The sequence below is a fragment of the Carassius gibelio genome, chromosome B2, assembly GCF_023724105.1.
Source record: "Carassius gibelio isolate Cgi1373 ecotype wild population from Czech Republic chromosome B2, carGib1.2-hapl.c, whole genome shotgun sequence".
Lineage (NCBI taxonomy): Eukaryota > Metazoa > Chordata > Actinopteri > Cypriniformes > Cyprinidae > Carassius > Carassius gibelio.
This window is the reverse complement of record NC_068397.1, coordinates 28,354,522-28,474,531: the sequence shown is the minus strand read 5'-3', so window position 1 is coordinate 28,474,531 and position 120,010 is coordinate 28,354,522. Positions and strand designations below refer to the sequence as shown.

Below are 120,010 nucleotides of genomic sequence, written 5' to 3'. Positions count from 1 at the left end.
ATAATGTCTATTTGTGTAATAAAATGTGTATTTGTTATGTCTATATGTCATATATATATGTGTGTGTGTGTGTGTGTGTGTGTATAATTTTAATAAAATACTGAAAATAAAATGATGTATTGTGAGGTTTTATCTATTAGATACAAGCAAAAATATATAATATCATTTAAGATATTATATAAATATACATATATTTTGTAATATTATATTTATATAAATAATATATAAATATAAAATGTAAATCTTATTGTTAAATATTAATAAAAAATAAAGAAATAAACATTCTGGCAACAGCATATACGGCACCTGAATGGTCCTTTGAAAACCCACAGCAGGAAATCTGTGTAGGCACTGTATGTTGAGACGACAGATAGTACAGTAATTACAGCATTTGTTTTGGAATGACTGTTTACCCTCAATGCACATGCCATTTAAAACATTACTATCCCGCATTTCTGTTATGTAATTTTAGTTTTTCTTTCTCACACCCAGAACATAATTGCTGTCTTTCTCTCCTCCTCAGACCTCTGACTGCTGAGTTCATGAGTGTTTCCCCGTGCCCAGGCCTCATGCCAATCCGATGCCAATCTGACATGCAAATGAGCTCCTGGCTTCTGCTGTGGTGTCATTTTATGGCAGCCCTGCACCCATCACTCCCAGAATGCACTGCTTCCCACACCGCCTCTGCTCCTTAAAGTATCTAATTAAAACAGCAGATCCCTCGGTCTCACCCCTCCCCTCCACAGTCTCTCACACCATTCCACAAGAGAAATGATTATTAGGAATTTAATAGGGAGAGTTTTGTGTCCCAGGCCATCTGTGTCCCGGAGAAGGCTGGAAATTTAGGGAGGGTTGACGATGTGACTAGAGCTGTCCTTTTCCCCCTCTCTCTCTTCCTCTCTCTCTTTAGAAATTATTATTCACTTCTGCAGCCAAAGTTTAAGGTGGTAAATCACCATTGTGGGGGCAGAGCATTTTTCACTTTTAATCACCCAGATTATTTCTAACAGGCTATTTATTTTAGGCAATGCCAGACTCAGAGGGATTGTGCCCTTTAACCATTCAAGACACTGTTTGTCCATTTAAATAATTGCTATTTATCAGGACTGGAATTCTGTAACTCTTCATTTCATTGTATTCAATAAATTAATGAAGCAAATAAACCATTTAAATTAATTTCTCAAACTCACAAGTGTTTTCATCCTCACTGATAAAATTTTCCAAGACTTATGTAGTGAATTCGGAAGAGATGAATTCTGTAATTGCCATGGAATGATAAAAATAAACACATTCATTAATTAGTTACTTTTAATTAATAATAATAATATTAATAATAAAACACATTTTATGCAAAAAATATATGTATATTTAGTCTATCTTTAATATTTAGTTAATATAATATCTATCTCTATCTATCTAAACAATTTTGACTCAGAAATTTCCAGTAAATTTCACAATCAATTACAAAGAAATGGCAAATAATGCATTGAATTAAACATGAAATTGTGTAAGCATTAAAACTTAAATATAATTTTCATGTAAAAAATATGCCAATTAATCTTAGCTTACATTGCACCTCATGATTTGAGGCATATACTGTACATTGTAATGTATTTTAAATGCAATACAAACTTACTTGTGACATATTGACAGTTAAGCCATGGGGTGCAATTATGAGCCACTCCTTAATTGATTCACTTAGAGTAAGTTGATTGTCTGTGTTTATGTAAATGCATATATGCATGCATTATGAATAGCATTTTAATATGGGTCGCTTGGACTCATAAAGGAGAACAGATATGAATGTGAAAACGTTGGCCATATAAAAGCCAGACTGACGCCCCTGGCTCTGCCACCCACACAGAATCTGCCATATGCTGCTCTATACTTTACATCTATAGACTCCACTAGAGAAAGAGAGAGAAAGAGGGCACAATCGTGGTTAACCTCTCAGTCTAAGGAGAGCAAATGCATGCCAACCATTCAGACCTTTACCCCCGAGACTGTTTGCCTGCAGACCTCACACACACACACACACACACCTCCTGTCAGGGAGCAGCTGTCAGAGGATGACTGAAGGAGAGGATGAGTGTGAGAGGAAGCATGGTGTTTTTGGCCTGGAGGTTTCCAGCTCCAGAGATTCACATGTCAAACACAGAGACACATTTTCACACTCACAGCAACAGAGCAGGACAAGATGATGTCATAGAGGAGCAAAAACCGGCATGGATTTCATTTACCGCCACTGCTAATTTATTTATGCATTTATTTGCTTTATTTATGAATTTCATTTTACATCCAAATGAACAAACAATGTTTAAATTAGCTATACAGTTACTATGATCTGCGCTAGTTCCGCCTATATATATATATATATTGTTACCTGGTTGAATACAAGTATTTTTACTTTCCAAATATAATTCTTGCCTACAATAACTTTAATGTATGTCAATTTCAACCTGTAGGCTATAAAGAATCTTTTGAAGACTAAATCTCAGTGACAAATACAGCGGACAGATCTAGACAGACATGTATCTGCTTTCAGCGGCTCAGATTCAGAGGAATGAATGGTGTTTCTATTTAGTTATTTCTTTGTTTATGTTAAAAAAATAAAAAATATATGCAAATTCTATATTATCTATTAAATATTTTAAATCGTCTGACAAGTTTAAGTACCGATGTGTGTGGCGTTTACTGACAGCAGGTCAAACTCTGAAGTCAGTTCTGTCTGACCTCAACTATTCATTTGACTCTTAAAAAATCACTTTATTTGTTTATCGCTGTTGTTATTATTATTATTATTATTATTAAGGATAAGAAAAAAGAGGGAGAAGAAAAATACTATGAGGAAGAAAAATAATGCGAAGAAGAAAATCAGAAGCCTTGTACCTTGATCGAATTTCGTCTTTTCATTTTACAAAGATACACAAACTTGGAACAGGCTATATATAATAATAATAATAATAATAATAATAATAATAATAATAATAATAATAATAATAATAATAAAACATGCAATAAGTGATAAATTAATACTCCAAAAAATGTTATATAAATCATAAATCAATGCATTCCAACTGTCTTCTCCGAGACGTGTTATCAGGCATCAGAATGTAGCCTGTCTTGTTGATCTGAAGAAATCAAAAACTATAAACTGCAGCTATAAATTCGTTACATTTTTATTAAATAATAATAGTAATAATTGTAAAAAAAAAAACTACAGTCCGTTATTTAGATAACATACATTAATAATAATCTCGTAAGTGATCATAATGAATTCAACATGCTTAGGCTGAAACCCCAATGGAGCACTAATATCCAAATATAAATAAAGTCAAATCCAAACTATTGCCATTTGAATATTTATTATTTCAAGTTTTTTTGCTTTTTCCTTAACTCTCACAAAATCATGTCGAACAATATTAAGTGTATCAGACTGTCAGACTCTTTTGTATCAGTTCTAGGAGAATTTTAAGGACGTTTTTATTGCATAAAGTTCATGATTTACAAAAAGTGTGCGGTCACGGTAATATTTAGAATAAGCCATTTTAAAGACAGAGGTTTGTGGGGGTTTTTTATTAATTGTTTTATTACCTCTGTCATCAGATTCGAATCTGACAACTTAATACATTTCATATTTCACTTCCTCACTTCCTACATGTCGAGATTGAAATCGTAGCATTTTTTTCCACTGAACTGTTGATTTTGTCTAGTATTTTCAAATATTAATCATATTCATTTTCCTCTTTCATCTCACTTCCTCAAGAAAGAGCATGAACACAGTTGATCACATTCAAGATTTATTTCGACAAGTTGATCGAAGTGAGCTCCTCAAGTTCACATCTTTCACAAGAACGACGCTCCTCAGAGAATAAACTAAATAAACAGCGGAAAAAACATTTAAATAGCAAAATCACAATAGCGGAACCAGTCTGAAAGTTGAGTATAGAGTTGAAAGACACAGAAGTCTAACGAATAGGAAAATTCACACAGTAAAGTTATTTACAAGGTAATATATTCAACTGCGTTGCATAGTTCCTTTATTGCTATCTTGATTTTGTGTTTCTTGTAACACACCAATAAATCCATTTGCACAGAATATGAGACAAGTATTGTTGTTTGAAAAGCCTTAGAATTTAATATCCATCTTCTTTTTATTAATTGATTGTAACAGAGCAACCAGAGCCCGCCTCAATGCAAGAGCATCATACAATTAAAAATTAAGGTGCTTCACGATGCCATAACCTTTTTTTCTTTTTTTGTCTAAATGATTCCATAAGGAACCTCTGAAGAGCCTTTCTGTTTCACAAAATGTTGACGAAAATAAAATGACGAAATAAGGTTCTTCAGATTATAACAGGTAAAAAAGATATGGTCTTTGAAATAACCTTTGACTTAATGTTTTTTGTGGAAATAAAAATGGTTCTTCTATTACATCGCTGTGAAGAACCATGTAGCCTACCTTTATTATTAAGAGTCTATGATGTCTGAAATAAATAGGTATAACTGTTTTTGTTTTTTAGTTTTTTTTAATATCTTGTATCCAAATCAAACGAAAACCATCAGCAACAAGCACTAATTAATTAACAGATTCGTGTAACTGGCATCGCTTTTAATTATGGAAACCCGTGTTTAATTCGTCCTGGCTCTGGAATGATTGGCTGCGGGGATGTAAGTCGTAAGGAAAATGGCTGTCTGGGGAAACGCGGTACATGGAGCCCCGACCGGGAACGTTACAGTATCTCATCCCGTAGTGGCAGTTCTTACTGTACTCGACCTGGTCCTCGTGCTTTTTAAGAGAGAAAATCCCATTGTAATTAATCGGGGGACTCATTTGGCCGTCGAAATGAGGGCTGCTGCTCTCTGGAGAGGCGCTGTCGTAGTAGGACTCATAGGACGCGTAATAGTTGTACGGTCGGAACGGCTTGACGCCGTCGCGGGGCCCGGAGCTGAGGCCAGGGGGCGTGGCCATCTCTGCGTTAGGATAAGCGTACATAGAATCGTACTGAGGCCTGCCAGAGAACGACACGTCCCCGTTGTGATCCGTGAGGAAATTTCTGGCGTTCAGCTGCAGGCAACCAGCAACCAAGTTAGTAGTCGGCTGTGACAAGCCCTTACACAGGGTCTGCACGAACGCCAGCAGGTCGGGTCTCTTTCCCGCGTTCAGAGTCTCAGACAGAGCCCATATGTAATTCTTGGCCAGCCTCAGCGTCTCGATCTTGGAGAGTTTTTGCGTCTTGGAGTAGCACGGCACGACTTTACGCAGGCTCTCGAGCGCGTCGTTGAGTCCGTGCATGCGGCTGCGCTCGCGCGCGTTCGCTTCCTGCCGGCGCAGTTTGACGCGGTCGTTGTGACCGTCGGAGAATTTCTTTTTACGCGGACCTTTCTTCTTCGGAACACCGTTCTCGTCCTCCTCTCTCTCCTCCTCTTCTCTGTCCGTGTTGTCGTCCTCTGTCTCCTTGAGCTCGGCGCTGTTGAGTGTCTCCTGACGGGTGAAGGTGGCACCAAACTGAGAATCGCGCATCATGTCTGGGTCTTCAAATGGCACGGTTAGCATCGTCCCTGCTTGAGGACAAAATTAACAACGAAATAAAGCAGACAAGACGTCAATTGCCATGGGTTACTCAAAAAAAAAAAATCGAAACATAAAAAAAATAAATAGTGGTTTTGGATTTATGACTAAAGCCAGTCTGTGATTAGCATTACTTGAAGACACTTGAACGTTTTGCTCTACAGTATTAACTAATGTGACATTTTAAGCTGCTGTTTTTTATCTTAAGAAATTCATAAAACCAAAACGAGACTATGTTAGTATGTACAAATGTTTCAAAATAAGTTTCAGACTTTATTATTTATATTTATCTATTACAGATTTATTCCTAAAATGTAGCCTATAAGTTGCAAATAAAAAGAGTGCCATTTTTAAACAATTTGTAATATGTAAATACACTGTATTTTGTGCATTATTGGGGTAATCAAACTAAAGGATCATCACAAAAAAATATGCATTTAAACAAACACTGTAACTTAGCATGTAGACATTTTCGTTCAAAACCGATAAAATAAAGATATCACGTGCAGAAAAACTGTAAAAACACATCAGAACGTGTTTGTCTTTTAAATCTAGGCCTACAGGCTGTTTATGTTATTCGTTGATGACTTCTAATACACATACATTGAAAAATGTTACAATATACCCCTTCTGGACTTATATGATGTTTCTAGTTTTTATTTTTATATATAAATCTTATGTGGATGTTACACATCAAATCAAACGATAACCTGCTGATTCAGATGACACATATTGTGGTTTAAATATCTATTAACATGATCACATATCAAATACGTGAAACTGTATCAGAATCAAACTCAAAATTAGTTAAATGTCATTATACAACGCATTACATTTTCTGTTGTCATCTCAGTAGGGTGGCGGTCATGTAGCTATATTGATTTCATGTAGCTTATTTCTAATTGGTTAAACTGGCCGATGCTGCTCCTTACACAGACTAACCACAATTACAAAATAGAAATTACAAAATAGCAACGACGAACTCAAGACCATGCCATAGTAGGCTACATTGTTTGCACGGCAGAAAAGACTGGAGCCATGCGCGTGACTGTTTGTAACAATAAACACAACAACAACACATGCATGCCCAAATTGATTCTTTTAAGCAGACTGGCTTTCCATGGCTCACCTGTTTCTGTCAGTGTTCAGCTCGCATGTTCGGACTCCTCGCGAAGCGCAGAGCTGCCTCCCATGTGCTTGATGTGAAGCTGTAAGAATTCCTTTAATCTCCCTCTCCCTCTCCCTCTTTCACAGAGAAATGACACCCATGCCAGGCACCAGCGCTGGTACCCATGCCATCTGCCACTGACGTTTTGTTGGTCACGTGACGCGCTCTCTGGGGACCTTCATTCGGCTCTCATCATCTGGTGCGCGCGGTAATGGGCACCGGGAGGCTCTCATTTACCGTCAAAAAACTCCGAGTTAAGAAGGAAAGAGAGAGAGATTAATGCCAGTTCTGCTGCGGCAATAGCAGTGTAGAGACGACTAAATGATTTAGACTTTAAAGCTATTTGATTATAGGGCGACGGGTGCTGCAGGCAAGAGCAAATCAGTTCACCAATGCGTGTTATAGAGTCGTCTGATGGATAATAAATGCTCAGATATTACCTAAAATCCCTGCACTCCTACATATGAATAACAGCCTGCATGCATATACGTGTCGAGAAGCATTCAGTCGGTAAACAGAGCAAAGAATGAATTCTGTCATGATGCACTGTCTCGCATGTATTCAGTCAAACTCTCACTTAACAGTGAAGGTAATTATGATATTTAGATATTTCAAGGAGAACGGGGCTAGTGGATACACTGGCACTCCAGGAACGTTTTGAGTTTAAATTTCAGTCAGGTTCATTTATGTGAATAAATTTTTTTTGCCCTATTTATTGAGTGAACAAATAAACACAATCAATACACTGAGAGACAAGAACATATGATGAAGACATGTTTAAATGAAATGATCAATTATGTTCTCAGTATATGTTTTACCCATATTACCTGTGGCTTTTTTAATGTATTGATTTGTCTATTATGATTTATGCAAATATATATATATATATATATATGCCCTGGTCTCCACTATTCTGTTGTACTGAATGATTACGATACATTTACCATAGTATTTACCCCATGGTATTTTTAAGATTTTTAAGGTTTTTTTTTTTTTTTTAAGAAAAACATGAACTTCCCCAACATGGTAGAACCATGGTTATGCTGGTGTTAGATACTGTAATGTTAAGTGCTACTGTAGTTTAGGCCCACAGTGTATGACAACTATGAATCTCTGTAGTGCAGTCTTGCGAGAAGACTGTTAGAAGTGCAGCTGTGTTTAGTTTACGCTTCATCGTCCCTAAATCATATTGCAGACCAACTACTTTTCCAGTAAGTATTTCTCTGTGCAGCAGAGGACAGTCCCCAAAATGCAAACAATTGGACACACGCGCGCACACACACACACACACGCATACACACACACACACACACACACACACACACACGTTCATTCACACTCTGCCCCCAAAACGCCTCAGCTGGCATTCTGCACGTTCTGGTCCAGTTCACACCAGCATCTGATGAGTCAAACTCCTCATTTCAGACTAATCACTTGACTGCACTAATTGCAAATGCAAATAAGCAAATTTAAATTAATTAATTACTCCACTAATTAGTTCTCTGGTCTTTTCAGGTAATAAATCATTGTGTAGTTGAAAGAAAGAGATGGAGAGAGGAAGGGGAAATGCATTTATCTGCCACCTAATACTCTTATAGTGATTCACACACGCTCAACATGAGTCCAGTTACACACCGTGGTGAAAGTAGGGAAGTATCCCAACGGGAATAACTTTCAGATATGTCTTCTGACAATTTGAATCAGATAAAACTAATTTAATAACAAAAACCCAGCTAACAAAAATATGTTCTTAGAATATTTTGCTAACATTCTCATTATGTCATGAAAATATTACTTCTATATGTTCTCTAAATGTTCAAAACGCCCCGTATTTTGTACATTTTTCTTGGTCATGTGAAAGGTGAGGAAAAATGAGAATTTTTTTTTTTGTACTATGGCAATGTTACTTTAGAATGTTCTCTAAAGATTCTGGAACAAGTGACATTTAAAAAAGTACTAGATGAACATCCAACTAAAACATCAAAAAAATAGATAAATAAATAAATCTTTTAACTTTGAATAAATGTTCTATTAACGTTTATGGAAGAATGTTTGTTCATAACCTTCAAAGAAACTTACCAAAACGTTCTGAGAACATTCCCTGTTAGCTGGTAAAATATGATACTGCCATGATTTTTGGATGACACCATGGACATACCACGGTACACTACTGTTCAAAGGTATGGGGTCAGTAAGCCTTTTTTATAAAGAAATAATGCAAAGACACAACTGTTCCCAACACTGATAATGATTAGAAATGTTTCATGAGCAGCAAGTCAGACTGATTTCTGGATCATGTGACACTGAAGACTGGAGTAATGATGCAGAAAATTCAGCTTTGCATCACAGGAATAAATGTTCTAATAGAAAACAGTATATCTTGAATTGTAATAATATTTCACAATATTAAAGTTTTTACTGTATTTTTGATCAAATAAATGCAGATTTGGTGAGAAGAAGAGACTTCTTTTAAACATTAACCCCCAAACTTTTAAATGTATCAGAGTACAATGGCATTCCATCCGATTCAATCACAGTACCACCCAGTATTTTTCCTCAGGTTTTTAGCAGCTATATCATAGTGTGTCGTGAGGCGGATGGCAAACCTGGATGATGCTTTGCTATTCTTCCACCTGTAAATGAGGCTTTTTGTTGCCACAGCGATGACAGCTCGTGCTCGTCAGCTGTTTTAATTATCACATTATCAGCGTTTAAAGGCAGTGTGATGAGCCGAGTTGCTAATGAAGGCGCTGGAACTCTCACAACGAGATGGAGATGAGACAAAGCGCCTGCCAGAATCACAGGTGACACTCCGACTGCTGGTCCGATCCGAAGCTGCCACCGCCACAGACAATCTATGCAGGCGGAAAAAGGAGAATGTGTCAGAGAAGACGCGCGTGCCGTACCTTTCCATGAGTAAACCTCTTAAAAATAGACACTTTTCTCCCTGCAGATGTTTCTAGCAGTGGCATTAACTAACACCTACACTACTGACAGGCGCACCCTCGCCTCACTTCTCATAATAACACCTTTACCGTGTTGCAAAATGCCAAAAGCACCCTGCTTTCCAGCACACACACACACACGATCAATCAGAATCACGTTTAACAGAGATTCACATCATAACAGGTGCATCTGCTGGATTTCAGTCTCCTTGTTCAAGGTGTTTTAATATCTTCCTGTGATCTTTCCTTCATCTACTTATCAAGAGACATCACTAAGAAAGAACATTTATGGGATTTTTAAATCTTATTTAATTCACATCCTCACGCTGTGTTTGTATTCTTTGGAATTCCTTATTTAATTCCTGGCACCGACTCTGAGCCACTCCAGGTGTACTTTAAGGTGTACTTTTTCTATTAAGGTGTAATATTTTACACTTGTGTTATTTATTCCCATGTTGTTGTTCCAAAACTAATATGTGACCCCTGGGCCACAAAACCAGTCGAAAGGGACCATTTCTTGATTTATACATCATGAAAATGAATAAATTAGTTTTCCATTGATGTATGCTTTATTAGTATCGGACAATATTTGGCCGAGATACAAATACAGTATTTGACAATCTGCAATCTGAGAGTGCAAAGAAATCGTTTTTTCATATATTTCATATGTTTAACACATTTTTGTGTTTTATTAATTTTAGCATTTTCAATTCTACTAAACATATTAAAGTTATTTGCAAGGCAACATTTAAAATCTTTACACTTTTTAAATGTAAGTTTTTCAAAAGTTTTGGGAAAAGTGTTATTTTATGCTGTTATAGTATTTATGCATATTTTGAATTAGTATTTTTTTTTTAATGTTAAAGTAATTTTTTATGTGACTTTGCTATTTATTATGAGTATTATTATTATTTAGATTTCTACTTCGCTTTAATGAATTTTTTTTTTTTTTTTTTAGTATATTTCAGATAAAAATATTTAACTTCAATTACTTGCCAAAGCAACATTTAAATTTTTTAAGCTTTTTAATTTTAAGTTTTTCACCTCATATTTATATTTTATTTACAATGTATTTTAATCAATGAAATTAGTTTTAATTAACAATAATAAACGCTGGTTGAAAAACAGAATAGAAAAAATGATGAATGTTTCAAACAAGTTTCCAAGATTCCCATGACACACATTCACTATTTTTATTCATATATCAGATTTAGATTTACTTTTTTCAATTAACAAAACAAAAAGTTAAAATTTGTTTTAGTTTCAGCTAACTATAACATTGGAAAATGGTATTGCATAAATCATGACCGTTTTCAAACAGGTATCCCAGATTCCCATGATTCACTTTTATGGTTTATAAGTTCTTTAGTTCCCGGTTGACCTTGGAACATTGTTTTGTATGTAGAATAATCTTACAGTTTTTAAGTGTAGGTGAAGTGGTGATAGAATCAGATTGACACACACACACACACACACACACACAGTGACGAGCGGGTTGGCTGGCCACTGTTATTCTGCCGTGATTAGAGGACTTTGGGTCTCAGAACCATCATCTACAGCTGTGCTGTTTCTACCAATTACATGGCCCATATGCCAGCAGCCCACTCTGCCCAGGTGGAGCCTCAGATGGAGAGAAAGGTGTGAGCCGAACATAGCGATGGTCACACACAAACAAACACACACACACACACACACACACATTGGAGGTGTCTTATTTCCTGATAGACACGCAGACACGCTTAGGGTGTTAAATATGGAAAGGTTGATCTTTTATGTGTGTCATTCAATTAAGCAAAAGTTTCTCCTAGTGAGAAGTTTGTGATTCTGCTTTAAACAAGCGTTGCTATGAGAAATGAAATATATAAAATATTCAGTGGGGCTTAAGAACATGAAAACACAGATGGAGAAGACCAGCACTAATTAACATGAAATCAGAAATCATGAATTATTTATTTGTTATTAAAATGTACAATGTAAATATATCGGAGAGGTGAAAGGGATTCATATGTTCTGCCGTAGGGTGAATATCGCATGTTAACAAGAGCTAAAGAATCAGAAAAACAGGAGAAATATGGCATCGGTGTTTGAGATAAAGGAGAAACACCTGCTTCTTACATTTTTTGAAGTCAAATATATCTACAGTACATAACATCTATCTTTTATTAACATGAAAGATGTTTTTGACATGACAGATATATCACTACACCTATATATATTACCTATATATTTTCTTTTTCATGTGTTTACAATTATGGTTCTTTGATATCATATCATAAATCATTTATTATGTCCATTTTATGATTTCTCAACAAAATTTCATCAAATTGAATCTCAAAATAATCCTCCAGTATCAATGTATTTTATTAATTTGATTTCAAATAAAAATAAGGGTATATATATTAAGTATTTGACGTGGTTTTAATTAATAAATTGTTAATGTTATTTATATTTATTCATTTAAAATACAATAAAATGCAATAGTACAATGCATTATTATTACAGTTTTTCTCAGTCACTTTGGTGCATTTTTCAAAACAGAAATGAAATTCTCAAAACTACTTGTACAACCTCCACATCATCTAGCCATTTATACACATCATAAAACCAGTTTCTCATTCTTTTGAACAAGTTGCGATTGCTTTTGTACATTCATGCAATTGATTATGCATGTTTATCGGCAGTTTCCTACATTATCAGTTGCTCATGTCATGTTGCTCAAAACGTATTGCATAGTTTTCTGTGCAACAGTCTTACCCTTCAAAACATCTAGTCTTTAGTTCATCATATAAGTCATTAAATGCAAAATGGTTAATCTAGTTGTCAAAAACTGCCTAGCACACTTTTTATATTTATTTTTACACATTATTATTAGACTTTTTGTACATTTGGCATGAATTGTCCAAGTGAATCTTGACTTATGAAGAGAATGTATATGATAAACCAATGATAAACCCTTTCTCTGAAATAGCTCAAAGGTTCATCTCATGAATCTTCAGTTGAAAAGCTTATACTGTATAGACAGAGGACAACACAAGAGTTACACATTCTGAAAATGGACTTATTTTCATATTTGTGTCCATATTTGTTTTTCCTTTTCTATATCACAATGACATTGTAAAGGTTTTTTTTTTGGTCAGACTTTGTAAAAGTGTAACTGGGAATTCTATCCAGTCTCTTTCAGTCAATATCCCACATACAGTAATGTGTAAATGTGTACGTTTGAAATGGATATGGCATACATAAGCATATGGCATATTGTTCAATACAGAGGTTTACATCAGATCATCCCTCCAGAGTAAACTGTTATATTGACAACATGACTAAGCAATTTGACTGTCTTATCCGTACACTATGACACAAGGACTTGTCATTCTGATGGCACTGATATGTTCATTGACACAGATATTTACTTTTGAGAGATGAACTAAGGATTTTGAGCAGGAGACTGGCTTTTGCAGGTAATCCATGGTGTTTTGCTATTTGTACGGGTTGTTTTGAGAAATGCACTTTATGTTTTGCAAATTGTGAGTTTGATTCAAGAAATGTACCAAAGCGACTGAGAAAAACTGTAATAGATTACATAAAAATATTTCAATAACTTTATAGAATAATGTATTAAAATTTTTATTAAGAATACAAATAAAAGCATACTTCAAATATTTGACGTGGTTTTAATTTCCTGAATTTTATTTATTAATTAATTAATTGTTACATTCCTTCTTTTTAAATTTTTTATATATAAATGAACAATACAAAACAATCTGCTCAATATGTTTATTACTTCAGAAGAAAAAACTAAATGAAAATATTAGTTTTATATTTTCTAACAGTTTTATACATTATAAAATAATAATAATAACAACAATATTATGAAACTACTATGATTATTAAAAAGTATTTTAAAATAAAAAACTGTTAGTGTAAAACTATTAACTTATTAAATAATTTTTATTATTATTTTAATTACAGAATGAAAATATGTAGTTTTTAATATGCAATATGATAAAAAAAATATTATTAACAATAATAATACTGCTCATTATTATTTAGATATTTAAGATGTTATTTTCTATATTATTGTGTAATATTTATAATTTATTCTAGTTTTTAAAACATCACCAATCATTAAATATTAAATATATGTAATAATTATTATTGAATTTTACAATTAATCTTGTTTTTTTATAAGCAAAGTATTTTTATCTTCCTAGCACACAAGCATTGTGCTATCAGTATAGTGTGCCAGTGATGAGTGTATAACATTTGGTTGGGTTAACTGTTCTGCTCTCTGCCTGCTGAGATCTCTGGGCTGCTCTCCCTGCTCTCAGCAGCTCAATAATCAGACCCTTCTTATCAGGTCGTGTGTACTGGCAGCCTTAGCTTCTCTCTCTGACTCACTGCCAGCAAACGATGGCACCAGAGCCGCTTTGGAACAGGAAATGCTGGTTCATCAGTGGCTGGCTGACATCAGCTGTCAATCATACCACAGCATCTGCACTTTAGTTTGCTGAATATACTCACGATGAGAACAAATCTCTTGAGGCTATGCTTCATTTGACAGGGACTCATTCATTTGGACTCTTTGTGTTTGCATACTCATCTCTGTATGTGTACTAGTTCTATTTATTATTTAAGCAATTGTCAAATGTTCAAGACACATTTAAGGGAATGCTGTGGGTTCTTTTCAAATACAACATAAGTCTGTGGGGCTAGAAATTGCACTAGAATACATAAAAATACTTACTGTTTCAGAAGTCTGGATGCAATATTTACACATTAAAATTAGGCTCTGATGAAATCGCTTATATTCAGTGTTACTTTTTCAAGTTAAGGACAGTTACTTTGTTTTCCTATTTATTGACTGACAAGTCTCCTGTCCCCATATTGGGAGAAATCGAAAGTGAAAACTGATTTAGTTTTCATCAAAATGAATTAAAACCGTGAAATGCAAACTAAGAATATGAGGCAAACCTGTAATAATTAAAAATGTTAAATAACACGAATGTATCTAATTCCATTTCATTAACTAATGACTTTGCTGCTTACCTTTGATGATCCAGTTCAACCATATTAAAAAGCAAAAATGACTTTAGATAAACTAACAATTGTGCTGCATTGTTTATTATATTTTTATAGTCCATAGGTTTTATGATTTTTTTTACATTAAATGTAGTTTTTTAATGTGTATAGTTTTTAAGAATTTATATTCCATTTTATATTCTATTTTATTTCAATTTAAGTAATGAAAATTTTATTAATTTTTTTATTTACCTAGTCTTTATAATACAACATTGTACATCATGAATAATACTGACTCTGTGAGAATTTGCTTATGTTCCTTTATTTTAAGTGATTTTGGATAAAAGCATCTGCTAAATGCGTAAATACTAAAGTAAATTAAAAGTAAAAAAAGACAAAGTAAAACAAAGTTGTTGTCTGTGGTAATTGAGAGTAGGCTGCAGATGCACCTGCTCTTGTTTTGAAGTAAGTTACCAAATAAAATCTTTCCAGTTTCACAACAAATATTTGCATTCATTATTAATTTCACTGATAAATGTGATTTAATGCATGAAAAAAAAATACCACAAATCACTTGAACCTTCCATATATCCTGTTGCTATGATGACTCCCCCTTAATTACAATATTAATTACAATATTCCTCTTCAAAAGCCACTTTCAATGCGCTGACCACCAGGAAACAAGAGAGACTGGAAAACACTGAAGGGCTAAACTAAGCTAAACTAACTCTTCATTAAGAGAAAGTCGTTGTGTTACTGTGCATGTGTGTATGAATGTGATTCATATATGTATCACTGTAACAGCTATGATAAAATGATAAACATAAGACTTACTGTACATAACTATATTATGTATGAGTGTCACATACATAATTTACTATCCAAAATATTCATAATATAGAGGTAGATGGGGACTCTTAAACACGCAACATTCAATCATCTGCTTTGATGCGCTGATGATCATTTTCACTTCGACATGTTTGCTGTGTGAAAATTGAATATGGTGTAAGGGAGGTGTTATGCTGCTAGGTTGGGTTTTGTTAGTGCTGTTTTTAATCTGTTAAAGTTTTGTTCTGCCAGGCCCCAAAATGCTACAACACCTCTGATAAACTCCACATATATATGATGGACTAGTCTTAAACTAAAACTAACGAACACAATAACTTCCTAAGAAGCAACCGTACACTTATATTAGACAATTTTGTCTCACATTTCTCTTGATTGATATTGTACAATGAGCAAAGGAACCAGGTAAACAGGGTCGGATCTACCGGGGTGGCATAGGGTGGCATTAGAGAAAGCCTTGCCACCCCAGTTAGCCACAACAAATTAAAGGTTATGGCCAATTTGAAAATTTACTAGCGCGAATCTTTCGTGATTCGTGATCCTGCTCCGAACTCACGAATTGATTCAAATGATCCGCGAATCCGCTCCGAACTCCCGAACTGATTCAAATGATTTGCGATCCCCAAACTGACTCAAATGATTCGCGAACCCGCTTTGAACTCCCGAACTGACTCAAATGATTCGCGAACCCGCTACGAACTCTCGAATTGATTCAAATGATCCGCGAATCCGCTCCGAACTCCCGAACTGATTCAAATTATTTGCGATCCCCAAACTGATTCTGCGAACCCGCTCCGAACTCCCGATCTGACTCAAATGATTCGCGATTCCGCTCCGAACTCCCAAACTGACTCAAATGATTCGCGATCCCCATAACTGACTCAAATGATTCGCGATCCCGCTACGAACTCCCGAACTGATTCAAATGATTCGCGATCCCCAAACTGACTCAATTGATTCGCGATCCCACTCAGAACTCCCGAACTGACTCAAATGATTCGCGAACCTTCTCCGAACTCTGACATATATTCAGATATAAATGTAATTTAAAAAAAAATAATAATAATTTTCGATTTTCAAATATTGCACCTGTCAAACTTAAGCCCTATTCGGACGGGACTAGTTTTACAGGGGGTCGTTAGAGAAATCTGCGTTTCACAGATTTTAATCCCGTCCGAATCTGCCACGTCTGTGTTTTTCTCACACAACCTCGTGATAATTCCAGAGCAAATTACCTACCGTTTTTCAGCAAACTCAGTGATCCTCTGAGAAAACTAATCCCGTCCGAAGGCGAATGTCTGTGATTGCCGGTGATATTTTATTTCACAAGGCGTTTCCTTGTGTGTTTTGGCCAACGTGAATTACCGTAGATGCTCTTTCCGCGCGGATGTTTGCTTAGCGGCAAATAAATAATAAAATAATAATAATAAAATCAAGAGCAAGATCACTTAAACTGTTAATACCGACCATTTGTAATATCAGCATCAGGTAAGATTACTCACGTTCATTTATATACTCAGTTACATAATGTTTTAATTACATTTAATTAAAAAAAGGAAAACAAGTTAAACTAAAGGAACCACACATTAACGTGGTTTTGTTATACTAGCCATTTAGTATTTATTGTGTAATAATACTAAGGCAATCATTCTGAATGAATGCAATGCACGCATAGGGAGCGCGTGATCTCTGTGACGCCCAGATGCACAAATCAGACCCTCCCATCTCTGTAATAAACACGGAGATGTTAGTCCCGTCCGAATTGGTACATGAAAATCACAGACGTCAGGTGATAAGAATCGAAACTCAAACGTAGTTTAGAAAACTAGTCCCGTCCGATTAGAGCTATAGTCTATTTTGCCGTCAATACTGTTGACGGTGTCCTTTATCAGTAGGCTTTATATTTATGCTCAACATGAAGTATAGATATTGTTGTCGTGAAGACAAGAGCCTGATCTGTCGGCGGCCTCGATCTATATATGTGTGGTCTTCATGCTACTTTTCTTCATTTAACAGGGCCACCTAGTGGCAGATTTTCTTTCAGTACTGTTAATAATAATAATACTAGTTAAAAGGATCCCTATTCCCATTATCATTTACTCACCAAATTGTCCCGAACCTGTGTAGGTTTATTTCTTTTGAGGAATACAAAACTAGAGTTTGACGCTGTTCTTTTTCATTAATTGAGAGTATAATCTATCAGTGTATACTGCGCGCGTATAAACGTTCCCTTCCTTAGAGAAAATCTCCATCCAGTCTATGGTTCTCTCATAATAACAGTGACACCTAGTGGCAGAACTTTCCGCAAGTTATAGCACTTTTAATAGGAAGAATTTATCTCAAAATTAAGATTCCTCATCATTTGCTCAACCTCGAGCCTCCTCATATGACTTATGACACTCATATGTTTATTCTGTTGAACGCAAAATGAGAAGTTTAGTAGAAAGTGCATGCTGCTCTTGTCCATAAAAACAGTTAGAGCCAACAAGGACCTAAACACACTATAAAATCATCATAATGTAGTCTATATGCACTACATTTAGTCTTCTGAATCGATACAATATAGTTGCAATAGGTACATATGCACACGCAATCTTGCTTTTTGCATTCAAAAATATTAGGTCTAAATTCAAGACGTGATTTTGAATTGCATATACAATATCCATGAACTAATAAACTAAATGTGATGCATAATTGTGAGTTTCGCATAAATCAAACAGTTGAGATTACTGTTATGGTACTAATAAGCTGAATGTGTTTTAAAGATTTATTTAGTTATCATCACTAAATCCAATTTTAACTTTACACAGCGAATAGATTTATGCAGATTCTATTCTAAATATGATTAATTATATTAAAATAGATGCAACTAGTTAATAATAAACAATGCCATAAATCTAACCTGTTTCTTATCGCATTTCATTTATGTATGACTGACAAATATGCATCACATTAACTGTGTGATCCAAATGGATGGAAATTTAATACATAATTCAAATATATAAACCTCAAATTTAGGTGTGTTGCGCAAAAGAAAGTCATATGGGTTTGTAAATTAAAAGAGGAAGAGTAAATGGTAACTGAATAGGATTTATGGAAGAGCTATTCCTGTTTCTTCTCAAATTATACACACATTTTAGACACAAAAACAGCAGCACGTTTGTTCTGAGCCCTTTAAGTTGATGTTTATTGTGAATCATGCGTGAGCAGACACAGAGCATTTTCTCTTTCTCTGCGTCCTGCACAAAAACAGACATCATGGGGACGGCTAGACACTAAAGATCACAGTGTCAACTTGAACAAACTGAACATGATCAGCTCACACACACACACACACACTCACACACACACATGCTGTAGCATCATCTCAGCACATGCTGTCACATTCATGATCTCTGGCAATGGTCTGAATCTACAGGAAGCTTTACTGTAAACCACGAGAAGGCAAACTAAATCATGTGACCCATATAATCAAATTACAGTTTGCTTCATTTCAGAAGATATGCATATCTATTACTTACTCGCATTTTGTCAGGGTAAACAATGCTATTAATTTTGAAAGGGGGAATAAATATTTTTTATACATTAATAACTCTGGTAAATAATATGTATAAATGCAACACAGAATTTTACAGATTTTGTACAAATAAAATACAATGCAGAAGCTCAACTTTACTCAGAAAACGAAACACATCATCGCTGTGAATGCATACGTTTATCCAGTCACACAACCCATCTCAGACTCACTCATTCAGAGAAACCACAGAAGAAACAAAAAGAACCGAGTTAAATGTTTCAGTTAACAGACTAGTTCCTGAATGCTGAATATAAAATTGATTGAACCTCGGGAAAGCTGTCAAGAACATATATACAGGTCACATTTAACCCTGACATCAAAATAAATCAGAAGCTATATTTTGGGTTATGAAGCATATTTTATGACAATAAACCACATTTTCCAATTGGCAAAAAAAATAAAAAAAAAATAAAAAAAAAATTATATAATAAATGCATTAAATTGATCATGTGACAGTAAATACATTAATGTTACAAAGATTGTTATTTCAATTAAATATGATTTTAGACTGATTTCTGAGGGATCATGTGACACTGCAGACTGAAGTAATGATGCTGAAATTTCAGCTGCACATCACAGGAATAAATTAATAAAAAAAAAACCACTAAAATAGAAAACTAAAAAAATTCACAATATTACTGTTTTTACTGCATTGTTCATCACACAAATGCAGCAAGAAACTTATATTATATTAAAAAAAAAATGTACTGACCCAGAACCTTTGAACAGTGTGTGTGTTTTTTTATGGCCTTCAATTTATGCTCATTTATCTAATGCAATCATTGTATTCCACATTCTTTATAGTCCTAAAAACTGGGTTCCTTTCGTCATGCAAAAATGTAATTTCCTATCTGATTATGTTTGATTTCAGGGTGATACATGACCTGGACATGTTCTCTTCAGGTTTCTTGAGATGACCTGCTCAAAGGACAGAGAAAAGCTTGTCACAAACCTCCAGGAAACCAGTACAAATGACATACGGCGTAATATCCAGGTATTGCGGAGCGAGCACAGTGATATGGCTATGACTTACACACTACTATATGGGCAGTTATAAGACTTACATCTTCTACGGTGACTGCTAGTTTGTGTGTTTCTGTAGAAGACATTCCTTTTTCAAAAAGACTACATGAAGAAAGGCATCCGAAGGTAAGCGAGAGAAGAAAAAATCTTAGGTTGAATCAGGCATTTTCTACTCCACAGCCGCACACAAGAAAAAGGAAATACTGCCAACTTTGTACGGCTTCATAAGTTATAAAAGCTCTGAACTAAATGCAGACAGTAATTTACAATAGTAATACATATACATATTCAAGGTTTGATATACGTAACCTCTATTAGCAGATGAGGTGAACAAACATGTGTCGGAGGCAGATATTACATCAGAGCATGTTTGCTGAAATGCATCAGTCAATGTCAGGAAGAGCGCATTTAAAACAGCTGAACACAACATCGCTGTTGTCAAAAGCCGAATATTGTTCACAGGTGCAACTGCTGCTAAGATTAGTTATTTACAGTTTATATGTGCATGTACATTTAGATATAAATCACAGTTTCAGATTTACACACACACACATCAAGCAGTCCGTCTGCAAGGCTGCTCAAATGCGGAGAAACTAGAATGTATTTGAAATGGAGGTTTTAATAAGAATCCTTGCGTTAAGCTGCTGCATGCTTTTCTAAGTGGATGCAACCATTGGACTTTAAAGGTTTGGGAAGGAAATCTGGTTCTGTAAATAAAACAGACCAGACAAAAGCAGCTGTCGTCTGTCGTCTGTTTTGTCCTTCCTCATTCAGATAGATCAATCTTAAGAAAGTCTGGAGATTTGGAAGGGATAGAGGCCGAACAAAAAGGGATGTAAGCATTAACCGTGTCCTATAGAGGGCGCCATGGACCTTCAGAACTGAGCTCTTTCCTGATGGCAAGTTCACTGCTCTGTGTCTCCAGACACCACTGGAAGTCGCTCTAGGCATTTGCACTTTCTGTTAAAAGCAGATTGAAGACATTTAGATCAGCAGAAGAACGCATCAGACATGGGGAAAAAGCAAAAAAGTTATACTGAAAAATCCCTGAATGTCACTGTATTATCAAGTAACTGCATGTCTTGGATGCTCCTGCACAAACATTTTTTAAATCTCAATGTCTTTTGTTAAACGTCAGTTGTCAAAATTGGTGTTTTGGTGATTTTTAGTGGATGTATACATCTTGTTCCCCACAAATTCACACAAGTGTCCAAACAGTCCTATATGACCTAAACATTCACAAATTTGGGGTCGGTACAGTTTTATAAATATAATAGAAGACTCTTATGCTCACCAGCGCTGCATTTATTTGATGAAAAATACTATAAAAATAGTCATTATTGTGCAATATTATTACAATTTAAAAGAACTGTTTTATATATATGTTTAATATAAAATTAAAAAAAAAACAGCATTTACTTGAAATATAAATCTTTACTGTCACTTTAATGCATTTTTGCTTTTTTTTTTTTTTTTTTTTTTGCTGACCCAAAACTTATTTTTGTAAAATGTTTGTCTATCTTTCTTTAAAAATTCCACTTGTTTTTATATATATTTTTTTTTATTTGATGCATTAACATTCAGACATGAATTGTCTAATACAGTATGTTGTTAGTGTCACTGCAAGTAGCTACAGCATGTAATAAAGCAACAGAAGTCTCTCTTACAGAATAAAGGTGTGTGTTTACCATCGAGTCTTCTCTTGTCTTCATCTGCTGGTGATTCTGCCTCTTCAGACACTTCTCCTGTTTACAGACATCAGATTATTAGAGATGAACAGACATCACCACACACACTGTAGCACTACAGTAAAACATTTTCAAAATGGCATAATACAATACTACTTTGACTACTTAAAAAAAAAAACAGCTTCCCGAGTTCGAGTCCCAGCTTGATGACCTTTCCTGATCCCGCCCCCCTCTCTCTTCCCCTTCCCCTATATATATTGACAAGTACTGTGCACAAGTATGCATATTCTCAGGATACACTGAGTAACAATATGCATACCAAATTAAAACAATGGACTAATTGACCTTCTATTTCTAAAGTGACTTTTTTTTAAACAAATATATCTTTTTACTCTAATTATCCACCAGAGGGCAGTCAATACTAAAAGTAACGCCTGAGTTATACCATTGAACACAATACCATTCTGTAATTTCTGATGTGCCTCTTCATTATTTGATTCATCATTGGGACTTTCTTCTGGGGGTCCATTTACCCCCCCTGGCTCCGGGTCGTCCTCTCCCCCCTTGTCTTTCTTTGGTCCCGACATCTCTGGGTCTTTTTTGTGCTCCTGGTTTTCTGCTGCTGCCTCCTGCTGTTCCTCCTGCTCTCGTTTGGCCTTCTCCTCCGTCTCTGATAGCAGACACAGCAGGAAGTGCATTATTCATTATTTGCTTACTCAGAATGCATCAAATGTACAAAACTTTGGATGTACTGTTTTGGATGTACTTTGGATGTACTGATATGCTGTACAGTACTATTTCATCAAACTACTAAGTCATCAAACTACGAAATAATTCCTCTCAACACTTTCCTTCCCCAGTTCACAAGGTGCATCCTAGGATTTTTAAACACTATTCAAGGAGTTTACATGCATCATGGACACTTACTGGTTAGTTTTCCTATCCAATCCAACTCCATCCATTCAAACATTTAAATTTTTTAACATTTTAAACATAATTTTTTTTTTTTTATTTATTAAAATGTTAGTCATGTATAGAAATGCATGCATAGGCAAAATTAGTACATTTGTCAATCTCAAGCAGAAGCTTTTACACTAACAGATTGTTCAGATCAATAAGAAAACAAATTCACATTTACAGTTTTAATTTATACTAATTTATTACACTACTATTGAAAAGTTTGTTTCAGTAAGATTTTTTGAAAGCCTCACCAAGGCTGCATTTATTTAATCAAAAATGATTTATATATATATATATATATATATATATATATATATATATATATATATATATAAGTAAGTAAGATTGTATTAAAATTTAAAATAACTATTTTCAACTTAAATATATTTACACATTTTCAGCATCATTAATCCAGTCTTTGGTGTCACGTGATCCTTCAGAAATCATTCTGATTTGCAGCTCAATGATCATTCTGTTCACACCTTTAGCTGCCTGTGTCTTCCATCGGTCTCTGTTCAGAGAAACCTCCTCGTTCCAGATGCTCTTGAAGTTCTTCAGGTCCACAGCGAGCAGCGAGCAGCTATGAGATCCACTGCCATCAGAACCAGAGCTGTTCACACTGCTCCGCTTCGCATCTCCCGCAATAATACTGTTTGAGATGATGGGGACACAAATCGCATTACAAATGCATCGGCAGCAATCACATCACATCCACTAGGCTTCCGTAACATCTTCACATCTACATACATTTCATTTAATACTATCCATACGGTTCTGTTGTTTTCCTGCTCTGTTGATTATCAATATGCTGCTGCTTTGTCCTTTCTATGAACCTTTGATCTGTTTTAGTTCACTTCATATTCTAAATGGAAGGGATATAATTCAGCACTTTGTATGCAGAAGATGTTATTTGCTACGAAAAGAGAGAAGGTGCTCTAATGCTCAGTCAGCAGCAGCAATTAAACTCCTATTTAGAAAATCCAAAGAAACTTGCGAGCTAAAGGAGTGTTACTCTGAATTCTCTCCGAACTGATGGATCACTTTTTACCGAATTACAAGGCTAAGAAACAGCAGTGCATTGATTCACATTCACTCTTTGTCTCTAAACGATGGAAATGAGGTATCTGAGCTTGGATTTGCAGTCATGACCGCATTAGCATTATTGAATTGGGATTCCATACAAAGACAAGCTTTGCCACGAGGCATTATTAGAGTGGCCTGAGCTCTAATTTGTCTGTCTTAATGTCCATTCATTATCTCTATTCCTGTACCGGAGAAGCAAACAACACAAGACAGACTTCCAGACCTGCGCAAACCAGCCAGGCCTGAACTTGTGGCCTCTTCGATGAGCGGTGTGACGATCTTCTCGGTCATGTCCGTCAGAACCGTAAACGTAGGAACAACGATGAAGTCAATGAAACCTGAGGGAAATTATGAAAAAAAGACTTATTTTCTGCACTGAGCTTGATTTGAAGCTATTTGAATAAATTATCCCCAAATGTATGATCTTCAAGATAGCTATGTGTTTCAACTATTGCAAGCTTAAAAGCTGAAATCTCTCTTTTTTTCTGTTTCGAATAGTTTATCCAAAAATTAGCTCAGGATTAATACAGCCATGTTTCTTCTACGGAACCATATTTGGAGAAAATTTGCTTGCTCACCAATGGATCCTCTGCAGTGAATGGGTGCCGTCAGAATGCCATCACAGTAATCCACTCCACTCCAGTTCACCAATTAACACACATAACCCTTAACCTACAGCTTTTCAATTCAAAAGATGTTAATTGTTGGACTTGACTGGAGTGGTGTGGATTACTGTGATGTTTTTATCAGCTGTTTGGACTCTCATCCTGACGGCACCCATTCACTGCAGAGGATCCATTGTTGAACAAGTGATATTCTGTAATGCTAAATTCCTCCTAATCTGTTCCCATGAAGAAACAAACTCATCTACATCTTGGATGACCTTAACTTTCAGCAAAATTTAATTTTGAGGTGACCTATTCCTTTAATATGAGTTTTAAAATTTAGCACAATTCACAACTACGCAATTGCAATATTGCAATTTAATTTTCTCCACACGCAGAGTGTGTTTGTGTCACGCACCGATCTGGGACTGAGCCACCATGGTGGATTTACGGTCGCACAAAGGTGAGAAAGGTAGACCAAGCTCTGCCTCCTTATCGCCCTGCAAACAAAAACACATCATGCAGCTGCATTGTTATAACAATACATTACACCGAATCATCAGCAGACATTTTTTTAAATATATTGCACAATTATTAATATAGGTTACTGCCACAGCTAAATGTTTATGAAATCACATAACTAATGGACAGTTGCTGCATTGGATCTGGTTTAAAAAGATTTGTTTCGCATATGAAATATTCACAAACATTTCTTGAAGGCAGACTAAAATAAACCATCATGCTTTTATGATGGGCCTGTCATGATTGATCTGCCTCCTGGAGTGTTCAGCTGCTGAAACAATACTAGACACACATAGGAATAGCTCCAGTCCTCTAATCAATCAATCAATCAAAGCATATTTCTGTAGCCCACTCTATGGAGAATAGAGCTATGAATGTGCTTTATAACAGTCACTTTAGTAACAGATAAACAGACACATGACGGGTACTGTAAGAACAGGAGGTAATACAGAGAAAGCAATTCCCTTCCTTTGTTCACTAAACAAAGCTACAGAAACAGGAGGAGCCCATTAGTGCATTGGGCCTGTGTTGACAATCGATAACATTCAACCAAAAAAAAAAATCAATACATACATACCTACATTTTATTTATTTATATTTATATATATGGATTCTCTGGAGTGAATGAGAGTTCAAACCACTGATAAAAACATCACAGTTATCCACAAGTAAGCTGCCTGTTTGTAATACACTAATCCATTATTAAGGCACTTTCTACTTTAAACGATCACTTTTTGTTTCAGTTCATAATCCATAATAATACTTCCTCCAGAAAAAAGTTAATCATCATGTCAAAACATCATATTTTATTTAGAACAGTTTTTTGCTTGTAAAAGGTACTTGATCTGTATGTACAAATTTCTTTCCTAATCAGACAAGATTACTTTTTTCACCGCAGGAAGCAATATTATGGATAGAGGGCTCATATTTCAGCTGGAAGCAACAGTTTGAAGTTAAAAACCCCTTAATGATGGATGAATTTGTTTCTTACAAACATGCAGCTTTTCACTTCACAAGACATTTATTGATGGACTGGAGTGGTGTGGATTAATTGTGGATTATTTAGATTTTTTTATCAGCTGTTTGGACTCTCATTCTGACGGCACCCATTCACTGCAGAGGATCCATTGGTGAACAAGTTATGGAAAGCTACATTTATTCAAATCTGTTCCCATAAAAAAATAAAAAAACTTATCTACATCTTTTCTGAAAATACATTTTAAAATATAGCTGCAAGCAGCGATGACCAGGATTCAAGCACTTAAGGTATTTTAAGCACATAAGGAAAATTATATATTATTTAGCAAGCCTGTAACCTCCTAAATCAATTTTTAAAAATGCATTTTAGTCAAATCCAGATGATTTATCACAGAAATATGATGTTTTTATATTGTTTATGATTGTTATAGCACCAGCAGTGGTCCAATCTCCCTGAAACTTTTCATGCTTGTTTAGAATCACCTGCTTGTTTTGTGCAGTTTTGAGTCTTTGTTGAGCCTTTGTAGGTTTTAGGGTATATTTGGATAGGACCCTTTCCTAAAGGACCCCATTATAGCTTCCCAAAGGGTTAATTTTAATTATTAACGTAGAGAGTCCAGAGAATTGCACTGTGGTAGTTTTTCCAATTTTCAAAGTTTTTCAAATATCGCGTGTATGTGCAAAAAAACACGCAATGTACAATCATTTACGAACTCCAAAAATGTGAAACCACCCCCCCAGCGGCCGATTTCTTTCAAATTCCTCACAGACCTTTGGGGCCGTGAGTTGAACAGGCCCACAAAGTTTCGTTCCGATCGACCTCTGTTAACCTTGTCTAATAGGTGCTCAAACTTCATCAGCCAATGGTGGCCATGTTATTTTTTAGATATGCAAATGTCCCCATAGACACTTGTGGCACTTTGGACCAAGACCGTGCGCAGTGATTTTCATGTTGATAGGACATTGTTTCCTAGTTTTTAGACATTTTTATGTTTCTTCCCTCTCTTAGTGCCATCAAGTGGCCAATCTCCACAACTTCTTCCTGTGACCTCAGCTTGAGTTTGGCGAAGATATCTCATTCCGTTCAGGAGTTACAGGCATTTTACTAAAAGTGGCCCTGTCCCCTACGAATGTTTTGGCATCCCTTTGTGACGATGAGAGAATCTTTCTCCAGAGAATCTTTCTGAAATGGTTTGGTTCCGATCGAGTGTAAAATCTAGGACTAGTTTGCAAAAGTAGGTTTAGCAAAAAATGCAAAATACTCGAAAAATTTGCGTTTGTCCAGCAGGAGCAAAGCATTCCAAAGACATAAGACACTTGAGCCTGCGACTTACGGTTGAGGAATTATGAGTGATTTCATACTTTCGAATGCTGTAGCGCCCCTGTCAGGCCAATTGGAATGAGCCTCGGTCACATTGTAGGTAGTCTTAGCCTCAGACGTCACGCCCATGGAACGCAGGCTAAACGTCTGATGCATATGACACACAAACCACGACATATGGCACACGTCGTGTTTACAACGCTTGAGTATGTGTGAGAATGGTGTGAGTATTACCATTCCTCCATGTTTCAAGTCTCTATGCATTATGGCTTGCTCTGCACGATCAGTTTTACGTGGAAATCGCTCATCCGTGACCATTCTAACAAAGCCACACTCTTGAACCCCTAATTAAGTATATTTTGCTTACTCCTTTGGGAAATAGTTTTTTCTAGTTATAAGCATAAATCGTACATAATTTGGTGAGGTTTCATACAAATACACAACAAAATGTGAACAATCAAGATATGCAAAATGAGTAATAATACAGAATACATGCATATGTGACATTGCAGTGATATTTAAAAGTAGAGCAAAGTGCTATTCACACTGATAAGTCACATAATCGTGCCAAAGCGTAATTCTGGGACCTGCATTCGATCGGCCTGTGAAAGCCAGTTATTTTCAGAGGTTTATGATCAGGTGTAAACAAGCTTGAATGACACGCTTCTTCACATGCTCTCGTTTCTGCAGCCTGTGATAATCCTGGCGCAGGCTTACGTGTGATTGGATAAAAGGGCAATCAGAAGAGAACAGGAAGAGAGAGGATTAAAATACATAGGAGGAGATGAGATTTATCTTATTGTGCCTTGCTCTTCTCACACATACATACAACCGGTAAAACACTCGTCGAACGCATCTAAGGAACAAAAATGCTTCGAACCTGTCGGAAAAACTCCTCCAGCAGTGACGTAGTCCAGCGATGGTGGAGATCCCAGTTCTTGGCTGGATGACTGATGTCAGCCGTGTGTAACAGCAGAGACAGAGCCTTGGGTTTGTCAATTCTGAGGAAAACACACACCAGTCTTACTGATAAATACCTGTTTGCTAATATAATATAATTTAATATAATATAGCATTATATAATCTGATTTTATTTACTTAAGTTATTTATTTATGGGGATAGCAGTGTTTATTACTACAATTTAAGACAGCTCAAAAACCAGCATCATTTATTTGAATAAGAATTATTTCACAATAGAGATTCAAATTAAACAGACAAATGTACAAAATAAACAAAATAAAATGCAGTTTATTAGTAGATAAGGATAAACATTTCCAATGAACCAAAGAAAAAAAATATATACATAAATTCGAACAAATATGTTCTTTGATTTATTGGAAATATAATTATATTTTAATTGGGAAATTATATTTTGTTTCCTTCAGTATTTGTTTCTAGATTTCCAGCAAAAAAAAATAAAAAATAAAATAAAATAAAAATCAATAAACCATTTAGAAGCAAATCTGTGTAAAAAATGATGATTAAGAGGAAATTAAATTTGAAGCTTCAAGACATTTATATATATATATATATATATATATATATATATATATATATATATATATATATATATATATATAAAAAAAATTAAGACCAATATAGGTGATAAATATGTGTTTTTCTGACACATGACAATAAAATGAGCTTTTGTGTCATTTCTCTGCATTAAAAACCACAGTAATCTTTTCAGGAGATAATTGTGCTCAGATTTTGCAACGAAGTCTGCAATCAAAAGACAGGAACTCAATATGAACTCCTCAATAAAATAATTTCTAAGCTGGGTTCATTTTATTTCATTGTATGTATCATTTGTCTATTTTTATTTCTCCACAGGAACAGTAAAAGAAACATCTTGAGAAACATCTCTCTCCAGCTATGAAAGAGCAAACTCTTGCTCTGGGGAGACACAAATGAGGCAGGAGCAGCAGACAACAGTGAAGCATGTCTGATGTTTCTCACCCCTCGGGCAGCTGGAGGAAATTCTTCATGGCTTTGACCTGCTGGAAGTGGCAGGACATGTCAGTGGCCAAAACCATCTCCACCACGAGCGCCCTCAGCTCTCTAAAAACACAAGCAGAAAATAACCGTCTTTCACTTCAAGTGTGAGGATAATAGTATTCTTTCTGAATGAGAAACGAATCGTTTCAGTCTGTATTGCTGTAAAACTTTATCAGACTTTTCTTTCTCTATAGTGTTTAGTTGAGAATAGCAGATAGAACGGTAAAACACTTCTTTCATTATTTTCTGCAGGGTGTTTCTTCAACTCTGAGAACTTATCTTTTACATATTATACACTAAATTAAACATGCAAATAAAGTTTTTCAAACTTTTTGAATCTATCTATCTATCTATATAAAAGTACCCAGTTACTACAATTCACAGTATTGTAATTGGAGAACATGTATTGTCAGTTGGCATTTATTTCTGTTCTCTGGAAACAAAAGAAGTGGACCATGCTGGAAATGGTCAGGTGCTGGAAGTGAAGTCCTGCTGTACCTCCAGTCATCTTTGGAGAGGTTGTACAGGATGTTCATCTCGTCGTCGTCCTGCAGCAGTCGGTACGCCGCGCTGACGTGATGGCTCTCCAGCACAGAGCGGTCGTTGTATAGAATAGCTGTGTCCGACCTGCAGGAATCAGTGTAAACTCACACAATCTGCTCTAACAGTTGAGATGACACAGTGTCCTGCAGTGTGACTCTTTTAGCTTGATTCAGATTATTGTATATTTATGCATTGTGCTGTTTTAAACTCATCCTGGAGAACACGTGAATTGCAAAGGGCTTTGTAAGTGTGTTGCTAGGTGTTTGCTTACTGGACAAAATAAGTGTAAGTCTATGATATTATTTAGTTTCTATTATATTGTGTAATCAAATACTTTTGATTATAAAGACGAAGTAGCAAAATGTTTGAATATACAGTACTATTAATCAAAAGTTTGGGGTCAGAAATATATATATATATTTTGATTTGCTCATTTCTAATGAAATGAATAATTTTTTTTAAGGACATATAAAATTTTAGCAAAAAAAAAAAAAAATGGCAGAAAAGGCATTTATATGATATAAAAGATTTCAGTTGCAAATAAATGCTGCTCTTGTACTTTTCTGTTTATCAAATAATTAGAAATATGTATCATGCTTTCCCAAAAAATATTGAAAATGCATACACTGATAATAATAAGAAATGTTTCTTGGCAGCAAATCATAGCATATCAGAATGATTTCTAAAAGATAATGTGACACTGAAGACTGGAGGTATGATGCTGAAAATTCAGACAATTTAAGACATATTCAAACAGAAAATGGCTATTTTAAATTGTAATAATATTTCACGGTACTCCAGATTTTTTACTGCACTTTTGATCAAATAAATGCAGCCTTGGGAAGTATTGTATAAGAGACTTCCTTAAAAATTCCTTACTGAGCCCAAACTGAATAGTAGTGTAGACAAACTATTCCCATTCTTCTCATTTGTCCCAGGTCATGTCTGATAGTCGTTGGCTTCAGCCGGTTGAGGTGTTGTGTGTTTGTCAGTGCAGGACTGTTACCTGGTCTGGATGTGGAAGTTGTTTGTGGTCCCGGTGTGTTCGTAGTCATGGATGGCAGCAGCAAAAAGCATTGCAAAAATCTCCAACTCTGTCAGCCAGTGCTGGAGAGGGAAAACAATGTCCCGTGAGAAACCCTTAACATCTGAATGAAGTTACAGTATTGTTCAAAATAATAGCAGTACAATGTGACTAACCAGAATAATCAAGGTTTCTCGTATATTTTTTTATTGCTACGTGGCAAACAAGTTACCAGTAGGTTCAGTAGATTCTCAGAAAACAAATGAGACCCAGCATTCATGATATGCACGCTCTTAAGGCTGTGCAATTGGGCAATTAGTTGAATTAGTTGAAAGGGGTGTGTTCAAAAAAATAGCAGTGTGGCATTCAATCACTGAGGTCATCAATTTTGTGAAGAAACAGGTGTGAATCAGGTGGCCCCTATTTAAGGATGAAGCTAACACTTGTTGAACATGCATTTGAAAGCTGAGGAAAATGGGTCGTTCAAGACATTGTTCAGAAGAACAGCGTACTTTGATTAAAAAGTTGATTAGAGAGGGGAAAACCTATAAAAAGGTGCAAAAAATGATAGGCTGTTCAGCTAAAATGATCTCCAATGCCTTAAAATGGAGAGCAAAACCAGAGAGACGTGGAAGAAAACGGAAGACAACCATCAAAATGGATAGAAGAATAACCAGAATGGCAAAGGCTCAATGATCACCTCCAGGATGATCAAAGACAGTCTGGAGTTACCTGTAAGTACTGTGACAGTTAGAAGATGTCTGTGTGAAGCTAATCTATTTTCAAGAATCCCCCGCAAAGTCCCTCTGTTAAAAAAAAAAGGCATGTGCAGAAGAGGTTACAATTTGCCAAAGAACACATCAACTGGCCTAAAGAAATGGAGGAACATTTTGTGGACTGATGAGAGTAAAATTGTTCTTTTTGGGTCCAAGGGCCACAGGCAGTTTGTGAGACGACCCCCAAACTCTGAATTCAAGCCACACTACACAGTGAAGACAGTGAAGCATGGAGATGCAAGCATCATGATATGGGCATGTTTCTCCTACTATGGTGTTGGGCCTATTTATCGCATACCAGGGATCATGGATCAGTTTGCATATGTTAAAATACTTGAAGAGGTCATGTTGCCCTATGCTGAAGAGGACATGCCCTTGAAATGGTTGTTTCAACAAGACAATGACCCAAAACACACTAGTAAACGGGCAAAGTCTTGGTTCCAAACCAACAAAATTAATGTTATGGAGTGGCCAGCCCAATCTCCAGACCTTAATCCAATTGAGAACTTGTGGGGTGATATCAAAAATGCTGTTTCTGAAGCAAAACCAAGAAATGTGAATGAATTGTGGAATGTTGTTAAAGAATCATGGAGTGGAATAACAGCTGAGAGGTGCCACAAGTTGGTTGACTCCATGCCACACAGATGTCAAGCACTTTTAAAAAACTGTGGTCATACAACTAAATATTAGTTTAGTGATTCACAGGATTGCTAAATCCCAGAAAAAAAAAATGTTTGTACAAAATAGTTTTGAGTTTGTACAGTCAAAGGTAGACACTGCTATTTTTTTGAACACACCCCTTTCAACTAATTGCCCAATTGCACAGCCTTAAGAGCGTGCATATCATGAATGCTGGGTCTTGTTTGTTTTCTGACAATCTACTGAACCTACTGGTAACTTGTTTGCCACGTAGCAATAAAAAATATACTAAAAACCTTGATTATTCTGGTTAGTCACATTGTACTGCTATTATTTTGAACAAAACTGTAAATCGAGATCAGTTGAAGCCTTGATGAAATCTTCAATTTCTAAACTGTTAATCCCATGTGTATTTCTTCCAAAGTTTCCAAAAATATCTCAATAATGTTTGTGCTCAGATTTGCCAAGATACTAGAATAAATATAGACTAGATATAAATAGAATAGATACAAGATACAGGGTAGATATCAATATGAACTCAAATATTTCAATATAAAACCAAATTTTTATATCACCACATTCTTGATGAAAAAGGAAAAGATATCAAAAATATCTCAAAATGTGTTCAGATTCGCCAAGACACCAAAGTTAACAATAAGAACATTTCTACCACATTCAGCTCTAAACTCTTACTTTAGGACAACTATTGACTCATGTCGAATTCAATTTAAACATGAATGAGAAGTATATTATCTTTTTATTTTGGATCAATAACATGAACAAATTAATCAAATAAATAAAAATATTATGTGGTTACAAATTAAAATGCATCTCTATACCCTTACTTTGTCTTTGTATATTTGTATCTCAGAACAAATAAAAGAAGAAAAAAGAAAAAAAGAAAGGCTTTTTAGAGGAAAAGCCTGAGACAAAGTTGATTTTTAAATTAAACATGAGTGAGAACTCAATGAAATCTTTATTTGAGAGCAATAAAAGCAGTAGCAGTGAAATAATGAACAAATGTTGACAGACGTGCTCTGAAGGACGCTTGCTGCATTCCCGCAGGACTGCATCTGAATATTTAATCACCTATCAGAAATTAGACACCGTCTCACCTCATCTGTCTTGAGTCTAGTGTGCAGAACAAACACTGAAGTGCATTGTGATGAAAGAAGCGGCTCTCTGAGAAAACATTAATTGTGTGATGGCTAGTCAGGCGGAAGATAAAGCGATTTGGGTCAATGCCATGTTAAGACCCTTACATGAGTAAACAGAGAGAGTTTCTCTTAAAGAAACTGCTGCTTTATGACTGTCCTGATGATTGTTCATTAAAAAGCTTAAGGTGTGTGTGTGTGTGTGTGTGTGTGTGTGTGTGTGTGTGTCTGTGTGTGTGTGTGTGTGTTTGTCAGCAGAATGAATGATTACGCTGCTGGGTTTCTGTGCAGTTACTCTTGAGTTGGAGCCCACAGGCATCGACATATTGTCACAGTAACATTATCAAGATGATTAACACCGTATCTGCATGGAACAACGTAACATTAGATCATTATAATCAACCAGCCAGTCTATGCAGCATGAGCTCGGTGTGAAGCGTCGATAATGAAATATAGTGACTGAGTGTTGTTATATTTTATATTTCCTGTTATAACACAATTCTTCCATTGTGAAGTTAAACTAGAAATATTAAAACAGTTTTGGCAATGAAAAAAAATATTAGAATTATTTTAAAATGACAAAAATTTGAATGTTGCTTTAGAAACTAACTGAAATAAGTTCTAAAATTACTTAAATAATAGGTTGAAGTAAAAACTAAATAGTATAACAACAGCTGAAATGAATGATACTGTAAACTCTACAGAAATGCACAAAAACAAACCAACAAAAATAACAAAAGTGCAAAAATTTATTACAACTTAAACTAAAATTAAAATGAAAACTGTATGAATAAGAACTAATTGAAAATAATAAAAAGACAGCATATAAATAATATTAAAACAAGAAAACTGTAAAAAAAAACACATATATTATAAATAATAGGTATATTTTGAATTTATTACTATTACTATAATAAATGAATTCATATATTTAATTTGACATATAAATATAAAAAATTATAATATGATAATATGTACAAAGTATTTTTGGCAAATGTGTAGCATGAATACATTTACATATTTTAAAAATACATTTCTTTAGATTTTAGCAACATGCTAACATCTAATACAAATATTGCTAAATTAATCTCATTACTCCCTAATAATAAAAGACTGAACATACAAAAATTAAATAAATGTAAAATAAAATATTATTTTTTTTTCTTCTTCTTTTTTCATTTACATTATTTGGTATTTAGGAAATCACCCTTTCTTAAATTGTATTATTATATTTCACATATTTGCCTTATTTGATGTATGCATGTACTGTATGTGTGTGTATACAGTATATGTGCAGTGCATAGTGGGAATGTCTTCCTCATTAAGAAACAATTGTAATGTGCACAAAAGATCTTAGAAGGGAGTATAATTAGTATGATATTAGACCTCTTGACCTATTTCCCTGCAGCCGTGGGCCTCTGATGTGATCTCTCTGTGTCTGTGTTTCATCTTACCACCATCCCCGTCTTGAGGAGCAGGTAGTGCACGGTCTGAGTGACGTCGGCTGCGTGGATCAGGTTGTGGTAGGGGTTTTTATGTTTGTTGTATCCCACCTCCAGAGCCTCCACAAATGAGACCAGCGCTGAGACGGGGATCTGTCAGAGAGACAGAGTTAACAACTCTAAAAAAAGAGCATCACGGCCCTCAACTCCCACTTCCACCAGAGCAGTCTCACCTTGAAGCGGCTGATGAGGTCGTATCGGGTGAGGAGCTCATAAAAGATGAATTTGAGAGCGTGGTCACCGCTCGACTCGTTCAGAGCAAATACATCAAAAGACCACTTATCCACATTCTGAGAAGAAGAAAAACCCAGAAACAAGCACACAGATGTGGAGTGAACTATTCCTTTAAGAGTAAATCATATTTTGGGCACTTTTATGTCCCAATAACTTTCCTTTGTTGTTATATTAAAACAAGCACTGTATTATGACTTCATTTATATTTTAAAGCGCCTTTTATGTTTGTTTTGCATCATTCTACCCTTGTCTCAGGCTGAACTTTCAGTCTTGAAAATAAAATGGATTGTCATCCATTACTGTATGAACATGACAGTAAAACATTTCTGTATATATATAATATATAATATATAAGTTGATCACATTTTTTTCATATAATGATAATAAAATGAATATAAATGTATATACACAACAAAAATAAATCAAATACATAATATACAATAATTACAAAATAAATAAATATAAAATGAATACAATTAAATAATTGTATTAATATTTTAAGCAATATTTTCTATTAATTTTAATAATTTAATCACTATTAAAATAATCAATCATTAGTCATTTGATTACATTGTAATAATAATGGATTAATAAATGAAAATATTGTAATATAAATATTAATTATGTATTATATTACGAAAATATACAATTTTAAAATAGTTACTACAGTTATTATGACAAAATTTGAACAAAGAATGAATCAATGAATGGATTTTTGTATATAATTTGCATTTCAGCTGTAATGTTGTCAAATTAAATAAAAGAAGTGTGAAAACATTATTTGATTGTGTGTATTTAGGATATATCTGTAGCTTGCTATGAAATTACCCTTAGCAAAAGAAAGGAGCCAACCATTTTTCATTTTTGATTTAATTCCACCACAGAAAGCTATTAATACACACTACATCATCTGAGACATGGTGGAAATGTTCTGGACTTTCAGGGGAAAATGACAAAAATGAAAATCTTCTGTCTCTTGTTAGCGAACAAATACAAAGTACATGAAAAACTCAAAGAGAAAAAGTATGTTTTGAAAGTTTATTTTCTAAAGTCCACATGGCCAAAAATAGCCAGAGTTGAAGAAACATTTGTTTTGGTTTTTGATTTTTTTTTTTTTGTGTGAAACTTTTAGAGCAAAACCACGAGAAAGAAGCTGAAAGATAAAACACTGCCTGTTTCTAAGAATGCAGGTGTGTGTGTGTGTGTGTGTGTGTGTGTGTGTGTGTGTGTGCGTGCGTGCGTGTATGCGTGTGTTTTACCTTAAGCACAGCTATGACAGATGGAGGGTAACTCAGTCCCATCATGTTAGAGGTTCTCCGGTACATTCTGTTAGAACGAGATGAAAACATCAGGTGAAAGCAGCAGCACAGACCACAGGCTCTTCACACACAATGCCCTCATCTTCACCTACAAAACCCCAACACATCAAACATAGAAGACAACCTGCACTTTCTTTAAGGAAATGCTTTGTCAAAGCAATTTGTTTGTGCAGTGTTGCTTGAAATGCATTAGAATTTAATGAAATGATGCTAACGGGTGAGCGAGAGAACTGTGGCAAAGTGATTGTAGTTATTCAGACTTGTCAGGAGGATGATGTATATGCATACGCTGACTCACTCTGAGCTCAACACAAAGATTTATAATCGTTTCACTGAAGACTTTAATGCTGCCTGGCAAGAGGAAAAACTGAAGAGGAAGCAGATCAATTCATGAGCACTGGAAGAATTTGGCTTGTGTTCTTAGGTATAAAATATATATATATTCCAGTGTTGATTAAATTAACTAAAAACAAAATTATGAATATTTTACTATTCTATATAACTATAAAAAAAGTTGAAATATAATAAATATTAGATTAATAAAACAAAATTTAAATGCTGCCTATTTGAAATAAATAAAAAGTTGAAGTACTAGGATGAAGTACCAAAACCAACAAAACTGAAGCCAAAATAAACTAATTATAGCTATATGGAAATTAAAAATTAAGGTTGCACATAGGGTAGTATATAGATAATATATATTTCATTATAAATATATTAATTATTTATATATTTATATAATTTAGAAATTAGAAATATTTAATTTTATAGATAAACAAATAATTTAATAAATAAATTATACATTTTATAATACAATATAAACAACATTAATATAACACTATGTTCTTTGATCATTTGAAATGAATGGGTTTGACATTAAGACATCAAATGAAAAAATAGAAATTTTTAAGGTTTATTGGCCTGTTTAAATTGTAAGGGTAAAAGAAAAGGAAAACATGAAAGAGTTTTTAGCAAACTGCTTTGCTGTAACCCCACCTCTCCACGAATATCCCAGCCTGCACTGCGTGTACGATGCTGCGAAATCGTGGCTTCTCTTCGGTCCGTCGAAGCATCAGGCCCATCTGCCGCGTGAAGGTGGAGGCCAGCCAATCACGGACCTCTGACGGCACAGAATCTGATTGGATATCACTGAGCTCATCCTCGGTATCCACCAATCGCCTTAGAGAAAGAAAGAGAGGGAGGGAGGGAGGGAGGGGGGGAAAGACACGTTATGCATGTCATCTCCACCTACACTTAAAATATCAGCTGTGACAGGTAATTGCCGTGCATATAAGGAGGATAACTGACTATTTTTACTTATTCTAAACTGTGATTGATGCTCAAGCCAAGACTAACTGGTTTAGGACTAATTCATCCCTCATCCGCATAATTATGATAATTCCAAGTGTGTTGTAACTTGTAAATAAGGAAAAGAAAATATTTGCTTTGAAATGGCACTGGATTCACATTTAAGGATTTTACACCACTAAAACCATCTTCGCAGTAACTGTGCCATAAACATCTGTGTATCCAGGCATTAGCTGTTATGACGGATTTAAGTCCACAACATCACAGAGCGAACATGAATCTGATCAGACCGGACCGGTGGTCTCTGTGGTCTGGCATGTGAGCCGGTTTGTTGTAATCCCACGCCGCAATGACGTTCAAGTTACATAATTCCATAAGCTTTTATCATTTCTGCCATCTAGATGTTCGCAGCTGTTATTCTTCACTCTGCTCGTCAAAATAAAAAGATATTAGAGGCACTGAAGCGCTGTGATGGAGACTGCGTCGTCCTGCAGGGATATTAAACACTGTCTTTGAGAGGGAATGAAACAGCACTGATAAGGATGGAGTTTTTTGGCTCGTTTCAAACCGCAGGTGTTCATTTATATGCCCTCAATGCAGCTATCTGCAATACTAGCCAAAATCTTTTAAATTTTATTTTTTGTTTTGTCTTGTTTTTTTCTTGTTTTGTTTTGTTTTGCATTGGTTTGTTTAGATTTTTTGCTTTTGTTTTTGTTTGTTGCATTGCATTTGTTATTTTATTAATATTTATTATTTTATCCCATTATTCCAAATAGTGATTCTCATAACTGGAAAATGTTTCACTACACTGCACTTAAAATGGCTTCAATAAATATAGATGTACATAAAATAAAGTTTTAATTAAAACCAATATATATATATATATATATATATATATATATATATATATATATATATATATATATATATATATATATATATATATATATATATATATATATATATATTTTTTTTTTTTTTTTTTTTTATTTTTTTTTTTATTGCATTTAAATGAGACAAAATATGCTTTCAAGAAAATAATGCCCCAATGCAAAATAAATCTTTATATTCCTTAATAGGCTTCAATTTAATTATATATATATATATATATATATATATATATATATATATATATATATATATATTACGTCACATTAAACCAGATATCGCCCCGGAAAATAATCACAATGGTAAAACAAACTATGGTATAATATCACAGTTAGTATCACAGACTATCATATTCATATACTATTGCACTTGCATGGCACTTCAAAGTTGCTGTTAAAAAAAAAAAAAACATAAAAATATTTACATCCTTAAAAGAGAATCATTTTTTGAAGGACACAGCAGCAGTAGCATAGACCCCTCTGACCCTTCAACTGGCCACTCACTCAGTCTAACAATCTTGGGATTGAAGCACACAGATCTTTAACTGAATCAACCTCTATCTGAGTGAAGGGCTTAAGGCTCCATTAGACTGATCCTGGACCAATTTTACACTTTTCCCTTTACAACAACTCCATTTAGGGATTGTGTGAAAAAAGCAGGATCAGCATCTGACACGAAAAGACTGAATAATGCTTTGTTACAGTTTCGTGAGCAATGCAGTGGAGTCATGAAACAGCAAGAGAAAACCAATCAATTTGGAATGACATAGCTGTTACAATTTTTTTGTTGTTTCCCATTTATAATTTCAGTATTTTTTTATACTTTGGCAACAGGGAGTGGGAAAGTAAAATAACAGTGTAAAACCCACACAGTTTACCTTGTTTCCTCGATATAGACCGATTCCAAAACAGTGGCAGCATATTCCAGGTTTTTCTTCAGGTCCACGAGAGACGCCTCTCCTCTCTCCAACTGTTTCACCAAGCATCGTAATCTGCAAAACAAGCACATGCACATACATTCATTCTAAAACACAACTGAATGGCTGCTCATTTTACAGAGCAATTATCTGAGAGCACAAGCCAGCATCAGCGTGACAAATTCAGCTCTCGATTCTGCAAAACAAAGATCAATATTACATCTCCCTCCCTGAAAACATAACAACTAAATCCTGAGATGCAGAAACAAGAAACTACTTCTATAGTATATACATAAAAAAACGAATGCATCAGCAAAAGGGTCAGAAAATATTTATCTGACATTCAAATGTGGGCATTCAGGAAGCACAAACTGCAGCTGTGTCCCACCTGCGTCCTCCAGCACAGGTAGTGTTTTCCACCGTAAAAGTGATTTGACACCAGTGAAGCGGCTGGACGGCTGTCACCATGATAATCACACAGTGACGGCGTGCCATCGATGCAGTCAAACAGGAAGATTAACATTTGCACTCAACATTTTGACAGCTGCCTGAAGACAAGAAAAGAAAACCCAAACCCCAGCGGCCCTGTTCATCCCGACACCTGATCTCAAATCACACTCTTAAACCTCAGTCAAACCCAACATGACTAGTAATGCGAGATAAAACACTAACATTTCAGTTGTGTCAGATCAGAAGACTACTTTTTTGTAGTGCTATGTTTCAAAGGTTTCTCAATTAGTTTGAGACCTGACATCTTTCTTAGCTCTTTTTCTGCCGAGCCTCTATTTGCTCTTAATTTAACCTCATTGCAATCTAGGAAAAAAGTTGAAACTATTTAAAATGAAAACAATAAATGTTATTTTAGTTTCATTGATTTAGTATTGCAGTACTTGGTAATATGTTTTGTTTAATATTTGTTTATATTTAGTTTTGACTTTAATATGAGTTAGAAATGTAGTAATTTTTTTTGTCATTTTTAGTAGTTTTAATTTATTTGTATTTTAAATATCATTTAAAAATGTCTATATATATTTAGTTTTTACTTAATGTAAAAGTTTTAGAAATGTTGTTGGTTTTGTCATTTTTATTCTTTTTATTTATTTGATTATTTGTATTTATTTATTACTTAAGAAATGCCCACAGAATATATTTTTAACACCATTAGTTTAATTAGCTTTAATTATTTTAGTAACTAAATAAAAATCTGAATTGTTGGTCAGGCAAATAAGTTTTTTCAATATTTAGTTTTCACTTAAATTTTAGTGAAGTAATTATTTAAACATTTTTTTTATTTATTTAAATATTTCTATATAGCATTTACTAATTTTATTTATTAGTTTTATTAAAAATATTTTTTAAATTTTCATACATTAAGTTAAACTACATAAACTACCTTGACTATTTTGGCAACTAGCCAAGTAAAGTAAGTTTAAGGTTTTATTTTATTTCAGTAATGTTTATTTTTTATTTTGAGTAATAAAAATGTTTTATGGTTTAAGTCTTAGTTAACAATAATAACCCTATAAGAGATTTTACTCTATGTGTCTAGGGAGTTTATTCCACACAGTCAGTTATTTTCTGCATGCAAACTGTTCTAGAAAGTAACTATAACAGGCTTGTGTTTGAGATCCATCAGATGCATGGCAACAATAGCCATTCTTAACGCTCTGCACACAAAGCTGGTTTCAGCCGGGATTGACAGATGTCTCAAGACATGCGGGTGGAACATGACGTTTGATTGGATGAGCACAGCCGCCCATGTCAGCAGCTGCCAATCAAGTTCAGCAAAGCAAAATCATTTCATGAGAAATTTCAGCCGATTATATTTTGCCACAGGAGAATATCTGCAGCCTCACCTCAGATGCATGCTTCAAATACTGTACGGAGAAAATCCTGAGCATTCACAAGATGTTTATTCACCTTTATGATGTCAGACCTGCTGGAACAAAGTCTGCTTTCTTCAAGCTTCTCTTACACAAAAATGCTTTGCCAGGTAACCTAAAATATGATTAATGTGGTAACATCTAAACAAACAGATAATATTCCAATCATTATTATCTTATATATTTAAATCAGGTTAAACACATCAGATTACACTTCTACAAACTGTAAGAAACAGCTGAAAACAAACACAATGCTACCTTTTTGCTCTAGCTTCTGTACTACTCAACTACTGTTGGCTCTTGGACACTATAAAAAAAAACATTGTCGCAATTAGCTATCACAACTTAAAAATAAGCATTGGTTGAGAACATTTTAATAATCTAAAGAACCTTTTTTCTACTATGAAGAACCATTTGTGGAATAGAAAGATTCCATGAATGTTAAAAGTTCTTTATGCAACCATAGAAGCATATATTAAAAAACCTTGATTTTTAAGAGTTTGTTGTATACAAAAACATTACATTTTACAGCCCAAACTGTCACTGGGGATTGTGCGAATAAGCAACAGTACCAATTCGCCAGATACCAAAATACTCTCAACTTGCCATGAGATTGTGATGTGGAAACCATGGATGTTTGCATGCTAAAGTCTATTGGGATGCTCAACACGCCTCAAGTTGGCTGCCTAGAGCTAACATCCTTGAGCATTTATGAGCATGAGAGTTATTATATTAAACATCAACCCTATTCATCCATCATATGAGCCTTTATAGCTGAGGAAAAGTGATTTCTGCCAGAGAGAGGAGAGCGGTTAGAGCCCATAGTGTGGCTTCCATTTTGAACGTTTATTGATCCAACGGGCTATAAATTCACTCCCCCAAGCAAAGCCACCATTCACACTGACTGCTCATGAGATATTCATGCAGAACTGCTCAATCGCTTCGAGGCCATGTTTTCCTGGCTAATGAATCTCCGATTGAATTTGCATCAATGTGAGAAATTCACAGATGCTGCAGGTTTGGGCTCTGGTGAACAATGAGAGTTTTGAAGAAATTTCAAAAGATATTGACAACTATTTGTTCATGTGAAAAGAGTTCATCTGTAAGATATTGCATGTGCACACAGAGCCGAGTATGCCTAAATGCCAATGCAATGGGCTGGTTCAAATCCTCAGCCCTAGGTGCTAGGCCTATACAAGCAATAATACTAACAGCAAGCAGCACTAGCTAGAACAAATGGGACAGCTAAACTCAAACCGCATGCATTATGAGACCCGCTTCAAGCTTCGTTTAATCCCTGGTCTGTTATTTTTCTTCCAGGAAACAGTTTGAAATCCAAAGAAGATGTGATGGCCAAACAATCCAACAGCTTATTAGAGCGCTGATCTCTGAGCGGGGCAACGGAGGGCAGAGCCACAGCCACCACACCAAGATTAAAAACACACAGACGCACACACACACACACACACACACACTAATGCTCATTTCGATGCAGATGTGTGCACAGTGTGGAAATCACATGCACTGAAAAAGAAACATTGGTGTAGGATTTGCTTTGAAACCATTTTCACAAGTAATTAGAGAGAAAAGGCAAGTAACATTGAATTAAACATGACATTTTTGAGATAGAAAGATAAATGTGCATTGTTTCATGATGCCAATCTTTCACCTGGGACAGCCGAAAATCATACAGTGTGTCTTGGGGTTAAAACACCTAAATGTCTGCTTCAAGCTACCATTCATTGGCTATTATCAAATTTCAAACCCTTGCAACCATTTTTTCCTTTTACCATTCAAAGGTTCATGAGATATCCTAAAAACACAACTTTGAAACAACACCACACTAATTCACTCAGTCTCTCTCTCAGCGGCAGCCAATCAGTGGGTTAAGGGTCAGACTGGGCAGGGAATCAATTAATGAGGAACGATCTGAAATAATGATGGAACACTGTGTTGCCGGGGTCTGGAGAAATGTCAGCGCATTGTTTTACTCTGTAATTAGACGGTTAATGAGAGCCTTAATGAACAGCATGCTCTCCGTCTCCATGGGTAAAAGGCCTGAAGAACAAGGACGGACAGAAAGACTCAGGGAGTAAATAGAGGAAATATGTGTTTCATAATCACAGAAAAATGTAGCTACAGAACAAGCGACCGAGTTCTAAACGGCTGTGATCAAACACGCTGCTGTTAGAAGAAGAGAGCTGTGATGTAGAAGCTGCTTTTAAATGAACAGGAACGGAGAGTTAAGTACTCCTGTGCTCTAACCAAAGCATTTAAAGTGATAAATGAGGATCCTAATGGGTGACTGGTGCACTATTCCAATCCATAGTGAGCTAAATAGTCTGCCACCTATACAGCATACTAACTCAAATCAAACACATTGATTTTAAGCACTCTTTATGAGATCAGCAAAATGCATAGTAGAAAATACAAGAAATGAATTTAATATATTTATAGTCAACATTTGTCTCAATTAGATCATGTATAGATCAATTCACTTGCTAAAGCACACAGCCATTGAGGCAGACAGTCTCTGATATGCCTCCAGTGAATAAAATAAGACTACCATACATCCCCTTTCCCTCTTTTTCCCCCGAACATGAGTAAAAATATGACCTAAAATGTCTTTGTTTTGCTATTTTCGGTCTCTCTACACCCCTCATGCATGATTTGTATATATATTTTGCACTGCTTGTTGATCTCACCTTCTTGTGCTTTATGATTGGTCGATAATGTATAAAGCCTGCACGATATTGGTCAAACCACTTTCCAGTTTTCACCATCAGCAAGTTTGAAACTATAGGAAAACATGAGTAAATGAGTAAAAAAACAAAGCCAAATACCAGACATTTTAGGCAATTTATAAATCCTGGCCAGAGAAAAAGAGGACGTATAGTCTCCCTACAAAAACACTGTCACTTATTCTCAAACACACAGGCACAAAATGAAGAGGAAATGAAGTTGTAAGAGCTTTTGTACAAAATCTATATCCAGTATTGCTCTCTTGTGGATCCACACAAATCGGAAGTAAATGACACAAGCACATCCCATAAACAAACACTGGAGGAAATCAGCAGCCGCTGCTGGGTTGTGTTGACATGTGTCAGTTAAAAGAAAAACAGAGTAATCTGGATTAAATAGACGAGCAAAGTTACTAAGGGATGCAGATGGCATGCTGGAGACACTATAGGAAGAAAAGATCGCAGGAGACTCTTGAGTATCTGTATCTATGTATTTTGTGTAACCACGTGCCATGCATGTGACCATTAACCAGCATTTAGAGAACCATGAACATGCAAATTAGGGCTGCAACTAACGATTATTTTGATAATCGATTAATCTGTCGATTATTTTTACGATTAATCGATTAATCGGTTTATGTACTTATATTTTAGTTTTTTCCATTTTTCCCCCAAGGAAATTATTAATAAAGGGTCTTTATCATTCAGCATAGATTTTTAAGAGATTTTAACCATTTTGCATTGTCATATCCTCATCAAAAATATACCTGGAGTTGTTTTATTATGTTAGTAATCCTTTGTCGAACTCTTCTGCAATCAAAACACTGACCCATACTCTAGCAAAATTCACAAGGAGATTTCAAATATCGTTTTCACCATGGCAGTCCTTAGAGCTCCTGAAGTAGTTTAACATCCCAAACAAAGCTTAAGGAATATTTGAGAACATATTTTCACGAAGTATAAGGATAAAACAGAATAAAATTGCAGTGCATTGTATTTTATTATTTACTGGGAAAAAGCTTTATAGCTTATGCTGTGAAATTGTAAACAATCCTTCGAAAAAAAAGTGCCAATGGCATGAAACCTGAATGGAATTCACAATTTAAAGTAAAATCCATCAGAAGGTTGTCCAGAAAAAAAAATTGGGACACACACAAAAAACCTGCTGTGTGAAAAAGAGCAGTGAATACTTAGAAAAGAAGTGCATTTTAAATATACTCAAACATTTACCTCTCTCATTCAGTCATAATTAGGCTGCAAGTCTGAATTATGAACTGGTAAACGACAAACTGATCACATAACATGTTTGTAAGGCTTTAAATGTTAACTGTTAAAAAGCAATGTTATCAGCTTTTACGACTAAACATTTGCAAACAACCTTGTACTGGAGAATCTGCACAAATAAAATCCTTAGGGGCCGTTCACATATCGCACCTAAAAACGCGTGGAAAACGCTAGTCGCGCCGCTTTCTCCTTCTTTCCAAAGCGCTCGGGCAGAAGCGCCCCTGAGGCGTCTGCCTTTGCTAAGCAACCATGACGTGCCCTCTCCATGACGTGCCCTCTCCATGAAGACCCGGAAATTTCAACAAAGGATAAATGGATGCGGTGTGGACGCGCCTGGAAAAACGGGCGCATCGCACCGCGTGCGTGTCGCGACCGCGTCGCTTCCATTATGAGAATGCATACTGCGCGCCTACATAGGAAATAACGAACTTGAGCACGCAAAAGACACGATATGTGAACGGTCCCAGTTCAGTAGTGCAGAGTTTACAGGTTACTCTTCATTTTGAAGGCTCAAAGTAGAGTAAAGTACTCCCACTTCCCGCTGAAGGCTGCAGAGACGCTGTTCGGGAAGCACGTGACATAAAACGAGGCCAGCTATTGGCTATTCGCTACTTCACCTGCTGTACTGGCTGAGTAAAACCTCCGGTGGCTCATTACTGCCACACTTTGGTCACCGCAGATTTGAAATATGCACGAAATGAGCCGCTTATGGCAAATAAAATTTATTTAGCGACGAATCGATTACTAAATTAGTTGACAACTATTTTAATAATCGATTTTAATCGATTAAATCGATTCGTTGTTTCAGCTCTAATGCAAATGAATTATTAAATGCATGGGTGAAATTAACTGAAAATCAGAAAAAGAGGAATAAAGACCGTTTTCAATCTTGTGGAGCTTATTTTGTAGAGGTTTAGAGTTGGATTGTTAAGTATGAATTGATTTTGAACGCAGTGCATTTTGGGACAGATCAACAGATTTAGCACGTGTAATTTGAGGTTACCAAACTTGCTTGGATTTTTGCAAATCCATAATAATTAAACTGCACTGAGACTAAATACATTTCCAGGGATAGATGAGGACCGGCACTCGGGGGAAATAAAGATTTCTGTCCTTATTTTCAGAGAAAAAAGGTCAGTTAGTCACACTGTTGCCCGATGTAATCCAATAAAAGCAATCCGATTTCTGAAAGGCCACTAAATCTACATATTACTCCATCAGATGAAAACATCATGGGTTTCTTTGGCAGACTGCCCTGGCGCACGTACACGCACACACACACACACACACACAATGCACAATCATCAGCTAGTGTTTATGGACACAATGGTTCTCTATTGAGCAGTATTTTAAGGGTGCATGTTGAATTAAAAGACATGCATTCATTACAGTTGAATATAATACACAAACAATAAAAATATACATATATAATTTATAGGTATATAATATAATATACTTCACTATGTGATTTATTCCTTCTTATTATTACTAATGTTGAAAACTGATGTTGATTTTTGCTGCTTACTTTTTTTGTGGAAATTTTGTAATGCGATACCATTCAAGTTTGGCAAAAGAAAAATAAATGGATACCTTGATTCAGCAAGGACACATTCAGTTTCACATCACAAAAGATTTATATTTCCAATAAACACTGCTCTTTTAAACTTTCTATTTCTCAAAGAAAATCCTGATTCATGGTTCATGGTTTCTACAAAAAATTTAAGCAGGAAAAACAGTAGTATTAACATTGATAATAATAAGAACCACACGACTGAGCAACAAATCAGCCTATAAAAATGATTTCTGAAGCATCATGTGACACTAAAGACTGGAGCAATGATCCTGAAAATCCAGCTGTGCATCACAGGAATAAATTTCACATTTTAAATTGAAATAATATTTCACTTTTTTACAGTTTTGACCATATTTTAGATCAAACAAATGCAACCTTGATGATCATATGAGACTTAAATATCTTTATGTAATAGTTTATTTATGTTTATATGCAGAATATACTGTGTTGCTCATTCAACTTATACTTCAAGATCCAGGTTTCTGGAGGAGTTTCTGATTCCCGCAGTCCACTTCACACAAAATGACAAGTTCCTTTGCCTGTGTCCTCCTCACATTTTACCTTCTAGTTGCTATTCATCTCCATCAAATGTGAGAGGTGCTCGTCTGTGCCAAACACGCCACAACAGTGTGAGGATGATGTAGGTGGTTCCCAAGGTTTTGCTGCGGTTGTTAAGGTGGTTGTTTACTTGCCCGAGTCAAAAAGCCCACCCCCAAATCTCTATTCTGGTCTACTCAATGCACGTCCAAGTAGAAAAGTAGCAGCTCACCTCTCTTCAACATATCGTATGAGTAATAAATCATGATCTGTAAAAGAAATTTGGGGGACTAATTACACGGCTTATAGTTTAGCAAGCACGAGCAATTCAAACAGTGACAGTAACTCCCTTAGCATGCAAGATAAATAGCAAATGATGTCAGAGTAAATTAGCTTGGTCATATCCTCTGTATTGGAGTATAAAATATTCATAAGTCAACAAGCCAAAGTTAATAAGCAAGAACACTGTTGAAACACTGCATGAGAAGACAATGGATAAAAATTATATTCCTTGTGTTCTTCGTTCAGATTAAAGTCTCCTGCATATAAATAAATACTAAGTTGTGTCCTTAATTCAGTTGTATTTATTAACCAGACAAAGCCATTCTTGACCAGACACTAATATGCATACTAATGTTTTAAACACAGACTAGATTTACTGCTTTAACGTTCCCTTTCAATATAATACTTCAAACCGTGGCTAATTGCATGAGGTCTGTTCTGAGCATTTCAGAGATCGGTTTCTCTGTGAAACACAGGCTGTCCGGCACTGATTAATATTCCATTAACAGCACAATTAATCCTGATTCATTAGGAGAAGAATAACAGAGCAGCACTAATGCAGAAGTCCAGCAGTGAGTGAGGGGGGCTTTAATATATCATACAAGGGTCACAAACCCAGCTAAAGAATCATATTTTCACTTGTCAGTGTTGTCACTGACCTTATTCTTCTGAAAAATGCCCTTACTGCTTTTTTCAATAAAATAAAATTAATCATTTTAATTAATAAAGACTTGATTAACCTGTTTGTTCTTCCAACAAAGTTACTATATTACTTAGAAATATAGCACATCATGCTGTATGGACTGCTTACATAGCATTTACATTTATCAAATGAATTAACGCTGGTTAGTCAGGTGTGTGAGCGTCGCGTTAACTTACATTCGATGTATATTTTCTGTAAAAGTTACAAATCTACCAGAATATTTCCATTTTTCTCAAAGGCTTATCGTGACAAGCAAAACAGATTTGTGAACCTCAAACTTCCCAAAGGAAGCACACACAAGAAATCAGTACAATAAAAGTTTTTAATTTATTGATTTACTATTTGTTGTTTTGCACTAAATTTAGCTTTAAAAGTTACCATAGTTGATTGAAATCCTATATATGTAACACGTGAGTAGGCCAAATTAATATCTAAAATAAAAGAAAAATAAATGAATGTTTAATATGATCAGAACAGTTTTGTTTTTTACTTCTCATTTACATGCCTAATTGTGACATTCCAAACAAAAAGTGTTATTTTTTATATATATTTAAATTCCTTGGCTGTCAACTGATCAATCATGATTAAATGCATACAAAATAAAACTATGTGTTTACAATTTATGTGTACATTTATTACGTATATTTAAATACACACATGCATGCATACATTTAAGAAAAATATGTTATATTTATTTATAAAATATTTATATTTATATGCAATTTAAATTCTTAGACAATTAATATTTTTTTCAATTTATATGTGCATGTATTTATAATAAATATACCTAGTAAACACACATATTATGCAAAGTTGTAAACACAAACTTTTGATTTATTTATTTCATTTATTAAATAGCTGACATTAATACATTTATAGGGTATTTGTTCACTATACAAAATGTGTGGCGGTGAAGACATGGAAGAACATGTTTATTCATTCATTTCTATAAAATGAATCAAACAAATAATCAACAGGTTAACTGACAATCAAAATAATTGTTAGTTGCAGCCCTATAACATCATGGAAAAGAACAGCAAGGAGACTGTGTTCAGAATCAAGTCATACTGGTTTCAAATGACATGAGGGTTAGTGAAAGATGACGAATGAATGTTGCATTTTTTGTGGAACCATTTCTTTAAAAACGTTCCACCATTAGCCACTGATACACACACACACTCATTTGAAGACAAACATCAGCCAGAGTAAATAATTAATAGTTGGTCGGGAGCTGGCTCAATATCCATCCTGTTAGTAGGCTCTGTCAGACCGGGCCGGCCGAGCCGGAGCAGCTGATGGATTGGTGATGCCTGGCACCACTGCGCAGGAGGGCAGAGGTAATAAAGTGGCATGAAAGGTTCATTAACCTCAGGAGAGATACTCAGCAGTGAATAAAGCAATCATCTGTGTTCATCTGAGTGTTGACAGGATATGAAGTCTGCTGCAAAGTTGATGTGAGTGAGAGTTTAGGACTGCGCAGGCGTTTGATCTATGGTGCCACTGCAGACGATACGGAGGCCTGAAATTACTAGTGCAAGGAACTGCCTGGACTGCTGTTTATTTGGTTCACAGAGAGGAAAAATCCATTTACAACTGCCAAAACAAACCAACATGAAAGTCAATACTTTAAAGGGACCAGCCTTTTTATGGAAGAAAGATCGTTTTTGCTCTTTTGAAATGATCAGATTTCATTTGAAATTTCAAAAAAGTTCTTTGCTCCCATAAAGCAACTCACTACCATCTCACAGAGCTCCGCGCACACATGCAGATCAGCTCAAAACAGCACCCGACAGGAAAAGAAGGGTGGAGGAGAGAGACATGAGAAAAGATGAAAGGGGCGGAGAAAGTGAAAGGAGTGGGAGGAGCATCAGAGGAATGTAATTAGCATGAATCTGAAAAAAAATCAGCCTTATCATTATCAAGATTGGGTAGCTGTGGAAAGGCATCATGAATCATCAAACAGGGACGTTTGACTGTCAGTGGACACAAGCACACTACTACTGTTTTCCTGCATGCAAATGTTGAATGTTTGTTGAACAAAAAATGATGTATATTAAACAAATCCCTCATCAAAGAACAGTGTGTCCCACAATGCGTTACACTCAAAATGAAATTACACAAAAGCAATATAAATCACAATTTTTAAAGACACCAAAAAAATCTAAAGTAGAGTTTGTAGCTGTAACAATTACTTGATTCTGACAATATTTCAATATTTCTCTTTCTGGAAAAAGGACAAAAAATTATTTTTATAATTAACATAACATAAACAAATATTGTATTTGATTTTATTGATTTAATTATCTTTACCTTAATATTCTCATGCACCAATTAACTGTACATATTAAATGCCTATTTATATTTAAATGTTTTTACTTAATATAATTTATATATTATATACTTTATTGTACTCTGAACAATAATTATAATTTAACGTATTTGAAAGAAGTGACTTATGCTTACCAAAGCTCCATTTATGTGTTAAAAAATGCAGTCCAATTTGTAATATTGTGAAATTTATAATGACTTTTAAAATGTAATTTATTTACACAACTCTGCATTTATTTCCTGCAATTTTACATTTATATCTCGCAATGCAGAATTTAGCAAATCTATACGTTTATATCTACGTAGCAATGCTGCATTTAAATCACAAATTTGAGTTTATATCACAATTCTGCACTTATATTTTTCAATTCTGTATTCTGCGATTCTGCAGTTCTATCGCACAAATTTTTAAGTGTAAGTTACATTGATAATAACTGCTCAATTCATGTAGTATAAAATGAGTGAAAGACCCTCGAGTCTTCCTCCTGTGTGTCCGTGTGAATGCTCTCAAACCCGTGTTTGTAACTGTCCTGTTGTGTCTGTAATGACAGAGTTTGCCATAATTACCCAGAAGACTCCCATTGAGCTGTCAATCAGAGAGGAGCTGCACAGGAAGTCATCCCTCCCTCTGTTAGCGGAGGAAAGTCTCCGCTGAGCCGTCCCCAATTAAACCCCCTCTCGCTCTAATATTAGACCCCGCTTCACCATCTCTCTCTCCTCTCTCTCATTCACACTCTCTTACGCTAGGTTTCAGCATTGGCTCTCCTGACATCTCTCTTTCTCTCTTATTGTCTCTCCACCTCTTCTCACTCATAATTGCAGAGTGCTCAGCGCAGGCCAGAGTGCATTTGTTTCCACAGATGTTTTCAGAGAGCCACATACTGCACTGTGGTTTGTGTTGCAATGTAATTCTGATTCTTGCACAAGGTTACTCTGTTCAATCATACGATTACTCTATAAATCACGTCCAGCCAGATCTTATGATGGAATTGTTTATCTCACAATTCTGTTTATATTGCACAATTCAGCAAAAAAAATCAGAACAGTGAGAGATAAACTCAGAATTCCGATTTACTTTCTCACAATCCCAAGTGTATGTCTCGCAATTCTGATTGTGAGTTTTTACTTCAAAGTTCTGCCTTTTTCTGAGTTTATATCTCGCAATTATATCCCGTTATGTTTATTTTCACAATTCTGAATTTATATTTCAAAATGCTGCATTTAAATAACAAATTTGAGTTTATATCATAATTCCATCTTGCAATTCTGTTTGTATCTCACAATTCTGCATTTAAATCCCATAAATCTGAGTTTATATCCCACAAGTCTGCATTTATATCACAAATTTGAATTCATACCTAACAATTCCGCATTTATATCTCAGAATATTCACGGAAAAAGTCTGAATTGTGAGACAGAAACTAAAAATTCTGACTTTTCACTTAATTGTGCACTTACAGAATATATCTTGCTTTTCAGAGTTATGTTTCATGAAAAAAAAAAAGTCTGAATTGTGAGATGTTTTATCCCAAGGTGGAAACAAGCTTCTATGTATGGGAATTTGCCAGAAATCTGAAGAAATATATAATATAATATCTTATATTATATATAAGAAATATATAAAAAAAATTATAAATAAAAAACAGGAAGTCAAAACTGACCCTGTTTCCTTGATCTAAAAAACAAAAACAATAAGTAACTCTACTCCATCATAAGCTTACTAGAATCATGTGACATCACTTCTTATGGAAATTTATCAGAAACTATAACTCATTTCTGATATTAGTTACTCCTGCAAAACCCCAGCTCAACAAAAACTCAACAGGAGGTCAAAATCGAGTCCATTTACTATATGTTTCTGGTCACGCTACATAATTTTTATACCAGCCTCTGCTGGAAAATCCAGTTTAAACCAACTTGAAGTCAACAGGAAGTCATAACAGACCCCATTTATTTTCTTAATGCATGTTTCTGGAACATTTTGTGGAATGGAAATGTTCCATGCATGCTAATAGCTCTTAATGGAGCCATTCCAAAAAAACAACAGCACCAGCCTGACCATTAGAAGGGAGGTCGTCCACCTACACCAGCTTGGTCCAGCTACTGTACCTTCAGGTGGTTTCAGCTAGATTTTTCCATGCTTGGGTGAATGTTACTGATTTTGGCTAACACATACAAGAAATACAAGTCTTCGAGAATCACATTTATTACTGAAAGAGGTTTTCACATGGATGGTAATGAGTTCAGCACTCCTCAGATCTTCACTGCCTTACCTCTGAGATGTTTTCTTGTACTTCCTCCTGCAACAAAACAAACACCATATTAATTAAACCTGCGTTCAGCTATTGTGCACAATATTGGGTTCATTGCATAACTAATACTAAACACACACACAGTGTATTTAAACTGAGTTGTCATGTATTTATTTTAATTGTAGCATAAAGATGAATATTAATAATTATTATTATTATGCATTTTATAAGTTATATTATTTTGTCACAAAATTTTCAGGTTGTTTTTTATGGCCCTGCAAGTTGCAAAACATTTTTACATCCACTTTGGAAAAATTACTTCAAGTTCTCCACATACAACACATTCAAACTCATGCCCTTTCTAAATAAAATAAATAAAATAACTTAAATAAAATAAAATCCAAATTTAGTTAAAAGTTATTTACATATAACACACACAAAATCATGCCCTCTCTGAAAATAATATTAAATAAAATAAAATAAAATTCTTATTGTATACCTGATTGATATCTAATCAAAATCCAGTCATTTTTATTATTTTTTTATTTATCTATTCTTTTTTTTAATGCATTTAGTCAACATAAGTCAACTTTTCATACAGGCTGTTTAAAGCCCTGCTTTTTATGGTGTGTAGCTGACGGCTACAGATATATGTCTCTCCATAAGGCACATTAACAACACAAGGACGATGAAGCAATTAGTCAACGCACAGGAAAACTCAGAGTTGCCCAATCATTACTCATTCCTGCCATGAGCCATCATCACTGGTGCCTGAAATTACTCCTTAGAAAAGGAAACTCCTCACTGTCCCCTTTTTCTTTCTAAAGTCCCCAAACACAATTACGAGTGCGGCTTCACACCACTGAAGTGTTGATTGCGCACAACCTCCCATGCAGAAAAATGTCCACGAATGCGAAGGCTTTCTGTGAGATTAAATGCTGATGCGGTCAGATTTACCCACTGCGGTAACCTTTAGCATCCACATATACAGCTGCTTCAACATGCCCAAACCCAGCAAAACAGCCTGACGTCCTGTGACGGGCAATAATGCAAACCCAGTGAAGGGACTAACACAATTTTGTCAAAAAGAGCCCTTGTTTTTGGCTCTAAGAGAGAACAACAAAGTTCTTAAAGGAATAGTTCACCCACAAATATTAAGATGTGTTATTACGTTGAACACATCCAATGTGTGAATGTGCATATTCAAACCTCATTTTGTGATGGCAGTGACATCAAAGGCACTGCTTCTATGGTGCTTTTTGGAGCTTGACAGCCACTGATTACCTTCTACTATCTTTATAAAGACACAAACAACTGAGATGTTCTGTCAAATTCTCCATATTCTCCTTTTATACGCTACAGAAGACATTAAACTACATGTATTTTAAAGTGAGTGTATATATCTTTTCATTTTTAGTGAACTATTCTGACTCTGACTTCTGCTGTACATTCAAGTGAAATATGACAATTAACAATAAACATAAGGGAGAGAGACTTAATTTTATTCATAAGAAACTCATTGAAATATATAAGACATGTTAGAATTAAGACAGATTTTCATGACAATTAAGAAATTTTAAATAAACAAATCCTCAATGTGAAAAATATATAATTATATATTTTTTTATTAATTCATTCATCATTTTTGTAATTATTTATTATATTTTTATAGTATTTGCTCATTCAAATCCATTACCTCTCAAAAAAAAATATTTTAATTAATTTATTGTTTATGTAAAGAATTTTTTTTCATACTATCCATCATGATAGTAAATAATAAATAATAATATCCACGATAGTAAATAGAATACATAAAAAAATATTTTCACCTTACTAAATTACTGGAGGTAATGCTCAAATTAGGAAATCGAAATACTTAGATCAATTTAAAGTCAACATAAATCCAATTTTACTTCTGTAATATGACTCTAATGAATGTTTAAGTGAAATATGATATTTAACGAAGTAAATAAGATAGGAGGGACTTGATTTTATCCATTGAGAACTGATTGGATTATGAAAAGTCTGAGGGGAGGAGTTGAAAATGAAGGGTTATTGTTGATGTCAACAGAAAAAGAAAGTCATTTCAGAGGTGGAGCAAGTTATTATATTTGGATGAAAGATTATAAAGACAGACAATCTCTTCTTTAGAATAACATGCACCAATGAATAATTTACAATTAGACCAATATAAACAAATATAACTATAAACTAAAGGTCAGTTTACTCTGATGTTAACTCTAACAGACACAAATGCCTACACAAAAGCACTTCAAAAGCAGCATTAACAGAGCAACTTTACTATTCTACAGCCTGAAGAGAGAAAATATGAGAGTAGACAAACAGCCCGCCCCTCATTCATCTCTTTCCTGCTTTCATTCGCTTTTTCTTTCTCCTTCTCTCAATCGTCTTTTCTTCTTTACCCATAGTGAGGAAATTGCATTTCATTCACTGAGTTCTGGAACAATATAGAGACTTTCTCTCCAGCCAGAGAGAAAAACTGATTGACATCGAAGAAATGAGTTTGTCTGCAGATGATGGAGCTGTTTAATATAGATTTGAGAAGCATTTGAAACATATTAATGAAAAGTCGCCAGCTCTCAGCGAAATGACCTCACTGTAGCGTGAATATAATCACTATAAAAACCCTTTCTTTGGATCAATTACTGCAATTTAAAGAAGAATATTTGTGAATAATTGTTTTCGGCAAATATTTTGCCTTTGCAATTGCATTCTTAGGTGCATCCATCCAGAACAGTTAAGTCATATTTCACACACACACAAAAAAAATAAAAATAAATAAATAAATATTAGGAAAAGAAAAAACAGAAAAAGAAAACAATATTTAAGTATAAAGACTTTTTGCATGGGGACCATGACAATTCATGATGATTGAGAAAATCCAAAAAGTAATACATTGTAATATTCTTTTCTTATTTTCTTCTTATTTTTTTATTTACTTTTTGGTTATTTCTCTGTTTGTTAATGCAAATCCAGAAGGTATCCATATACTGTAATAATAAAAAATATATAATATATTAATAATATATATAATAATAGATATATAATAATATAACAATATTTAATATGGTATAAAATGAATATCATGAATATAATTTTTTTTCCATCATGATATTGTTGTACTGCCTCTAATTTATGTTAATTAAAGAAAAATAATTATTGCAAGTGACTTTCAGTAACAAGAATCAACAACTAAAAGCTTAATCGTCATTAAAATGGACCTAAAATAGGCTTAAGCTTTATTCTGGTTATAATTTCTTATTTCTTCCCATATTTCTTTTAGGGTGAAAAGTGACATTCAGGATGTTTGTCAACCTCTTAAATGGACACACACACACACACACACACACACAGAGAGAGAGAAAACACAAGAAGACCTGTTGAAAAGCTCATACTCACAGTCCCCGCAGTCGGAGCCAGATTTTCTCGATCTGGTCGGGTTGTAAGTACTTGAGCGAGGTGCTTTCAAACTCCTCGATCTCTCTTGTGGGGGACTCCATGATGCCAAGACGGGAACAAAAACGTAATCCCAGAGACGGAGCAGAGGAGTGACAGATTCCCCTCTTCAGTTGAGCTGCAGTCGGGACGCTTCAGTCGTCATAGCCCTGTTCTCTCCTCCAGTCCCTCGTGCTCCACTCCGGTCTGAGCACAGGAGCGTGTGACAGTACTGCGGTACGATCTCTCTCTCTCTCTCTCTCTCTCTCTCTCTCTCTCGATCAGAAACACAGCGCGGCTCAGATTAAGGCAGACTCCTGATTTCATGAGTGTTGGTGGGAGGGCTTCAGCGTGACTAAATCCTCCATCGGTAATGCTATGATCAATAATGACAAACTGGGTCTCTTCCCATAGGACAAATCACAAATTACATCTCTTTAATATCTCAATGGTTTCTCCTAGACAGCAATGGGATTAAACGGAGGCTTTTGTTTGAGTCCCACAAGAAAAAGAAATAAAATAAAATAAAACCAGTTTTATTATAATTAACTAAAACTAAAACCATAAAAATGCATGTTTGTTATTTGAAATTAAATAAACATTACCTGAAATAAAATATTCATTAAATTAGCTCCCTTTAGTTAAAGATTAAACCGAAGCCATCTGAATTAGGGGCCAAACCTAATCACTTATTAGCTCGCCAACTTTGATGTATGAGAGATCTTAAATTCTTTCATTTACATTTCATTAGAAAAAGTTTCTCATTTCTGGAATTATGTTAAAAGTAATATTCCTAATTTTGAATCTTACCAGTCCCCTCAACATCTTTATTTATGCATGACCTCTGACCTCAACATGAAGGGCATCGTTTCTTGAATATTGTTGAATATTTGAATGGCTCTTCTACACAATATTTGAAGATGTCCTGGGAAAAGGATCTAGACATAGATATCTCAGAGGACGCCTGGACCGAAGCTCTCCTAGACATTAGGCTCTTGCTCCATTAGCTCTCATTTTCATTTCATTCAGTACAAAGATGTGAACTAATTACACTATTCTCACACTAAGTTGCATTCTATCCCTCTGTGTCTCCTTTGTGTAGCAAATGTAAGCCCAATGAAGGTACCTTAGTTCATTTATTCTAGTTTTGCCCTAAAATACAGACATTTTGGTCTTTTACTCTGAGGTACTTAAGACTGATCTTCCCTTCTCTGGAGCCTAATTACAGTTGTAACCAAGTTCAGAGAGTTCAATATGGTATAACAGTAGACAATTCTGCTGCTGTGGAACAAAAAATGAGCCTAAATTTGTAATGTGGCTTACAGAGTTGTGTTATATACGGAAAAGATAAGATACGAATAAGCAGGTAAACCAAAGACATCTGTAAAGATTTGGAAGTCCTTTATTGATTACCTGGCTGTTGATCACTGATTCCTGAAGTTAACTCACGGGGCATAAATGAGGACAAAAGCTTCAGGTACCTTCAGATAAAAGCAAGCAGGGTTCCTCAATGTTTGGCCTGGGCTAATTTCAAATAATGTGGCATGAAAAGTCAAACCCAGAATCAGAAAGCAACATCAGCTTACATTGTGTCTACACATTATGACTGGACGCAAGCGGCGTGGTGCATCGCAAACAAAATACAATAGAACTTAATAAGTAGGGAAATCTACAATGGATGCAGCACAGCACGACAAATCCCAGACAGAAAATTGCTGACTCCTATTTACGACGTGCTGACACAACGTTCAAATGATTTGCAATGCTTTGTCTCGTCCAGAGTAGATACGATGTGACAGCAAAAACAAGGCAAGTGTGAAGTAAAGAAAAGGGGACACCGAAAATAGATGATTCAGATGTGAACGGACTGTTTTAATGCAAGTATGCTTTAACCTGATTTATTTTAAAGATCTGAGGTATTGTTGCTTTCACTATGGCTTTAAAGATCATGCAAAATAATCTACAAACTCACATAAGACACTTTCAACATTGAATAAAGCACATAATCATTACATGAGATGATCACTGTCATATCTTTTATGTTGTTCCTGCTGAGACGTCGCAGGAAATAAAAAACATGGGTAGCACTTTATTTTACAGTCCTGTTCCTCGTGTACATACTATGTACATATTATAGTAATTACAATAACTATGTAATAACTAGGTACTAACCCTGAACCTACCCCTAAACCTAACCTTACCCCATGTAGTAACCTTGTATTACCAGAACTGTCTTAGATAAATACACTGTAAGTACACTATAAGTACATGTAAGTACACGTACTGTAAAATAAAGTGCAACCAAAACATGTCTAAAATAGAATTCCGTGTCACGTGTCGCAGGTGGTAAAGACTAAAAGTACATGGAAACTTTTTATCGTCACATCTGGTTGGGACACACGGTGTTACAGACTGAACCCCCAACCCCCAAAACATAAGTATAAAAATATGACTGCTGACAAATCTAACAGTTGATTAGGGAAAGTGTAGTGAGGAGATCCAGTCCTGAGATGAGCAGGCAAACACTGAGATCCAGATTTTTTGTTTGTTTATTTGTTTTTAATATTCAGCAAGTTCTTCTCTATCTAAATGCAAAAATGTTCATAATTGTTTGAATAAAACAGACTACTGATGGAAAAATCTGAATCTGTATCTTGTGACCATCTTTTGATTGTTTTAACAAAAGCAACAATAGCTGTACAACTCACACTATACAAGAAGCTGCAATGGTCAAATACGTTCATTTAGCTTGTTGACTTGAAAATGATTAAAAAATAATAATTAGTAAACAATTAACAACCATGCAAACTTATGTGAAAACATCCCTAGGATATGAAATAATTGCTATGCAATAAAATGTTGTTGTCTTAAGGGACGAGACGAGATGACAAAGGAGGTCATGAGGAAAAGGAGAAATGAAAAGGAGTTAAACACACAAACTGTGACTAGAGAAAGGAAGAGGCCAATCAGTGTGCAGCTGAAGAGCGGAGTGAGATTCTACACCTGTGGATGAATGTCAGATCCACATGAACACTGCTCTGTTCTCTGCTTCCACTTACTAAATCAGCAAGCAACTGCTCACGCTTTCTTTCAGGACTCACAAATGATAAACAGATTTATCTGGAGGATCAGGAGACGTCTTAGAGAACAAACTGTTCATGTTTTCTTCTAGAGTTTCAGAAGAGATCTCAACATCTCAAATTGTGCTCACTGTTCAAAATGTTTAGGGGGGAGCATTTATTTATTTGTATTTTTGAAAAGAAATTAATATTTTTAATCAACGATGATGCATTAAATTGATCAGAAGTGGCAGTAACGAAATGTGTAATGCTACAGCATAAAAGATTTGTTTAAATGCTTTTCTTTTGAACTTATCAAAGGATCCTATGTATAGATTTTATGTCCAATAATGATACTTTTTTGAAACAATTTTGTAAAGAAATATAATTTTATCTATTGAGAGAATACATAATCTCACACATATATTATGTGCATCTTTTTTTAATTTGCTTGACATTGTCAGTTACCCTTAAATTGCAGTGTCTGTTTTTTAATTGAATTCAAAAATGCTAAAGCCAACATTATATATATAATTTTATCTTCAATATAAATGCTTAGTTTAAATGTAATTTTCTTTTATATTTTTCTTATCTCCACACAAACTGTCAACTACTTACAAACAAACATCTCTTTAAAAAAAATAGTTTCCTGTCAACTATGCTGGGTATTTTTATGGTTTTCATTATTTTAATGAGTTTAATTCAAATAAATATTAACATTTCATGTTAATCTGATCAAGAAGATAACATTTGGTTGGCTACAAGGCCTGCCATTATAATTATGATTCAAAATGTCAAAATTGTCAATTATGTTAACTGCTATGAACATGAAAAATGATAAGAATATACATGGAGTTCATTGCTTCCCAACAGTTTAGCTCGATGTTTATTTCAAAAGCATACAATGCACTGTAAATGCTTTTTATTAGCATTTTCATCTGAATAAAAACACTGATGCCACGCTGTGGTTTGCTTATGTTACCTTACACTGCTCTTGTCGAAAATCAATTGATTAAGTTTCTACCTCCTTTTGTTTCTTGTGCTTTTGTATTTTTCCATCTGCCTCACACAATGGGGCCATTATATAATGGAGTTTCCTGGACCCCCCGAAAATCCAATAAGGCAGAAAGCTGGGCTGACCGGCCTGAGACTGATGCATATATCTAATTCCTCATGCTGGAAATGTTTTTTCTCCAGGGAGACATTCAGGGACAGCTGTTATTGAAAGCCGAGACACAGCAGATTTCGCTAAACATGCTGGTGTTCATAGGTCAAATTCAGCTAAATCAGCCATGCAATATTGAAGAAGTGTACATTACATTTAATTGAAATATCCAAGATATAGGCCTAAATCTCAATACCAAAAGTAAAAATCACCATCCACCACCTTTATATAAAGAACTCTCATCCCTTATTAAAAACAATTATCATTCAAATAGTCCTGTCTGTTTATGATGATGAGGATGATGATGACGACTCTTTCACAGGCCTTTCAATCACCTGATGCAGGAGGCAGGAGATAATGCCAGGCCAAAGTCTCAAAGACACATCAGCAGCGGGCCGCTTTCATCTACAGAGATGCTCTCGCAAGCGCTTCCCTCCATCTACTCTGAGCTCTTCAAAGGTCTTGTTTGAAGGTGCTCTTTCTGCTGGCTATACTCTACTCTTCTTTTCTTTTAAGTGAGGTTTATATCGAGAGTGTGTCAGGAGACTGTGAGCTTCTAAACGAGATTGACGTCACCTCCTGTGAGTCATCACATCATCACTAAACACATCAAACTTGACCAGCGACATCTCCAAACACTGTCAGTCTGACCAGCTTGGCTCATGAATATTAATTAGCTGATGCTCACTCAGTGGTCCTTACTTAAAGTGTGAAGGTTTGTTAAGACTATTTTCAGTCAGCATTGTTTTGTGGCTGAAAACTTTTATTTTGTCTTTGTTGCCGAAATCATTGATTATAAAGATTCATTCCTGGGGTTTGTAATTTTTAGTTTTTGTTTTTTAGTAACACTTTTACTCAGTATGAATGAATTAGATTGATTAAAGGTAACAGTGAATACATTTATAATGCTACAAAAAAATGTTTATTTCATATCAATGCTGTTCTTTTGAACATTTTATTCATCAATTAATACAAAAAAAATTGATTATCTTTCTTAAATATTAAGCAGCACAACTGTTTTCAGCACTGATAATAATCAGAAATGTTTCCCGAGCAGCAAATCGGAAAATATTAGAATGATTTCTGAAGGATCATGTGATACTGAAGATTGGAGGAATGATGCTGAATATTCAGGAATAAATTATGTTTTAAAATATACTAAAACGGAAAACAGTTATTTTCAATTGTAATAATATTTCATGATAATATGACTGTTTTTATTGCATTTTTTTTTTTTTTTTTAATAAATGCAGCCTTTGGTGAGCATAAGAGAGTACTTTCAAAAACATTACACAATTTTACCAACCTCAGACTTTTTAATGGTAGTCTAACTATAACATTTTTTAACACGTTATTTATATCCAAGTAATATCTCCCCTGATGAAAGCTGAGCTTACAGACAACAACACAATTTTTTGGCAAATTAACCTCAAATGAGATGAATTTCCAAACATTGTCCCTTTGCCTGACAAAGCTTGAATAAGCATTTATAGTGCTCCTATTTATTTCTGATCTCATTGTTTCTCTATAATATTACATGAGAGGGTGTCAAACACTCCAGTGGGACCCTAATATGCATCAAAAACTATTGCTATAAAATACTGGGCGAAATCCTTTCAATCAATATTTTTCAGTGAATTAAACAATACCGGTAAAATAAATTCTACCATCTTGGATTACTTTCAACAAATGCAGCCTCTTTAAAGGTGCTTGCGCTGCTTACAATTTGGCCAAAATAAGATGGGATGAGATAAAAGACATAATTATACTTTAAGGCAACTACTTAAGCCTTAAAATACACCACAATCAATCAGACATTCATTTTATTGGGTATTATACTACAATTAACTAGGACACTAAAAATGCATTATTTATTGCAGTACCACCAATGCCATCTAGGTTTGCAGCTCTCTATAAGTTTTGGAACAGAAGCTTCCATTTAAATTATACATCTGGACCAGACTGTCAACTCAGATATTAAAAATGAGGGCTGTAGCGATTCGATTCATGGTTTTAATTTCACGATTTAAAAATGTTAATGAGTAAATCAACTAAATAAGTAACACAAATAAAATAAATATCTTCATATAAACAAAATAAGGCTTTGTCTGTGATCTTTCCATTTAAAATTAGAGGCAACCACTGCATTTTAAAAATTATCCAAACAAAGATGCTGCATGCATGCAACAAAAAGTATAATTTAGAAATCTGAAGCAAAATCAGAATGTTTTGACTTCAGTTTTGTGAAACTGTACATAAAAATATCTGAATGAAACCAAAACAGCAGACGAGCTGAACGAGATGCAGATTCACTCTCTGCCAGCAGGTGGCGCTTTATGCATTATACAGAGGCAAGTTGAAAAAAATACCATCTAAACTTTTCTAAAGACAGTAAATTCCCCTCAGACATAGATTCATAGAAACTCCTACCCCTAAATGAATCGTGATTTGTTAAGCATCTCAAACGATTTGAATCATCATATATTTGAATCGATTTTCAATCTGCTCGCAGTTAATCATTACATCCCTATTAAAAAGGCAACAAAAACATTGAAACCAGAAATTCAGATACAAATGAGCGACACTAGACAAGTTCTACTACACTTTGGCCCTAAAGAAAGGCTCTCTATATCCTCACCAAATAACAAATGGTTCTTTAAACGGCTTTAGTTAAACCAAATCTAGCCTACAAAGGTGAAAGGCTCTCAAATGTCACAGGTCAATCCCAGTGGCAGTGTTGACAGAGGAAAGGTCTCACAGGAGGACGTTAGAAGGTTTCTCTCTAATGAATGTGAAAACACTGAAGCAAAAGAGAAAGCACAAACCATTTATCTAATGCATAGTGCACACAAAAATTACAAGAACTTTCTCCAAAAATATATTAAGATTCAGCGAAAACGGAGCATAACATGAAGGTCTGAGATACCAAACGAGTCCCAGATGAGTTTAGGATGAGTCAGAGACCTAAAAAGTCTCATTTAGTTCCAGTCAATGATTTAAATTTGGACATTTTTCCAATAGTTTCCTGCGTTTATTTCTTCAGGGAGCTTGCTTGCAGATGAATAGCTGTATTTGGGTTTTGATTTAAGGTGTTTTTCTGTCCTACTGAAGAATGGCACTATTATTCTTATACTCATCTGATCCAGATGCGTTAATGAGAATATAATAGCGCTGCACATCTTTGCTAAGCAATATTAAGAACATGTTGAACAAATTGAGACATGTCGTCTGTGAATGTTACAAATCGCTTGTGTCACAGTAAATGTGTCTGTAAAGGCACGCTGTCAGCAGATCGCCATTAAGAGTGCACTTGCTAATGAGTGCTGTCTGAAGGAGGGATTTTAGCGTACTCCTGCAAGCGGCTATGAAAAAGTCATTCTGAAGTGCTAAAAGATTCAAATTTGATTTGCCCATTTAATGACCAAAATCAAATTAAAAATTTAACAACAGTAGGCCCTGCTGAAAAGATGGACCTCTTCCTGGGGAAAAATGTCATACTCGGTGGTCAGGTTATAAAGTTGGTTTCTCCAACCCAGTAGCTGGATTTTCACTTGCTCCAAATAGCTTACCAGCTCTAACCAGACCGACTGAAAATAAATAAATAAATAAATGACACTAAAAATGGCTAAATAAATAGAAATAAATGGCAATACATGACTGGTAATAAAAAAAAGAATAATATATGGCAACAAATAAATGGCTAAATAAATGTCAATAAATAAATATCTAAATGGATAAATAAATTGGGATAAAAAAAAATTTAATGGCTTAATAAACAGAAATGAATGGAAATAAATGAATGGCAAAAAAAATTAATATATATAAACGCTAAATGGCTTAATAAATAAATAAATGTCAATAAATAAATAGATCAATAAATGGTAACAAAAATGTCTAAATAGCTATAATAAATGAAAATTAAAAAAGTCTGAATGGCTAAATAAATGACAATAAATGATTGAAAAGCTAGTTTGTGTGGTGTTGATTGATCAATGACATTTTCACATCTACTGTAGTTGAACTATTATCTCCTGACACACTCACTTTTAAATAGACTAAATTATAATTTGAGAAAAAAATGACTGAAGCTCAATTATTACTTTGAATATTAGAATGCTATCTTTAAGATACTCAATGCAACGCTCTCAGAACATCACATACAGTCAGGTTCCCTGATTCGAGACGTCAGTGATCAAAAATAATGGTAAATGATAATGATGTCTTTCCTCTTGACCTCTTGATGACCTTCGGCATAAAATGGCAAACTTCATCCATCTATGGCTTGCTGAATCGATAAACTGGGACAGTAGAGCTGTGATGAAGTGACCAGGTCAGCAGCCCCATCAGACCACCAGCTGTGTATAACTCTTACCTAGTTTCATTCATCAAACAAACTAATTATTATTATCCATCATCATTATTCTCATTATTATTATTTCTATTATTGACAATAGGCTTTACTTTACAATACAGTCTACTGCATGTCAAATGACCGTTCTCTGAACAAATGACTTTTTTCTTATGCCACTGTCAAACAATTGCATCTTATTGGAGTATGACAAAATGCTCTGAACCCAATAAGACCTCATCAGAATGAGGCTAAACTAAATCAATGGGAAAAAAAACAACAGACTACAAAACTTTGCTTTTCTAAAGTTGAGGAACTCTTGAAACATCTGCAACAGTATTGCTCAACCACAAGTATGAACGTCATGATTAAATACTTCCAAATCAAGCACGTTAAATTGACAGCCCTACTAATTATACAATAAATCACATGTATATCACACCCGGTCTGTTCTTTCAGTGTCTGCTTTTCCAGGGCGTTGTAATATGGACAGGTGTCTGCTAATGAGTCTGAGCAATATTCCTCTTATTAATTAACCCTACGATACCACCCAACATTTCATTCTAACAATGCTGCTATGAGCATGACTGCATTATGACCACAGGCTTAGGAACAAACACGCCATCAATAACAATCATTTTAAGGGCGGCAACTCTGTCACAGCAACAAATACCACTCACTCTATCAAGTAGATAAAACTTTCTCCTCTAATGGTGTGCTACAAACTAAAGTCTTAAAAACGTTCAAGGGTGCAACACCTTCCTCCACTGATTAGTCCAACCTACTGTATTTCAACTAACTCATCTTAAATCCCCAAAATACAGCTTTTTTCTTTGTCTCAGCAGAGTCAGACTGCAAGAGTCGATGCCTAAACTCTTTAGTGATCCATCAACTGCAAAAGATTTTCAATTATCTGTCTCTAACTGCTGCAAAAATTAGAAAAAAGTATTTCAAAGTAATTCGACTATAAAACAGTTGAATGCACATTCGATGGACACTGTGTAAACAGACTGAAGTGCTAAGAGTCTGGATCTATCTTCTTCTCTTCCCTTCTGAAGTGCATTTGTGTCTCAATGCAAGCACCTTGAGTATTAGTGGCAGCTGTTTTCCACTGTAGCTAAGAGACGCCTCGCGAGAGGTTTATTCCTGTTTTTGGCCTTTAGGTTTACTACTACAACTAAAAACTAAAAAGCATTCTGTTCATGTTAGTAGCAAGACAGCAAAAGGACTAAAAAGCATATATATATATAACATACTGATTTTGCAGAAATTAATGTAAAGCCTACTGTATCATATTTGATAATATACACAAATTTCTAAGGCCTCTAAATTATTAACATGGTCAAAGCTTTACTCATGTACACATGTCTTCAGTTTATACTTTTATTAAGCAAGTAAAATGACTTGTAATTGTAAAAACATCCACCTTCAGGTTGTGGTTCACGTGTCAAACTAACCAAAGCAAAAGGGATGAATGAACATTAATAAAAAACTTTTCAACAATGTGCTGGATGTTGTTAACACTTGATTTACAATTGTAATAGTGCTTATCTAGTGGCCCTGTTCGAACCCCAATTGTCTATACCATTAAAAAAAACAATACATAAATAACATAATTCTTTTTAGATCTTAAAAAACATGAATGACAAACTATACTTCCCAGAAAGCACACATTTTATAGAGCAGGTTAACAAATCAGACTTCCATTATCAATAATTAGACCGATCTGCCCTGTAGTCAAATCCCATAACCTGGTGCCTGACGTCAGAAGAAAAATGACTAATAAGATCCGCCTAGAGAATTAAACCGGGTACTATTTTTTGAACAGGAGGTTATAACTTGAGAAGAGATCTCACAACCAAAGTATGTGATTTCACTATGGGAGAAACGTTTGAAACTAAGTTGATCTTTGAAATATAACTGGGAAGGCATTCCTCAGGATGCTGTTCCCAGATCAGTCCATCCTGTCAGTGATAACGTGACATGTAAAGCAACATTGACCATCAAAAAAAAGAGAGAGAGAGAGAGAGATGAACCTGACAGCAGTTTTCTCTGTTGCTTCTGGGACGTCTGTAGAGGGAAGCTCATCCGCCAGGATCTCTTCTATTCTGCGTGGATCGTCTGGAACGTCCCTCTGAACTTTGACCTTGTCCTTCTTGCACGTCCCAGCAGTGAGTGTGTTCCATAGTGCACTCTGAGACTTTGAGCCTGGAAACAAGATGAATGAGAGTCAAAGAAAGACTTAAGCACATTCTCTCTCAGAAACTTTAGGGGTACAACAGCTTGCCACTGGGGCAGAACCCTCAAAGGGACACCGACAGTGTTCATAATAGTGCCAGTGACAAGCTGTCATGCTATTTTTTCATTATACTACTATCTAAAAAACAACACATTATGTCTTGTCTGCCACAATATGACAATCTATGATCCCCCTTGCCCTCCTTCAATAACATTAATTTCATCTCAAATTGAAATTGATTTATTTTCTTTAATATTTTATTGCACTACAGCATTTTATTTATTATTATTTGCTTTATTTGTACTCACTTAATATGCACACACAGATATGCTTCAATAATTTTGCAATAAAGTTAAACAACTTATTTTTGCACTCATTATGCACATATTATTAACAATGTCATATTGTGGTACGAATGGGATTTGTTCAATCCATAATCCATCAATCCATTACCTTTTTTTTTTTTTTTTTTACACTATAACATTTTATGATTTATTTTTTGCACCCACTGTGTGCACACTTTTTTTTCAGATATGCACATTTTGAAAATATATATTTTTTAATCAATTCATAATGGAATTATTGCATGTTAAGCCATTCCCATTCCTTTATTGTTATCATTATTATTAAAGTGTTCTGATTCAAACTAACAGTAATGGCATCAGCAGACCAACATTCTAAGACTAAAAATGTACTTAAAGCCTCCTCTTGAGAGCCTAATGGCTCAGTTGTTGATTCATAGTAAATTATATTGATTTGCTCCCACCAAGCCTGTGCATATCATTATCATCACAAGCTCATGCACTCATAATGTTGTTATTGAGATGTAATCTGTATACCACCTCTGAAAAACGAGTTACTTTGGATGCAGTATCATGCAGAAAAGGTAACTCTCTTTCTTGATAGATGCTGCCATCTAGTGGCATGCCCATGTAAACTGTAATGCCTGTTAAGAACACACAGCAGTCATCTGGTGGGGTAATGATCTATAACGAGTTAAAAAACAGGTCCCAGACCAGCGCTTGCATGACAAATTCACTGCGACAAGATATTCAAGTTTTATTCAAGTGTTATTTTAGTAACAATATACCATTAAAGTTTTTCTTAATATTTTTTTGTTCTCTTTCCATTTCAGTTTTAAAGGTTTAGTATTTTGTTGTGTGTTCTCATTTTTATAAGTTTTTGCTTTTTTTTATGTCTTTATTAAGATTTAAGTTTTAAGTTTTCCAAAAAAGCATTAATATTAGAAGTTAATGATTTAATGAACAGAAACTAAGATTACGAAAGTCACATAAAAGTTTCAGAGAATCTGTGAGGTCTAAAGTTTTTTAATTGACTCTTCATGGATCTCTACACTGAGATCCAGACTAGCCCATGTTTCTGTGGTCTAGAGAGATCTTAAAAGCTCAAGAGGAAGACTCCAGCGCTCTAACGATGTTTCCATGCTTTCTAACTAATGAATGAGTTTATCATGACTTTAGTCATTTGTGATTACTGGACAATGTTTTTTTTAGAAGTTTTCGTTTTTCACGTCCGCACAAATCCTATGGTAAAGACATGCTGTAAGTGTTTCTGCAGCACTTTACAGAATAAAAGCATCTGTTTTATGAATAAATGTAAATGCAAATGTGCTCTTTCTACTTCATTTCAGCCTTTCCCTTTTGAATATGAAACCAGATGTAGATTTATACAAAAACTAAATGTAGGTAGGGCAGTGTGAATTTGTTGCTTTCTAAAAAAATAAAATAAACACATACTTACGTGCAAACCTCGCCAGCGGCCTGCTGTTTGTCTCCACATCCTCATTAGCCACTACAGAGAAAAACAGAGTTATATGCTGGCATTTCTCTGTGTGTGTGTGTGTGTCTGTAAAAAAAAAACATAAAATACCTTTTTCTAAAGCTTTTTTCAGTGGCTTAGTAAAATACATCATTAAAAATCTTTTTTTGCCCCTTTCTTAATGTGTCTTTTTGCATAATGTGAATATAATGAAGCGAGCTGCTGGAAAAGCGTGGAAGGCCGCTTTAAAACGACTTCAGCCGCCGTTATATGAGCCTTTCATTAGGATCTGAAATGGGTCTTGGTCAGTAGGGGACTGGAAGGGTGTTGTTAGTGTACTGTGTGTCACTTCTAGTAAAAAATAACACAAGAACAAAGAAAATCAGCATGATCCACAAGAAAAGTCTTCAGAGATGCTATACTGAGAAGGGAAAACATGTCTATTTACAGTACTTAGTTTTAATTTATAATAACAAACTGCTTTTTCAGATAGAGCTGTTTTTTGCATATTGTTATACAGGTTGCTATAGGGTGTTCTAGAAAAAAAAGCCTCTATGAAAGTCTAAGTGTTTTTTTTTTTTGTTTTTTTTTTGATTATTCACAGAAATCATCAACTCAAACATGCTGTGCAGATAGATTTTTATCATTCATTAGCCAAACTGTGTGGGATGAGCTGCAAAGCAAAGTGTAATACTTGAGGTGTTGTTATCATTACATAAAACTAAAACTCTGTAATTCAAAAATATATGTATAAAATATTAGATGAATATATATAAAAAAAGAAAATCTGTCTACAAAACTTTGATTTGTCTAATAACTGAAATAAACTAGTTTCCAAAGCACCTTTTTGTTAGTTTTTAGTTGCTGTTGTTTTTTTAAGTTATTCACCTAATGTATATATTTTAATATTTTTTTATATATATATTTATTTATTTATTTTTAAGCTTTAGTACTTTTGTTTTGTTTTTTTGTAATTTTTAAGTTTTACTTATTTTAGTATTAATAAAATGTTTTATTTTTTTATGTTTATTTAAAATAATGACATTTTTATGGTTTTAGTTTGAGTTAATTGCTTTTTCCAAGTTATACATCTAATATTTATATATTAATTGTCAACATTTTATATATATTAAAATAGAAAAAAAAATAGAAAATTTAAATGAAAACTTAAAACGTAAAACACAAAAACTTGTTCAAAATATTATATAAATAAATACTATAATGAAAAACTATATAAATGATAACACTTACTCGGGGTTAGTGATTTGAATAAACATCTAACTCCAAGTATATGCAATAGTATCAACAATGCATGCATTTGCATCTTATTACACCAACAAGAGTTCAGTCGGTGCATTACTATGTGTGTCTAAATCTAGTCAGTGCACAGGCTGGTTCAAAGTTGAAGAGATTCTTTAGCTGGTTTGTGAGAGCTGCTTCAGTGCCTTAAATGTAAATCGCATTAGCAGGCAATGCATAAGTTGTTTGAGCTGAGAAAAATCATAAGATGCATTAGTGAAGTAAAACACCACACAACCCCCATTAAGAGTAATGATATTCCGTATAGAGACCAAAACACACACACACACACACACACACACACACACACACTACTGTATGTTTCTCTAGCACGCAACCCATTAAAAGCCCCCAGAGTGACACCGAGGGCGGAGAGGAAGTGGTCACGCTGCTTTAGCCAATCATCATTAAGTCAACAGCAGCTCGTGGTCACGCTCCACTGGACCTGATTGACAACACGTCACACGTAATGAGCTCAAAGCACACTGAGCAATTGAATGCTGGGCTGCTGCTTAACCATGACGACAGGCAGATGTTTGAAAAAGCCATAAAGCATTATGATTCGAGATTCCCTGCTGTGATCTTGTATAAAGATCATCTAGTTTATCTATAGTGTTAAAAGTGCATTATTTAGAGTTTTGCACGTAAGGAAATTCCCTCTATAAATACATCAAGACAGACAGTAAAAAATCAGCATCTCACACCTCTGATGTTTCCATCATAACACCTTTCCTGACCGCTGTCCTCCCACGTGGGTGTGTGTTTCTCAGAAAATACATCTGATCAACAGGACGGTGTGTCTAAGTATGGAAAAACGTACAGTCAGATGTTCATTATCTCAAAAAGATGATCAGGATCCAGCCATGAAGCGTTTATTTTGAGATAAGATAATGAGCAGCTCATGGACATGACATATTGATTTGAGATTAATTGATGTTATTATTAGCTAAACAGCAATATATGACCACAAGTGACCAATCAGAACTCTATTCTATTCTAATAAACTGTAAAATCTGGTTTTAGAAAGCCAGTCAAATTTGACGGATTAATTGGAAATTTAGATTTTGAAAGATGAGTTGAGAGGCAAAGTTAAATACTTGTTGTTATCATTAAAGTGTGGGTGAAATGCCATTTCATGCATACTGAGTTTTTTACACTGTTAAAGAGTTGGATTCCCATGCTAAACATGGACAAAGTTTCAAAAATTAAGTTGTACGTTTGAAGGAGTATTTTTGTTCCAAAAAAACCTCTTCCGGTTTGTCACAAGTTTCGGAAAGTTTTTTTCGAGTATGGCTCTGTGTGACGTTAGATGGAGCGGAATTTCCTTATATGGGTCCTAAGTGCGCTCCAGTATAGCATAGCACTGAGAGGCTGAGCACAGCCTGATCAGAGCGAGAGCGTCGCGAAAAGTCACAAAAGAAGTGTGTTTTTGGTTGCCAGGGCAAGACAACCTTGCACAGATTACCAAAAGAGAAACAGCATTAAGGGACCAGTGGATGGAGTTTATTTTTACAGAGCATCAACGGAGTTGTGCAAGTGTTTTTGTTTGTTCCCTGCATTTCGGATTGCACATCGTTTATTTCTTAAGGATAATGCAGTCCCAACGGAAAAGGGTCACGATCGTGTGTTGGAACCACATGCGGTGAGTAAAACTGCTTCAAATATCTCTGTGTTGTTAACTTAGCTATCAGCATAAGCACATCAAGTAAACAACATGCGATGTTGTCATCAAACTGCACTTTCCACATGTACAGCTTAAAAAAAATAAAATAAAAAAAAAGACGACATAAAGTGGAACTTAGTCATTTTCCAAAACCGCTAAGCAAATATATACAGTTTCAGTACATACCACATAGCATACCGCCTTTGCTGATGCTGCTCTTGTTAAATTTCAGCCTCTGGATCTGTGTCACAGCTTCCACATGCTCTCAACGCAAAAGCTTACTGGCGCTCGTGATTCTTTAGCTCCGCCCACACATCACGCCTCTAGGCGCTCGTGTTTTTCCGGGAAAAATCGGTACAGACTATCTTTCTCTTATAAATATAATAAAACTAAAGACTTTTTGGAGTTATGAAGGATGCAGTACTACTCTATAGGTACTCAAGATTAACAGGATATTGAGTGAAAACAAGCATTTCACCCCCCCTTTAAGTAGAAATCATTTTCTGTAACTGAAAGTTGAAATAAAACTAAATATAAATATTATTAAACAAATTAATGCTAAACAGACATATTTGTTAAAATAAATATTTAAATATATATATATTAAATTATATGGTTAAATGGTTATTACACAAAAATATCTGTCAAGTATTGTGGTGAGCTGTAAAAAAAATTATTTTATTATTACATTTTGTTTATGGGTCAAACTGTGTGGTGAAGTTAAATACTTGTATTGTTTTCATTAAGTAAAACTATTACAAATCATTTAAAATAAAATAAACAATAGACTAATAATTTTATTTAAAAATGAACAGAAATATGTTTAAGTTAAAGCTCTAAAATGTATTTAAAAAATTGAAAGACACAAATCGAAGCTAAAAAGACATTATATTAAACACAAATATTACATTAAAACATTTAAATATTTATAACAAATATATATATATATATGTGTGTGTGTGTGTGTGGTTTTGTAATTAGTATGAGTATTCTAATAAGCTGTATAAATAGATGACAGATCCCTATATCCTTGCAATATTCACTTTTAGATTATTCTTAAATATCTCAGTCGTTTCTCATAGACAGCAATGAAATGGAGAACAAACTGAGACTTATGTTCAAGCTTCCTGCTTTTCTGACTTTCACTGTTGAGAAAAACACTCACACCTCCTCTTAAAGCTATCTCAGCGATGTCTCAAACTGTGCTCAGAAATCAGACATTAAACAAAATAGAAATAATAACTTAAAATTACAACAAAAACTTGCCTTGGCAACTAAATGAAATAAGTCGAAGCACCACAATTACTGAAGAAATTAAATAACCTAAAATAAAAATAATAAAATAAATAGAAACAAAAGGTAATAAAAATGCATATGAGATTGCAAAAATGTGAAAAAATAAAATAAAACTGAAAATATAAAAAGATAATTTAAAATGAGAGTAAATACTAATGATATATAATCAATGCCATAATAACACTGACTTGGAATAAAAGTCTAAGTATAAGCAACAGTAATGCATGCATTTTAACAACAAGAAGATAATGCACACTTCTGTGTTTTCACATTTGTACCCTCTCAAACTGTGCTCTGAAATCTCGATTTGAACTCAAACAGTTTTCTTCAAATGATCCCCTATTCTAATTAGATTTCCAGGCTGCAATTCACATTTATTTTAGACTTCTGTATGTACGGTTGTCTTACTGTAGAAGAACCGCAACAGAAACATCAGAAACGAAGCTGATAGTTAAATGAGAATTCATTATATCTTATACACCATGCAAAAACAATAGTTTGCTCTGAGTAGGTTTGTGTTTGATTGTGTATTGTGTGTGTGTGTGGTCAGGTGCATTTTACTCCGGTTGCTATGGCACCGTAGAGTTGTGTTCTCCTCAGAAATCAAACACTCACACATCACATCCTGAAATCAACACATCTGTAGGTATAAACACAGATGACTCTCCTGTGCATCTGAAGCTGTGATGCATCCCCATCAAACCCTGATTCTGTCATCGATTTGTTTCTTACCAATGGTGAAGCTGAAGCCGTCGATGCTGAAAGTGGCACTTCTGCCTTTGGTGAAGCCCTTTTTTCTAGAGTCCATTTCTGACATGTTTTCTTTCTCTTGTGTTGTATTTCCCGAGTAAATCCCAAAGTTGTGCACGAGTCTTTTGTCTCTTGTTCTGACCTGCTCTCCCGCTCTACTCTCAGAGACACGATTTCTCTTTTTCTATCATTCTCGTCCTCTTTCGCTCTCACGGTCTCATTATTTTCTCCCCTCTCAACAGAGCACTTAGTGTAGCAATGCATAACATAACACACTCTGCTCCTCTAATGTTCTGCGAAGCACATTTGAAAAGAAAAAAAAGGCAGCTTTGTCCCCGCAACGTGTGAGGATGTGATCGTGTGATTTTATCATAGAAATGCAATCAAACCTATTTTGAATTGCTGCGGATTTGTTGAACACATTCCCAGAAATGCATCTAGCTGGGCCAAGACCGTCAGGCTTAAGTGTATTTTAGTGAAGTGTGTATCATTCATTTCTATTCAAAGACTTTCAAAGACAAAGATAAAAATGTTTTTTAACAAAAGATCGAAAACGATTGAGACAAACAGTCAGGTGGAGGCCGAGATGTTATTCGACTGTTGTGCTTTGAAGCTTTGATCTTTTTGTCTGTGTCTATAATACAGTGGTTTGGAAGAGCCACAAAATGATCCCCAGCAGGCCAGTGGTGTAAATGTCTCAGAAACAGACTTCATGAGGTGGCCTGAGCCCTAGCTTCCTCTAGTGGGCCCATGTTCTCACTGCCCGGCACTCTGGAGCTGGACTGACCCTGAGTGCCATTTGATATCGGGATGAAATCATTGGACCCATTGTCAGACCCTACAGTGGTGCAGCGGGTCAGTGGTTCCTGACAATGCATGGCCTCAGGTGGCTAGAGTATGCAGCATGAAGGAATTGATATCATTGAATGGCCCCCATGCTCGCCTGACCTAAATCCAGTAGAACACCTCTGGGACATTACATTGCACCTCAGACTGTCCAAGAGCTCAGTGATGCCCTGGTCCAGATCTGAGAGGGAATACCTCAGGCACACAAAGATGTGGGGTCAAACTACTGAGTAACATTTTGAGTTACTGCAATTAAACTTCATCAAAATGGACTAGCCTGCTTCATCATTTTTTTTACTTTGATTTTCGGGGGGTCTTTTGAATTCAGCCCTCTAGAGGTTGATCATTTTAATTTTCAAACAATTTAGCCTCCATTCATTCCAAACACATTACACAGTCCATATCAGTCTAGATATCCAGCACATTATTTTTCTCCATTGAGATCTGAGTTTTCAAAGTGTTGCTTTAGTTTTTGGGAGCAGTGCATATTATAGAGTGTATCATAAAACACATATTTAATATTATAAATTAACTAATTAATGCATTTATTTAGGATTTTTTATTCAAATATACATTAAATTTCTTTTAATTACATTACAAAAATATTATTTAAATTTTCAGGGCTGCACTTATTCGATTAAAGAATACAGTAACAACTGCAATATTTGGAAATATTATTATTCTAATATAATTTAGCATTAAAATTCATTCCTATAAAAAAACAGAAGCAAAGTCTGTAAGATTAACATACAATTAATATGTTAACAATGAATATAGAATAGAATTTGTGATTAGCATTAAATGCTATAAGCATTAACCACTTTACCATCCATAAAAAAAAAAACAGCAGAGAGTGAATTCAGGTCCCATTGTAGTCTACCATTGCTTGCATCAGAGAGTCACACATATGGGAAACAGTTCTTCTTCTCTAGATAAAATAAGGTGTAATTCATAGCTTTAATGAATGCATATGAAGATATTTGTTGAGTGTGTGTGCTGTTTAGTAGATGAGATTCTTATAGTGGCAAGCAAATCTCGTCAGGACTTTCCTGAAAGAGCTTTAATGAGCTTCCAGTCATCGCTGAAGTTGTGAGCTTGTTTGTGTTCGTGCGTGAGGTCAGCTCATGTATATGATGTCTCGACTGTGAATGCTGGTCACTAAGCAACCAGCCAAGGCTTTTACCCACAGCATTGAAGAGATCCTGAGGTTAATGTAATGCAGTGTACTGGACAAAAGCTGAGCTCATGTTCACTGTGAACATAAACAATCCACACTGTTATTTCTAGTGTTTATAGTGTGTGTTGTGTGTGTCTGTATGATGTGCAATAAAGGATGCACTGTAAAAATAAATAAATAAATACTGTGCTTTTTCAATGTTATCATGTTGTCAAAAATATCATGTTCAGTGTGTTGCTTGCCATTTCTTTGCAATTAATCGTACATAAATATATGTGTGTGTGTGTGTGTGTGTGTACCAAGAGCTCCTGAAAAAGCACAACAAACGCCTCATGTGTTTGCGCACACTTGGCAAATAAAAGCTCATTCTATTCTGTTCTATTCTATTTTATTCTAATAAAATCGCGTTTCTTGTGCATTTCCTATTTCTAATCACAAGAGGGCAACAACGCTATTAATTACAGATAATCGAGACTCGTCAGCATTATATTGACACACCAGCGCTTCTCTGCTTATGATTCATAATCTGCATATGTACATTAAAGCGTAAATTAGCTAATTGGTGAGAACATCAGTTTGAACAGAGCGATCATCATCAGAGACCACGCGCGCTGTTCCCGCGCCTGTTACCATGGCAACGCACAGTGGTGCTGAGGCAGGTGATGTCACCGACAGAGTAAAAAAAACTAAATGATCTTTTAGTGATGGATAATAACATGAAATCGCTAACGGGATTCAGTTGTGATTCAGAAAAGAGAGAGAGAGAAAATAAGCCTATAGCAGCCTATTAAGATGAATAAGGGTTATTTGCTATTATTCGCATTAGTTTATGACTAAACGGACTGTCATTAACACAAAATTACTGTCTAACCCATAGTTTATCGTCTCATTCTGCTTTTGGGTTATTTTATTTGAAGCATTTTTTCCCCCAAAATGTGTCTATATATATTAGGCCTATACATTTCATTTCAGTTATTTTGCTACATAAAGTTAAACTCATTTAAAATGAGAAATGCTATAGGCTACATAGTAAAATATAGTACAATATGCCATAGTAACATGTTTTTCATTACTTTAACTACAAGTATTTTCAAAATAAATCTAAATAATTTAACCAATTTTAACTACACAAGGTTCATCTGAATAAGGTCAGTTTAATATTATTTAAGTTGAAATGAATTGTTGAACCAATTTGATTAATGGGATGGCAGCAACTGGACTAGAATATTTTTTACAATATAGTTGATAAAAAGTTAAATTTTTTGTACACTTTATTTTCTATTCATCATCAAACATCATGATTTTAATGTGGGAAAAACCCAGAAACTACCAACTTGGCACCACATTATCTAGGGAACTGAATAAGACATGTTTCATATGCAATTTTGTAAAAAAACAATGTACATATGCTAAAATATACTGATATGTAGCTACTCACCATCTCACCATCAGATCTACTCACCATTATTTCTCACCCATATTTCATTATATACTGAATTTTTATATTATTTACTGAATTTTTATATTATTTATTATTTGGATTCTATTTCAATTCCGTCATACAAAGAGTGCAAATGATATAACTTTTTTGAAACATCCCATTTGAACTTTTATTATGAATATTATGGTTTTGCATTATGAATTTATAAAAACTCCTACTGACAGTTTAATCAGAGGAAATGTAACCCCTGAACTGAGGACAAATGGGCTTCAAAAAGACACACTTCACAATAAATCTAATGTTGAGTTTAAATGCGATCGAGTCGATATGATGCTTAAAGGGGCCCGGAAACTACTGCGACGCATCTGTGAACAACTACCAAAGAAAGACGTAGATTCTTTGGCAACAACAACAACAAAAAAGTAAACCCTACTGAACATTTAATTACTTAATTATTATTATTATTATTATTATTTTTTTTTTTTTACTGTTCTCTAAGGTGCACATATGTTATCAAGATTTTTACTTAAAAAAAAAAAAAAAAACATCATAATTTAGAATATGCTATTTTCTGTCCTGTTTTGATCCCCTCTCATCAGAATGCTCTGTTCAAATATGTGACCGATTGTAGACTCGGAAGTAATGCCCACTGATATGAATTTTTAATATCCTTAATAGATGGACGTCCCTTTAGTTTAAAAATGCATAAATACATTTCAGATTAACAGTAATAAGAGACAAAGCAATAGTGTCCATGTAACGTAATAAAAACAGTTACTCACACTTGTGTGGTGCCACATGACCTTGATCCAATATATTCAGCAAAGTATCATCTTTTAGTTTCAATCTTTTTGAAAATCCAGTGTCGAATTGCCATGCTTGTAAACAAATGCACAGTAAAATTAAGTGAACAAAGAACCAAGTTCTTACTGACTCGGTCTGGATCTTCATGAAAAATAAAGTTCATCCACTCTTTCCCAACACGGAGATCAAAAGGTAGGCAAGGCAAAGAGTTTTCCCACAGTTTGGCACTGCACAGCATCTTGTTGTCTTCAGAGCCATCTTTATCATTTTGTTTCTGCATAGACCTGCGCGTTTGCCTCTCTCATAAACACGTGCGAATCGATGGGTGGTGCTAATCAGGCAGTGATGTAGAATCGGTGGGCAGGTCTAAAAAGGCAGTTATGTAGAATCAGTGGGTGGGGCTAAAAAGGCAGTTATGTAGAATCAGTGGGCGGGGCTAAACAGGCAGTGATGTAGAATAGGTGGGTGGGGGTAACAGGCAGTGATGTAGAATCAGCAGGCGGGGCTAAACAGGCAGTGATGTAGAATCAGCAGGCGGGGCTAAAAAGGCCACGATGTAGAATCGGTGGACGGGGCTAAACAGGTATCGATGTTGAATCGGTGGGCAGGCCTAAAAAGGCAGTGATGTAGAATAGGTGGGTGGGGCTAAACAGGCATCGATGTAGAATCGATGGGCAGGTCTAAAAAGGTAGCGATGTAGAATCGGTGGTCGGGGCTAAAAAGGTAGCCATGTAGAATCAGTGGGCGGGTCTAAAAAAGCAGTTATGTAGAATCAGTGGGCGGGGCTAAACAGGCAGTGATGTAGAATAGGTGGGTGGGGCTAAACAGGCAGTGATGTAGAATCAGCAGGCGGGGCTAAACAGGCAGTGATGTAGAATCGGTGGGCGGGGCTAAACAGCCAGTGATGTAGAATCGGTGGGCGGGGCTAAACAGGCATCGATGTAGAATCGGTGTGCAGGTCTAAAAAGGCAGCGATGTAGAATCAGTGGGCGGGGCTAAAAAGGCCACGATGTAGAAACGGTGGGCGGGGCTAAACAGGTAGCGATGTTGAATCGGTGGGCAGGCCTAAAAAAGGCAGTGATGTAGAATAGGTGGGTGGGGCTAAACAGGCATCGATGTAGAATCGGTGGGCAGGTCTAAAAAGGTAGCGATGTAGAATCGGTGGCCGGGGCTAAAAAGGCCACGATGTAGAATCGGTGGGCGGGGCTAAACAGGTAGCGACGTTGAATCGGTGGGCAGGCCTAAAAAGGCAGTGATGTAGAATAGGTGGGTGGGGCTAAACAGGCATCGATGTAGAATCGGTGGGCAGGTCTAAAAAGGTAGCGAAGTAGAATTGGTGGGCAGGTCTAAAAAGGTAGCGAAGTAGAATTGGTGGGCAGGTCTAAAAAGGTAGCGATGTAGAATCGGTGGGCGGGGCTAAAAAGGCCACGATGTAGAATCGGTGGGCGGGTCTAAACAGGAAGCGGTAGAGAATCAGTTGGTGGGGCTAAACAGGCAGTGATGTAGAATCAGGTGGGGAGAAAACAGGCAGCAATATAGAATCGTGGGTGGGGCTAAACAGGCAGCGATATAGAATTGGTGGGTGGGGCTAAACAGGCAATGATGTAGAATTGGTGGGCAGGGCTAAACAGACAGGGAAGTAGAAACAGGTGCTGATCATCTTCTATGGAGGCGGTGTTTATTCACACCATTACATCATTGAGTAGAACATTCCAAGAGAAAGTTTCGAGTTCTGAAACTTACAAGATGTTTTAATAGTACAATAACAACATGTCAAAAGAATTTAGATTTCTCAGTTCATGAGAAAAAAAAACTAAAAAAAATTTTTTGCAACAATGTCTTAGAAGAACCATTTTTGGTTTCCCAAAAACAGTTCTTAAAAGAACCACTTTTTTCTTAGTGTAAAGAATATTTTTATAATATAAAGAGTTTTGGTACACTATAAAGTAAAAAAAAAATACAATAAAGTTTCCATGGATGTTTAAGGTTCTTCATGGAACCAAAGTTGACAATGAAAAACCTTAGTGTTTAAGGGTATACTGTAAAATTTGGAACTCGGGACACACTTCAAACTCTTACAACATATAGCACAGAGCTACTGGTGTTTTGTTTTGATCGAAAAATAACATTCAGTCACTGTGCTAGTTGGTGTCTCCCAACCTGAGACTCTCTAGAGATGTGATGCTGTAGATGGAGAAAACCTGAACAGCCGAAGGGCCTCAGGGACTTCAGCAGGAGACTTTACTGTCGCTTCATGGTAACCATGAAACATAGAGCTACAGGTGATATTTTAGTCACCCTCAAGGGTCACCTCTTCCTTTAGCAGTCAGGTGAAAAGGGGACAGAGAAGATGTATATCAAAAAAGGAACAGGCCTGAAAAGTCACTTAAAAATATATTATTTTCTGTGTGTATAATATCCATTCTCATATTTTGTTAAGACGATGTCTTCACCTTTGCATTTACACTACCATTCAATATTTTGGGGAAGAAAAAAATTGTTTATTTTTGAAAGAAATTACTTTAATTCAGCAAGACAGACTAAAATGATTAAAATGTCAGTAATGACATTTATAATGTTGAAAAAGATATCAAATAAATGTTGCTCTTTTGAACTTTCTATTAGCTGAAGATTCATGAAAAAAATTCCACAAAAATATTAAGCAACACAACCAATTTAAAGAATAAATAAATAAAATAATAATAATAATAATAATAATAATAATAAGGGTTTCTTAAGCATATAAGATTGGTTTCTGAAGGATCCTATTGACACTGAAGACTGGAGTAATGATACTGAAAATTCAGCTTTGATCACAGGAATAATTATATTTTAAAATGAAAACAGTTATATTAAATTGAAATTATTTTTACAAGATTTCTGTATCTACTGTATTTTTTTTAATAAATGCAGAAATCTTACAGACTCCTAGTTTTCGTAAGGTAGTGTATCTTATGTACTAAATGTACTAAATAAATGTTTAGATATACATTTTCAATTGCAGAATGAAATTATAAAAATAAACTTGCATTATTATGTTCATTTTATTATTGATTTGTGTAAAAACCCATCTCTGAAAAACACTTGTGTTATATAAAGCATCACGAGGGCTGTTATTCGAACATCAAAGAGTTCAAACATAAAAAACACGGATCTGGACCCTTCAAAAGAATCGCAGCGGCGCATCATTGATCATCCCATTATGAGCCATTTTTCTCATCTGTTCCACAGAAGTGCTTGAACTCTCTAATGTGCAGATAAATGGCTGCTATCAACCCCCGTTTTTGACCCAAAATGAGCAGACACCTGTTTCCTACCCGTCTCATGAAGGTATGTGCTTAAATTCCACAATTACATTTTAAAGGCAGATGAATACAGTGAATACCAAAAGAGAATCTGGACACTTCAGCTCACGTAAAAATATATTAATGTTGATAAAGAATAATTAAGATCATAACTTATATAACAATCTTATTTTCACAAAATAAATAAATGAATATTATATATATATATATATATATATATATATATATATATATATATATATATATATATATATATATATTTTTTTTTTTTTTTTTTTTTTTTTTTTTTTTTCTATTATTATTTTTTTTTTTATTACAAATATTAATCAGGAATTATCCACACATTTTCAACATGCTTTTTCAGAAAAGGTCAGAGGTCAATAACTTATTGACATTGTCACACAGGTGTCTAAAATTGTGTCAGAGAATGTAAGACAGCTGATGAAGAACTCACTTCTTGACCATTAATAAAATACTTTTTGAAAGTATCATTGATAATATTTGTAAAAATTCACTGCTTATATACATACATATATATATATATATATATATATATATATATATATATATATATATATATATATATATATATATATATAAAAACAACTTTAAGACTTCAAAAGCCTTTATTAAAGTACACATACACTTTTAGTCATACAAAATTATCCAAAAAGCATATATTTTAAGTCTATGTCAAGTCAAAGTCAATGACAAAACAATAAGCCTGACTTTCACGTGACCATAAAAGTAACTGCAAAACCTAGGTGAAAAACTTTTCTGGAAGGATCCCCTTTGCTTTGGTTTGATATTTTGATATGCAATGCAATGACCTTTAGAAACGTCTTAACCTCTTTAGACCCTGCGGCATATGAGGACATTATATTTTTTTATGAATTTCTCTGAGACTATGCATGCCACAGTTTTAAGTCTGTGTATATACACTCACCTAAAGGATTATTAGGAACACCATACTGATACTGTGTTTGACCATCTTTCGCCTTCAGAACTACCTTAATTCTATGTGGCATTGATTCAACAAGGTTCTGAAAGCATTCTTTAGAAATGTTGGCCCATATTCATAGGATAGCATCTTGCAGTTGATGGAGATTTGTGGAATGCATATCCAGGGCACGAAGCTCCCATTCCACCACATCCCAAAGATGCTCTATTGGGTTGAGATCTAGTGACTGTGGGGGCCATTTTAGTACAGTGAACTCATTGTCATGTTTAAGAAACCAATTTGAAATGATTCAAGTTTTGTGACATGGTGCATTATCCTGCTGGAAGTAGCCATCGGAGGATGGGTACATGGTGGTCATAAAGGGATGGACATGGTCAGAAACAATGCTCAGGTAGGCCGTGGCATTTAAACGATGCCCAATTGGCACTAAGGGGCCTAAAGTGTGCCAAGAAAACATCCCCCACACCATTACACCACCATCACCACCAGCCTGCACAGTGGTAACAAGGCATGATGGAGGCATGTTCTCATTCTGTTTACGCCAAATTCTGACTCTACCATCTGAATGTCTCAACAGAAATCCAGACTCATCAGACCAGGCAACATTTTTCCAGTCTTCAACTGTCCAATTTTGGTGAGCTCTTGCAAATTGTAGCCTCTTTTTCCTATTTGTAGTGGAGATGAGTGGTACCCGGTGGGGTCTTCTGCTGTTGTAGCCCATCTGCCTCAAGGCTGTGCGTGTTGTGGCTTCACAAATGCTTTGCTGCATACCTCGGTTTTTTTGAACCTCGTAATTTGAACAGGTGTTCCTAATAATCCTTTAGGTGAGTGCACCGGCGGCGCCAGGGGGGGTCTTGGGGGGTCTCAAGACCCTGCCAAAAAATGCCTTGACCCCCCATTTGACCCCCCAGCCTCTTCCTGATTAAAAAATATATATATGCGGGATAAAGATCCAAAAATGTTTCTCTTCAAACTACGCAGAACAATAATAAATAATAATTATTTCGACATTTATTCATACACTGAACCGAGAACCGTTTCTGTCGGACGCGTCCGATTCGAGAACCGATGAGCTGATGATAACTGCGCATGTGTGATTCAGCGTGAAGCAGACTGACACAGAGCGCATCTGAACCGAACTGATTCTTTTGGTGATTGATTCTGAACTGATTCTGTGCTAATGTTATAAGCGCGGGTAAACTGAAGGCTTGAATGAAGGGCAATCATCGCCAATGACGGCATTACATCGAGCGCAAAAGAACCGGTGAACCATTTTTTTTTTTTCAGCTGGTTTATTTGATCGAATTGTCCGAAAGAACCGGTTCACTTGAGCACCTGCTCCTTTGCCCCTTAAGTGCCCTTTTGTCAAAAGCAAAATTTCCTCGAATTTTTTTTGTAATAACATAAACTTTTGTGAATGCCTGCCCACGCCCAATCATAATATTAGTACAATTTATTAATAATAATTTAGCCGTAAATACCAACATGATGACCGTTCACCTGGCTACGACCTCATCCAACCAGGAAGATTCCTCATGCTGCACGCGCATTTTTTAATTGCTAGAGGATATTTTCAACATCGTGGCAGCTGGTAAGTGGTGTTTCATTCTCAGCGAAGTGATTTTGGTGTTTATTTACTTATTATTATTTTACAAGAACGATGTGATGTGAGAACATGCAGATACGTTGTTTATATTGCAGTGTGTAGCCTGTAGTCAAAGAGTATAGAAGTAACTTCTATACTCTTTGCTGTAGTGTAGAAGTAACACTAGCGTGCTGTTTGAGGGAGAAAAGTTTCACATGCATCGAGGGGTTTGGTCTTTTTTATGTTATTTGAATAAACTTTTATTATATTACAGTACTTATTTATTTTTAACACGTAAAAATAATTATCACAACACTGGTAAGGCTTATTCAGATTTTCTCATTCTCTGAATTATCATTATAAAAATAAAAACAATTCAGAAATGAATTAAAATATAATTATATTTTAAATGTGATGCAAATATTTTTTCTACAATAGCAACAGTGTTTACAACAGCAAGACCACTTTAGCCTGTAAACTCAATAATATCTATCTGGAAATAAATGTAAAAATATCAATGTCAATAAAAATGCATAATATACCTGACATGAAAGTGCAGTGTGAAGGATATGAATTACAAATATAGCCTGTCATTTGTTTACATTGCAAAGGTGTTTTTGTTGTTTAGTAGCAGAAATATGCAGTTATTAGCCATGTCCACTGTATTTTTTGTTGGTTTTCATGAGACCCCCCTTGAAAAGACCAGGACCCCCCCATTGCCCCCCCAATCAAAATTGTCTGGAGCCGCCACTGGGTGAGTGTATATATATATAGAGAGATAGAGAGAGAGAGAACTAAATTTTTTTATTGTTTTTGCCTATGCATGTTCATTCGTCTTTTTATAAAAAAAAAAAAATGTAAGAAATTGAGTCCCTATGTGCTCTACCGAGGACATACAGTAGCATAACTTATGAATGAAATGTCTTTGGAAAAAAACACACACATATTATATATATATATATATATATATATATATATATATATATATATATATATATATATATATATATATATATTAGTTTTTTATTTATTTATTTATTTGCTCTCAACCATGTAAAGACATGGGGGGAAATACATTTTTCCTAAAACTTTTTTTTGAACCAGGTAGGCTAGTTCTGGCTTGGGGCTACTGTAATTAGTCAGTCTAAACAAAACAATTATAACAAAGCATAAACAATTTCCACTGTGTATGCTCTAATCTACCTTCATACGGATATGAATGATGGCAGAAGCTGACAGAAACTCACCTGTAGCAGTAGCAGGAGCTTGTGGCGTGTTTGCTCTGGAGGCGCCGGTAGTTTTCCGCTCCAGCGGTTGTTTGCTAGTTTGTTTTACGATCACACCGGACCCCCTCCGCGTTTTCCCGTCCGGCTCTTTCTGCGGCTCCAAACCCACTTTGACCAACGTGTTGCGAGACCTTGTGAAAGCTGAGGTCACTGAGCCCATCTCTGCCAAACAGCCCTCGGCTGACTGAGCTCTGGAAACACGGTTACACACTCCATGACTCGGATTCAGACTCTGTCATTGCTCCGGTGTCCTCATTAAAAGATGTGATCGGCAAACCGTGTCCTCTGAGCGGTAAACATGTGCTGATCCACTTTCCTCGCACTCGGTTCGGTCTGTCTGCAAGTCATTTTGTCAGATGGAAACGATGAAAACCAGCGGAAATCTCCTGTGCGCTTTCCCGAGAGAAGCCGTCGTCTCGTGGATAAAGATAGTTTGGCAAACACGAGTCTCTGGGGTCGAGAGCGTTGAAAACAAGCATCTGTAATTAGTCTGGCAAGTGTATGACATTAATGAAATCCGACACGGGCAAGCTGCGAATATACAATTATTTTCACAATCAAAAATAAATAATAGCCTATTTATAAAGTGGTTTAACATTGGAAATCAACATTATCCGTTAGTTCAGAAGCCTATGCACGGTTACAGCCTATGCCATGTTTGTTTGCAGTTTTGCTTTTACAACAAAAACAACAACAAAAGTAAAAACAATATCAGATATTAGGCTAAATACAATGTTGTTTTCATTCATGACGTAGCAACCAGTGTTGGGGTAATGCAGGTAACGCTCAGATTACTTTTTCAAATAACTAGTCAAGTAACGAATTACTTTTTAGTTTCCCTGGAAAATTTTACTAACACAGTTACTTTTTAGCGAGCAGAGCAATACTGTAATGCATTATCTTTAAAAGTAACTTTCCCCAACACTGGTAGCAGCAATGTTTCTCTATTTTATTTCACTTAAAATAGATGCAATATCTAGTTTGACAGCTGCTTTCTAGCTATTAGCTACTGGTCATAAGCGATGTAAATGTGAATGTGAAGCTAGTTGATCAATATGTTACTAACCAAGCTGACCAACTTAAACTGGTTTGATCAGCTGATAGCTGTGGCCCAAGTTGCACTGACATGTTTTATTTATTTATTTTTTAAAGTAAAACCATTCAAGTTTGCTTCAGTTGGCCAGAGGATGCATGAGTACCTGACAAATGACTAGCATAAAGCAATTGTATTGTATGACTTTGGACGACTCAAAATGAAGTGGATGAGTTTTATGGACTACTGTAATGATACTTTTTTGTAGCTTGAAAGCCCTTTAATCACTATCTTCTCTCTCTGAGTTAATAAGTAACATGGACATTCTTTAAAAAAATGATCCTTTTTGTATTACACAAAAGAAAGATATTGTAATGACATGGGTTAAATGATTTTTAGGTGAGCTATTCCTTTAAAAATGTCATTGGGTTATGACATGAGCACTCCATGTGCTTCCCTGGGAGCTAACAGGAACTTGAACACTCGTGTCCAGGGAGTACAAATCTCCATCACTGGAACAAACAGACAGGAACATACATCCTGTCCCACATGAACCACTAATAGAGGACATGTATGTTCCTAAGAGAAGCACCCTGTTTAGAAAAGGTCCATTAAAACAGACTTAAACTTGAGGGTGCACCTATTTTCTGGACCACAAGATGGCAGTGATGGGCTTCAAACCCAAGACCAGGAACAGAGTCATGAGAGACCTTTGTGTAAAATGGAATCATTTAAATATTCTTTTTGGATTTTCGGATTTTTGATATTGAAATAATAAAAAAAAAAATAGTGTTTTGCAAATTTACCACAATAATATTAATAGCCCATGGAAGTACATTCAGAAAAATAATGAGGTATAAATCCTTATTCGATTGCTTTTATTGAAGCATTTTGCTTAAACAAAATCACGGCTCAGAAATGCTGTTTAGAAGATAAATGCATGTTTGGACAGTAAAAATGGTTCATAGTACGCTAAAGGTCATGCTGTTTCTGTGCTTGTGTGTTATCAATACATTTCCTCTAAGGCTCAAATGCTTGTATCTTCTGGCAGATATAAAGGCACTTTGAAGCAGGTTATTGTGGGTAGTTCACATCAGATTTAGTTGATAGCTGGGACACAGAAAGGTGCTGCAGTTTGTTGCTTGCATGGATGATAACAGTAGATTTCAGTCATCACTCCAGGTCATCGTGGTTCTGAGTGGACTCATTGATCACCTTAATGGAAGAGAAGAGTAGAAGTGTTCATGAGAGACCCAAATGAAAACACAGACTTAAAATTAGATCAGATTTATTTCAGGTTCACTGTCGAAACTTACAAAATATTGTAAACTGTAGGGATTCATAGAGATCATAAAGATGTCAATTATCAAAATATAAATAGAACAATAATATTTGGGGGAAAGTGCATAATTGTAGTGCAAATTTGCTAAATTCACAGTTTGCACAATTCAAATTAATAGCATGCTTCATTTTCTAAGTAAGATGTTTTATTTTATTTTTTAGCTTAGTTTAGTTTTAGAGTTGTGACCTGGTAAGTATTTTGTTTATTTGATGTTTTATTTCTTAAAATGCATAACATAATTCGATATTGGAGAAAATGTGCTTAATTGTCAAAAAAATTATGTCACACTGCAAAAACTTGATCCTATCACATGCCAAATTTTCTGAACGATAAAAATAAAAATAGAAAAGCATTTATTCATTCATTCACATATTTCAGTATGTGCATATGTATGTATATGTATGTTGTGACCTGGACATGTTTTTGTAAACTACACCCAGTACGTTTCAACACTTTGAACATCTTAATAATTATAAGACTGTGTGCTAACTGGTAAGTCAAACACATACCTCTCCATCTCTGGTCTCAATGGTCTTAATAAGAACCTTCTTAGAAAATGTGTTTTCAAGAATAGGTTTGGTCTCAAGAATTGCGTCTGTCAAAATGCAAGATTATTAAAATATTAATGAATCATATTTTTAAGTTTCATTATGATATGTATTGGTGACTTGATGTCTTACCTCTCAGATTGAAGGAAGATAAGTTTGGAAGAGGGGTGGTAATTCTACATCCAAGAGAATAAAGTGTAAAATTATTTTATTAAAGCCAAAAATAAACCGTGTCCATAAAACGGCAGCATCACAATTAAATAAATCGAGCACTAGTGTACTAAAAGTGTTCACCTGCTCTCCTCGCCCTCCAGAAGTTTCCTGTAGGTGGCGATCTCGATGTCCAGAGCCATCTTGACGTTGAGAAGATCCTGATACTCGCGCAGATGTTTTGCCATCTCGTCCTTCATGTTCCGTATGTCCTCCTCCAGCCGAGCGATATTGTCCTGGGAACTCGACGACTCTATTGCAAAGTTCTCCTCTATCTCTCTCATCTGACGCTCCAGAGACTCATTCTGCATTATTTAGATAAAGAAAATGATTTAGGGACACGCAGATGTAATGTTATGGTAGTCATGGAATATTAGGCTCTTCTACATCTACAGATAAAATGTCTCAGATTCAGTATTAACAATTTATCTAAGATTGAATTACAATAAACTTTGTCCAACTTGTTACTGATCAGTTCCTATAAATAGTAAATATTAGTTGCATGCAAAAAGTTAAATAAATAACAACAACAAAATGTAAATACATTTTTAAGAAGTCTATAAACATGCCTGGGTCACAACCCCAAAATATATTTAAAAAAAAAAATGTTTCTATCCAGAATAATATTTGAAGAAAAAAAAAATTAATAATAATAATAATAATAATAATAATATATATATATATATATATATATATATATATATATATATATATATATATATATATATATATATATATATATATATATATATATATATATATTGACATTTATTCATTTAGCAGACACTTTTATCCAAAGTGACTTAAAATTAGGACAATGGAAGCAATCAAAAACAACAAAAGAGCAATGATATATAAGTGCTATAACAAGTCTCAGTTAGGTTAAACGCAGTATATATATTAGAATTCATTTTAATTAGACTAAAATTAATCTAAAATATAAAGTTTCAAGTTAACTTCTATCATGAATTCAGCATCTGTTTGAAAAGGACTGTTAGTTAAATTGTCAGTTTATCATGTTTATAGCGATCTGCCTGAATAATTACCCATTTAATGAATGTCACAGGCATTTGAGGAAAACTCTATGGCGCCCTTAAGAGGTTTGTTGTTACAGTCCCAGTCATCACAGTCCTGGCCGGAGAATAAGTCTAACAGGTAAATGTAAATGCTTACGGTTCCCTTGAGCGCGTCCACCTCGCAGGTGAGCGCCTGCACCTGACGCCGGTACTCATTGGCCTCCTGCTTGGCCAATCGCAGAGCTTCATTACTCTTGTTAGCCGCTTCTGTCATGTCAGCAAACTGACAGTGAAGGAAGACACAAGTTAACAAAGCTAGGCAGAGGTTGTAAACAAGAAGAAGAACTAAATTCAAAGTGACTAAACATAAAAGTGATTTTAATGAACAATGGCCTATTATTTCATCCCTTACATTAATGTTAAAAGCAGATCTTGCTCATCTGAAAAATCTAGAAGCAAGACAGAGCTAACAAAGAACCCGAAGAGGAGAAAAAATGCTGATAAACAGAGGAAAGCCCTGATGAAAAGGCTGATGTTAAATACCTTGGATTTGTACCAGTCCTCGGACTCCTGGATGTTTTTGGTGGCCAGGTTCTCGTACTGCAGTCGCACGTCTCTCAGAGCAGCTGTCAGATCAGGTTTGGCCATGTCCATATCCACCTGCACCTGCTGGTCCTGGATCTGTGCCTGCAGCTCCGCCAGCTCCTGCAGACAGACCCAGACACAGATCAGCATCTGTCATCCTCCTTTTCTTGTGTTGTGATCATACAAATAGAGCTAAATATCGTCATTTTAATATATGTTATTAATCTATGTAAACAGTTACTTTTTAGATCTCCATGAAAACATTGTCTATTCTGACTTTCTGAACCCACCTCAACACCCGGGGAAAAGATCCTTGGACGTTTTATCAGGAACATAAATTATGCTAAATTATAAATTAATTATTAATTATTATTATTTTATTTTATTTAATATATACATAATACAGTGCTATGATTGCGAATTAGACATTAAAAAGTTAAAATTTCACACAATTTCATACTTACACTTATATTGATAAAATTAATCATCTTTTTATAATAATCCTAATAAAATATATTTTTTAATATACGTAAATTCTAATTATCATAATTATTTAACATAATTAATTCATATATATTATTGTTATATTAATTTAAACAGAGATTATTGTGAACAATTTACACAATTTTACACTTTTATAATAATAAATTAAATTAATAATAATTATAACTTTTATAATTATATTTTTTCTTAATTTACATGATAAAATTTTATGATTGCAAATTATAGAAAGACACTTGTAAAAACTTTACCCAATATTTACTAAATATTTTTGAAATCATAGAAATTTGATTTAATTCAATAGCTAATTCTTTTTTTTTTTTTTTTTTTTTTTTTTTACTGTGCAAATAATGTCATGTAAATGTCTTATGTTTAATGCCAGTAATCAGTCTGATGCTCTGGAGATTTAGTTTATGGCCTTGAAATGGTCAAATATTGGTGGATTAATCAGTACTAGTCAATCAAACTAGTTCAGAATGTGGTATTGGTAATCAGATGCATTTATCTGTCAGTTAAATGCCTTTTAAATTAGAGTTTTGTTAAAGGAAATTGAAGCTGTAGCTCTGTATCTAACTATTTTACCTCATCATGGAGCTTTTTAAGGAAGTCAAGTTCATCCTGAAGAGACTCCACTTTCCTTTCCAGTTCCACTCGAGCAAGAGCAGCATTATCCACGTCCTGCAAAACATTTACAACACTATATGACTCAACACTGCTGTTTTGAGCACACATAGACAGAAGTACACCATGAAGAGTTCTTTGTGTTTTTAATCAGTATCTGGGCTGCAGTGTGGCACCATTCGGATGTCTGCTGACAAGACTACCACAGCCCACATTAAAGCATGAATAAACAGAGGCCTTAACACTCGCACTGTTTTTATGCTTGACATATGCTCTCTCTCTCTCTCTCTCTCTCTCTCACACACACACACACACACGCACACACACATATCCAGACATTCCTGCCCTTGGCAGCCGGTTCAGTCACAACAGTTTGCTTTGTCAGGGTCTTCTGGAAGAGCAATCAGCAGTGATGGAGATTTCCCAGCGCTAATACCAGAAACAAAGCCATTCCGCTCTGAGCCTGACATGTCACACTGAGCCGTTCCTCAAACACTGACCCAAATCAGATCCGCTAGCAGTTCCCAAAATAAACAGAGAAATATAGCTGCAAGCAAAAGTTAGTTTGGTCATGGCACCCCTGTGGTGATTTTAGGAATTTTAGTCCAATGATTATTAATAGATTCATCATTATGCAGGATGTAACTTTATACATTTCTGTTTTCCATTAGAAAATTTGGGCTCATTATGATTAACACTGTTTGTAAAAAGTCTCCATGTGCTCACCAAGGTTGCATTTATTTGATCAAAAATGCAGTAAGAACAGTAATATTGTGAAAAATTATTACAATCTAAAATAACTATTTGAATCTGTTAAAATGTAATTTATTTCTGTGATGTAAAGCTGAATCTTCAGCATAATTTCTCACATGATCCTTCCTTTATAAATCATTCTAATATGTTGGTTGTCTGCTCAAGAAACATTTCTTCTTGTAATCAATTTGGAATATTTTTGTTGAAATTCTTTTCAGGATTCTTTGATGAATAGAAATGTCAAAAGGACAGCATTTATTTGAAACTGAAGTTTTGGAACATTATAAATGTCATAACTGTCACTTTATTAATCCAATGCATTCTTGTTGAATAAAAGTATTAATGTCTTAAAAAAACAAAAACAATGAATGGTAGTGTAGACAAACAGTATTTTAAAAATGCAAGTTCACTTCTCTTGCATATCTCTGTGCCCGCAATCATCCACCCAAATGCAGAAATTACACAATATTGTCAATCATCTCATCCTACGTTGCTCAAATTTTTACCTCTACATCCTGAAAACTCCACCCAAGGGTTAAATGTGGCAAGAGGTATTACCATAAACTGTTAAAAGCAGTTGCAATACCATCTTTAACTATTTGCATCAGCAGAGGCCCCATGAAATAATTTCTATGAAATAATAGTTTTTTCTATGCTTTTACTGGATCTAATGTAGCAGAATTATTTACCCTTGTAATAGACTCTTACTGAAGATTTTTTAAACACTGCCATTTGAAATAAATAAGTTGAGGTTATATGTTTCTCCAAAGCATTAGTTCTAAAGATGTTTTACCTGTCTGAAACTCCTCATGTTGCTCTCTGCATCTTCTCGCTGAATAATCTCATCCTGCAGTCTGGAAATGACAGACGTCAAAAAAAAAGCATTTCATTTTTAAATATTTTCTTTGTGATATAATTCTTTAAAATTAGTTTCACTCTGTATTGTTTATTATTACACTATGACTATTCTTCTCAAGAAATATTTAAATGATTTCATTGCATTAGATCACAAATCATAAAAAATGGTATGTGCAAACAAAAGATGTTGGACATCCCCAAAGTTTCCAAATATGTTTTGTCTTCGCTCTGCACAGGGTGCATCAAGGCTAAAGGCCCCTGAGGTAAAAGGGACGATTGATTTTAGATTTTCCAAAACACTAAAAAGCAAACACCACCACAATACTTTCCTAAACACTGGTCTGTCACTACACTGCACAGTTATCCTGACGCATGAGGTCACGGTGTGCAGGTAATGTACAAACATTAACTGAGGTGAAGGAATGGCAACAAATTGGCATTTAAAAGTTATTAAATATCAAAGTATTGAATGGTTAATAAAAGAAGAAAAACAAGGAGTTTATTATACTAAATGAATTATTTTTTATATGCATAGTTTTTTATTATTTGAAGGAGAATGTCCTTAATTTGCTACCTAAAAATAACCTGCTGTCACAAAAGTATTTGCACATAATGAGACATTTTGCAAGATCAATGTTGCACCTAGAATTAGAGGTGGGCAAAATATCATATCAGTTTTTTCTTTTCTTTTTTTTATATCACGATTTTAACACAATTCTTTGTCATGTTGGTTTTGCTATTTTGCAAGATAGCATTTCAGCCAAACTTATTTCCCGATTATAAAGACAAAGTCTTTCAAGGTCACAAAAAAAAAGAGAATGGCAGATATTTAGACCAAAGTGGGCAAAGATAAAAATATTTGTCTTTATTTTATCTTTGTTATTTAAAAAAAATGAAAAAAGTTACACATTACAACTACGCATATTATACAAATAAACCAATTTTCTTTCTTCTGCTGAAAATAAAAATTATTTTGAAGAATGTGGGTAATGCAACAGTTGCCAGTGCACAATGTCAATGTGGACCGGCAACTGTTTAGTTACTCACAATCTTCAAAATATCTTGTTTTGTGTTCAGCACAAAGAAAGAAATGAATACAAGTTTGGGAAAACATGTAAATAATGAATAATTTTAGGATGAGCTATCCCTTTAATGACAGCGGCTGTATGTTTAATACTGTCCCTTTTAGAGCTGCACGCATCTAATATACAGCCACATATCTGTGTTTCTCACAACTGTTTACTTTAATTTTAGACAACCAACTAAGTTTATATGTAAACCTTGTGTATTTTGACAGCATTAGTGCAAAAGATAACTTAGTTCAATAATTAGCCACTGTTTGTCAGTGCGCGCTTCAGGTTTAGGCTCTCAGAAAAAGCGAATTAAAAATGTATCCGCCAAGGCTTTAAAGCACAAACAAATAATGTACTTTTGTGAGTGCAGTGTCCTGAGAGAGTAACTCAGTGTAGTATCTTGAGATGGAGGCACCAGAACTGCAGCTGATAGAATGTGTGCTGTTGCACGATACTATGACATTTATTCAAAAGCAGATCACGGAGACATTTTATTGTCCATGATCAAAAATCGTCATATTACACAACCCTAACCTAGAATGGGATGATTTTTTTTTCATCAGATTGAATCTTAGCTTTACCTGTTAGACTTTTTTCAACAGCTTATTCAATAATAGATATTTTCTCAATCTTAATATACTTCACCCCCAAAACAAGTACTTTTCGCTTTAAATGTTTTCTATCTATTCTTTTTTAAATGTTTTTTGAAAAGCGTTTATATTTAACGTACTGCAGATAATGTTCAATATGATCATATGCAATGCATCCAAAATTTAACATGCCTAAAAGTGTATGAATGACTACTTTTTAGGGGCCACCCCAGCTAACAGAGAACATTCTTAAAACAGTCTGGTATGGTTCTCTCAAAGTTATGAACAAATGTTCTTTCCAGTGACGGTCATAAAACATTCATTTAATGCTATCTGGTCTTTAATAATGTTCTCAAAATGTTAGCAGAAAAACTTAGATACAGTATAGATTTTTGTAATTCTTCATAGTTTCATAAACTTTTTAACTACCCGTTTCAGAACATTCAAACAGTAACTTTCTTATGAATCTTTAAAGAATGGATTATGTTCCGAATTAAATGTTTTCTTTTCATAACCAAGAAAAACATTTTTAAATTTGATTTTTGTAAAAGTTTTTAAAAGAAAATACAGAGAAATGTTGTTTTCGTAACTCAATGGGAACATTAGAAAAACATGATTATATTTTTGTTAGCTGCGTGGAACAGTTTGGCAAGGTTATCTCAAAGTTACATAAACGCCCTTCCAATAACGTTATAATAGAACGTTCACTTTAAAAATAGCACAAAACTTTTTTTTCAGACTGTTTTTTTAGGCTATATTTTCAGAATGAAAAAAAAAAACTTTTTATAAACTATTTAGAATTCACAGTAAATTCTTGTTACTTCTCTCTGATTTGCTCTAGATCTTCTGCCAGGTTGTCTCGCGCCACTTCCACGCGTGCCTTCTCCGTGGTGAGCTGGTCCACCTGTCTCCTCAGGTCGCGCATCTCCTCCTCATACAGATCAGTGATGCGCGAGGGTCTCTGGCCCCGCAGCTGCTCCAGCTCCGAGCACAGGATCTTGTTCTGCTGCTCCAGGAAACGCACCTTCTCGATGAAACTGGCGAAGCGATCGTTCAGCGACTGCATCTGCGCCTTTTCACTCAGCCGGTTCGCTTTGAACTCTGTATTTAAGGCGTCCGAGAGGTTAAAGTCCAGAATCTCAGAGGTAAGTCGTGGCATCGCCGCGCTGCTTCGGACTCTGGAGCTCTTCGACGGGTAAATGACCGGAGCCGAGGAGACGCCGAAAGACACCCGAGGGCGCACGGAGCTGGGGGTCTGACGGCTGGAGATCGAGCTGCTCCGGCCCACATCTCCAAAGCGCTTTCTGTAGGAGGAGGCAGACATCGTCAACTTCAGAAGTTGTAACTCAGCGAACCGTTTCTCTCTTCGGGAACTGTCCCAAACGGGGAGCGACAGTCTGAGAGGAAGCTTCATTTATAGTCAACTCATTATGCAAATCGCATAACGGTGCTGGAGAGTTTGAGTGACACAAGCAGAGCCCTATCGAGACTGAGAGAGTTTCTGGAGTTATGAATGCTCTCCACCTACTGAGGAAATAAACTAAAGGAATTATAGACGAAACGAAATGACAGAAATGTCCTTTTTAATTACAGCCTTTAATGACATTTTACATTTCCACTTATTTCACCAAATTCAAAATTACATATATTTTTTTTTTGTTTGTCAATTAAATATTGAATATTTTATATACATTTTTGTGTTGTATTATTGTTCTATAAATATTAATGGAATACATATTGATTAATTATTTTTTTTATTTTTTTTAGATTGTATTAATTATATTATTTTGTGTCATAAAAAATGAATAAGATATTACTGGATTAACTGGATGGTTCTGATTCAAATAATCCTATTAAAAAGATTATTAGGCTTCCTTGAATATTTTAAGGATGACTGTTGAATTTCATCTTATTCAGTGCACAACACATTATCTTGGAAAATATGTTTTATCATGTCTGAACTGTTCAAGCTCCCGCTGAAGGTCTTTGCACTACTTATTCATTTGTTTCTATGCACTGTTTGGTACTATGTAATCTGTGATCAATCACTGAATATTCGCTGAACTGATCTTGATAAAACGCCACCAAAGAAATCTGTTTCACAAACTACCAGCCGGCTAAGTTTCAAAAGTCACTTTATAATAATCACACCCGCAGGCCTTTCATATTTTTGTGAGTCTTAACATTTTTGTTCCAGCTATTTCAAAAACTATTTTAACCTGTAAAGTGAGTCTGCAGTAGAAATCAAGAGAGATTACAGCAGTTGTTTACAGCCACTTCATCCTAAACGAATCATCCCATTAAGAAGAAAACAGACCCTTGAGCCACACAAATGTCATTAGAATTCCTGCTTGAGCTTTTTTGGAAGCTGAAACACCTTCATTTGGAGATGTAATTCAATATTGCTGGCCAGGGAACATGTTTGTCTGTCATCGTGGTCTTTTCTCAGGCCTTGCAGTTAAACCTTTACAATAAATTACATATTTTCTAACAGTAGTTACTACAGAAAATTGCTGTGATATTTAGTCTGTAGCCAGACTATTTCTGATGAGTCCTTGGGTCTTATATCCTCCAGACTTGGCTGAAAAGCTCTTTTGTTTTACCTCAAGTGATTTTGAACCACGATCATCATGTCCTATTTCCTGCAAACAAGTCCTTAACCAGCAAACAGAAGGTTTAGTTTCCCATTTGACTGCTAGCATAGGCTACATATAATGTATTATTAGTCTATAGGCATATGTCTTCTATTTCAAAACGTTTTTCATAGTCAATAAAATCAATTGTCCCTAGCAACATATAGGTTGTAACAGTAGCCTATACACAGAATTCAAAAAACAATCACAATCCAAAACAAGAAGGCCGTATTCATTTACGCTACTTTACGTTATACTTCAGGACATGTTTCAAAAAGTTCTCGCACATGCACAGTGTTACTAATTTTGTGTTTCCAGCATGACATTGATGATCTACTACAGTGCCATGGCAAAATAAAAAAATATTAAGGAATGTGAAAGTGAGGGGATGATCGTGTAGCCTAACGCAAAGCAATGGAAAGAAAACTTGTTTTCTATGGATGCAAAAAAAAAAGCAAAAAGAGTAAGCATAATTTATAGTCTCATTATGCAAATTGCAAAACAGTGCTGGAGTGTTTGAGTGAAACTAGTAGTGAATTTAAATCAAGTTTTTTTATTTGTTTAATCTTAAAAAAAAAATGCACTTACTCATGTTATTATAATGTGTGTTAAATGCAAATAGATTTTTGTAATATGTACAGTAGATGTTTATTAGGAATGATTGAATTGAATAGGCCTATTACTTTTTCCAGGGAACGAATAGGTTAGAAAACCGGGTAAAAAAACATCTCTTTGATATGTGGGTGCTTCATGAGTTTCATGAGCTGTGAAAGGTGTTAGTTGCAGTAAAACCTTCTTACAGGGTTCTCATAAAGGTTTTGTGTAGAGAATGAGTTTGGCACTCTTTTCTCTCAGCAGTACCACAAGGAATAATGAGGCTGAGAGGTCTTTGTTCAGGTCACCATGGTGACTCAGGAGGGCTATGGAAGGGTTCCAGGATTGCAGAGGGCTAAAGAGGGGTTGACTCATCTATAAAAGAGCAGGAGATTTGTGTGTACATGTGTGTGTGCATGTTTACTGTAAAAAGACACATTCAATTTACAATGCCAGAAATCACTTCTTTCTGTCTGCTTCAGTTCTTCAGGTTTTTGCTCACATTTGCACCTTTTATGAAGCCACCCGTGGTACTTTTGTTTAGCACTGTGTTCGTCTAATTATTTTGCCAAGCAGAGTGTGGATATTTTAAAGCTCAGGCTACAGTTGAATAAAAGGTCTAAAAATTACAAGGTGAAAACAAAATTCCAGTCCAAGATTCTTTTTTTAATTATTTTTTATTTATTTTAACATTTTTGTTAATAAACATTATAAAACAAAATTTACTTGGTATAACAAGTTAAACTAGATTAAAATGAGAAAATGTTGCACTGGCAACGTTTACATTTTATTTTATTTAAACTTTTTATAGCTATGTTTGTTTTTATTTAAATTATTTATTTATTTGGTGATTTAGAGTATTTTGGCAAATGCCACCCTAAAAGAAAGCCTTGCCACCCATGCTGCTGCAGCAACGAATTAAAGGTTATGGCCAATTTGAAAATTTACAAGCGCGAATCTTTCGTGATTCGTGATCCCGCTCCGAACTCCCGAACTGATTCAAATGATTTGCGATCCCCAGACTGACTCAAATGATTCGCGAACCCGCTTTGAACTCCCGAACTGACTCAAATGATTCGCGAACCCACTACAAACTCTCGAATTGACTCAAATGATTTGCGATCCCGCTCCGAACTCTCAAACTGACTCAAATGATTCGCGATCCCCATAACTGACTCAAATGATTCGCGATCCCGCTACAAACTCCCGAACTGATTCAAATGATTCGCGATCCCCAAACTGACTCAAATAATTCACGAACCCGCTCCGAACTCCCGTTCTGACTCAAATGATTCGCGATCCCACTCCGAACTCCCAAACTGACTCAAATGATTCGGGAGCCCCATAACTGACTCAAATGATTCGCGATCTCGCTACGAACTCCCGAACTGATTCAAATAATTCGCGATCCCCAAACTGACTCAATTGATTCGCGATTCCACTCCGAACTCCCGAACTGACTCAAATGATTCGCGATCCAGCTCCGAACTCCCGAACTGACTCAAATGATTCGCGAACCCGCTCCGAACTCTGACGTATATTCAGATATAAATGTAATTTAAAAAATAAATTAATAATTTTCGATTTTCAAATAGTGCACCTATCAAACAGTCTATTTTGCCGTCAGTACTGTTGACGGTGTCCTTTATCAGTAGGATTTATATTTATTCTCAACATGAAGTATAAATATTGTTGTCGTGAAGACAAGAGCCTGGTCTGTCGGCGGCCTCCATCTATGTCACAGCAGCAGCGCGCCAGCGCCGCGTCAAGCACCATTCTGGTGTGTAAAGACCATAGACTGTATAAAAACACAGAAAACGTGAAGCAGCCACCACGCAGCAGAACCGCCACGCTCACGACATGCAGTCAGTGTGTCACCGGCCTGAGACTCAGGAGGAAAAGTTAGGTAAAAATTGATTATCTATCTATCTATCAATAAATGAAGGTTTAATGAAAGCACATACTTTGAGATGATAAATAACTAACATTACAGTGGTGTAGTCTACTACGTGATACGTTACCCAATTTTAAAAAGCCAGATATAGGGACCAAATTTAGAAAGACTTGCAGTCATAAAACAATTGTAATGTCTTCATTTAGGTGTCAGATACAATGCACACCTTATACTTTTTTAATATTAAAATAAAGTATAAATCATTTAGGTAAAAATGAGGCCCGTTTATCACTTTCAGGCACAGGGCCGTGCACAGACCTTTTGAGGGGCATGTGCTGAAACTGAAAAAGGGCACCACCCTCCCTTTTTTATATCAAGATTATTTAGTAAGCCTGCATAAAAGGAAGAAATGGTCACATCTTCATGACAAATTCAATAACACAAAATAATAGTCTCAAAAGCTTTAGATTTATTCACGATTAATAACAACCATAATACTAATATTAGATAATTAGATAATATAGATAAACAGGGTTTTAAGGGCTTCTTTAACCCTAATTACAACATCAACCTTCTGTGAGCCATGTACCTGGCAAAATTTGACACTGTGGTGGACCAGGGATGTTGGTTTCTTGAAGGTCTCTTATTCACTACACTTTCCCTAAAATAATCCAGCAATAAAAAAATAAATAAAAAGTGTGAAAACTACAGTTGCAGTGAAAAGCATTTCTGAAGGATCACGTGACACTGAAGAGTACTGAACTGGAGTAATCATGCTGAAAATTCAGCTTTGATCACAAAAATAAAATCACATTTTAAAATATATTCAAATAGAAAACAGTTATTTACATTTTTTTAAATATAACACAATATTACTGATTTTGCTGTATTTTGGATCAAATAAATGAACCCTTGGAATGAATCATGAATTACATTCTGCATGATAAAATATAACGATTTCACAGTGATCTTCTGTAATTTAGATTTTTTTGTTACTAACTTACTACATTACTGTAGTAAAACCATGTTTTACAACATTTTATACATGTGAGGACGAGCGGAGAGTATACCATCACGTGATTAGCCTAAATGTTAATAAATTAAGTGTATCAGCAATCATAAATCATAGAAGAAATTTCTTAGAAATATAGTTATGTAGGTGACGAGGATCACTCGTCGCTTTGTGTAAGTTCCAGTACGAAACAGCGCGGGGGCGCACCTGTTATGATTTTCCGATGGTAAAAACAAATTATAAGTTGTTGTATTGCTTATCAATATATTGTTTTTGTCCAGCAAATGTGATTTTTTTTTTTTTTTTTTTGTCCGTCATTAAAACGGCGACGGCGCCTGCCCCTGCCGGCATCACATTACATTTTCATCTAACGTTACAGGTTACAAACTAGTTTTTGTAGCTATATAGACGGAGCGCTCAGTTTTTCCTGTGGTAAAATGCATTTGGCCAAAATAGCATTTTATAAAAGATGAAATGCAACTGTATGCACAGGCTATTTAAGTGTTGGCTATGACTAGATGGCAAATGCTAGCCCTCTCTCTCAGGCGACGTCCCACATGTCTCAGTCAGTGAGTCAGTCAGACATCAAATAAATAAAATATGAGCCTTTATAGATATAGTGTTTAGTAGTACTTATTAAAACAACAAGATATGTATTTACCCTTCGCAAAACTTTTTTCAGCTCAGCTGTTGTCTACTGTGCGGCTGCTGTGGAACTTCAGTTGATTTAATGAATATAGAGGGGGCGGAGTTATCACCTTACTGACAGCTTGAGGATCGAATAAGATTTACACAAGCTCGTTTTAAGAACTTTCATTTGCTAAATATTTGTAAAACAGACAGACAGACGTAAAGGGTGACCAGTAGCATTGATTAAAAAAAAATATAAAAAAAAACACCACCAAAAAAAAGGGCACTTCGGAGTGTAAGGGCAAAAAGGGCATGTGCTCTGCACAGGTTGAGCCCTACCTGTGCACGTGCCTGTTCAGGCACATTCCTGTGAAAGTTTTTTTTTTTTTCAGGTTCCAATAACACTGCATATCATCGTTCTTGTAGCCATGGCAACTGCAAATTAACCATGGTTTTGTTACTTCAAATAATAATTTACAAAGTATTAATTATTAGTACAAAGTATTAATATATTTGTTGTTGTTGTTGTTGTTGCTATAAAAACAGACCTAAGCTATCAATAGCCTTTAAAATGACTTAAAATGCATTATATAAAAAAATATGAGGCAATAATGATTGGTTAATAATAACATTGATTAAAATACATAATGTAGGCAAATACAAAATAAACAATTTATGTACATGTTATTACAAACGCCATGTGATTGCTGCTGTTATACTTACAGAACAATCAAAGCCTTGTTTACGCTACTGACCAAACATTTCATTCAAATATTCACTAAATCTTTAATTTTTGGACACCTTTTTGCTATAGATGACACAGGCTTTATAATTTCTTCAACAAAAAACGTGCATATCACAACCCTTACAAAAATAAACCATGGTTTTATCATAATAAAACTGCTTAATTTCCTTTTGCATGATTTCTGAATGCTTGAGACTATAAAATAAATAAGGGTCATAATAAAGCTATAGCCACGGGTAAATGTCGAGAGCTTACAATTGTGATTTGTAAATAATACAATTTATTCATTTCGTTTTTAATTTGATTAAAGTTCTTTTTTCACCCCTATAGTAGTTTTTTTTTTCCATCATCATATTTGAGGAAGGGGGCACAACAATACAATCCTGCTCAGGGCACACATTTGGCCAGCAGCGGCCCTGAAGGTGTTATACACGTCTCTGGGAATGAGTGCTCTACTACACACACACACACACACACACAGTCTCCCCAGCTGGAAATGGCTGTTAAAATCTTGTGTTTCTTATAATAAACTGACATATTGATAACACTGAACCTTTTATAATGCTCTTAATTACATGTCGATGCATACTGTATGCATTAGTGAGTGTGGTGGTGCTTATGGGGTATGGTCACTCATTCCTTATATAAACTGTTTCAAATGCAAGACATTGGTTGCATGAGATTAAGTTTGTAAATGAGAGCCTGTGTGCACATATATTTATCATCAAACTGTGAGAACTGTGACTAAATTCAGTATATTTGCCATATGTTGCCACCCCTCAAAAATTCCTGCCCCCTTCTCACCACCCCATCAATATTTTTCTAGATCCGCCCCTGACTATATATATGTAAATATATATACAGTATATTTGAGAGCTATATATATTTTTTTGTTTGTTTTTAAATTTTCCAAAGTCAAATAGTTCTTTAATATTTTTTTCTATAAGAACATTGTTTTCTATATATTTCTATAAGAACAAGCTGTCTGACATCATCTGATTAACCCCAGGCTGTTCAAGGGTCAGTATATTGTCAGAGAGCGCTCCCTTTAAAATACTTTCTGCAGAGAGTCACAGCGTGAGTGGCTGAGCCTGTGCACACCGGCTGGAAGTGTCTTCAGCTGTGGTCATGAAATGCTGACAGACATTGTAAAGCTGAATAGGGTTATCCTGGCAGAAGAGAGTTAGAATTCACCAGCTTTTTGAACTCCAAGCGAGACAGACATTGCTCACGCCAAACATGGATCACCTATAGCTTCCTGTTTTGGATTTCACTTCAGATGTGGTCTAACATCTCGAACGCGCATGCTTTTGCTGTATATTACATTAGCTTGAATTGTTTTCCATGCATTTACAGCTCAAATGACAGAGTGGAAAACTTTTTAGCTTGATTCCAGGAGGCTTTAATGTCTGTTGCTGTGTTATGATCATATTTTTAAAAAACAATGGCTGTGATCTTCATGTACATTAGAGAAAATAATGTGGAAAACGCTTTGGGGAAAACTCCTATTCTACTCTGTATTGAAGCCTGATTTGTTCACGTTTGTGTAGCTGCACAAACCAATGGTGCTTTAGCCCACCAGACAGGGCGGAGCCAACCCCTATTTAAGTTCGCTCAGAGCGTCATTCATCAGATCATTCTCTTTCAGTGATGTAGGTAATTTCTTCTCTGACTCTGCAATCAAGAAGTCGAAGAAAGAAGAAGTTCAGCCTGCAGCTCGCCACCATAGAGGAAGCCCCAGCAGTGGAAGAAGCAAGAAGCTTTCTCCTGTGGTCATCCAACACTTAAAAGAGCAAATTTCTGAGCAAATTTCCTAGCGACATTGTTTCAAATGTCACACCATGAGTGTGGCTAATGCAGCATCGGTGCAGTGATTGGAAGATGTAGGCTATCATTAATTATTTCATGAACTCCCTTAAAAACAATCGCTTTCATCCTCCATCCCTTCAAAAATCTCTGAGCGATGGAGTTTTGTTCTCTGCGGGTCGCGCCCTACAGGTGCAGTGCAGATCCGAATATTTTACTGCTGTGATAGCGGACCAAGAGCAAGTTTTCCTCTTTACATTCTTTCACTCATGAATTCAGCCTCACAATAGCCTTCGCAGCCATACCGGACGGGTCGAGTCGGGTTCAAAACACAATCCAAAGAGGTAACTTGCTTCAGTTTGCTCGCAGACCTCGTTTCAGAGGTGTTATGCAAACTTCTGTTCGGACAAGCGCTTGTTCTCTGACAAGAAGTGTAGCCATAGCTTGCAAAAGGCACTGTGCAAAAGGCACTTGCCCACATTTGCCCTGAGGACTGGTTCTTGACAGTGAATTTTACGAAGTGTCTAAGCAGTTTGAACTACCTCAAAGATTGGCTGGTTCTAGCCGGATAAGAACAGGAGTTGGCTGCTCACAGAGAGCTGTTACTTTGCCACTTAGAACGCCTTGTGTTGTTAATCAACCCACACAAGTGTCACTTGTTGCCCAGACAGCAAGCTTTTTTTTTGCTGGGAACAATTTTAGACTCTGTCAAAATGCAGGCATGGATTACGCCAGAGTGATCCCTGACCATTTAGAGATTAACTGCATCTCTCAAACCATAAGGTTACTCTGCCTTATGGTGGCTGCTGCCTCTGTAATTCCTCTGGGCCTGCTTCACATGTGGCCCCTTCAGTTTTGGCCTACTGAAGACTTCTTTCCACCCCATGCTTCAGGGTAGAGCACCACTATATTAAGGCTGTGGCCCCCTGGACGACGTCTTGCCTGTTGCAAACAGGAATGAGGTTAGGGCTGACCTCCAAGTCGAAGGTAATCACAACTGACACTTCCAACTCAGGTTGGGGCACCCTGTTGGAGGGCAATCCGGCGCTCAGTCCCGGAGCAGCGCCTGCATATCAACTGCCTAGATGTTGATGGTTTTCTTAGCCTTTCCTATCGGTCTCTGAGAGTATATCTGGAGCACTGTAGCCTGTTCAGACAGTCAGAGCAGCTTTTTGTTTGCTTTGGAGGCCACCATAAAGAACTGCCGGCCACAAAGCAGCGACTTTCTCGCTGGATTGTTGATGCAATAGCCTTGAAGGTTTACAATGCCATAAAAGTGTGAGGGCCCACTCCACAAGGGAGGTGGCCTGGGTATGGTCAAGTGAAATTTCTATTAGTGAGATTTGTGCGGCTGACGACTGGTCGTCGCCATACACATTTGCCAGATTTGACATTTTAGATGTCCCTGCCTTTCAGGTATGGGTTCTTTCAGTTTAAATTGCCATTCTTTATAAAATGGAAATTAACAATTTCTCTTATTTCTATTTTATTCTTTTTTTTAGACTAATCAGTTTTATTTCTCATTCAAATTACTTTCTGTGTAACAACACAACTTTTGCAGATCTTTTCAGTACATTTAATGCATATAGTGACCAAATTAATATTTCTAAAAGTATAAATGTACATAGAATCCTAAATGTAAGTTTCCAAGCAAGTCTTCTAAGCAGTATAGCTTTGTGTGAGGAGCAGACTGGATTAAAAATGCTATTTGATGTAAATTCCTTCTCCACCTACAGTAGCTCTCAAAATATTTTTTAGAACGACTTTGATTTTCCATTCACAGCATGAACACTCTTCAAAACCTCTACTTTGTGTTTCGTTTAAGAATAAGACATTCCAGTTTTAAACATATGACAGTAAGTATCTTTAATGCTGACAGGATTTTCATTTTTGCTTGTACTAGCCCTTTAAGAACCGTCCACCCCTCTTTTCATATATTTTTCAGCGGCTCCTGGGGTCTCGCTGTGCTGCTGGATTGTACCACTTTTATCCGCAGAGGGGGGAACGCGAGACCTCATTAACTTCAGCACCTGGACAGCGACCGTCCCGGAAACCCTTCTCTGGTGAAACAATGCGAGCATTCAGTGGAACGATATTCCTCCTAGACACGCTTTGACAAACAATGCGAATTCCGAGACCGTTTCTCGCGGGATAGAAAGGTGGCTGTATTGCGCACCTATATCTCGCAGAAACCGCGCCAGTCCCGAGGCTTCCCTTCCTTGCAGGGAGGGTGCGAGTGAAGGAAGGACAGAACGCCGCGGTTCTCTTTGTTTACATCGGAATAAAAGTAAGAATGCGACGGATTGTCGGAACGGAGCTGCCGCTGATACTGTGGATCTGGAGTGTTTATGTGAAACTCAGCAGAGGAGCCCGTGAGTACATGAACGTGTGTGTATATGGATATATGTGTGTGTTCAATGATCTTATTATGCGTCAGCATGTGATTCTTCATCTATTTGACATAAACACTGTATTCCGCATAATAGGTTACACTTTCAAAATGCTGGTTGAAATTAAATAAAGTGTGATTTAAAAATATCATGCACACAGGTTTATTAAAAAAAGACCTCAGAAGTTGATTTATGCATGCCATATGGTCATATGGGATTTCATGCTTTAATGCTCTTCTGAATGCATGGGAGCATCATGTGAACATCAGGGGTTTGCTGTTCAGTTGTGTGTCTATATGTGGGTGTTTTATAAGCTTTGTTTATGATTATGAAATACGATGCTCATTGGTGTAGTAGGTGCTTGTTGTGGCTCTCAAAAAGTTAGAGCATATCTATCTTTTCAAAGGCATTATGATTATATGACAATAAAAATGCAAAGTTGTGACATTAAGGAATTAACCATTTAAATTACTTTCTTGGTGTAAACTTAGTATTTAGCTTGATTCGTGGCCATTAAATAATATTGTTGACGAATGAGTGATTAATGATGCACATTTATTTAGGTTACCTGGTAGTTTTTATACTGTGCTAGTGGCGTGATCTTTCTTTCTTTCTTTCTTTCTTCCTTTCCACACATTTTGATAATGTTGTCAAGCATTGATGCTGTAGTCAGTTTTCCTCTGGCTATTATAGATCAGTGGCATATACTAATGGAGAATACAGGTCAAAGCTGTCTGAAAAAAAAAATGTTCTACAGCCATAACATCATAGCCTCATTTTCCGCTTGGGGTAACACATTAATAAATAATACCTAAAGAGATATGTGGACACATTGGCGCACTTTAATATAGTATAAACTATAAAAAAGCAGAAGAAATGGGGTGATTGAGAGGATTATAGATGGAGGAGAAGCACTAGAACTCAAAAATGCATCACAGAAACCTGAGATGCACCGGGAGACAATGTTGAACAGCTTGTGCAAGGTGGATTACTTTGCAGTGAGTTCATCCCTCTCAGATTATTATGTAAAATCTAAATTCATCAAATAACTTTAGAGTAAACAAGATTTCTACACAGATCTTGTTGTAAATAAAGTGTAATGGAATAACCTCAGCTATTCCAGTTTTTACATTAGAGCTTTTTGCAATCAAATTAGCATCTCAGTTTGACACAAAATCTTATATAACCACCATGAAAACATTTTCATGAGAAATGAGAGCAATCACACACTAATAGACTAAATACAGTAGCCAAATGTAAAACATTTGACCAATAGCAGTGAGTGCAGTAGTTTGCAAGAGCGTAAAACGAGATTATCAAACAATTTTTAAAGGATTTTTAAGGCAAAAATTATTATTTTGAATTTTGTGGCAATTCTTTTCTCATACTTGTGGCTCTAATATGGAGATACTTACTGTATATTCTTGATGGCAGGTTGTAAAATGCCAGTGTTAAAATATGTTATTAGGAAAATTTGGCTAAAATGAATTCACTCAACATCACGCTGCTTTAATCTGCAGGACTTTCTTTCATCTTCAGAACAGAAAAGAAGATATTTGAACAACATTGTGATCTAAACAACATTGGACCCCAATGTCTTTCATTATATGCTCAAAAATCACACCATATTTTAAAATATATGCTCCAGACAATAATTAAAGTCATACCGGTTTGGAATGCCTCTAGATCAGTGGCCCTGTGTTTTGTGATGCTAATGAGGAAGCTCATTTAGATTCGGGCACCTGCCATCTTGATTTGTCAAAGCGCGTGCCGCCCCCCTGTCATCTCGCCCCTCCCCCATTCACCAGACACCTCCCTTTGTGAACAAAGCCTGTGCGTGTTCCAAGCATCGAGGGTAAAGGCACACACCCCCTAAAAATGCTCCGTATCTGTAATATCACACCTTCAGGGGCGGCGGTGGTTATTTTGCTTAGTGGGTCATTCATGAACAAGGTGGACGTTTAGTCTGTGGTTCATCATGAAAGCAATGTTTATGAAAACAGAAACACAGATGAATTGTCTTTTTCATATATATATATATATATATATATATATATATATATATATATATATATATATATATATATATATATATATATATATATATATATATATATATATATATATATATATATATATATATATATATATATATATATCATTTAATATGACAGATTAAATTAAATTACATCATTTAAAGTAAAATGAAGTAAATAATCTATCTATCTATCTATCTAACATAATATTTATACTGTGGTTCATTTAAACTAGTAAGTGTACATTATGCATTATGGTAGTATTTTTACTGCCTTTATGCTGATAAAAATACTAATAATTGTATTAAAGTATTTTTACCCCATTTTACTGATTTAAATTATCAAACTTTGTATTAAATTATATAATTTTTCTACTAATTAATTTGAAAATTACAATAATGAAAATCTATCAGAGCATTTTAATTTAAAAACATATAAAAACTAAAATATCTGAATTGATTATGTAACTGAGAATTTGGGCTAAAATGTGATTAATTGTCATGCAAAAAAAAAAAAAAAGGAAAAATTTTTTTGTCACAATGCCAAAAAACTTTAATGGTCCAAAAATACAGTACCAGTGAAACAATTCATTTGTTTTTCTTTTCAATTTTGGCAGAAAGTGTGATCTGGGCGTCTCGTTATTATGCCTCTAGGTGTAAAGCCTTCATTTACTCCCCTGTCTGATTATCAACATGCTCCATGAATCTGAATCACAGTTTCACCCAAGGACACTTGAACAACACAAAGCCTTCCGGCAGGACCTCCTCCCCATCCAGGCTTTAAGAGCTCATGATTTCAATCAAATCCCAATTGATGAACAATCCTCCATGAACCCATGAACAGATGTGGTTGGAGAGCAAGAGGGAGCAAACAAAGGCCATTTGCGATGGCCTCTCAGCACATTAATTCAAGATGGAGCTGTTGACTGTAGCTTCATAATTGATATCTTACACCACAAAAGGTAATTAAACATGTTGACTTAGAGTAGATGCTGGCTCAAATGAGCAGAATTCAGCCAGGAGTAAAACAGCTTTGAGTGTCTTAATATTCATGTTATAGTGTTTCAATGGCACTGTCATTCCAGGAAATGGTTTGTGTAATGTAATTGCTCAGACTGAACTCTTATATAAACCAAAAACTTTGTGTCATCTGATGTTTCTGGAACATGTCCAGTTTCATGTAGGATCCAATTTTCACTGGGGAAAATTCTGTTTAATTGCAACTTTTTATCTAATTTTTTTTTCTTTCTCTCAGTCGCAAGTTTATATCTCACAATGTGGACTTTTCTTCTCAGAATTGCGAGATTATGTCTAGACATCTCACAATTCTGATATTTTTTTATGAGTCAAACTCATAGGTATAATATATAGAATTGTGAGAATATAAGTATGAATTGTGATATAAAAAGTGGTAATAACCTTTAAAAAAAAATGTTGTGGTCTATGTGAAATCGTCTTTTTTACTTGAAAATAAATCAAAACTACTCAAAAGGATATCAAAGAAGTTGAAGGTTGTATCATACTCAAAAAAAGAAAAGAAAAGAAAAGCTTATTCACAAGCTACTGCGGCATTCCAGCACACCCTCAGATTTTCTACAGACTGTCTGATGCATCCTGTTCACAAAAAAAAAAAAATCAAAATCATAAGCTTTTTATCTGTCCTCTGAGACGGAAAGTTGAGTTTGCAAGGTTCGGAGGACAGCTGCCTTAGTTTGGCAAAGTCTGCAAAAGTCTCTGCAAGACTACAGCAGAGTTCACCATGAAATATTAAAGATATTTTCTCTCGAAGGGAGAACGATCTGCATTCTTCCCTTGGTCTGTCTTACTCTCATGCGTGTTTAGTTACTGAAAACTTGTGCTGCGTGTCAAACACAACCAAGCACAGTGGAGAAGGTTGGATATCAATTATATCTTTTAATCGAACATCATTACATCAAACCTGCTCCATATGTGATTTGAGAGCCTCAGCGGTGATGACTTCCATATCAATAGCATTCATATCCATGATAGACATCTCTCTTATGTTACAATTTTCATGTATTCACCTTAACTCTGGTGGTTTTTCATTCAGTGCTGAAGTGCAAATGGAAAACCTCTACGCTTTCTTATTTCATCTGGACTAAGGATGGCTAAAGGAGCTAATGCTTGATTAGATATGACACTATTCATTAAATCATGCAGTATCTATCTCCTAAATTTGATTTCCTTGTGACATCGTGTTCCTCCAGGTAATTTGATTATTACATTTTCTCTGTATTCGGTTTCTGCAGGTATAGGCAAGCAGAGGAACTAACTGAAATAAGATCTTTTTATTAAGATTATCGATATGTAATTATAACTGTACTGTACAGATCTCTAATTACTAATGTGTCTGGAGGTGTTTGCCAGCAGGCGCTGCTTGTTCAGGAGTGGTCAAATGGACATGTCTGAAGGCATTGCTTCGTAATATTGTGTTTCTCAGATAGTTTGATACAGATAATTAAATTGATGAATCTCACTAAATGCCTGCATCAGTAGGAAAAGGACTCCTTTCATTATATATCCTTTGTTCTTGGTGGTTGCTACTGTAGATGCACATATTAAGGCATCTTTCATATAGGGCAAATGGTGCATTATCAGATATATTTTGAAAATGCAAGGTAATATAAGCAACACAATTGAACAATCACTAACATTTTGAACATATTGAACAGTCCCGCAGGTAATTTCTTTAATAATAAGTACTTACTAACTATATAAAGAAATGATCTGTGGGAGTGTTTAGTAGACAGATTGAAACACTACTGTCTGAAATACAGCATCTTGAAGCACTTGATACGAAGGACACGGGGCAGAAACAGAAACATTAACACAAAAGCAGAATGTCTTTGAGAGATGTACACATCATCGCAGGTCATTTACAGATGAGAGCGCTGGTATGTCTGAGCCACTCGCCTCTAAACATTACTGGTTTCTCCTTGAGCCTGCAGTTTGCTGTACTTTGGAGGATTAAAGCATTTTATCTGTTGTTTTCTGCTGCTGCTATTCTATCTGTCTGTCTGTCTGTTTATTTGTTTGTTTCTAGTTCAATGCAATGCATTACTTTTAAAAGTTACTTTCCCCAAAACTGATCTTGACTTGTTCCTATTACTAACAGTACTACTTTTTGCTGCACAGAAGCTCAGACCGCACACAGTGATTTAGTGTTCTCTGTACAGCTTGTTGATTGAGCTCGCTCTGTGTTGCAGGCTGCTGTATTATTGTGGTATCATCGATTTCAGATTCACCTGCTCCTAAAGCATGTCATTCAGAAGTGCGTTGTTCTTGGCCAGGTTTATGCCAATAGTCAAAAGTCTAGCTTTGTGTGACTCATTCTTTGGGCATTAGCTGTACATTTGCTGGCTCAGTGAGAGAGATGTTCGTCTGGGAGACTAATGTACTGTTCCTTCACAACAGGCCGAGGGGAGTCTTTACAAATGCTGATAAAAAAAAAAAACAAATATTTGATAAAACTGAAATATCTGTCCCAATACAGTCTGTCGGTTTTTCTTGATCTGTATATCTATTACTGTACCTTAAGACCGCTGCATAAGTCTGGAGGACACACATTAGCAGAAATTTAGCTTTTTATATATATGTGTGATAATCAACATTGCAATAATACCTTAAAATGCTGTCTGGGTAGCTAGGTTTCGAAACAGGGTCACTAACCCTAGAAAAAGTCAATTTCATGGCTGTGAATAGCATGGACTGATTTTATTACCCAGCATTCTTATCACGTCTTTCCCAAACACACACACACATATAAAAAAAAAAAAACATGTAGGAGTCTTCACACTGCTCAGACTGGAGACGAGTGAGTAGAACAGCAGCCTGAGAATATCATCCACTTCTTTTTTTTTTTGGAGGAGGACACAAGGGTTATTTTTTGACACAAGCTTGACTCTGAGTCAATTTAAGGCGGTTCTTTTAGAACTGTGTTTAATGAGGTGAGAGGCAGAATCAGGACAGATCAGTGAACAGACTGCTGGCCAATGTGTTCCTGTGGTGGACTGCTGATTGAGGAGGAAAGCAGAGACAGTATTTGAGACATTATTTCTGCAATTCTGTTTGGTGTTTCTAGTGATGCAGAAATACAAATTCCTGTGAATAAATAAAAACAATAGTCAATAGATGACACAGTAAAATTATAGAGCTATTTACGAACGAACGAGGAGCACTTCAGATCATGTTCAGGTTTTTGAAAAATGTGATGAAGAAATGTTGACTTCAAAATGAAATATTCACTTCTGATTTTGGTATCATGAGGAATGTGAGAGCAAAATAGGATCTTATTGAGATTGCGAAGATAATCTAAAGTCCAGTAAAATCTTTTTTATTTTCCCCCAAAATATGATCAGTTTTCGGGATTTCATTTTTAATGATTTATTTAAAGAAATCGGAGGTGTAAATTAAAAAGTTTATCATTTTTTGGCCAACACAACAAAGGTGTAACTTGGGGTTTTGTTTCTTTTTCTAGGGTTGTCTGGTCTCTTATTCTGCCATTTTGCCCTGTTTCATGTTCCTATCATGTGTTCCTTGCCCCTCACGTGATCATGTCATGTGCTACACTTGTCTGTGTGTCATGTTGTGATTGGCTGCTTTAGAGTCATGTTACTCATTTCCCATTGGTTGGATTGTGTCATGTGAGCCTTGTTCAATGCTCTCACTGTGTTTGCATACTCCTGTTACAGATAAATTGAAGTAAATGCAATATTTGTAAAATACGCAACAAAAATGCTTTATGTACTGCTTAATACAGCGTCATCTGTTCAAGAATAAAGTTCAGAATAAACATATAGTCTAATAAATACTGATCAATTGGGGGTATATATGCTTTTATCAGTTTTTTTAATGACTCAAGATAGCAGTGCCACTACACTAAAAAGCTTTTACTGTTATAAAACACAGATTTGTGAACATTACTGGAATCGAATTGTTAGAATAAACATGCAACACAGCTTGTGCTTGTCATCACGGAATCTAACCAATGAGAATAAAGTGTGTTGTCATCAAGGTTCTCGCGGTAATTTGATGGCACATGATCGTAAACTGTATTATTATTTTTGTGTTCATTCTACTATGCATTACTAATACTATATTTATGCCATCATTTCTTTATTTTGTCAGTTTTTAAATATACAGCACACACACACACACACATATATATTATATAAACAAAAACTTTTATTTTGGATGCGATTAATCGTGATTAATTGTTGCCCAGCACTAGTCAGTTCCATGTCATTTAAATGCAGCTCAGTTCAACAGGTGACTTTCAACGTATCAAAACAGAAAGAAAATAAGAGATGTGGCATTCTTGTCTATTTTTCAGACGTCACCTCTTCACACCATCAGCTTCATGTTAGTCGATCCTCTAACAGTCTTAATAAGAGATGAGGACCTGAAAGCACTTGACCATGTAACAGTATTGATTCTAAAGCATTTTTTTGTCCCTCAACACTTGGACTTTAGTTTAACACGTTTTTGTACATTATACCATTTCAATGAAAGCATGCAGTCAGTTTTCTGAACAAAAAGGCTTAGATAAATGAAAAGGACACATGCAAGACAGTGTTGATGAACAAAACGCATGTTGTTTTTCCTTTCAGTCAGAGAAAAGTGTAGTGAACTCATGAATGATGAATGTAAAAATACTCTGCTCAAATCAGACACCTCACCGTGTTTTCTGTTTGATCTTATGAATTTGCACATATCAGCCTTTGTATATATATATATATATATATATATATATATATATATATATATATATATACATACATATATATATATATATATATATATATATATATATATATATATATATATATATATATATATATATACATACATATATATATATATATATATATATATATATATATATATATATATATATACATACTGTACATACATAATACTGTACATACATACATACACATAGATATGTGCAAATTTATAAGATATTCTCTATATTTCTCTGAAATATATACATGCATATTAAATATACAGAGAACACAAATATTTTATGCAAACAAAAACTTTTATTTTGGATGTGATTAATCTCCATTAATTGTTTGACAGACTAATATATATACACACACAAACACAGTTGCTGTTCTGGTGAAAGTTAGCAAAAGTTTGCTCAAAACTGTTCTTATTGTTTGTAATGTTGCTTTGTGTAGTGTCTTCAATTTCGTTAACAACAGAAAAGTCACTTGATGCTGGAAACTTGTCGTGTCATACTTGATCTACAGTAGTTCAATGGCACTAACAATTTTCAGATGAAAATTGAATTGATTCAGCATTTGAAATTGTAGCTGTTTCTTGTTAAGACTATCCTAAATAAAGCGAGCAGGTGGTTTTTCCTTTCTCATAATACCTCCACTTCTCATCTACGTGCTGGAGAGCTCATATGAGTGATCTGAGTCGTATTCAACAGCACCTGAGGCCGGAGAGAGAGATCAGTGCTGGATCCATGAGAATCTGAGGCTCTCCGGGTTAATGAGAGGTTAATCTCAGGGGAAGATCACGATCAATACATGAGCACTCTGCTGTTCGATCAAAGAATATCCTCCAAGCAATCGCCCTCTCGCTCTAATTACAGCGCTCATAGGCATTCACCATCACCGCACTAGTGTTTATGGATTCACTGAGGGGTTTTATTTTAATATAAGCACTTAAGTTTTTGTAGATTTGTAGAAAATAAACTATTTTGCAACATACTTTCACAATGTACAGCAGTTTGTAAACATGCATCATTTTTCTGAATGTCATAAACATTTCAGTCTCAAATGGTTTGAGGTCTTTTATAACATTCTGTGGTAGAAATGTCATTTTAAACATTTGAAATAAAATGATGGATCTTGCTAATGTTTTCATCATCGCTATCATTTTATGTTTCCTAAATACATACAGTTAAAAATAGTTTTGCATAATTTGAGTATTCTGGCTTGTTTTGAAATTATGCACAGTAAAATAAATTCTAAATATCACTGTATTAGTGTCTCAAACACTGACCCATATTCTATTGCTTTACTTTGTCACATGAATCATACGTCTCTTAACTTGTCCTGTTGTCTTCTGTGTAAACAAGTGCATTGGCTTTGGCTAATGGGAAATACTCTTCTCTTAGGACCTGACCGCATCACATCTGGCTGAAGGTCAACACTGCAAATGTGCTTGCTGACATTTACACAATCTCTGAAGGCTTCAGTAGATGTAGAACATCATGTAACCTTGTCATAGCGGCGTCTGCACATCCTCTCACAGCAGGAAATAATCACTCCATCTGCTGCATGATGACTCATTGAAATTTTTTGCATGACTTACTTTCTTCTGTCGATTAAATGCATCCAAAATAAAAGTTTTTGTTTAAATAATATATATGTGTAAATATATATGTGTTTGTTTTTTGTATATGTATTATGTATGTATAAATACACACACACACACATGTGTATATTAAAGAAAAATAAGTTAAGTTTATACACTTATAATATTTATATTTAATATCAATTATATTAATATATACCTGGAAATATTTCTAAATATGTACTGTATGTGTGTGTATTTCTATATAAACAATATATATATACACAGAACACAAACACATTAAGTAAATAAAAACTTTTATTTTGGATGTGATTTATCGTGATTTATCGTTTATATAAAATTAATAAATATATATTGATACTTACTTAAGTACTTCAAATTAAATTATTTTAATAACTATTATAGTTTTAGGTAAGAATTACAAAACTGCATGAGATCTGGTATGAAATCCAGGAATCAATGGTATTTATTGGTATTCACAGTCATTACTTTGCCCCACTGCTGGTCATAAATATGAACCAAGAACATGAAAAATTCAATAAAATATTTTGCATTAAATCTTGAGGCACTTAAGCAGAGTCTCATACTGTTGAGAGAGGAGTACTCAGACTCTGGCCTTGAATTTGGCCTCCTCTGGCCAGATAAATTGGGTTATGAGGAGCCTATTTAAACTCTGCGGACTGACTACACCCACAGCAGCCAAAAATATGAAGGACCTTTCATTGAGAAATGTGTTCCACTTCTGAGAGCTTTCTAATAAACCTTGAATTTGTGAAGCTGAGTTACTTTCAGATGGTGTTTTTATGTATAATGCACAGAGACAGAAATCAAGTAGATTCATTTTGACTGTTCTAAATGTGGAACAAGACACCAGTAACATAACAGAACAGCAAATATAAAAACTGCATGCTATGAAGAGGATATTTACAACATAATGTGGATATCTATGCACTCTTGGCACTGAATTTGACAGAATTTTAAAGTGATGTTAAAAGAATGTTCAGAATCAGAAGCAAACGTATGAATGACTGTGTTCTTCTATGATTGTTATTTACAGTCTGTTAAGAAATATTTCAAGCATATGTTTTTCTGTTTCCAGAGAGGTGTGATGAGGTGTTGGCTTCACCCCTCCCCTACAGCGCCTTCACCAGCTCCTCTGTGTTGGCAGCTGATTTTGGCGCTGGCTATGCCAAACTCAACAGGAGAGTAGGTGAGGGAGAGCTCTGTGGCTATGTTTAAAATGGAATATTAGTTCACTTTTTGCAATTTTCAGTATAGATGTGACAGGAAGTGAGTGGGAGGGTGGGAACGGGAAAGGTCCACAAAACCGGATTCGATTTCGGGACACCCCGAAGCGCAACTGTGACAAGATTTTTCATTTTTTCAAAGAATTTACAGTAAAACAGTAATGTTAAGAAATATTATTACTATATAAAATAACGTTTCTCTATTTTAATATATTTAAAAATGTATTCCTGTGATGCAAAGCTGAATTTTTTAGCATCATCACTCCATGCTTCATCAGTGTCACGTGATCTTTCAGAAGTCATTCTAAGAGGCTGGTTTACTGAAACATTCTTATTATAACTGATTTTAAAAACAGTTCATGTTCACTTCATGTTTTTCAGGAAACCGTGCTAGATTTTATTTTCCAGGATTTCTTGACGAATTGAAAGTTCAAAAGAACAGCATTTCTTTAAAATATAATTATAAATGTCCCTACTGTAACTTTTCATCAATTTAATTTGTCCTTGCTGAATACATTTTCTTCATTTATAAAAAAAAAAAAAAAACACTTACTGACCACAAAATTATGTACACTTTATACTGCCCTCATATTAAGAAAAAATGTAAATTGTAGTATTCTACACATTAAATTATTTGGTTGCCGGTGCTGTGTATTTATAATTTCATTTAAATAACATTTAATTTGCATGCAAACTGTTGTCATTTATTTGCATTTTACTCCAAATCTTTAAAAAAAGAAGTCCACTTTATGATCAAATAATAAGTTACAAATTTAAAAACAATGCCTTCAGTCAATACGAGCTTCATTTCTTACACTGGAAGTGTAACATCTAGTCAGGTACACTGCATTCTGGGACATGCATTCTGTGTAGTTTCCAATATCAGGTCAGTAAATTGTGAGAATAGTATGGTTGTTCTGGACAGCCTGTATGCCACTGCCTCTCCTCATTAGTTGACATTTAGGCAGAGATGTGCTGTGCGATTAACTGCAGATAAAGTATAAAGGATGCATTAGGTTTTGCTTAGATTGCAAAATGGAGAAAAACATCTCTATAGTCATAATGAATTTTAATGCACATTCTGGCTACCTCTAAGGAAGTATAGTGCTAATGGAGCATTATGGCACAGTGGTGTGTACTAAAGCCTCCTAATTCAAGCTTGGCAGCATGTGCTGTTTTCACACATCAGATTTGACGTGTGGTTTGTATTTCTAAGGCAATGGAGGATGGTCACCATCAGATTCCGACAGGTACCAGTGGCTACAGGTGGACCTCAAGGCCAGGAAACAGATCACTGCCGTAGCAACACAGGGCAGATACAGCAGCTCTGATTGGACGAAACACTACAGGCTCCTCTACAGTGACACGGGAAGTAACTGGAAGCCGTATCGACAGGACAGCAACATATGGGTGAGTTTACAGCGACAACTCTGATTTATAGCTCAGGAACTAAATCTTGTTTTTTTGTTACCAAATCTGACAGTAACAGCTGCTGCTGTGTGATACAAACTGAACCACATAGGTTTAGCTAAAAGAGAGAGTTTTCCAAGATTTTGGACAGTCAAACTTTAATAATCTTCTTTCTTTTTAATTTAAGTGCAAGTCTTTTGAGTAATAAAAAGAGAAACATGTGAGACTTTAAGAGTATAGAACAACCTAATTAAATATCATCTAAATATTAGATGAAAAATAAACTTTAAAAATCCTGAAAAAATGTTAAGTTTACTAAAATTCTTAAAATTATATAATATATATATATATATATATATATATATATATATATATATATATATATATATATATATATATATATATATATATATATATATATATATATATATATATATATATATATATATTTTTTTATACATGATGAGAAATGACAGAAGAACAAAACATAATTGCTGAAACTTTAACTAAAATTAAAATGAAAACTTAAAATATAAAAACAAAAGTTTATACCTTAATTAAATACCTTAATACTGTTCATACTGAAATAATTTTATTGGTGAGCACAGTTTGAGACATTTATGAATTCGATTCTGAAATTCTGTAATTCTTTCTCTGATAAGCTGGAGACTTCTTGTTATATTATATTATATTATATTATATTATATTATATTATATTATATTATATTATATTATATTATATTATATTATATTATATTATATTATATTATATTATATTATATTATATTATATTATATTACATAATCCCTGAGAAACAATTGAAAATTGCTCTGTTTAATCTCTAAAATTTTTTCACTTTCCTATATTTTTCTCCATATATTACAAAGGTCAAACGTTCGAATAAATGGATTATATTTCACATTTTCAAAAGCTGACATCATACTTTGATCTCAAGATTTGTAAATTCAGTAACACTCATTACTGTACACATATTTTCCTCCTTTCATAAACAGTGTTTAGGACAAGAAATTAAGATGCAAAGACAGGTTCTTCTGGAAATATTCTTGTAGAGCCTGTCGTATTGATCTGTGTACGCAGAACCCGCAGTAATGGAGTGTCTCACTCACAGGAGGAGGTTTTCTCGATGCTTTTATAGAGTGTGCTTCCTTTCTTCCTGCCTCAGATGTTTTCAGGTAACTGGAACTCCGAGCGGGCCGTGCGCCATGAACTCCAGCACCCTTTCGTGGCCCGATTCGTGCGTTTCATCCCGCTGGACTGGAGTGAGGAGGGGAGAATTGGGCTGAGAGTGGAGCTCTATGGCTGCGCTTACTGTGAGTGCTGTGGAAATGATCCTTGATGTATCTTTCACACATTTTAAAGGGGTCATTTTTACACATTTGAATAATTTCAACCCTTTCATTACCTAACCTCTTTATGCATTTCTCTCTTTTTTGTTTTGTCCAATACAGTTGCCATATTC

General features: G+C 35.1%; 4 protein-coding genes across 7 annotated transcripts in view; 1 reads left to right on the top strand and 3 right to left on the bottom strand.

Annotated features, from left to right (window-relative positions):
- Positions 1-3,787: 3,787 nt before the first annotated feature.
- LOC127950588 (neurogenic differentiation factor 6-B-like) lies at positions 3,788-7,656 on the bottom strand. 2 transcript variants are annotated; one of them, XM_052547733.1, is made up of 2 exons: positions 6,702-7,656; positions 3,788-5,562 (listed from the first exon to the last, which is right to left on the bottom strand). In XM_052547733.1, the coding sequence occupies exon 2, from the start codon at positions 5,555-5,557 to the stop codon at positions 4,613-4,615; it is 945 nt and encodes a 314-aa protein (XP_052403693.1). In that variant the 5' UTR covers positions 5,558-5,562; positions 6,702-7,656; the 3' UTR covers positions 3,788-4,612. The 2 variants fall into 2 exon arrangements, with proteins under 2 accessions (XP_052403693.1, XP_052403692.1); XM_052547732.1 differs by having other exon boundaries at positions 3,788-5,565; positions 6,702-7,647.
- Positions 7,657-18,709: 11,053 nt separating this feature from the next.
- On the bottom strand, positions 18,710-86,234 carry LOC127951608 (dual specificity calcium/calmodulin-dependent 3',5'-cyclic nucleotide phosphodiesterase 1C-like). 2 transcript variants are annotated; one of them, XM_052549589.1, is made up of 18 exons: positions 85,613-86,234; positions 69,221-69,271; positions 67,257-67,428; positions 39,571-39,684; positions 37,494-37,676; positions 36,438-36,504; positions 35,118-35,234; positions 34,897-35,037; positions 30,856-30,956; positions 29,805-29,933; positions 29,268-29,369; positions 28,188-28,308; positions 24,905-24,986; positions 24,105-24,219; positions 23,281-23,447; positions 22,299-22,508; positions 21,839-21,895; positions 18,710-21,110 (listed from the first exon to the last, which is right to left on the bottom strand). In XM_052549589.1, exons 1-18 carry the CDS (start codon positions 85,809-85,811, stop codon positions 21,094-21,096), a joined length of 2,145 nt encoding a protein of 714 aa, XP_052405549.1. In that variant the 5' UTR covers positions 85,812-86,234; the 3' UTR covers positions 18,710-21,093. The 2 variants fall into 2 exon arrangements, with proteins under 2 accessions (XP_052405549.1, XP_052405550.1); XM_052549590.1 differs by lacking the exons at positions 67,257-67,428; positions 69,221-69,271; positions 85,613-86,234 and adding exons at positions 53,214-53,240; positions 56,613-56,895.
- Positions 86,235-87,545: 1,311 nt separating this feature from the next.
- viml (vimentin like) lies at positions 87,546-96,189 on the bottom strand. Its single transcript, XM_052549592.1, has 9 exons — positions 95,603-96,189; positions 93,054-93,114; positions 91,469-91,564; positions 90,344-90,505; positions 89,958-90,083; positions 88,869-89,089; positions 88,707-88,750; positions 88,536-88,621; positions 87,546-87,899 (listed from the first exon to the last, which is right to left on the bottom strand). The coding sequence occupies exons 1-9, from the start codon at positions 96,103-96,105 to the stop codon at positions 87,858-87,860; spliced, it is 1,341 nt and encodes a 446-aa protein (XP_052405552.1). The 5' UTR covers positions 96,106-96,189; the 3' UTR covers positions 87,546-87,857.
- Positions 96,190-106,097: 9,908 nt separating this feature from the next.
- Positions 106,098-120,010, top strand: part of LOC127950368 (contactin-associated protein-like 2) — a 30,636-nt gene continuing 16,723 nt past the window's right edge. For both annotated transcript variants that reach the window (XM_052547369.1, XM_052547368.1), the window contains exons 1-4: positions 106,098-106,467; positions 116,973-117,083; positions 118,337-118,530; positions 119,714-119,861. In XM_052547369.1, coding sequence (XP_052403329.1) covers positions 106,389-106,467; positions 116,973-117,083; positions 118,337-118,530; positions 119,714-119,861 — 532 coding nt within the window. In that variant the 5' untranslated portion in view covers positions 106,098-106,388. The remainder of the gene's footprint in view (positions 106,468-116,972; positions 117,084-118,336; positions 118,531-119,713; positions 119,862-120,010) is intronic.

What these genes read in the sequence shown, in the direction of transcription:
- LOC127950588 (XM_052547733.1), bottom strand. Translation starts at nt 5,557, where the DNA reads ATGCTAACCGTGCCATTTGAAGACCCAGACATGATGCGCGATTCTCAG.
- LOC127951608 (XM_052549589.1), bottom strand. Translation starts at nt 85,811, where the DNA reads ATGGGCTCAGTGACCTCAGCTTTCACAAGGTCTCGCAACACGTTGGTC. An exon ending in TCCTCAAGACGGGGATGGTG is followed by an intron (nt 30,957 to 34,896) that starts GTAAGATGAAAC and finishes TTCCCTCTCCAG; the next exon opens with CACTGGCTGACAGAGTTGGA. An exon ending in TGGAGGAGTTTTTCCGACAG is followed by an intron (nt 24,987 to 28,187) that starts GTTCGAAGCATT and finishes TTTTGTTTGCAG; the next exon opens with GGCGATAAGGAGGCAGAGCT.
- viml (XM_052549592.1), bottom strand. Translation starts at nt 96,105, where the DNA reads ATGTCTGCCTCCTCCTACAGAAAGCGCTTTGGAGATGTGGGCCGGAGC. An exon ending in ACATGAGGAGTTTCAGACAG is followed by an intron (nt 91,565 to 93,053) that starts GTAAAACATCTT and finishes AATGTTTTGCAG; the next exon opens with GACGTGGATAATGCTGCTCT. An exon ending in ATCTTCCTTCAATCTGAGAG is followed by an intron (nt 88,622 to 88,706) that starts GTAAGACATCAA and finishes GCATTTTGACAG; the next exon opens with ACGCAATTCTTGAGACCAAA.